We start from the raw sequence: 125281 nt of genomic DNA on the forward strand, positions 1-125281 counted from the left end.
CGTAATGTTCGCTCCGAGCTTTATTAGCGTGCCAATAATTCTCTCAATTCCCGAGAGGTTTTCCCTTCCAGCACCGTGGAACCACGCACGGATCGTGGTGGCGTGCGTTTCCGAGGATTAAGCCGGTAATCGGGCAACATTACGTGCCTTATTGGGAGGCGAAGATGCCATCCTCCCATCAGAAAACACCACTCTCAGTCTTACTTCGGGGATAATTAATCGGAATCGGCTCACTGCACAGAATTTGTAAGATGAATTAAAGATTAATTAAACACAATTTATTTCCGCCACTGTAGTCATTCATTGCCGTTTCCTCTTTCGCATCGGCAGCCAACCGAACGTTACCCGGTTGCCCATAATATAATGCCCACCGTTTGTCTGCATCCCTGAATTTAACAGAATGGATAAAAAAATAATTGAATGAAGATGGGAGAAAAACACCAGCAAAAGCATCCTCCGGGGCAGTTCCCAGGGAGGGCTCTCGCGTCTCATTGGACTATCCGTGCACGCGCCGCGTAATGGCACCCATCATGCTGGCTCCTCCAGCCGCGCCGGCACTTCCCGCACGCTCGCCCCACACGGCACCTCCCGCACACTCGGCCGGTACGGCACCAACCGCCACACACGGCGGCGACGATTCAGCTTCTCTACACCGCCGGCTAGTCGCGTGGCACCACCCCTCGCCGAGTTGGTTTTCACGTCCCGCGTTGGGTGGAAGGGGGGCGCTCTCACATGCTGGTCTCGCACACGGTTGACAGCGCATCTGCGTCTTCGGTGCCGTCTCCCTCCGGCGCCAGGAGCACCTTGTGATCGAGCGGCGCCGACGTGGCGCGCACGTGGTTCTGTCCATACCCGGGCTCCGCGACGTGGCCATCGAAGCGGTGGGCGGTGGCCAGAGGCAGCGCCGCCTCCACGTGGTTGGCTTCCCCCTGGGAGGCCGCGCGGGTTTCCCGAACGGCACCGCCGTCGTCGCAGAAGCGGGACCTGGACGGTCTCGCCGCACCGTCCCCAGTGCCGCCGGCGCTGTTGTCGTCATTCTCCCTCGACGGCAGCATGCCAGAGTTGGGCTGCTTCGCGGCTGCCTCGGCCATATTTCCGCCCGGTTGCGTGGCACCGAGGGACGACCCAGACAGACCCTTCCCCACGGCACCCAGTGCCAGCGGCTGCGTGCTCAGCTCCGCCAGGCTGCTCCAGCCCTTGTTGCTCCACGGATTCGCCGCGGTGGTGGCGGCAGCAGGATGCGCGGGGCGGCTCCTGATGCTGCCGCAAGCCTCCCTCTGAGCACTGCCAAAGGGAGCCTTGTGGTGCTGCTGACGCTGGAGCGGGGTGTGCGCGTCGCCGACGTGCCAGCTGGACCGCACCCCTGCCGGCGGCTTGGTCCATGGCGTGACGCCCTTGCCGCACTCGCTGATAATGGGCAGGGGCTTGGGCCGTGGATCGCCGGCCACTTCGGACAGGCCGGACATGAAGCTGAGTGGGCGGTCGCTGTCCAGGAACTCGGAGGTGCAGCTTGTGAAGCTGTCGACGCTGGAGAAGCTTCGCATCTCTGGGTGCTGCTCTCTGCCCGTGCTGCCTGTCAGCCCCTGGAAGTGCAAGTCCGAGGAGACGGTGGGCAGCGGGCCCGTCCGCCCCTCTGCGACCATTGGAGGCCGCTCCCCCGAGCTCGCGGACAGGGTCATCGGGTCCACGGGGGGCCGAGACTTTGCCATCTCGTCGAACATCTCCTCCAACCGCTCCACGCTCAGCCTTTGTGAGTCTCCGGGCACTGGGTTCGAGGTGGTGCCAGCAAAGCCGGTCGATGCCGCAGCCGCCGCCTCCACGTTATCGGTCGCCGCCGTAGCCCGCTTTTCCCGCGGGCTGGGTGACTCACTCGTCTTGAGCTCGAGGGATTTGACTGAGCCAGTCTCCACGAGGGAGGTCACAGAGCGACGCCCCCATTTCCAGCGGCCCGGCGAGCGCTGCTGCTGCAGCAGAGCATCGGCCTCCTTCTCCTTGTGCACCTCGATGCTGGAGCCGTGGCGCTGAGACATGTCGGACAGCTCCAGGCCACGGGCGCATGCCTCCTTAGAGTTCATCGACACGATGCTGCCATTGCGCTTGGCTCGCTCGAGCGCCTCACGCCGTTTCACCGCCTTCTCCTGCCGCTTCTGTTCCTTGTAGAACTCGCTGAAGTTGTTGACGATGATGGGGATGGGCAGCGCGATGACGAGCACGCCCGCGATGCAGCAAAGGCCACCCACAATCTTGCCGAGCAGCGTCTGCGGATAGATGTCCCCATAGCCCACCGTGGTCATGGTGATGGTTGCCCACCAGAAGGATGCCGGGATGCTCTTAAACTTGGTGTCTTGCTCGTCCTTCTCGGCAAAGAAGACGAGGCTGGAGAAGATCATGATGCCCATGGCGAGGAACAGGATGAGCAGGCCGAGCTCATTGTAGCTGCGGCGCAGCGTGAAGCCCAGCGACTGGAGGCCCGTTGAGTGGCGAGCCAGCTTGAGGATCCTCAAGATCCTCATGATTCTGAAGATCTGGACGACGCGACGCACATTCTGGAACTGCAGCACACTCTTGTTGGACTCGGTGAGGAAGATGGTGATGTAGTAGGGCAGGATGGCGAGCAGGTCAATGACGTTGAGAGCGCCCTTGAGCAGACGTGAGACCAAATTCAATTACAAAGAGGGGAAGAGCAGACAATCAGTGAATGCACATCAATATTCGTTTCTCTGAAGAAGAAGAATGTGACGAATGGACCTCTCGACATAATCTTTAAGGAATACGCGTTCCTGTTGAGGAATCACTGCAACACACGTGGAACTTTTACAAGGTACGCCCTTGTGATATCCGAGATCATTAAAATAGCATTAACTCATCGTTTATATTCGCCACATAGTACGGACAGAGCAAGTGACAAGTAGAGTGGAAATAGGTCGAGGCGTTAAATCATGAACATTTGCAAGAAAAATGACCAACATCTGACAAAAAAAGTAATAATAAGAATGCCCTGTATTTATGAAGAGGGTCCTGCGTTGGGATGTTTAGCCAATTCCGTTCACAAGTGTTTGGCGTTGTGTGGGAGGAAATTGGAGAACCCGGAGGACACACAACCACGCTGTACACGAGGGGGTGAATCTCAGCACTGCAATCTCCTGATCACAACTCGCAACCCCCGAGCCTACAACACCTGGCAAGCTCTGGTGGTTTCCAAACCAAGTAATAATTAGGCTCAATCCTTCTTAAGCAGGGTGGTTTGTTCATAGTAGCAAATATATTATATTTTATGTGGCAAGCCCCTACCCCTTGCACAGATGGTACACTCCAATATTACGCAGGAGCCAGTGTAATCCAACATCAGTGAGTGAATCTGCAGTTATGATCCATCACAGTCCTCTGATAGAACAATTTATCTAGCTGCTGCGAATTAGGGGCTGCACACGAGGAGCTCGTGTGCCCGATCAGCATGGGTGGGCAACACCACGCCCGGCCAGATGTGTCTCTCCAGTGCTGATATTTACACGCATTTTTACAGCTGAGTCAACCTTGGGGGAGACCCATGACAAGTTCAGATAGTCGTTACCAGTGCTGACTGTGAACGTGAATCAGAGTGGGGTCGCTGCGGTGCTGGGTTTGTGTAATTATATATACACGGTGCACGCAGCGCCCTGCGTCAACCGCTGTGCCACCACTGCTGCCCACGGTGGGGCATGTCCACGGAGGCGCGCGCCAGAAGCTCTGCGGGTCTCACTTTGAAGAACTTCCATTTGTTGGGCGAGGAGAGGAAGCGCAGCATGTACTCGGTGGTGAACCACGCGATGCACACGGCCTCGACGTGCGCCAGGCTCGGGTTGTCCGTGAAGTGGCCGTACTCGTCCTTGTGCTGCAGCTCGGGCAGTGTGTTGAGTGACAGCGCGATCGTGGACAGCACGATGAACAGGATGGAGATGATGGCGAGCATCTGCGCACGCGTGCACGCACACACAGATTAGTGAGTTTGCGCCCACGCATGCACGTACACACACGCGTACGTGCACACACATACATTTTGGGCACGTACCCACAAATGGGTATTAAACATCAAGGCAGATTAGCATTGAATCATTGCACCAGGGCTTATCTGTTTACAACCCTGAGCCCGTGGTGAAAATACCACATTCCTATGGCCAGAGTAAATACACCTTCCGATGACTTTGTGCGACCACCAGCAGTGCGCGGGGCCATGCGTCAGGCGCCACTCGCCACTTCCCAACCTGTGGATTTTGTGCACTAAGCAAGTGGAGAGCTGCACGACTGCTGCGAGCGGAGAGAGGCACTCTGCCTTGCGGACATACGGAAGAACCCATTTCCCGAAACAATCATGTAATTAGTGTGGCCGTTGGCAGAGCATTCATTCCCGCCTACCTAATGAGCTGAGCGCTATGAACTTCACACACGTGTAGTGACATCGCGGATGTCACTGTGTGACGCCGGCCCTAGGGAGGCACGGCGTGTGATGTATTGCCATCGCGGACTCCCCGTACATGTGGGTGTAGTGCTAGCCCTAGCGGGGCTCGGTGAGCGCTGAGTGGCACCACGCTCGGCGTGCAGTGTGAGGGTGCCGGCCATGAATGGGGTTAATGTAGGCCATGGCACTCTAGTTGACCCTGGAAGGCACGTGACGGGCAAGATCTACACACGGGCCCCAAGTGGAGAGCTAGGGGTGGTCACGTGTTGGGCGAGATCCTGCTAGAGGATTCGAGAAGGTGGTCGTGGACAAGGGCGGAGCCAGCCACGACCCGTGAGGATATAAACCTGGTCCCCAGAGGGTCCGGGGGTCAGCGTTGCTGTTGTCAGCCTGAAGATCTACGTTCTACGTCCTACGTCCGAGGAGAGTCACCGACACGTGGACCTGGACCCAAGCCAGGGTCCGGTCCGTTGTAGCTACTCCCAGTGTGATTAGTGTAGTTAGCCTGGTGGTTCACCACCATAGGCTGTGATCTGGTAAAGGGGCAGTTGCCCCTTTGTGTTGGTGTTAGTAAATGTGTTGCCTCCAAAGAGTACGTCTGCGACTCAGTTGAATCCACTGCACGTGTAACAGGCGACAGATGACTCTAACCCAACCAGGGCCTCCAACTCTTTCTGAGCCAATGTCTGCACCTTGGAGACAGCGGTGGCATCAACAAGCCAAGAAAATGCTGTGGGGCACCAAGCCGGTTCACTGGCTCTGGATTCATGCCATGAGATATCAGATTACTTTAAAATCCCAATACATAGCATACACATCCAATTAGTCTCTCGTCTTTGTCTGCATCTCTCTTCTCTCAACTCACTATGCCTATTTTTATCCATGTTTCTCTAATCTCACTTCATCTATTGTCTATACCGCCCTTGTCATCTCACTAGGATTTGACAAATGGACATGGGGTTCCCCAAAATTAATTGCTCCCAGAGGACTAGCACCACCACTGGTTGGTGATTTACATATGATTGATGAGTTACATATGATTGATGAGTTACATATGATTGATGAGTTATATATGTAAGTAAGTAATAAGAACATTTGATATTGCGCACTCTTATAAGTCTAGTCCATCACGAATGCGCATCGATCACACTTTGAAAAAGGCTCTCTGAAACAGCACTGTTTTAAGTCTGCTGCGGAACTGGCTCAGACTCAGGGATGGATCCTGAACGTGAGCTGGTAGCATGTTGCAGGTCTTTTGGCCGGAGACCCCAAAACTGCGCCGGCTGTGTATCGCACGCGAGGTTTACACGCGGCGGGTACAGCAGCAGGTCGCCGCGAGTCACAGATCGTAGTCGGAGTCGATTTGGGTCTGTTGAAACTGGTACACACTGATCGGCAAGATAGGATGGAGCAGACTGATGGAGACTCTTGAAGACGAGTCTGCATAATTTGTACGCAATCCTGTATCTAATCGGTAGCTAGTGCAGCTCATCACGTATCAAACTCGTGATTGGATCATGTTTTTGTTTTCTAACTATCGGACAAGATGCAACATTGATGAGTTGCATATGTTGAGTTGCACATGATTGATGAGTTGCATATGATTGATGAGTTGCATACGATTGATGATTTGCATACGATTGATGATTGGCATATACATGTCAATAGGTTCCTAGTTTACGTTATGTATTTACCTGACGACCTGAGTTCGATATTCCAGCCACAGCAAACATCAGTGGTGACACGGATTGACACAAGGCTACACTTCGCAATTCTCATGAATACACGCAGACGACCACACAGGCACACTGAGAGGGGACAGGTTCTGCGAACTTCATGCAAAAATAATACCGTTGGTTGTTGGGGCCCATTGCATCATGGTAACCATGGCATCATTCCCATGGGGACGGAGGCTCGTTACTAAGGGGATGGCTGGTCCCCCCCCCCCCCCCTCTGATGCATTCTCTCCACCCACCCCACCAAACACTGATGTGACAGCTGCTAGCAATACAGACAATCAATCATTGCTGTCCCCATAACCTGCTACGATTAAAATGAATTCTATTTTCTCCCAAAATGAAAAAAAAATCACAGCCTAATCAAGATGTCAAAACATGAAAATCATTCAGGCATTGAGATGTCTGCATACATCGAGTCCAGGAGAATGTTTTCCCTTGCCTAAGTGGTCACGTTAACCATTTGCCGGTGTGCTGACAGTAGCTCGGGGATGCCGAGAGAGCGCGATTATTGACCGCGGCGGGAACATTTGTGTGCTTGTCTAAGTGCCGGGGCATCAATCTTGGGCACTCTGGGTGTGGATATGTGGTAGGCGTTTACAAATGGTTTGTGACCGATGTGGTGTACCCTGGATGATGTACGAGCAACCTGCGAGCAGTGGTGGCACAATTGCTAACCCACTGCACTTTAATCTTTGTACACACACCCATATTGTGTACCAGGAAAGGGCCTGGCCAGGAGTATTCAACATTGCCTTGTCCACTGTTCAGAATCATCATCATCCCTTAGCTGATAAAAATGAATGTAACTTTTTGGAAGAAAACAGCAGTCATTCTAGGAAAAGACTACCACTCCATAGGAATGTGGAGTTTCCACCACATCTCTGAGCCACCAATGGAATAGAGCACCCAGCCCCACACTAGACTGAGCAAGGGACAAATTACACGGTCAGTTGCCAGATATAAATCAGCACCACTGGAATTCCTGCTGGGATAATACAATTGCACACATTTTCAGCCAGCGCAATAATCATCATAATAATGATAATGGAAGGAGTTGTGCTGAAAGTCTCTGTCATGATAGGATCGCCGCTTTTCCAGCTGCCACTCGCGTCTCGTGTGACGTGGTTATTCCACGTTGGAACTAGTGATGTGGAGGTGCCGCTATGAAGCCAATTCGCCCTGCAGCAGCCAATACTCACTGCGATTTCCCCCTTTGCAAAAGCATCGCGGTATAGGAATAGGAACCGTTCTGAATAGTGGCGATGATAAATGGCGCTGTGGAGCACTGTCATTTACCATCCCGTTTCCACCGTGTACTTGTGTTGTGCAGTACAACCACGCGGAGACGAGAAATACTATAACGGCTGTTGCCGTTTATTAAAACACTCTCACACTCGGCATCCTACACTCACACCAGTGTAGGTGCACTCAATCTCGGTCCTTCACCCGGACACTGAATACTATTTGGACCCTACCATCGGCTACCCTTTGGCTATTTCACTCGTCTGCCCGGAGTGGGGGATCAGCCAACACCGCTCCGCGACGAGGACAGAAACCCTCTTCCAGCCGGTCCTTACACTGGCACCCAACGACGTCATGGGGTCCCCCTTAAGAACCCCTTGGGCGGCTCCTCCCCCCAGCTCGGCCCCGCCCACGTTCCAGAAAGTGTTTTCTGAAAGCCCCTTACGTAACCCGTGACATTAAGTCATCCTTGACTCTCAACCCGCTCGCACCTCCTTCCATACGCCCCCTCATTGGTAACTCACAATACTCCTCTACACTTGCATAGCCGGACAGGGCTTTTAAATACCTTTGGTGGGTCACAGATGAATGAACACTGAGATGAATGTGGAAGCTAAATTTCTAAACACTTTTGCCAGGCCACTGAAAATATTCCCCTCTCGTAACTGAATAGTGCGGCTAAGATGCTGGCAGTGACGAATACATATCCATCGTGGACCACTGGGAAGCGGTAGGTTTCATGCGGTTGTGCGCTGTGTGAAATCAGAATCTTTATTTATCCTGAAGAAATCCGATGAGCAATGAAGCACTTGTTCATAGATGTCCAGTAGAAATGAAGTCGTGGACCACATTTGGCCCAAAGGCTCTATGTTCCCCACTCCCGACCTTGGGATAGGCTCATCTTTACGCAACATCACGAGAATGTGCTGCTGCTGCGACTGGCTGCCTCCCTCGCCGACCCGCTGTTCCTCCTGCCTGGCCTGCACTCCACCAGCTCTGCCAGGTATTCCGCGGTCTCTGGCGGGCCACGCCTGCCCACTGTTGGGCTCCGTGGCCTCCGGTCATCGAAGTCCGTCTGCGGTGGTGCCCCATTGTCGGCGGTGACCAACGTCCTCCTGCGGTTAGACTCCCCCCCCCGCCCGCCCAAGTCTCTGCCACTCCTGGCGGTAAGCACCTGCCCGTGATCGTGCTCCTTGGCCTGGGGCCATCTGTTCTTCAGGTGGGCAGCTGCCATTCCTGGCAGCATGCCACCACCGCTGGTCGCCATTGCTCATCCGTCTTGGTCCTCTTTCATCCCCGTCTGTCGGCGCCTGTGCCCGTTGGTGCTCTGCAGCTCTGCCAGTGTCGGCTCCAGAGGTCTCCTCTTGTGGCTCCTCTGCCCGACTCCTGTGCTCGATGGTGGTTTATGGCCCTGCTCACATCTTGACTCCCGTCAACTTCAGTGGCCTTTGCCAATTTGGGGTTGCACTCCCCAGAAACCTGGGTGCCGCACCTTCACCTTGGACTGCCCCAGGTGGCCGCTGGTTGACGCTGCTGCAACCATGGGCAGAGCACTGCCTTCATTATCTTGCCTCTGTGTACCACCGTCGCCAGCAGTTTCTTGCATCCTCCGGCTACCAGCAGCAGCTCGTCCAGTGCCACATTTAGCTGCCAACTTAAAGGCTACTAATGCTACTCGTCCACTGCTCTTTCAGCATCCATCCTTACTCTGCCAGCCAGCTCTCCTCCCATGACAACCGGTGGCTTTCGACAGCAACTGTTGCATCAAAACGCAGTGGACGCCGACTGAAATCCATCTACCTGTGCTCCCGTCATGAAGCTGATCATGATATACGTCGCCTCGCCTGCAAAGCCACCATCAAGCTTATTGTGGCCTTATGCACTTCACACAATAATGAACGCATAACATCTCCATCCAACCGCTCACATCAACTCTAGTCGACACTTCATGCCTGCTGAATTTGCAGTTATGGCTTCTCATCATGACATTGCCTCCTTCTGGCTCAATGTTTTTTCTCTGTCACGTAAGTTTCGCCAAGTGACACCTCTACTCAAGATCCCAAACACCCTGCAAACTAACACCTGATCCCTAACTTATCAACCATCTTCAAACTTCTTGAGCACCTCGCACATGTCAGAATCAAGATCACGTTATTTCATTCCCCAATTGTCACCACCTTCAGTTTGCCTACCGCCCAGGGCACTCCACCGAGATATCACTCATCAAGATTATAAATAACATTTAAAATTTTATTTCAATTTCAATTACAATTTTATTGATTCAAATTCCATCATATCACAAGAGTTTGATTGAACGCTTAGCATCTGATTTCGCCATCAGTGGCACAGCGCTTCAGTTGCTCTCATCCTAGTTCTCCGACCGGTTCAACATCAAGGTCGGCAAAGTCCTCAACCTCACAGTCGTCACATCCACTGCAGGTCCCTCACGGCTCCATTCTGGGTCCTTCACTGTTCTCAGTCTATACCTCCCCATTCGGTCATCTCATGGGCAGTCATGGCATAAAATATCACACCGACGCTAATGCCACTCAATTATACTCCACTCTGACCTTAATCTCGTTACATTCAGGCCCTTTGTCATGTCACCACCAGTAAAAGGTCTCCTCACACACATCAGTTATGGGGAATGTTGACTATACATCATCATAATGGTCAGTACGGGTTGGTGATGGTGGTTGGCCCGGGACCAGTTCACATGACACTTGATGCTGATGTTAGCCATGGCTGGGAATTAAACTCCGGTCACAGGGTTCATTGCACATTGCGCTAACTTATCTGCCACTGCTCCACTATCAATTGCATATAATTTCAAAGAGTGTAATACATTCTCACACCAACGATTGGATGTATCTTGAACACAATACCATTAACCGCATCAATTTCCATAGCACAACCAGTGTCAGCTGTTGGTAATTGATACCCTAATTAGTTGCAAACAGTTCTTTACCACAACTGCTGTTTAGACCTTATTCGTGCCTTCGTCATATCCAGACTTGACGACTGCAACTCACTTCTCTATGCCTCTCAACATCCCTCACCTCCCTCCATCCCTCACCTACCTACATCCCTCACCTCATATCCCTCACCTTCCCACAACTGCATATGATCCACAATACTACTACCAGACTTCTCACCCACATCCGTAAATTAGATAACATCATCCAATACTCAGATCCCTCCACCAGCTCCTGATCGAGTCCTTGATTCATTTCAAGATCACACTCAGCATCTTCAATTTACTCCATTGACTTTCCCCTGCCTACCTCTCCCCTCTGATCTGACTCTACTCCTCATCATGGACTCTCTGTTCCAGTTACGAAGGCTTTCTGTGGAAGCCCCCAGTCAACCTTCGCTCAGTGGGAGGGACACTAATTCTGCTCTGCTTTTCCCAGAGTTGAGAACTCCCTTCCCCCAGACATCCATAATGTTGACTCACTGGCCTTGCGTAAGTCCAGGCTCAAGACCCTTCTTTTGTCTTTCTGTCTGAGTGACTGTCTCCCTCTATGAAATAAACACAGCCATCTATTTCTGTTATATTTAGACTCTATGTGAATCCACTTTTTAGTAATCAATTAATTTGTCAGTGGTGACAGTGGTGGCTGAATATACACCACAAAGAGTCATCGCTCCTCCACTGGCTGCCAGTCCCAGTTCCTGAGACCAATAACGATGAGCACGTTTTGTTTCCGCGAATTGATTGTAGATGTTGACAGCGATTGTTGTAAATCTCTTTGACTCGTAACGCGGTTGTCACACGGAAAAGTGTAATGTAAAAAGTGATATTTAGATTTTGCTTTAATGCTCGAATTGAATTAAATGAATGAAAAGTGGATCTTATTTTGTTGGTGCCACAGTAAGGATCTAACAGGCGGGTGGCAAAATTTTAAAAACATTTAATCCGGATTTCGTAGGGGGAAAAGGGGCTTGTGATCATTGTTAATTCCAAAGGATGTTTCTGACAAACGGCTGGCGTGGACACTGGGACACGAGGAGTGCTCGTTCATCTGTGCCGTGAAATTACTGATGACCGAATGACAGGTCAGTGCTGCACTGGAATTGACATGCGTCGCTGAGTGGAGATCATTCCTTCAAACCAGTCATCCAAGTTGTGCAGCCCCTTACAGAGTGGGGCTATTTAAATGAAAACCGCTCGACTGGTAACCGTTTTCATAATCGATTACTCGCGCTAAAAGTCAGGAATGTTAGTGATGATTATGCCAATTGGCGCTCGTGCGAACGATTTAACAGTTTTTTTCTAAAGCAAAGAAAAACAAACAGTAAAACAAATCTATTGCAGACCTATCTCATTCGGTTAATTATGGATTTCTTCTCGTGGTGCGCGTTCGTGTGATGCAAAGGAAGGTGCGCTAGGTTAAAGGCAGGTTTCTTTTTGCTGTTGAGTGAAAGTGGGAAGGAGCTTGCTGGGTGGGCTGTGCCAGGTTGGGACCCCCCTGCAGTTGAGATGAAGCGTGGATACTACTCAGCATTGTCTAGCCACGCTCATGTGTGTATGCAGTATTGGTCATCTCAGCCAGTCAACCCATAACACCTGGGCCTGTCCCGTTACCTCATGCCAGACAGCCTTGCACATTTCACGTGGCAACCTCAAAATGCACCTAGCCTGGCACAAATACTGTGGTAACATCACTGCCACTTTGTGGCGAATGGCAGCTATTGTATGTAAGTGGTGGTGCAGTGGTTCGCGCTATGCACTACAAACCTAGCGACCGGAACCGGGTCCTGGGTGTCCAAACACCCCCCCCCCCCCGCCCTTAACAAATCATGTTCACTCACCCGCAATGACCAAATTAATGAAGTATGATTGAAACGGCACGGGGAGTCCATCATACGGTGGGTCAACAATGCAACTATGAATTATAATGCACGGATTGAGATGGCTTTTAAATGTGTGACTGTGAGGTTCAAGTGAAAATGCCCCTGTATCTGTGGCAGTATGGTACGTGATATAACGCCACCCACCATCTCGCATATTTCAGACGCTGGGCGGCACTGCGCTTTGCACAGTTTGTTCTGTGGTCCGAGCCACATGCACGGGTACATCCCGTGCGCTATTTGTAGCCACAACTGGCAGGACCTGTGCCCGACTATCGCTTCTGCCAGCACTGATATGTCCAAGGAAGTCAACTGTTACCGTCATCATGTGCGCACTGTTAACAGCTCGGGTCAATTAACGTGGTGCCTACCTTGATAGATTTGACGGTAATGGTGGTAGTAATAGTGGTGGTAGTGGCGGTAGTGGCAGTGGTAGCGGCGATGGTGAAAGCGGTGGTGACGGTAGCGGTGGTGGCAGCGGTAGTGGTGGCAGTGTATCTATGTTGAACTTCTTTTGCACCACATGTAGCCAACCGTGATAATTGGAGGTGTGGGGAAGGACAACCGACTAAACACAAAAAGCAGTTCTAAAGAAATTAGTTTTCAATTTAGATTTAAAAGTGCATATCTCCAGTGGGTTCCGAATATCGGAAGGAAGAGCGTTCCAGAAAAAGCGCATCTGAAAGCGCACAATGCAGTGACCGTCTTTGTTCGATGGTCAGCGAAAAGCCGTTGCGAGGATGACCGGTGTTCGCGTGATTGATTATTCTCCTTGACAAGATCAGCTCGGTATTGTGGTAAATTTGTGGCAAGCACTTTGTGTATAATGAAGTGGTGGTGACTGTAGTGGTGGTGCTGATGGTGATGGTAGCAGTGGTGGTTGTTGTGGTGGCGGTGGTGGCAGTGGTTGTGGCGGTGGTGGCGGTAGTGGTGGCGGTGATGAGGGGGGTGTAATTCGTCGCTAGAAAGCTTTACTCAACTCTGCTAAAGAAATGTGTCTGTGGAATAGCAGCTAACCCGATGTTTAATTCTCCGAGATAATGCAGTCATATGTGGCCAGCCTGAGGCCATCGACTCCCTGCACTTTAGAACCCAGTTTCATCACAACTTAGTCTATCAGTCTATGGGCCTCTATGCAAGCTATGGTTCTCCACCCATTCTGCATGGGTTACTTCCTGGTTTTCGGATTCCCTCCCATAGCTAAAGCACCTCAATTTGAAAATGTATTTGCAAATTACTAATTTGGAATTACGCACAGCAGCAACATTGTACCCTTCTGCAAAAACTTGGCAAGACCCTCCTGAAAAATACCCATGAGACTAAATGAGCATAACACAAATAGCACTAATCGCATTCCTGCATTTGCCATAAATATGCTAAATTCCTCTTGATATGCAGATTATTTTCTCAATGCGCATTTCCCCCCCCCCCCTTCCAACCCAGCTTAAATAGATGCTCCATGCGTGGTGGTGTTTTCTTTTAGACGTTGTCGCCTCGACAGACCTGTCTTCAACTGAGGATGGCTACTTGTGTTGTGGCCCAAAACGTCGTGAGAATTATTTTATTATGTTTTATTTTTATTATTTTATTACTTCCCTTCTACGTGACTTTACCGAAAGAACCAAGAAGAAGATTAAAATAACAATACACGAGAACCAAGGTTAATCACAACTCAGTCTATATGAGTCTACAGGTCTCTATGTGAGTCTGGGCCTCTATGTTCGTCTGGGTCTCTATGTGAGTCTATGGGTCTCTATGGGTGTCTATGTGAGTCTATGGGTTCCTATTTGGCCACTGCTGGAAAGGTTTGCTGCACTTAAGAACTGGTTTAATTACCGTTGTGCAGCTAAAACTCGAATTCAAAGTCCAGGCCCTGACGGTGCTGTCTCTGCGTCTCTGGCCCTTGAGCCACTCGGCCACTTCACATGCGGTCTACTGTTGCACTGCCCGTTCTCTAGATCGTCTGTGACATGGCTCTTGCCGAGGCCAGCTCGTTAGGATCCGACAGACGTGGCGATTAGTGGAAAAGAGACACGGACGTGGGCCCCCGGCACGCCACAGGGACACTCAAGAGCGTTTAACGAACGTGCGAACCACACCACACCGCCAGCGATGGCATAGGCCGTGACAATGCATCCCTGATAATGTGCCCTTGTTTATCATATTCCGCGGGACGCACATTAGTGCTGATGCACTGTAATAGGGTCGTCACTTTCGCTAATAGAGGTCAAGCAATTCCACTTCCATATGCTGGGCAAAGCACATAATGATGAAGTCCCAGGGGCTACTAATGATTGTGGCCGGCGTGGACTATGAACGATGAGTTGCACTGTTGCCCAGAGCAGACCCGTGGGTGATGAGTCTAGACGTTGTGGCGTTCATCTTTGTGGGACCTCTTGTGGACAATGCCAGCCTTAGTGCATTCCCACAGCTGCTGCAAAGTATTCCACAAGCCACGCTGGGTTGTTCCCAGGGTGAACTGCTAAGCGACCTAACGATGCTGGTGTTTTTAAATAGAATTATTTTAGATTTTTATTCCAGTGCTGTAAGTCATGCGGCTCTGTTTTCCCCGGCCCCTCCTGTTCTCTTCCCTCTCCGCCCACGTGGATAAAGTCAAAAGTCAAGAAATTCCATTTAAACACAACGCTACATTCTTTTCACTGGATACTGTTTATTAATTTTATGTTAATAAAAGTAAGCGATCGTAATTATTTATTGTCTGCTTATTTATTTGTTTTCTATATTCTCCAGAACGATGCTAGTGATTTATTTGTGTTGTCTATTATCTAGTTTTGTGTCGAACTATGACCCATGTTTTACAAAGAGAGCCCCTTGCCTATAAACATCTGGAAATTCATCAGCATTGGTGCATCAAGCGAGCCTCACTGTTGATGAGACACTGAATGTCGAAACTGGTCCAGAATTTTCTTGTGTTGAACCAATGCTGCTGAAATTATGCACTCCCAGTAGACTGCCATGTGTGTGTTGTGTAAGAAGCACGTTTATATTTACGTGAAGGGAGGGATCTGCAAAGAGGGGAGTTTTATCTGCTTAGTTGTTTTGTAAAATGTTGTTTAACTCACACTTGGCTTAGCTCACACTACCCCAACATTAATTCCACTGCTTTTGTCATTTTCCACTGTTCATTTGTTTTTGTGACTAAAATCGTAGCCATTAACGTGCCCCACGTGAGAGATGACATTTACCGCACGCATCTTACACGCTGAGCCCTGGACGTCAACACTTCCCATGGACGGCCCTGATGGACGTTTTTAGCTCGACACTAATGTTCGCCATAACCAGGCATCAAACTCAGGCCACCAAGGCCGGATTAAGTTTGATGAGGACCCAGGGATGTTTTCGTTTTGGTCACCCTTTTTGTATATTCATTTCCTACCCTTGACTGTTTTGCCACCAACCATGCTCAATTCCATACACTCCGTTGCTATTCACCTCTGTTATTTCAGTTCTAGTTATGAGATGAGATTCACATTGTCAGACTAAGTGGAAAGGGTGGACCGTGCGGCGGAGGTGGTCACTATGACTGGAGTTGAGACACACCGCCGTGGAGAGCAAGCGTCCTCTGAGACCGACGGCCTGAGCGTCGCCTCGACCCTCCCGATGATCGCCGTGCATCAGGGGTCACTTACGTTAAACGCTGATATAACATGACCTTTGACTTTGTTAATGGCAGGAAAAAGCTCAACTGCACACTTTTAGAAATGTCACTAGTAAGAGTTGCAGTTGTGCCCCGCTTAATGCATCTCTAACGGCGTGGCACACTTGTGCCGCCGCCTTGTTAGCCGGCAGGGTGGGTGACATGACCTACTCACCAGAGCTCCACAACTGTGCATCGCATACTCAGATATTGTCAATATATCCGGTGACTTGTTGGGCTTTGCGAGAAACTATATTTGTCAAAGCGACGAGCAACAAATCGAGCAACTTTCTGGGATGAGGACATTGTTCAGATTTAGGAGTGATTCCAGGTCTGTGTTTAGACCCCTGCATCTGTTTACAATGTACAGTATCACAGCTGTGTACTACATCACTGGAACATTGTCTCGTGACGTTTTGATGACTCGAGGTCTAGCAATGTGTGGTGACTGTGCTTTGTTTGGCCACCCCTCCTTGCTATATTTGAATTAAAAAGGACGAACAACAATGCATATTCACACAAACGTTAACACTTTGCAACGTGCGTTTCTCTCGGACATTTCATTTGCGACAATGTTTCCATCAAGAGACGCACAATGAGATTATGGCGCATGACGTGGGATGACGTAACACGTGATGACGTCAGAGGGAGGCGAGGCCTGCACATGACGTTGGACGTCTTCATATTCTATGGTTCTTTCGGTAAAGTCACGTACCGTAGATAGAAAAAACAGCAACAATAAAATAATAAAAATGAAAATATAGTGAATAAAATATAAGAAAAATATTACGTTATAATCGCAACACAAGCGGTCGTCGTCAGGAACAGGTTAGCCTCTGAGGGCAAGCTCAGAGGCTAAAGGTTTAGAGATGGGCGGTGCAGCTAATGTTAATGTAGGACAGGTCTCCGACACCGGCAGTAGGTCTACATCATTACCTTGGCTAAGGAGGGTGGTCCATACAGTGCAGAGTTTTTTCACCATATTTTGGGCAGCCCTTTCATCACTGTGGCCGCTTTTCTATCAGGAAGGGTCGTAACCGTAACATGACCTTATACAAAATTTGTATTTATATCATATCATCTGTACGAGAGTTATGTGACCCCGTGTTACAGCCAGATGGACTGATATATCGCAAAAAAGGCTTTCAGCCTTAGTGTGAAAGCATTAAAATCAATCAATGTTTACACACACGATTTGATGCATGCACCGCAAACTCCCAATGACGTCCACTCCCACGCAGCCATGATATAGAGCGGTCGGGCATGAGTAGGAAGCGCTCTTAATAAATAATGAACAAGTGCTGGCTAATTGATGCTTAATGATGATGGCAGTGGGAAATAGGGGTGGAGGGAGTGCAGTAGTTCGTGATGATCGCAGTCATTCCCAGTTAGCTCATCCACTTTCGTGGTGGATGGCGACTCGAGTGTGGGTTGTTGTGGGAATCACTGGGATGGGGTGGGCACAACGTCTTCTGTAGACTGCGTGTGATTTTGAGGGGTACAATAATGGATTATACTTCTAATGAAAATAAAATATACATTTTAGTCAATCAGCTTGGTGGGCCTTTCACCCTAATAAACTCTAAACCTAAGATTCGTCACCACAATCATCATGAGCCATGGTCTATGCACTGCTGGGTGAAGGCCTCCCTCAAGCTCTCATCATCATTCATGGTCCGATGGATGGGATTGGTCAGAATGGTAGCCAACGAAGCGAAGGCACCTGCCAGTACATCCACAGTGGAGTTGGGGCAGTAAGATCAGCTCACGTGCAGGGCGGATTATCACATCGCAAGACTGTGAGAGCTGGTGGAGGCCTTCATCTAGTAGTGGAAAGATCATGGTTGATTATGATTACTCTTTGATTATAATGCGCAAGGTTTCTTCAGAGGTTGATACCCCATGAGCACGGCTGCCCGAACTCTTCCCGGACCCTCCCTCTACTTATCTTTGATGCAATTGAGCAAAGATACAAATAGGCACGTGATATAACTCCACCGATCAGCCATTGGAATCTCAAATTGATGACCAATGCCATCCCATTGATAAAATTTATATTTCACTTGCCAGAGTCTCGGAGATTAAAAATCTTTGGAAAAAAATAAGTAAATTGAATGGATTCTCATGCATTAATGCATGTGTAATAAACGACTGGACCACGATGTCTGGCTCAGTGTCCTTTATTATTCGGTTCGTGCTGTACACCCACACGGCTGTCTTTACTCTGTAGCTTCTCCACGGTGCTGACTCCAATGTCGGCCCGATCCACAACAGCAGCTCCGCTGCTGTTTCTCTCACACAGCCCCCCTTGGCTGTACTCGCTGCTGCTCTTCTCCCTCCGCAGCTCTGACAGCTTCTTGCTCTCTCTCTCTCTCTCTGCAGCTCCTCCTGGCAGCCACACCGCTGCCTCTAACAAGCAGCCCCCTCTCTCTCTCTCTCCGCAGCTCCTCCTGGCAGCCACACCGCTGCCTCTAACACGCAGCCCTCCTGGCTGTCTCCTCTGCAGCTGCACACCACTCCGCAGCTTCCTCTTATCTTCGGGGTTGGCTCCCGATGGCCGTCGGCGCCCCCCCCTCTCCACACTCGCCCGCGTGGCCTCACTCTTTTCCGCTCACACCCCGACTGCCTTCCCCTTCCGGTTTACCCGCTTAAGGCCCCGAACCTTCCCCCCACGTCACATGACTCCACCCCCCGTGACGTCACATCCGGAAGGTCGCTTACGCCCGCATTACACATGCATAACACTAACCAAACACGAACCTTAACACTAACCCTAAGAATAACTTCCCAGTGAATATTTTCTGGGTCACTGGTCGGCTGGAGTTGGCACAAGACCAGTCGCCACAGCCATAGCGACGGGTATTCGGGAAGTGGTGTGCCAGTTGCAGAAATATTTTCTGGGTCCCTGACCTAGACAGGCCTCGGTGTCATGAGTTTTCTGGGATGACTGGTAGATTCACCAACTGTGCTGCCCCCTGTGCCACCTCGCTGTGTTTTAGTCTGCCCGGCGCTCCACTCATTGTTGTGGGCCTCGCTCCTCCATCCTCTATCACACACACACTCGCGCAAATACTCCGTGTGGAGCCGGGCAATGATGGACGTGCGGTGATGACATCACATGCACCTGCCAGTTTCTCGGCATTTGCTCCGTCAGTTTCTCGGCATTTGCTCCACCAATTTCGCTAATTGCGTTTGAGAAAACCCATACCGCATGTTCCTGAGAAAACGGAGATGCAAACCAAAATCAATAACTAACTCTGAACAAATGCAAAAGGATGCAAACGAATGCGATACGTCAGCTTTTTTACCGATTGCTGTGGAAGTGCCTTGAACGTATTGTGTCAGTTTCAGTGGGACTGAGCAATGTTTCATTGGATTGTAACGAGCTCAGCAGAGTCACAAAAACGAAAAACCACAAGCAAATGTAATTATCCTCAGAATGTTTAAATATATTTAATTCGTTACTTTGATGTTATTGTGTCACAGTTCATAAGAATAGGAACTATGATCGTGTCGCCTTTTCCAAGATTGTAATTTATCTTCACGCTTAGATAATTTATTCACACTTCCGATTATCACGGTTGGCTATGTATGGAGCGAAAGAAGTGCAACATGCATAATTTGATGTGCCGTTCTTTCATTATTTCACCCAAAAAAGTTAATTAAGAAAACTAATTTGACCATCTATTCTATTCACGCATTGGACAGTGCTCATCTCCATTTGTGATCCTGAGTCAGTCATTTAAATTCCACATTCTTATGAGAGGACCATGAGAGATGCTTTCAGCATGATTTAGCTTCTTCTTCTTCTTCCTAGCGTTGTTCCCGCTGTGGCGCAGGGTCCGCTTTTCGGCATTGTCTTCTCCATTTGGCTCGGTCCAGGGCATCTTCAGGGGATGCGTTGACCGTTGCCCGCGTGGACGGCGGCCCTCTGGCTCAATACGCAAGGCAGTCTTGGCCACTGATGACTCTTCACTTCGCATCACGTGGCCGTACCTCCGAAGCCTTGCCTCAAGCATCTTGTCCGCAATGGGGGCCACACCAAGTCGCTTCCGAACGTCTTCGTTCCTGACACGATCCCATCGAGTGAGCCCGAGGCTCCATCTGAGCATCCTCATCTCCATGGTGTGGAGAGCTTGTTCGTGTACAGTTGTGGCTGGCCAGCACTCGGATCCATAGAGTGCCACCGGTCGGACGATGGTCTTGTATATTTTTCCCTTCAGCCTATCCGGAATTTTCCAATCACAGAGGACTCCGGTGACTTGCCTCCATTTCATCCACGCCGCATTGACTCGTGACCTCACATCAGTCGTGATGCTACCATCTGAGCTGATGGTGGAGCCCAGGTACTTAAAGTCCGTCACTTTCTTCAGATCTTCTCCGTCAATACTGATGGTGCCGTCGGTTTGGGGGCCACACTCCATATACTCCGTCTTTTTGATGTTGAACCTCATCCCGTTTTCGTCCAAACGTTCCTTCCACAGGCGCGTTTGTCTTTCCACTTCTCCTCTCTCTTCCTCTGAGAGGAAGACGTCATCCGCGTAGAGAATTGACCATGGAAGGGGCGTGTGCAAAATTGTGCTTACCATTGATATGACTGTTTGACATTCAGGCCACAGGAAATCGTAGCTGAGTACGTTAAGAATATTTCACTCATCTCTCACGTCAACTTCAAAACACACGGGGGTCAGAGCACTGAGCTGGCAGCAATCACATCTGAGTTCGAATCTGTATTTTGAACCCAGGATCGATCTATGCTCTTTCGTGATAAAAGTGTAATGAGATAGTGACCTCTACTGGTTGGAAAAGGGAAGCACGGGTACATGCACCACTATAAACATTATTCAATCCCCAAAGGGAGAGGTATCTGGGCCAAAGGTGAAGAGTGGGGCTGGCCGAGAAACTCCGAGGACCGGCAAGAAAATTCCATGAGAGGGCTTGGCCGGAGGCGGAGCCTAGCCGCGCCTGCGGCAATATAAGCGGAGGCAGAGGAGGACTCGGGGTCGGTGTGGGGAGTCTTGGGTCCGAACTGCGTCGCTACTCGCCGTCATCTCTCTCCGTCGTTCGGCCACGTGGCGGATCTCCTGCTGAGCTCCACCGTCCTCCCCGGCACACCATCAGCCAGCGGCGAGACTGGGAGTGGACGGGCGGGTGGCTCAGTAGTAGAGCAAGCAGCTTGCAATCTGAAGATTGTGAGTTCAATCCTAGTTGGCGGTTGACTCAACCCATCATCCCTCTGGGGTTTAAGATAGGTTCAGGAACTGATAGAGTTAGGTTTGAGGATAGGATACCAGGATAATTTTAACATCCTCCCTGGACTCGCCTTTGACTACTTCTCCCATCTCATCTCACTTTACTTCGCTCCACTAATTATCTGCTCCAGCAACCAAGGGTGTCTGCCGAAGCCCGCAGTCAACCACTGGTCAGTCAGAGGTTCCTCATTCTCTTATGTTGCCCCCATTGTCTGGAACTATCTTCCCCCTGCCGTCTGTGCTGTCGACTCCCTGCCCTATTTCAAGAGCCCAGGCTCAATACCGCTCTCTTCTCCTCTATGACCGACTACCTCTTTGTATGAAATAAAAATGACCACTGTTTATTTCACAGCATCTTAAGATGCGGTCGCTTATCACACTACAGCCCTTTGGTGAAACCACGGCTACGTTGTAAATCCTCTGCTTGATTATCAATCTGTAGTGGAGTAACGCTCGTGGGGTTTTGCAAACAGTGTGCATGCATGTGTGAGCCGCGGACAGTGAGGTCACATCAGGGCGAACAGGTGCTGCGAGAGAAAGCAACACGAGAGAGACGACCAATGAATATGCATAGCCGTGATTGGTTGGCTGCAAATGCAGGCGCGGAGTAGGCGCCTCGGAGTGTGCAGATTGAGGCGATAGCGGCGGACGCTACGTGCGGGAGGCGACGGGAGAACGCCAGCATAATTAGGGCAGTTAATGAGGAGGAGGATAAATACGGAACGGGTGAGGCAGGGAGTTGAGTTGGTTGGAGTGAAGACAAGAGGGGATACAAGAGAGGTCCGGGGCCCGCTCGCCACACCTCGTCCTCTTCAGCGGTGATGGCTGAGCCCCCACTGGAGGCAAGGGCGAGGTTGGAGGAGTGAGAGAGAGAACAGGCTAGCAGTGGAGAGGCTAGGAGAGTGAGAGAGAGAACAGGCTAGCAGTGGAGAGGCTAGGAGAGTGAGAACAGGCTAGCAGTGGAGAGGCTATGAGAGTGAGAGAGCAGGCTAGCAGTGGAGAAGCTAGGAGAGTGAGAGCAGGCTAGCAGTGGAGAGGCTGAGAGAGTGAGCGGAGTGAGCGAAGCGAGCAGCGCAAGCGGGAGAGTTGCGACGGAGTCACGGGGGTGTTGAATGCGAGGAGTTCTGTTCAATAAAAAGTGACACAGGATAAAAAGAAGTTGCCGCGTGAAATAAAAACACGACACATCTACTACTCTGCTTTTCAGAGCAGCCGTGCGTCATCCTACGGCGCTGCTCCCTGATGATTCAGGTCCCCTACACTGCCCCCTCGCCCCTCCCCGATGGATAAAGAGCCGTCCCTTCATCTCAAATGCGGTGGAAGGAAGGACCCTGCTGGAGGACATCATGCCGCTTGTCACAATCATTCTTATAGCTGCGTGCTGCCCTGGGAGGGATGCCCTGGGGGAGCATCCCTCACGGGACCACAGAAATTACGAGATGCTCGACCGGTGATTTGCGGCTCCTGCTGCTCCACTGGCTGCAAGGCTGAATTAATTAGGCCCGTTCCCCATAACCTAATGCGAGACGCAATCAGGGAACAGCCAAGTAAGGAAATACATTGATGGGTGGAATAAACAAGGAGGAAGCCAGGCAGGTATGTAAGCACGTACGTAGATTAACAAACCTGGTTCAAATACAAGCAGTGTGATTTACACGTACATTGTGGTGCATACACGTGCATACACACAGGCAATGTGATATAAAGACATGGTCTATGATATACCATGTCCATCTTGACATGTCAGGGGGAGGGGTACATATGTTTTCAATATGCTGGAGGTGGAGTGGTGGCACAGTGGTTAGCGAGCTGCACTACGAACTGGACACATGAGTTGTATTGCTGGCAACGAGTACCATCCGTGGTGTGTGCTATCTGAACCGGCCCTTAGAGCGATCCCTTTCAGGAACCCACAATGACCAGCGTATGTTAAAACCTGATGTATGGAGGCCTTCGCCCAGCAGAATATTGACATATTACTGTAGAATTAAATTATCTTCATACAGGGGTCATCCTTAGCTTCATTTCACTAATTAAATCGCGCAGATGCGGCTTCAAAACAAACCAAGCGTCCATTCAAGTAAAGTTCGTTCAGCATTAAATCGCCACGAGTGTTTTAAAGCCTCTTGGCAGTTACACAATTATGCATGCAGACATAATTACATCATATTACGTGCAGAAATACTAGTCCATTAGTGTCACATTGCATGTGTGGATTAAAGAACATGCAAGTGTAATGTTCGACCCAGTGCCCCTCATGTAGATGTAGGTGCTCCGGTGACATGACAAAACCACCGCTTCGCAGTTTCTTCAAAGACCGTCCATACAGCCTTCACAAAATGTTGGGATAAGCGCTGTTCGTGAGCACCAATGAAGCCCATCAAACCGAACAGCCTTTGCGATCCTCGCTAACTCGTCCTTTGTGGGTAAAATTGTACGGCTCTCACCACATCCAACGTGTGAAGAGCTCTGCCTGCTGTCCGATTCAAAAGGAGCTGGACACATAGTTGACAATTGCAGCTCTTGTTGTCGATTAAAAGTTGAAGCCACCTTGGGCAGAAACTGAGGCGAGATCCTCAGAAAAACCTTGTCGGCCTTGAAATACACAAAGGGGGGATAGGCCAACAAAGCCTGTAACTTGCCCACTTTTCTGGCCTTCATCAGCCAAGAGACTGATGTTGAAGGCCTTCCTGTCTGGTAGGTGTATCAGACCCCTATCCATCCAGATATCGTCGTCACCTCCGATTAACACAGTTGGCTACATACAGTGTGAAAGAAGTTCAACATACAGACGTAAAGGCGCTGTGTTGGCTGTAGGACACACATGGTCGGGTTCACCACCCTTCCTGGTCTTTGAGCAGTCGCTGGAAGGTGTTTGACTTGCCGTAAGTTGGGGCTTGAAGAAGACCTGATCAGCAGATCGTCAAGGTAGGGATCAATATGGATACCCCTTTCTTTGATTGTTGCCAGCAAGGCCACCAGGGTTTTCGTGACTATCCTTGTGGCTGAAGCTAGCCTGAAAAGCAATGCTCCAAGGCTCTCTCTGCATTGTTAAGATTAACTCAGTGGCCAGTGGGCGGCGGCATGGACCCAGAGACATTGGATAATCGCCACTGGTGTTAGCTGTGGCTGGGAATTGAAGTTCCAGGTTTGGAGCACAGTGCACTAGTTACGATGTCACCACAGTGGTTACAATAGTGACTAAAACATTCACACGCATTCATTCAGTCACGAACACACATAAACACATATATCTGCGCTAGCAAGGCCTGTGATACATTCTCTCACGCACAGATTGGCACATAATAACATGTAATAAAAACATTTAAACAGATAATAACATTGAATCAGTTCCAAGCCATATTTCGCAATCAAACTCTGACTGCAAATCACACTGCATATTCATTCGCGTCCATTAAGAGGTTTTAATTAAATGGCTGCCATCAAAATATTTGGCATGGAAACATTCGCTGCGAGGTGATATACGGTTCTGAAAAACATGGTGAGCAGACAATGAGAGCGTTATCAGGAGTGCACACCTGACTGGGGGAATTGTACCTCAAGGCTAGCACTTTCTCCCTTCTCGCACCTGCCTCCCTCCCATCTCATCCCCCTATCACATCCGCCTCCCTTCTACCTTCCCTTCTCACATCCCCTCCCTCCCTCCTACCCCCCCCCCTCTTTTATCCTACGCCCTTCTTTCCCTTTCCTACACCTCTCAAATCCTCCTTCCTCTCCCACGCAACACTCCCTCCTCCTCCCCCCTCACCTGTCTTCCTCCCACCTCCCCCTCTCACATCACCCTCCATCTCTCCTCCCCTTCTCACATCTCCCTCCCTTTCCCCCTTTTACATGGCCCTCTCTCCAATTTCCTCACCTTCTCACCCCTCCCTCCTCTTTTCCCCCACGTGTCCCCAGCCCAAAGCAAATATTAAGACACTGTCTCCACCTTTGACAAAATAATCTCAGGGAAGGATTAATGTAAAGTTTAATATAAATACAATGAAGTTAATTATTGGATTTTTTTTATCAAAATGACTCACACCTCATTCCTGTCTGGGTTGACTCATCCTTAAAGGAATCACCTGGTGGGACAAATAATGGCAATCCTTTGTAGACAAAGGTGACCAAGCACGACATGGTTCAAGTGATTGTGTTCAGCATGGGGCGGTGGTCATCTTCATGATGCCTTAGCGATCTAGAAAAATTCAACATTCATATGACAGGACCCCAGACCATCTGCTGTTGATCTCTCAAAGTTGTACTAACTTTGACTACGAAGTTATTATGATGTGTAATTGTGGATAGGTATGTGATATTGATACTGATGGAGTGGCAAGACATAAAGACTTTAGTGATGATGATGAAGTGGACAGGTGTTGAGGTGGCCAGGTGGCTTAGTCTAGAGCTGACACGGCTGACATCCTGTGCTGGAATCCAGGTTTCAACCGTCTGTGATGAAACCAGGTTATGGTCTTTTTCTGGTCACAAATGACTGGACACAAAAAAATACTAAATTTGGTTTTGCACTTGATTTGGCTAAATGCGCGTGGTGAGAATAGAAAATGTCAGTTTGCTGAGTGACGAGCATTATTTTCTATAGCAAAGTGGTGGAAATACGCTGCCCCGATGGTGGATAAGAAGATATTTTCAGGGATGTCACAAGAAGTATTGTCATATCTACTTCTGTGGACCATTTCTAACACACAGTGCATTGCACACTTTTCAATCATGCAGAATTCTTCATCTCACGACATGACGCTTCTTGGAAAACTGTCATAATATTGGGGGGGGGAAACTAAAATAGTTACAGATAAAGAGTGGATACGTGGATTATGATGATGGTGATTGCTGACGAGTCAAGTTGTCCTTCAGCTGATATTTGAATTATCAGGCCTTGGTGGAGTCGCTGACCCCGTGACCAGATTCAGTTCAGAAAAGCGGGCCAATATTAATTTATGTTTGAAAATTATTTTAAGTCAAGCAGTGCATGTGATAACCAGGGGACAAATCTAGAAGATTGATTTAGAATCAGGACCCTTGATAAGGTAGAGACAATCACATTCATCAATGATGACATGGCATTTTGGTCACTCCACTCACACACACAAAACTTTTAACGAAATATTTTCCCCCAATTTTATCGTGATTGTGTCATGAGATTAACAATCTATTGGAATGTTTCAGTGCAAACCTTTTTGTTAGAGCTTGAAGAGAGCTCTATGTTCCAAAAAGTAGGGCACCACACTTTGGCCGATGCTTTGCCACTAAGGATAATGTTCATCATGTGATAATAAAACTGATTTTTGTATTCTTAGTGTTAGAATTTAGCCAAATTAAGTGCAAAACTTAGTTTTGTATGAAGGGCTTTTTTCAGTCATGTGTTACTTGATTAAGACCACAAAATCACTGCACTTGACAAAACGGATTTATAATGGATGGGTGAATCCTGGATTCAAGTACATATCTCATTGGTTCTGGCCCAGTATTCTGGCCCATGAACCACCTGGCCAACTTTAAAATGTATTCTTACACTCGTGACACGTTCAAACATCAAACCGCATGGATATCAGTCGATATTGAAAATTATTACTGGTTTATCGATTATCGTTGAACAAGCCTGGTTTCCTTACTTTATTGGTGATCTGGCTGATACCATCAACTCACTACACTTTTCAACTTGATTTAATCATAGGTGGCTAAAACCCAGAATTGAAAACAAAATCTAGATGGTGCTGACTCAACTCTCTGGCCGCTTACTCACCCGGTCACTTTGAAAAAATAAAACTTTTTTATACTTTGTTGAATTATTGTGTCCTGCATCATCAAACCGAAGGTGTTGACGGAGCTAGAGATTATTATTTGAAAAGCAAGCAGATTATTTGGTGTGTAAAACATAATGCGTGGCTGAGTGGATCTGTGCCAGACACTTATGAAACCAATCCTAACTCGGGTAGTAGGCTCACACCTCTGCTCGTTGTGTTGATTCCAGACTTGATGGGATATTGTGGCAGAAGTAAAAACTCAATGAGGTTGCACGCACGTAGGCGCGATGGTAAGCGCTGGTTGAAAAGAGGGGGCGCTGAGGATGGTAGTGGTGGGGGAGTACTTGGAAAGATATGGACAGGCTCCGCTAATGATAGGGATATCATCGCTATAATTACTGAGCGTGACAAGAGCGAGTATTGCTGACAACGCGCAGCGAGGAAGAGAAGGAAAGACGTAATGTGGCAGGCGGGTGCGTGGGTGGGTGGGTGGATAGCCTGGTATTTTGCGGATGGGTGGGTGGATAGACCAGTGGGTGGGTCAGTGTATGGGTGGGCCGGTGGATGGGTAGGAGGAGGGGCGATGGAGATCGGAAGGAGGTATTTGGTGGCAGCACCAATGAGGCAGGCAGTGAAAACGCCGGGGTTGTGAGGAAGGGTGACGTGTCAGGGCACGAGGTCACCTGGCAATGCGTGCCACGTGCTGAACAAACAACAGCTGCTGCCAGCATCACATGATGAGTGTCATAGTCCCGCCAAAACACAACCTAATATTAATGTTATTTAAAATGTTTTTAGCCGGCCGCTCAAATAACATCAGCACCATTCCCCCACCCAGAACGAACTCCCCCGTTCCCTTCTGTCAAGCTAATTTAAGCAGATAGATACTTTAAATTGTTATAATACAGAATGAGGAGTGGAAGATGGCAGCCTTCATGTGGCCTATTCTGTTAAACGAGAAATCACAAAACTCACAACTAAGCCATAAACCCAGCAACCGAATATCGATTGAGGGACGTTCCTGGTCAAGTGCAAGTATCTCGCAAACATTTTGAAGAGGCGTAAGTAACATTGACGTGTTCATGCTCCAAGAAACCCACATCTCCAATGACCAATAAAATCAAGAATACACTTCAAAATCATCATATCAACATATAAAGAAATACACAACCAAGCTCCGCCTTAGAGAATAAACCTCATACAGATCAGGCAAAACAACAAATCACTTCGCTCCTCAACCCAAACACTCCTCCAATCGCCAACAACCAAACACAAAACTATGGGGACATCTTTATCATATGCAGTACCACACCATGAAAACCTCCCCGAAGCAATCAGCACACTCGACTCCATCACTGTATTCATGACACAACTCAAACACACACCTTTTTGCACTTGCATATAACAACTCACAGCCACAACTTGATTTTATTTTAATATTTAAAACAACTAAAGTAAGTATATATTTCTTCTCATTGGACAGACATTTCTACTTTTCTGTTTCAGTATTAATGTGATGGCGCCTCGAGTGGCAGATTTATTTTTCGCAGAAAAGCACCACATGTGTAAGCAAAAATAAACCTTACTTGACCAAGAGGCCGGTTGCTTCCTCATCCATGGCTACAACCTCACGACTCGCCACTACCACCCAAAATATGGTCTGAAAAATATTCCCCGATTTCACAAAGACCATCATCACCTATATCGGCATTGAAATCCCCATGATCATCTCACAATGAGTCCCATTATGAACCTAGTTCAACATACATAACCAAAGTCGGCTGGGATTGCTACCGGAAAGCCATCGAAAATGTGGTGATCCGAATCCTCATGACAGCGGAATGTTATCACCGGTTCATTGGCCTTCTTTACTGCCACTAAGAAAACGAGTATCCCTGGGGTTTCCAGAAATAATCCACTCACTTCTTGCAAGGATTAATCCCTGCCTCAAAACATTATGCTTGCAATAGGCGGCTACGTGTCCATTTGGATGACAGAGTCACCTTGCCCCAATTCCTCAATAACGGAGCTGCCACAAGGTTCAACGATCGTGACGATTAAAATTTTGATTTAAAGCTTTCGTGACTGCAGGGATTCATATTCTTGGTTCTTTCGGTAAAGTCACGTGACTTTACCGAAATAACCAAGAATATGATCGTGACGATGTTCTTAAATATTTACATGAACGATTTGCTGTCAACAATACCGGACATTTTGCATATGCAGATAACCTTGCCCTGGCAACGCAAGCAGCCACCTTCAATGACATCGAGTCCACCTTCAAAGGTGACCTAAACTCCACGCAGGGATATTTCTAGAAATTGAGGCTCGAGCCAAACCCCAACAAAACAGAGGGCACTGCATTTTATCTCAAAACAAGAACATTAAGCACACCCTGAAAGTGTAATTTTGTGCCAACACTCTGCAACATGACCCAACTCTGACCTCTCTCGGAGTGAACCTGGACCAGACACTAACCTTCCGTCACCACCTAAAGAAGGTAGCCGTAAAGATTAAGACAAGGGTTAACCTGGTCCAGAAACTGACAAGGACAAGCTGGATAGCATCAGCAATGTGTGCTACGGACATCAGCGATGGCCATTGTGTACTCTGTAGCTGAGTGCTGTGCAGCACCAATACGGATCAGAAGTAGCCACACTTGACTTGTTAAAGTTCTTAACTGAACGCTGCAATGCATTGGTGAATCACAGGAACCCTCAAGTGGACCCCAACAACCTTGCTTCCCGTGTTGCTGCACATCGCTCCCCCATCTATTCGCTGCAACCCCACAACCCTCCAGAAAACATACATCTCCCCATCCATGCACTTCATGATCAACCATCCAACTTTTGGCCCATGCGCTTAATCTTCGACCATCCAACTTTAATCCTGAAATGCTTGGAGAGCCAAATAGAGTTCACAAGAAATCACAAATAAACACCTCGTGAATATCCTGACCTAGAATATCCATGGCTTTGATCTTCCATGAAACTTATGTTTAACCATACACCTCATCGGCAAAAAAACATGGGAAATGCTGATACTTGATGCGCCAATTGGAAAATAAAAAATACTTAAACATGTCATTGTGGTCACCCAGTAAAGATAATGGAACATATATAATGACTCAATGTCTGATTCACAAATATGAAGGAGGCATCACAATAATACACTGCTACTGCTGATGTCATTATCTGGCTCAACCACCTTCATGTAAAATGATAGTTGTTGCTCCATATCCACATCAGCCATATGAAGGAGAATACAGAAGGAAACCAATTTTGATTTGGCCAAGAAGTAGATGTGGTTATGGGTGGGATATGTGTGCAGGGTGGAGGAGGGCATTATCGTGGCGCCCAGAGGTCGGCAACCGAGGGGCAGATGTAAAAGCAGATAGTGGTGACGCTGCAAGAAGTTCAGGGTCAGGTGTTAACCACTCAACAGTTGTGAGAATCTAGAACAGAAGGGAAGCGATGACAGGTCGCCGTGGCATTTGTAGGGTGACTATGACCTCTCGTCAATATTTTGATCTTCACAATAAAATGAACACCTCTGCAAATAATTACAATTCCTAGAAATGCGGCTCCACTCGCCCGCTTTTGTCGACCACTCAGGCGGTGGCTGCACCTCGTTAATTCTGGTCGGGAGTGCATTATTTATTGCACGTCTTTATTCCTGAGTGACCTTGACGGTGAAGGGAAAACAGAGCGCGCCGATGACAGATGGTCATCGCGGCTGCTTTCCACGTGTTAACCATACACGCGCTGATTCTCTAGACGAAGACGTGTGGTTGGAGAAGCCCTTAAATTACCAGCAGTGCATTGGGACACCTGATGGGGTGACCGTCTCTCTCGCTCGTTTCTTAGGGGGCCTTGACATGCTTAATAGAAAACAAACACTGTTGGCTTAGAGATCCGATAAACAATGCCTATTTTGCAGCACACTGATGAAGACCGCTTGTGTTGAGATCGAAACGTCGTGACTTTTTTGCTTTTATTATTTTAAATTTTTATGTTATTAAATTTTATTATCTGTTATTTTTATTTTATTTTCTATCTACGTGACTTTACCGAAAAAACCAAGAATATGGTAAATAAGGTTTTTTTCTTCTTAAAATATTTCATCTGGAAAATCGCTTCATATGCAAACATCATTTGCAAGATTGTCCAGTGTCAACTGGAAAACAAATAGCAAACACATGCACACACCTATACGAAGACAAAGGCCCCCCCCGGAAAGCCTTAAGACTGTTGGGGCAAGTCCTGTTCGCGAACAACTATGAAGCCCGGGACGGCACACGAGGAGGCGAGTGGCCAGAATTACGCCTCGCCGCCTTTGTCTCCATAGTAGATTTTTTTTACACAGCACACCAGGCTCTCACTTGAAGGTAGGATTGGGGTCGAGCTAGGTGACCCCACGACCGGTTCCGGTATATGTCGCTGATGTTGGCTGTGAGTGGGAATCGCACTTGGGTCTCTGGATTCGTGGAGCAGTACGCTCACCACGTGCACTGCATAACATCACTGTATAACATTTGAAACGTATTAAAACACGATATAACATTACTGCACCTTATTTAAAATGTATTATGAATTACATAACACTATTGCACGGCATTTGAAATGTAAAGGAAAGAGTCCTCACCTCATGGCATGCCACCAGGGCCTGTGATTTAGTGGGAGGTGCTGCAAAATGGCAAACTGCACCGTTGATATGGAGTTGGAGCAGCGTGCTCAATGAAATAATTACAGCCAAATAAATATATAAGTGCATGCATTTACGGAGTATGCATGGGAAGTTAATATAAAAAGTGTTTTTTTTTTAAATGGGAGAACTCAATTATAGAGAGAATGTTTCACCTTTGAAGTCTCCTCCACAAACCTGGCAAATGTCGTTGATAACGTTCATGTTTTTTTGCGCAAACATTTTAATTTCCAATGACACAAATCATAATGTTTCGAGGTCTGTGGCAAAAACCACTGAACCACAAATGTTATTAAATCGGTGATGGAACTCCTATCGGAGAGACAACAAGCCTGCGAAGTAAAGCAACATACTTCAACAATTTGTGCAGCTCCAGCTCTTATCCATCTGTGTCTACTTTCTCTTTCATGCTGACAGACGCACCCCCCCCCCCTCCGTTTTACTTAAAGTGCCGATAAATACAGCACCCATCATTATAGCTGAGTGGCACGTGCAATTATAATACGTGACGACCCTTATTAGTTGGCTGTGTTGGGTGGTGGCGGGTTTTAACGACACATTTATATATTTACGCGATCTAACCCAAAAAAAACCTCTATTATGAATACGTAAATCATTAATTTACTGGACATCTGTGAAAAAGAGCTTGATAGTTCATCAGATTTCTCCAGTATGAATACATATTCTGTTTCGGTTCACACAGCCAGTTGAAACGAGTTGCAATGTTGTGCAATCATGGTTCAATTAAATAAGTCGCGACTGGCGACATGAGAGCACGTTGAAGCGCCTCTGTGTCTGAATGAGAGTGCCCATTTGGGTGTTTACTTTCCAGGTCAATGCCATCGATAAGTTCCAGTCAATGACGCTTACAACGACAACAAACATACTTTCTTGTAAATATTCATAATAATTTGCGAGAGTTCGGCGATGATTGCTTGGTATACCCCCAAAACCAACAGGTCTTAAGTTTGATTCTGGTTGATGTGTTAATAAAAGCTACAAATATGTAGTGCTGTGTATTAGACGAAGGGTATGTTGGTCTAGGTTAGCAGTGGAAGATGAAAGCAATGAAAAGGTACCCTTTGGTTATTTCGGTAAAGTCACGGAGGTATAAAATAAAATATATCACGACGTTTCGGGCGCAACACAAGCATCCGTCATCAGGTGGGAAAGCTCTTTCCCACCGAAAGAACCAAAGAGTATGGATTCCTGCAGTCACGAAAGCTTCAAATTAAGATTCAATGAAAATGTATTCGAAAAAAAAACGAATTCGGGGAAGATATCATGTAACTGTAAATAAAAGTAAGTGGGCTTGAGCAGGACTTCTGTCTAGAAGCAGATGACGGCCAGTGGTCGAGAGTCGTGACAGAGTGGCAGCCAGAGGAAGGAACACACAAACGAGAGGATGTCCGCTCCCGGTGTGGAGCTTTGGAATCAGCTAGTGTGCAGCTCTGCGGATCGCTCCATCACGTGACTGTTATGGATGGCAGCAGCTTGAGGAGGCTCCGTCCAGCAGCGCACTTTGTTTAATTCTAGATTTGATTATATTATTTTATTATTATTATTATTTTATTTCACTTTGTTTAAGCCGGGTCAGTCAGCGAGAGTCCACCTCGTTGTCTTGTACCTCGCTGGAGGTCACCGGGCAATTGTGGGATTGCTTCGTCACCCTCTTTACATTTTCAACTCGAAATTGATCCAACCCTTAATCTGGTACGATTGCCAACTTGCTGTTTGCCGACCAGCAAATCATCCCGACTGTGCCCGATCACATCCAAGGCAGATTAGTACTTGGATGGGTGACTACCGGGGGCTTGTGTGACCAGGCGATGGCAGTGTTCAACGTGGTGTTTTTTTTCTGCAGGTTCTGTCTAATAATTGTTCACCATCAATACCTGCAGTTTCCCTCCTGCCCTAATTCCTTTGTGTTGACTTTCAGCAGCTGTCTGTGCAAAACAAGATTGTCAAAGTAATTCCCTGTTCAAATGAGCATTGAGGCAGTGCTCATCTCCTAGTTCCTATGACAGAGGGTGAATCTATATGAAAACCGCCGTCGTCTTCTTAACAGAGTTGCACTCATTTTATCGACTAGGGAGGACTGATGGGCTGAATCAACCAATCTAACCAGGATTTGGACATCTACCTTCCGCTGAGCCGCCTGGGCAGTTATCTGTCAATGAGAGATGAGCCGCTCCCCCCCGCCCTTGACATGTCGGCCCATCCCAAGCCTAGCCACTTCTGTCAGTGTCCCTGCAGGAGATCCAGCTACCCGAGCAAACTCCAGGCAGTCGTGTAAAACGAACCGCTGGCACGACAAGCCTCTCCCGGGTGCATTGCATGGCACGGGCATGGCGGAGGGAGAGTGTGCAGCTTCACCTTACAGCACTGGGATCGTTACTGGGCTGGGGAGCGGGATGGGGGTTGGCAGTGGGGTGTTGGGGCGGTCACGTTGCTGTGTTCAAATCGGGTCATGGCCTACTCGACCTTCTGTCCATCCAGCGAATGACCGTGGGTTTTAACCAAGCGGTCGAGCCGCACAGGGTTGAAATTCGAGAGTCGAAGAAGTTGACGTGCTTTGAGTCGCCGCTAACAATAGCCTGGTCCAGCCGGCATTCGGATGGCGAAACAGATACGAGCGTTGCGGAAAAGTTTGCAATGGTTATCTCGCAGCTTCCACGCGCGCACAATGTGAACCGCTCTCTTCTCATGCCAGGCCGTTTTTTTATGAGAATTATTAGTTTAATAAGGCTTTTCTATGAGCGACTTGAAAAATCATGCTCAGCATAAACGTCGTCATAACAAACCAGCTCAAATTAATATCGTGTTGAACGCACGCCGCGGTTTAATTCGAGCGCCGCGCAATTGCCACCACAGCGGTGGAGACCAACGTTTTGCTGGGGGGATTTACCACCCACGTGTGCAACTGAAATCCGCTTAGCAGACCTCAAGTGATCTAATGCCGCCTCCCGGTTGAAAACCAGACATGGCTATGGATAAAAGCACGAGACCTTTGTACAAGTACACCCTCCGAATGAGGAAACGGACACGAGGACACATCTTATCCTGCCAGGGGGAAGTGGCAGCTTAGGCAGCGTCAGTGGGGCCATAAAGTGGGGATTCACTAATTATGAATCGGGGTATACTGCCCGCTATGACATGTGGATAACAAACATTGGAAGGTGCAACTTCTGCCACTGCCTCAATGCTCGTTAGAGCAAAAAATCATTTTGAAATTATATATTCACCCATCGTCCAAGCTGACCACCTTGCAGTCATTATTGATGATTTAATAATTTTGTTATGACCAGTAAAGCATTGCGGTTGCTGCTCTAAGTTACCAATTGGCTGATGGCTGTACCAGAACGATCCTGATTGGTCAGGCTAAAAAGTCTATTGGACCAGCAAGCATTGGATTGGCTGTCGCCTGATGATGCTAGTGGCAATTACCAACACACTGGTGTGCTGTACTAGTGTAGAGGAGTGAAATATACGGTGCGCACAGTTAGCCGAGGGCAACTGAGGGAAAACGGGTGCGCGCGTGCAAACGTTAGGTTTGAATGGACAAACTGCCACTTTTGAAGGGGCAAAGCAGGTGCAAACGAGATCGACCGGTTGTGCACGTCAAAGGCTGGAGGTGTTGCCAGGGAGACGGGAGGTAAGGGTTGATTAATGGGCGAACAGGCGCCAGCTTGGCTGGGCTTACAGAGACACACGAGAGCTCTCGGATAATTGGCAGGAGGATATAAGGGCCTGTGTGAGCGGAGCGTGAGAGTTTTTGCTGGGGACGAGAGTGAAGACAACTCGCCACTGCTACTCCAGCCATCAACCGGACCTCAACCCTCACGCGTCACCGGGCGGGTGATGGCTGATCCCTCTGCCCAGGACAGATGGGTGAACGGGTTTGAGGAAATGTAGGTGAGGGCAGTGGTGGAGTTGTAGAAGCTGCTGTCTGCAAAGCTGCTGTGTGCGAAGAGGCTGTGTGTGAAGATGATGTGTGTGGAGTCGCTGTGTGCGAAGACGCTGTTTGCAAAGACGCTGTGTTGAAGATGATGTGTGAGGAGTCGCTGTGTAGATGCTGTGCGCGAAGACGCTGTGTGCAGAGTCGCTGAGAGCAGAGCTGCCGAGGGCAGGATAAGTGAGGTGTATCGTAGATACGAGTGGGAAGAAGTTATATCTAAGTGACCATACAGATAGCTCTAGGAGTGCCTACAACTGGTGCCAGAATAGGTCAATAAAGTGGAAGCAGGTGACTTGTTACAACGTGTCAGTCTGAGTGATTTTTTAAGACACTACATTTGGTGTTAGAAGTGCCAACGAAGCTTCGCCGCCATGTCCAAGTCCGCGATGAAACGAAAAAACCAACCTGCTGTGTCGTCTGACGCCGAGCAAGATGTCGTCCCTCCAACAGCTCCGGTTGCTGGAGCTCTGAGCGCCCGCTCCGACGACGTGCTGCAGTCGGCGCAGGAGTGCATGGTGAGTCCAGCCAAGCCACCTCCTCCGCAGAGCTGGACATCACCGGTCACTTGGGGAGGTTGCTGTCGGCCGTGGCTAATCTCTTCGAGTGGATGACCGCTGCGCCTTCCACTGGACACCAAGACGCGCTTCATGACCAAGGCGACTGGAGCGCTGGACCTTCCCGCCATTTTGGAAGCTGCAGCCATGCTCCACTTGTCCACCATTTCGGGCGATTGGTCCGCGCCGCAGCAGCAGCCACCGACTTCCAAGGTGGAAGTCGTTCCCAAGCCCCGACGGCTGCGTAGTGGGCACCGCGATGGGTTCTTCAACAATTGGCTAGCACTGTCCTGGCACATGCCTCGGCGGCCCAGTGTCTTGATAATGCGGAGGAGCCAGCTCCTGTGTTCGCGGGAAACTTTGCTAAATCTGATGAGCCGGATTCCGCGTTGCTGGAATCTCTGTGCTCCGAAAACCCTGCACTGACAGAAGTCCAGCGAGCTCAGCTGCGCCGGCTCTTGAACGATTTTTCCGATGTCTTTAGCACTAGCAAATTTGATATTGGGCGCACTCCTTTCCTCCATCATCATATCAATACAGGCGATTCGCCCCCAAATCCCCACAGACTTAGCTCCGCAGAGAAGGAACACGTACGCCAGGCTGTGGATGAGATGCTGGCAGCTGATATTATTTCCCCGTTCAATAGCCATTGGGGGGCACCCATAGTCCTAGTGAAATAACGTGAAGAGAACTTACGGTTTTGCTTTGATTTCCGCAAGTTAAATAAGATATCAGTGGCGGATGCATATCCCCTCCCTCGTATGGACGACTCGCTCGATGCATTGTCGGGCGCACAATTCTTTTCAACACTCGATTTACTGTCTGGGTTTTTGGCAATTGCCCCTCGACAACGAATCAAAACCAAAAAACGCTTTTCGCACGCCCCAAGGGCTCTACCACTTCAATTGTCTTCCGATGGGATTGAATTCAGCACCAGCCACCTCTCAGGGATTAATGGAACTGGTCTTAGCAGGGCTGCAATGGGATTCTTGCCTTATTTATTTGGATGACGTCATCGTTTTTGGCAGTACCTTTGACGAACACTTACAGCGATTGCGCTCGGTCTTCAAGCCTCAGAAATGTAATTTGCTTCAGACATCGGCTAAATACTTGGGCCATATAGTTAGCGCAACCAGTGTTTGCACAGATCCAGAGAAGACCGCGTGCGTGCGCAAGTGGCAGACGCCTAAATCGGTAGCGGAGGTCTGCAGTTTCGTCGGATTCGCTTCTTACTACCGGCGTTTTGTTCAAGATGTTGCCATTGTTGCTAAACCACTACACGCCCTCATGGCCAAGGGCCAGAGATTTTGGTGGGATAAGGCTGAGGAAGATTCCTTCCTCGCCCTCCGCGCCACCCTTGTCGATGCCCCCCCGCTTACGTATCCTGATTTGGAAAGGCCCTTCATATTGGACAAAGACACCAGAGATACGGGCATCGGGGCAGTCCTTTCCCAGCTTGTCAAGGGCACAGAGAGGGTAGTTGCTTACAGCAGTCGAGTCGTGTCTCCTGCTGAACAGCGCTATTGCGTCACGTGCAAGGAGTTACTGGCCATGGTCCATTTCATCCTGCTCTATCGTCCATATTTGTACGGACGGGACTTTGTTGTCCGCACGGACCATGCGGCCCTCCAGTACTCCCTGCACATTGACCAGCCGTCTGGGCTGTTGTCCCGATGGCTCAAAATCCTCCAGGGATTCTCATTCAAAGTGGTGCACAGGAAAGACACTCGGCACGTCAACCCTGACGCCTTGTCCCACTTCCCGCCCCATGTCACGTGCACGTTTTCCTCAGGGGCATCGAGATGTAAGCCCTCGCAAGGGGATGTGCCAATGGTGCTTGCAACAGCCGTGACAATGCGGGATGCAGGCGTTCAGTCACCACGCGATTCTGTTTTGAATCTTGACCATTGTGCGTGGGCTAAGCTACAGGTTGATGACATCTCGCTCATGGCGTTGCGCCGTTGTGCTTCTCGTCGGCCAGGCCCTGCTGGTTGCCCATCCATTGTGCTGCATGAGGGACTTCTCATGTGTTGGGAAGGAGAGTCCCAGTGTTATTCCTTGGTCATACCTACGGTCCTTAGGGGTCAACTTACTAAAGCCGTACATGAGAAATTGATGCATCTGGGTGTTCATAAAACGTTGGCGATGCTGAAAAAGGACTTTTACTGGCCCAGGATGGAAAACGATGTACTCCTCCTGATAAAAGGCTATGCCGATTGTGCACGTCAGAAATCTCCTGCCCTGCGACCGCAAATCCCGCTACAGTCCATTGTTGTGTCATGGTGAATGAGTTGGTGTCCCTTGACATTTTGTGGCCCTTGACATTTTGGGGCCCTTTCCGGTCTCCCAGAGGGGACACAGTACCTCCTCGTTGGGGTTGAATATTTAACCCGTTGGCCTATGGCCTGGCCTCTGGTTGACCAATCGGCTGCATCTGTAGCTGACGCCTTTTTATATGGCTATGTCCTTGATAAGGGGGCACCTGAGCAACTCCTCACGGATCAGGGCAGGAATTTCTCCTCCAAGTTGCTCCAGGAGGTGTGCGATTCACTGGGCACATGGAAGATACGCACCTCACCGTATCATCCGCAGATGGATGGGATGGTCGAGCGGTTGCACAGGACCCTCACTGCCATGCTATGCCAGCATGTAACCAGGGGCCAGTCGGACTGGGATCTTCACATTCCAGGGGTCCTCGGTGCTTACAGACTAGCTCCTTATTTCTCTACGGGATTCTTGCTGTTTTATTTGATATATGGGACTGAGCCCAAACCCCCAGTGCAGGTTCAGTTGGGATTGTGCCCTCCTCGGAAGGGGTCGGTAGTGCCGAACCCCATGTCACAAACGCTTGAGCAGCTGCGGTGGAGTTTTAGAAGCTGCTGTATGCGAAGTCGCTGTGTGCAGAGTCGCTGTGTGCGAAGACACTGTGTGCGAGAACGCTGTGTGTGGAGTTACTGAGAGCAGAGCTGCCGAGGGCAGGATAATTGAGGTGTAACATAGGTACGAGTGGGAAGAAGTTAGATCTAAGTGACCGTACAGATAGCTCTAGAAGTGCCTACAACTGGTGCCAGAATAGGTCAATAAAGTGTAAGCAGGAGACTTGTTACAACGTTTCAGTCTGAGTGATTTTTGAAGACACTACACTAGTGTAGAGGTGTAATTGTGTATGGGAGCGGATGGCAAACAAACACAAGGGGCGTGGTTAGGGCCGTACACATAGGAGGTGGCCACACCGACGTCCGCACCTGCATCCCCCACGGGCCCCTCCCGGGGGGGCCGCGGACTATAAGAGGGGGTGAGCCGGAGGGCTCGAGGTCGAGGTATCAGCTTTAACCAGCGAAGACGGAAGACCAGCTAGAATAGGCCCCGGAGCTCCCCTGGCTCGCTGTCCTTATCAGGGCCGACCAGGGCAAGCCGGTGGCGTGGCCCCGAGAGCCCAGACTGACGAGCAGGTCTGGGAACTCAGGGGGTCGGATCCCAGCTTGACCAGGGCTGGGACAGGTAGCCTCCCCTAGCTCCCTAGTGGAGGACTTGGGCTTAGGTTAGCGGGGCTTAGATGTTGTGTCTCCCTGTTAGCCGAGTAAGGGGACGTTACCCCTTAGGTCCTGTGTATACTCGCTAACTGTATACAAGTTGTGTTAATAAATAAGTGTGCCTCCGATCCCGTCGTCAAGCCTCCTGAGTAATTACTACACTAGTAACGAATTGGCATGTTATGTTTACGTGACAAACATTACTAATTGGCTGTGTCGGGTGGTGGCGGGTTTAACGACACATTTATATATTTCTGCGATCTAACCCAAAAAACTTGTATTATGAATTCAAACGGGAATACGTGGGAGATGAGTTGTTAACGGCTGACAGAAGGTTGTAAACGGAATGGTCATAAGAATAAACGGCACGGGAGAGAATTCAGGGACCACTGAAGATCTCCCTACAGGTAGCCGGCTGTTGGTGTAAGCTGTGAAGAAGTATGGATAAAGCCGACCTACAGTACAAGTAACTCTCGTTACATGTGCTGGACTCCTCTAGAGCCGCAAAGTGCTGGATCTTAGGAACAGACGTTCTACACTACGCCGGGTAATATGGGGAACACTCCGAGTGAGACATTGAAATGAGCCACACCATAGCCGCACCTGTTTGATTACTGCGTGGGCATCCTCAGTGGTAGCCGGGGACATTATCGTGTCACCGAAATTGCTTTCATGCCGCGGCAAGGAAAAGGGAAGTGCAGATTGGTTTAACATAAACACAGGGCGGTCGGAACAAGGTCAGGCGTTGCAGCCAACATTGTTTTCATCTTCGTTGGTGTCTATTTTGACTGACCACCAGATGAAGGTCTTCAATTTTAGTTTTAGCCCGACAATCCCATGCTTTTTCCCGTGCAGGTCAAACACCAGTCCATCTAGACTTTGAAATACCCTTGGCTTCTAGTCTCCTTGACACTGCCATGGTTTTGATTGAAATATGTTTGTTTTACAGAAAATAAAAAGCAACAATATCCATACAAAAATAGACATATTTAATCCATATACAATACTTGCTATGACATGCGGATCAGAACCATGGAAATTGCCAAATAAATAATGGAACAAAAGCTGAAAAGTGCACAAAGAAGCATTGAGAGATGTACATTTGTAATTACACCGAGAGACAGGAAGAGAAACACACAAATCAGAGAACATAGACAGGTTATAGATGTTATATAGGTTGCTAAGAAATGTAAGTGGGCTTGGAAAGGACATGTAATGGCTATAAGAGACGACCATTCGTCGAGACGAACGATGACGTGGCAGCCGAGGAAATTCACAATTGAGAAGGAACAATGAAATCAGCTTCCATGCAGGAGCAGGATGAATTGCTGTTTCACAAGAATGGTGATGACTTGGGATATCCTTCATCTAGTCATGCGTAAATCATCGCCAGTGATAATGATTATTAAAACAAATAATAAAGACCCATTTGTAAACGGGGGCATTGCAAGAATAACATGCGGTCTTAAGTGGCGTTGGCCTTCAATTATCATCGATCACAATCACTGAAATCGAAAGCATTAGTCAAATTCACTCATTCATCATCAATCAAAACACATGACAAATGCTGTCACAAATCCACTTTGTGCAGGTAATAAAAGCATAACCGTATCATGAATTAATATAAATAGCATTTCCCCCCAATATGACTGCAATTGTGCTCTCAGTGTCGATGAAAATAATAATTTGCATTTGTAGGGCGCATTTAATATGTAGATCTCAATGAGAAACACAAATATCCATGTGTAACTCTTGCAGAGTACAGGGAATCTTAGAAAATGGCGCGCAAAAGGAGATCTTGCAAAACTCCATCTCAATTCCCTTCAAGTTATCTCCTTTTTTGCTCACACTAGGGGGCGCTGAAAATTCCCCCATACTCTGCTACAGAAAATCGTTCATTGCGTGGAGGTCAACATGATACGTTGGTGTTTTATAGCTGACGAATATACTTTCGCTAAAGTGAAAATAAAATTTATCATGATGGTTTTGTGCAGTTATTGGTGGCCAAGTTGAGGCCATTAACTCGTTACACTTAAGAATCCGGTTTAATCACTTGCTGCTGAAACCTCAATTCGAACTCCGAATCTCATTGGTGTCATCTCAGTGTCTGAACCCTGAGCCACCTTGTCCCATCGTGACGAATTGTATTTGTCTTGCTGGCTAACAGAGTGGTTTGGCTGAAAGGAAGACACATCTTAGTGGGAGGTCCCTAATTCTCTTCTGTTGCCCCCAGAGTCTGGAAGTCCCTTCCTCCAGCGAGCCGTGTTATCGACTCCCTGCCCCATTTCAAGAGTCCAGACTCAAGACCTTCCTCTTCTTCTCTATGACCGATCACCTCTCTGTATGAAATAAAAATCACCGCTGTTTATTGCACAACATCTTGAGATGTGGTCGCTTTCACATGCACAGCCATTTTGTCAATCGTCATTTTGTCAATCCACTGCTCGATGTGCAGATCGTCGAACCTATTTGACAAAACTTCAGCCATAGTCGTCACTCCGGTTTGGTGAAGGTGGGGAGCATCCGCGTGGGGGCATAGGAGGAGAGTACAACAATGAACGTTGCAGTACTGTACCGTCGTTCGCTGCCTCCCGCAAAGCACAACCTGTAATCTGCTTTGGTGGATTTGGCTGGAGAAATACTTTCCCTTGAAACGAGCCACCGTTTATTGGTACTATAAAGCAGTGATAACCAAATCGTGCCTCTGCGTTAAACCAACTCGACCACCACAGTGCTATTGCGCGATCAAACGACAGCATTTCTCACATGAAAAGACTTACGCATACGTTTCACTGCATGCATGATTTCAGGCACTATTCAATCCATAATCCAAATTAAAAACTTAATCAGAATACATTTCAAATGTAATTCAGGCCTCATGGTATAAAGTGCAGTCTCCAACTCTCAGCGATGACCCTTCTCTATATATCTGCTATGAAGAAGGGCCATTGCCCAAAATGTTACCTATTATATACTTTTCTTTGATGGCCAGACAGTGTTATTGAGGAATGTGTTGCGTTTTGTGTTACAGTGAGGGAAAAAAGTATTTGATCCCCTGCTGATTTTGTACGTTTGCCCACTGACAAAGAAATGATCAGTCTATAATTTTAATGGTAGGTTTATTTGAACAGTGAGAGACAGAATAACAACAACAAAATCCAGAAAAATGCATGTCAAAAATATTATAAATTGATTTGCATTTTAATGAGGGAAATAAGTATTTGACCCCCTCTCAATCAGAAAGATTTCTGGCTTTTATACAGGTAACGAGCTGAGATTAGGAGCACACTCTTAAAGGGAGTGCTTCTAATCTCAGCTTGTTACCTGTATAAAAGACACCTGTTCAATCAGATTCCAAACTCTCCACCATGGCCAAGACCAAAGAGCTCTCCAAGGATGTCAGGGACAAGATTGTAGACCTACACAAGGCTGGAATAGGCTACAAGACCATCACCAAGCAGCTTGGTGAGAAGGTGACAACAGTTGGTGCGATTATTCGCAAATGGAAACAACACAAAAGAACTGTCAATCTCCCTCGACCTGGGGCTCCATGCAAGATCTCACCTCGTGGAGTGGCAATGATCATGAGAACGGTGAGGAATCAGCCCAGAACTACACGGGAGGATCTTGTCAATGATCTCAAGGCAGCTGGGACCATAGTCACCAAGAAAACCGTTGGTAACACACTACGCCGTGAAGGACTGAAATCCTGCAGCGCCCGCAAGGTCCCCCTGCTCAAGAAAGCACATATACATGCCCGTCTGAAGTTTGCCAATGAACATCGGAATGATTCAGAGGGCAACTGGGTGAAAGTGTTGTGGTCAGATGAGACCAAAATGGAGCTCTTTGGCATCAACTCAACACGCCTTGTTTGGAGGAGGAGAAATGCTGCCTATGACCCCAAGAACACGATCCCCACCGTCAAACATGGAGGTAGAAACATTATGCTTTGGGGGTGTTTTTCTGCTAAGGAGACAGGACAACTTCACCGCATTAAAGGGACGATGTACGGGGCCATGTACCGTCAAATATTGGGTGAGAACCTCCTTCCCTCAGCCAGGGTGTTGAAAATCGGTCATGGATGGGTATTGCAGCATGACAATGACCCAAAACACACGGCCAAGGCAACAAAGGAGTGGCTCAAGAAGAAGCACATTAAGGTCCTGGAGTGGCCTAGCCAGTCTCCAGACCTTAATCCCATACAAAATCTGTGGAGGGAGCTGAAGATTCGAGTTGCCAAACGTCAGCCTCGAAACCCTAATGACTTGGAGAAGATCTGCAAAGAGGAGTGGGACAAAATCCCTCCTGAGATGTGTGCAAACCTGGTGGCCAACTACAAGAAACATCTGACCTCTGTAATTGCCAACAAGGGTTTTGCTACCAAGTACTAAGTCATGTTTTGCAGAGGGGTCAAATACTCATTTCCCTCATTAAATTTAAAATCAATTTATAACATTTTTGACATGCGTTTTTCTGGATTTTGTTGTTGTTATTCTGTCTCTCACTGTTCAAATAAACCTACCATTAAAATTATAGACTGATCATTTCTTTGTCAGTGGGCAAACTTACAAACTCAGCAGGGGATCAAATACTTTTTTCCCTCACTGTATCTGTGCTTGTGCAACACTGCCAATGCAGTATCACCACATAAATCGTATAACTCCATAAATGAGTGAAATCGGATTACCCAGAGAAACCCTAAAGGGTAATATTCAACCCACGTACAGATGGAAAACGATGGAAATCCACTTGCTATGATGCCATCTCATGCCAGGAGATGGCGACCTCGCTGCCTCGTGAGTTTGGGAGTTTGACGGATTTTTGCGGCGATCCACCAACCCTTGCTGCTGCCTCCACAGTGCTAGATTACAGGCTTCCATAGCCATCAGGGGGAGCTGCAGAAATGTGATGGCAGGAAATCCGTGCTGGCAGATTCGTGAGTTGGGATGCTGCATTCAGGGGCTAAATGCCCATCTGGCATTGAACAGCATTAAACCAATTGAGCAAAGTTTTTAAAAATCCTCTGTCTCCCGCCTCTGTCTACCCAGCAGTATAAATGGGTACTCCACAATTAATTGACCCGAAGGTCGCGTGTAGTGGGATAAAGTGTGGATACTCCAACTCTACCTCCAATGCTTTTGGCCTGCATGTAAAAATTCCCAAATATTGCTAAAGGAGCTCTCTGGAGCACACTCTATCGTGGAGGCCCGTCAGCAGCGGCGTGAGCAAAGGCATTGCACGGAAGCACCTTTCCCTTTGCCCAGTTGGCAGCCATCAATGAGGGCATCCGGCAGAGTCATTAATAATTTATGCAGGTGGCAAAAAAAAACATGGGAAACAGTGCGGAGTGTGTGTTTTTTGGCTGTTTGATCTTGGTCTAAAGGTGACATATTCATCCCTGGGTCTGTTTGGATGTACGCAATGCAGCACAGTAAATTTGCCCTTGTGTGACATCAACATTGGGTAAGCTTAAATCAGTCAGTCACGGGATTGCTTTAACTTTTTTTCAGGCCACCTTTATAAATTATGTAGGGCACACTGCAGAAGACAAAGCGATTTTGATTTAGAATGGGAAAAGTTTGGACCCAAGAGCTTTCATCTGTCCGCATGAAATTCTGCTCTATGAATCAATACCCGTTCTGTATGTTAGCTCATGGCTTGAACTTGACACCAATCGCTGTATCTTTTATTGATGACTGCAGGAATAATTGAATGCAGTTGGTAAATATACTGATTGTTTTATATACAAAAACTAAGATCCCCCGCATACCATTTAACAGACTGTTGAGGCAATTGCTATCTATTAGCGAGCACCTATGAAGGCCTGCACGGCACACGAGAGGGTGCCCAGCACCATCCCAACCAGCCATTTTATGAATCGTCATTATTCAATTTAGGTTGGAGCGGTGGTTAGCACACCATGCTATGAAGCACGGTGTGCTAACATCAGTGGTGAGTGAGGATTTGAGTTTTAGTTGATTTGATCTGTTGCACGGATGATCCCATTGAGCCAGTTGCCTGGCTATTTTGTAAGGGGGATCCATGGTGCATTCGCACAGCAGCATACAACGAGTCCAGGGTCTTGAATGATATTTCACAACTAACAAGCGAGTGATGTATAAATTGGGACTCAGCCCACCCCCTTTGAAAACCCACACTGACCCTCGTGGTGAAGAATGGTCAAAAAAGGATAATGCCCAACATGGTATGGATAGGTTTGCATCCAGCAGCCAATTGACAAACAGCTGTAAATTATTAATGTGATCCTCCGGATCGAGATAGGCCATTTGAGGTGGTTTGGGCACCTGGTAAGGATGCCCCCAGTAGACTCGGCTGGCCTGGGAATGCCTAGGAATTCCCCAGGAAGAGCTAGAGTCTGTCACCAGGGAAAGGGAGGTCTGGACCGCCACTACTCAGCATGCTGCCGCCACGATTTTCGCCAGAACAGATTCACATATCCATTTTCATTTATCATAAATAATTGCTTCTTATATGCACAATTCAATGTATGTATCACAAGTGTACAAATGTATCATAATCAATGTATCGACAAATTATCACACACCTAGCAATGACTAACCACATCATTATCATCTTGTGTATGGCTACATGAATATCAGCTTACACATCTTTGTACATATTAGTCAGCCAGTACATGATTTCACTTGATGAACACTGTCTTATAACACACATTTTTTTATTATAATAGGCTGATATTTCAGGCAATTTTCCTGCAAAGTAGATATATATAGGGCAGACATTAGTTGCCTTGAAGCTGGAGATCACATCTTATACTGCGGAGAGCTGAGAAACCTTGGGAATTACCACTAAGATGTTGGGCTTTACCATCAGTCCCACAAAAACAAAGTACCGACCTGGATATTTTATATCATCAAATACTCCACCTCGTCCACTCCCAATGAGTGATGGGGCATTGTTGGAGAAAATGGAGATGATTTCTTACCTCAGCAGTCTGCTTATGACCAGCTTCGGTCTCACTGAATCAGTTGAGTGGTTTTGTATTTTCTCAGCTGCGTAACGCTGTGTGGAAGCTGCCTGGCCTATCACTCCATACGAAGCTCCGGGTCTTCTAAGCCACAGTTATGCCCTCCCTTCTGTATTGTAATGCCCTCCCTTCTGCGCCATTTTAAACATTCTTTATTGCCTGCCTATGATCCATCCTGGACACGAGACTGTATTGTGTGAAGGGTTCACAAATCTTTGAAAGATCTGGACACAATCCCATCAGTGGGCTCCTCCGGCAGGCAAGGCTGCATTGGCTGAGTCATGTAGCCCACATGCCCAGCCACCGCATGCCCAAAGCAGCTTATGTTTGGGCGCATAGAAGGGGCTAAACGGGAACGACATGGGCTAGAGAAGAGATGGGCTAATGTGGTACAGCAGGATTTGGAGCTGTTTGTAATTGCCGATGACTGGTAAAAGCAGTGTCAAGATCGGCCTCTGTAGAGGAGGCTCGTGAAGGTCACTGCTGGGAATTTGGAGGCAGTCGCCCTCCAACAACAGCGGGGTAAGTGAGCGATGCTCACAACAACGAACAGTGCCAGGCAGATAAATTACAGAAAGTTAGTACAGTGGCTAGCACAGATGGTGCATCTGCCGGTCATCTCAGTCAGTCAACCCATGGCACCTGGGTCTGTCCTGTGACCCCCTGTCCGCAAACCTTCGACACTTCATGTAGCCTCGGGGTGTACCTGGCCTGGCACAGGGGCCATGGTGACGCCATCACCACGTATTGGCGAATAGTGGTTATTACTACTTACAAACGACATTGTTCGCACAGCAGTTAGGTCATTGTGTGTTTGCGGTTATACTACAAATCCCAGATTTTAAAAAAATACCTGAGTTGATCCAGGCTAAATATATATATCCAAAAGATTCTTGGGAAAATAATCTGCTTCGCCTACATAGTGGCTCGTAAAATAATTATTTCCACACCGGTGCATGATTCTGTCATAAACTGGGTGGTTTTATAACAGAGGTTTGCCCCATGTTTGGCAAGGTAGGGCGAGTGGTGAACGGCCACGAGCTGCGAGGAATGTGAGTCACCTGTGTAAAGGTTTCCTCAATTCCATTCCTATCTCATCATCGCATAACGACTTTCTGAGTTTACCAATTAACTGCCTTTTAAATTCAAATGAAAGGCAAAATAACAAAAAACTGCACATGCTCACCTGGAAGTAAACAAATGCAGTATGTACGCTAAGCCACTGCACGTCATATACACAGTATATATCTACGCAAATACAAACAATATCTTAAATTGAATCGTTGCTATCTGTTTCGTGAAAAATTTTCACCAATCAGCAGCAGTGGAAGCACGTAGCAATTGAATTTAAACGTATTTAAAATAGGTGAAAGATGTATGTGTGGTGGGGAGGAATTTTGGAAACTGAGCCCAAATCATGCGCCACGCGGCAGGCACCACCGACCCACAAATGTCAAATAGCCTCTACCCTCTAATACAAACTATTGTATCTTTAAAGACTTGTGACCGGCATGGAAGGGTGTGTGACTAGAGAAGGAATGGCCAAGCAGAGGGAGGGAGGCCGGTATGTGTGGAAGAGTTAATGAGAGGGGAGCAGCTTGGCGACTTGAAAACGTCCCGTTCAGCATGAGACAAGGTGCCCACATTTCATTTAGTGTGACGAGTTGGCGGCCTGCCCGGTTACAAAGCGACCGTAGCACAGCAATAGCTTCCTTGGGTTCACTATTTGTTTTGGCGAATCACTCAGTGAACGTGCTGCATGTATGCTGCGTGCGCGCAATATGGAGTGGCGAGCGGTCGTGCGTTGGTTAGCACACTGCGTTACGAATCCGGCAAACCTGAGTTTGATTCCCATTCACAGTCAACATCACTGATGAATATCTGATCTGGCCCTCGGCCTCCCCTACGTAGACTCAGCCTTAAATAAGTACCTGGTACGGTATGTAAAGTGTCAACATCAGCATCAGAGAAATAAAGGCGGTCGGGCAACATGCCGGTCACCCATCACTCGTGTTCCGTGTCAGCCTTAAGAGGTTCTCTCTAGCAGCTATGCCCCAAGAGGCTATATGGTTATACTGATCGTGTTTGTTACATGTTTTCACGTGTAATTATATATCCAGGTTACACTGGATGTGTAAATTCTGTGCTTTCACATGGGGAACTGATCATCATGGCACATTTGCATTATTCCGATGTGTCGCATCTTGGCAAGACATTGACACTGTGCAAATGTCCTTCGTTCATTTTGTGCACGTGGGGAGTACTATCATTTTCAAACACTTTATGAGCATAGGCTCAAAGGCTCAAAACGTCAAGTGGCCAGCAACGAAGAGCACTCTTACGGTTGTAATAGATAAGAGTGAACACGTTGCTTGAATCGAGCAAGGTTAAGAGCTTGGGAAAATAGACGATGAGGTGAATTCCAAAGGTGGAGTAGTGCGAGGGAAGAAGCAGAGCGAGAAATGAGGTGATATGCAGTGTGGTGAGTGTGGGTGTGTGGGCGAATGAGTGTCTGAGTGAGTGTTGACCAGCAGCATCGTGATTGAACACAGTATAGGTGAGTCGACCAGACTGTGGCCAGTCTGGTAGAGTGATTGGCCGCGCTGCAGACACAAACTCCGCACAGACGGATTCGATAATCCATTGTGCTGCTATCTCCTGGCCACATTGCAGCTCCTCGTCTACTGCACTTGGCAAGCCCTGGTGGTCACCCATCCAGGTGTTGACCATGTTCAACCCATCTAAGCGTTTGAGATTTGACAGGATTCGTCGCATTTGTTTGTTTATAAACATATTTCACAAGGAAAATCACTCGAGATGGCACGTCTCGTTTACAAGGGTGTTTGTCTAAGGTGTCAATTGATACAGAAAAAGCACACCGTAGAATGGCACCTAGTGAAATATGTTCTATCTAAATTCATGCTGATTTAGTCATAGTACTTCTATGTGTGCACATGTGGGATCATTCTCATGGTGACATCACCACACAGGGATGCACGGCGCACCAGCGGTGACACGTTGGCGTATGATGACGTGGGGTTGTGCTGAGCAGTGCAATTCCCTCCATCCCGTTGCGCACCCGTTGCAAGTTATTTTTAGCAATGGAGATTAAAATAAATGGAAACACCCAGTGTTCTGTGGCCACGGAGGAGGGTGGGGAGACGGGGGTTTCTCGGAGCACTGGAGCAAGGAGTGCAGTGTTACTCATCACGTGAGGGATGCGTGCTGAAAGCGTTACCAGTGGTAAACGTGAAATCGCCCTCGTTCCATGGGGTGGTGTTGGGTTTCTGGTGCTAACTAACGCTTGCCCCATCCCTTACCATAACCCGAATTCCATACCTATAATCCTTACCTTAATCAAAGCTCTAACCTAAACTGAAATGCTAACAACCATTCTAGATTTGAAGCTTTCGTGACTGCAAGGAATCATATTCTTAGGTTTTTTCGGTAAAGTCACGTAGGTAAAACATCAAAATTAATGAAAATAAAATAAAATAAAACAAAAATCACGATGTTTCGGAGGCAACACAAGTCTCCGTCATCAGGTGGGACCGTCACAGCCAGATTAGCTGCAGCTAATCAGCTGCAGCTAATCTGGCTGTGACGGTCCCACCTGATGACGGAGACTGATTAGCTGCAGCTAATCTGGCTGTGACGGTCCCACCTGATGACGGAGACTTGTGTTGCCTCCGAAACGTCGTGATTTTTGTTTTATTTTATTTTATTTTCATTAATTTTGATGTTTTACCTACGTGACTTTACCGAAAAAACCTAAGAATATGCTAACAAACAAACAACTATCTCTAAACGTAATAACGTTTCTAAGCATAACCCAAATTCTAACAAGTGACGAAACATTATAAAAGTTTAACACGTTGTTCTCAGATTGTAAATGTTGTGGACCGAGAATTGAGGAAGCAGGGAAAGATATGAGGGGAGGTGGGAGTGAGGACAATGTTCACATGTCCATCATCATAGGGGGGAGGGGGAGGGGGGCGTGTGATTAGTGACAGGTGCAGGAGCTCGGCGTAGGCCCTTAGACTCCGATATCAGAGACGGGTTCAGAGATGGCGGGGGCTCTCTCTCTCTGCGCGTCACTGCTGCCGCATCGGAGGCGATGGGCGACCCCACAACTCGCCCTCCTCCACCGCTTCGTCTGCGCGGGCGACGCGGGGATACCCAGACCCGGTGGAGACATTGGACGTGCGCCCGGTGAACTGTGCTGGAATAAACCAACACTCCCGACGAGCAGGACGGTTCATTACACGAGTAACGCATTGGCATGTTCTGTTTACTTGACAGACCATACTAATTGGCTGTGTTGGGTGGTGGTGGGTTTAACGAAACATTTATATTTACGCGATCTAACCCAAAAAAGACTGTATTATGGATAATAATCAAAGTTTTGTAATAAATCTGAACATACTCCATACCCCGAGTTAGAACAGTAATCATAATCCCAACTATAACCCTAGCTCTAGCACTAACATGAGTACTAACATTAATCCTTGAACTAATCCCATCCACCACACTTATCCTGTCCTTAATTCAAACACACGCCATAACCAAAGTCCTTACTCCAATCCTAATACACATCATATTATAAGTCCTCACCCTTATTCTAACCATAACCCCAACCTCTGCTACATCCGCAGTCATACCACGCACCTAATATGATTTTCTATCTTTGAGACAGTTACAGTTTCTATAACAATTGTCACTGCAGTGGCGTCACTAAGTCTGACTATTCATTGCCATGGTAAATGTTTACCATGAGAGACTGTGTTAAAGTGCTTATCATTATGGCAGTGAGCCCACCTGCTCATACTACATGAACATCATAATCCAGGCTTCCCGCGGGAGCCGCATAGATATGCTATGTGTAATTGCTACCCGCTATATTAAAGATAGGCACAGAGAAGAGCTTGTGAAAATACTGCATTCGTCTGCGTGTAATCATCCGAGCAGATGTGCAAATCAAAAACCCCGATTACTGGGGCTGAAATCTCGCCAGACCTATCGAGTGAAAAAGGTGGCCGAGCTGGCCTACAATACACAGCTGGAGCCTGGATCTTTTTTCTGGAATCTGGAGCCTAGTCCAGAGTGGCCAGTACAGACTTTGTCTCCAACAGGGCAATGTGCCATGTCTGTGCGTGCGTGAAATAAGAATGGCTTGCGGAGTTGCGTTTGATTTGTGAAATAGACTGCGTCACAAGTAATGCTCATGCTGTGCCGATAAGGCGTGCTGTTGTTTAAGCAATTTATTGATGAATCCTATTCGTGATATATATCAAATCCATGTATTGACAAAAAAACATAGCCTGGATGATTCTTTCGCTGTTGATAAATGAGAAATGTATGCGTTTTTACAAAAAAAACTGGCAAAAGGAAGCATTTGCCCAGAGTGTATAAGGCAATACAAAACAACGTGTGGTATAAAATTTAAACAATGTATAAACAAAACTTATGGACTACCAAGTGATTTACAATGTCATCTCAATTACAGACAGACCTCGCTTAGTGTGACCCCGTAGAATTCTGCTTCGATACAGTGCTCTTTGTCGTAAAGGACATTTTTACAAAAAATAAAATCAAAATATCGAAGCAGCGCCTATGAGTGACAACATGCAGTCTGAAGAGACGTTCCCGCCCCCATAATTCACTCGGCAAATAAGTGAGGCGCACAGGAGAGCCAACCTGACCCCACCCCCAGTGATTTGTCACGATTCGTGGTCATGATTAAAACAATTTAATTGTGCTTTTTGTGATTACAGTGCGTTTAGCCAGGTGAAAACTCACGAGATCAGGATAGAGTGTCACAGTCTACCTAAAATAAACCTCACCACAGACATTTTGACTGAGGGCATCACGACGGACCGGGTTGTAAGCGCAGCAGCTCCAACCTCTTCTCCCACCACTGCCTTGCAGGAGTTCAGTAGAATGCACTCGTGAGTATAGAACATAATACTTGCTGATGTTTGAAAGCATTATAATTTTTTATTATGAAACGTTTACCATCTGTATTATTAGCATTATTAGCAATAGGCCTCATGTATTGCTCATACAAAATATATAATGCTGTCGGAAACACATCCCCATATATACGATGGTATAACAGGACCCTGCGGGGTGGGCTGGTAGGAATAATACTAATACCGGTACAGGGATATCGACCGCACACACACGCGCACACACACACGCACATACGCGCACACACGCACATACACGTACACACGCACACACACACACGCACACACACCGCACGCACACACACACACACGTACACACATATGCACGCACGCACACGTAATGAAGTTGTGTTGCTACGCTTCCAGTTCGCCGTGAATAACGATCCGAAGCCCAATAGCGCCCATTCATCACGCCGCTCGAGTGGGCCGGACACGCACACACGCACGCACACACACGCACAGTCACACATATACACACACGCACGCACACACAGACACGCACACACACGCGCATACACACGCACACACACGCACGCACGCAAACACACACGCACACACACACACACGCGCATACACACGCACACACATACACACACGCACGCACGCGCACACACGCGCACACACACACACGCACCTCTCACCTGCAAGGCAGCGGTCGCCGCTTCTCCCATATCTCTCGTCGCGGCAGCTGTAACGATGGTGCAAGTTTGTTTTTATCATCAATTCCGCCTCCACCCCTCCCCGCCACTGTTCACCCACCAGAATAAATGAGTTCGCCCATAGTCAGTCGATCAAAAAGTTTCGCCGTGAGGCGCCGGAAGCGACGGCCATCTTGTTTAATTCACAGATCGCAGGGGGAGCGGGCGGCCATCTTGTCGGACAGGGTCATGCCAAGTGTTTGCAGTAGGGGGCGATGTTGATACACGGACGGACGGACGGACGATATAATCTATTGGTGGTCTGGTCCACTTCGTTCCTACCAGTATAATGACCCCTTGTAGCGTTGATTCGATTTTACGATGGTATATAATGACCCCTTGTAGCGTTGATTCGATTTGCGCTCACTGCTCGAGGAACGCATCTTGAGCACTAAGTGAGGACTGCCTGCCTGTAGTTGTGCTGTCCATGGCACTGAAGGCTGAGAGTTGAAGTGGGTATAGGGCGCACTCTTGAAGGTTTAGATTTGAGGTACGAGCTGTCCATGGTGCTGAATACTAAGCCTTGTTGATGCTATCCACAATGCTAAAGACTAAGGTTTAAGGAAGGTTGCTGCCCGTGACTCTGAAGACTATACGTGCCAGTGAGCATGGTTTTTGTTTAACACAGGTGCTGAGGACAGGCCAAAGGCCCAAAAGGTAAAATAGCCAGCAACAAACCGCACCTACAATTAGCACAGTTGCCTACGTATGGTGCGAAAGAAGTTCAATATGTATACATGCATACTCCATAATAGAGGTGTTTTGGGTTAGATCGCGTAAATATATAAATGTGTCGTTAAAAACCCGCCACCACCCGACACGGCCAACTAGAAAGGGTAGTCACGTAAACAGAACGTGGCCAATTCGTCACTAGTACAGCACTAACCGCTGTGTTGGAGAGCCAAGCCAGAACATTTACAATCTGAGTACGACGTTTCTCCAGTAATTACAACTAGCTTCATCAGGCGACAGCCAGATTTGTGGAGAAGTCTAACTGTTTCGTTCCTTATATCGAGACGTCGATGTGGTGACCACGCTTCTGCGCTTTTGCGCCACGTGGGGGGGGGGGGTGGATTACTGAGGCAACGTACATTATGCATTATGCGAGTCCTTTGAACTTGTCCTGATACATATCTGCATACTATCAAAGTTGTAATACATTTAAAGAAATAGCACATTTCTTGAAGCGAGCTAGGTTATTGTAAGAGCTTGGGAAATTAGACAATGGTATGGAATTCCCAAGTCGAGCAGTGCGAGGGAATAAGCAGAAAGGGAAATGGAGTGACCTGCAGTGTGATGGTTGAACACAAGATGGTTCCGATTAAACACTTTAGTAGACGAAGTACTCGACATGGGTAAAGGAATCAACAAGTGAAGTTGACGGGAACAGTAACCATTGTAGTAGTCGTTGAAGAATGATAAGGAGGCGAGTGACCGCTGGTTAGTGAGTGACTCAGCGAGTGCTGGATCTTCAATACGCCCGGCTGTTTTACATGCAGTGACCAATGTGAATGCACAGTGGTGGTCAATTGGATATCAATGTATGAGTAAAAGGATAATTCTAAAAATTCGGAATATATACGACTCTGTAAGGTTTAATCTGTTTTGCAGTAGGCATTGTATTGTACTGTACAACAGGAAGGAGTGTTGTGAACGGATGATATGATGATGATGGATTGACCAATTGTTTTATGAGAATAACTGCTGTGGTGCAACGGAGACAAATATAAACAAAAAAATGAAATACGTTAAAATACATTAAAGCTGTGTTGGTGGGTTGTGTGGGCCACAAATGGCACGTCACAGATGCAAGACATTATGCCATTCAGGATGACCGATGTGCCTGCTTTAGCCACTACACTCCGCTTTTCTCCGTGTCCCCGAATGAAGATAGATAAAGAGCACTCGTTGAGGCCACCGCTGGAACACCACAACCGTTAGTCTGGAATGGGCTCTTCTCGTGAGGGCGCACAAGGCAGGGTGGGGCCCAAAAAAAACACTTGTAGTATGTTTCTTTAAATGATCCCACAATAGAGTAGCCCTTATGTTGTAAATACTGCACTCAACTAGGCAGTGCGTTCTGGGCTGCAAGACGCGAGTTTAAAACTTTGAGAGTGAAAACATGCTTTAAAATTATTTGAGTACACCAGTGGCATCTGTGCAGTGTCATTCCAACACTTTTAGTAATTTCCTCATTGTTATATTTGTGCTATGGGTATCATGCCATGGGATGAAAAATCAATTTGTAATTCTCCCAGAGCAGTGCAATTGCCATGTATTAGAGAACGGTCCGCTCCAGAAGATATCACAGAACGACTTCTGAGATCATTTCTAGTCACCTCTTAGCCATAACTAGGAGGCAGCACTTTTACACATGCCTACTAGAGAAAAAAACTCGCATGACAGTCAACCAATATTGCAAATTCTGAATGCCGGAATCTAGCCAAATTAACTTGAAAATCTAATTTAATGCAATTTTTTGCATGCAATCATTGGTCACTGAACTTAAACCATCAACACAGTACACAAGAGAAAAGTTTTTATTATTGGCAGCTGCTTCGATTTGAACCCAGGATTGCAATGGTTTGTCTCTTTAATGTCACACAAAACGTTTTGATGCCACTACTGTCTCCTTAGCAATCGTGACTGTACGTAAATAAATACGCAGACACTATGCTTCCTTCCCATATCTCTTCCTCCACGTAAAATATACAAGCACATTTACACATCCTATCATCCACACAACCTTCTGTGAATTCATAAATTGACAGCATTCGCTCAACAAATCAAGCTCTGGAACGGTTTTGACATTCAGTGTATCATCATCAGTTAGGTTTGCTTGAAGCAATGCTGATGAACTGGCAAATGTTTAGAGAATTAGCACGATTAGCACGGTTGGCTATGTGCGGTGCAAAACAAGTTCAATATACATACATACACGAGGAACCTCTGTTCGATATGGGCCCTCGTTCGATGCAGACATATATACGATACACAACACAATATCATCATTAGTGGCACTCATATTGTATCATGACTATGTTTTTTAAGTATTTCTTTCATTTCCATGGCAACCATCTGGTGGGATGCAACTCACGTCACGCAGCTTAGTTGCGCAATTATAAGATACGAGATGTTTGTTGTTTTTGGGCTGCATCTTCCTCAAGTATCGATTTAATGAAACACGTTTGTCACTCTGCATAAAATTTAAAAACCAAAAGTCAGGTAATAATGACGAAAAGACCAAACAATCAGCAAAAAAAACAATATTCTTTCCAAAATGCAAGGTTGTTTTGAGAAAACATAATCTGACCTGGAGAGTAGACAAATATGTTTCACGACGTTGTTGATTGTAGTAGTTGAGAATATTTATTTTTACTTTGTGATTGCTCGCCAGCGATACATATTTACTGATGAGAATTGCAATGTTTTATCAGTTACTGTCATGCTATTGTCGCTTTATTGAGAGATGTTTGTTTTCATCTTCATCATCACACCACAACTATTATAGATGTCATCAAACATATATGTCCACTTTTAACTCAAGGACCAACAGCAGGGCAACGATGTACCTGGTCTTGTTGGCGATAGAGCGCAGAGCCATACTCCTTTCCAAGCTGGGTCGCGACAATTTTTACTTTTGTCCGGATGAAAGAGAGAGGGGAGGGCAAGCGGCAGGCAATGACACAGCGACCGTGCCGGGGTAGTAGCGTGTGTGAAGAGGTGGCACCTGGGAAGCTATAAACGCGTTATCTCGGATGGACACGCGGCCTCATTTAAATGCAGTCAACTGTCCTCTCCAGGGCATTGTTCTCATACTTTGACTTTGGAAGAAAGTTTAAAATGAAGTAATCACAGAATTGTCCTTTTTTCATTTTTTTGTTAAACGGCAGTGACTAATTATGTCGTCTTATTGGTAGCGCTAGTTAGCACAAATAATTAATTATATTCGTTTAAAAAATCAAAACAATACCCCCAATATAAAACCACTTCGTTTTCAGGATGAAAAAATGGAAACAATCCCTCATCGTTGTGACACACAACCCACCTTTTCCATTAATTTTGTTATTTATCTTTTCCAAAAAGACTCGAGTGATAATTTAGCGTTGTGCATTTTATAGCTGTTTGTCAAACTAGGACCTATATCTAACGTAGAGAGTCATTGCCTACAAATATTTGGCAGTTCACCAGCATTAGTTTCAGTAAGCCTGACTGCTGGTGAGACACTGAATTCCAAAACCATTCTCACGTTTGATTGCGTTGAACTAATGCTGCTGCCATTATGCACTCCCAGAATGGCCGTGCGGTTGATGGGATATAAAACATATTTTTTTTTATTTTTTATGTGGACAGACATGGGAAGGAGGCATTTTGTCTGCTTATTTATTCACTTTCCATGTGGGGAGGTGGGGTCGTGAGCTGCTCGCTGTATGAGACAGTACATTTGTCCAGACATGTGCAGTCAGAATTGCGTGTGGATGTCTGCCACAACAACAATCAAGGGTCGGACACACGCACATGGAGGCTGCACCACACTTGCCCCTTTAGAGAAGCAATGGTAGATAACAATGGCACATTTATATTTGAGCCTTCATTTACAAAACCATAAATTCCACACAAAACAAAAACTAGGGGAGTATTATCACATTATCAGAGAGAGAGAGAGGGTGGGGGCTGCAGGCATCTGGTGTTTTGGCTGCACTATCACACAATCGTCGTGAGTATAACGTTAAACTTATCCGGTTATGGTGTCACCTAAGAACACTGATAAGGGAGGCAAGAAAACACCTCCTTGGCTACCCTTCCACGAGTTGTGGCTCAAGAACCCTGCAGCAGAGCGCTGTGTTGGGAGGTAAAGTGGGGGCATGGGTACAGGCGGGATAGCGATTCGCTGGAGCTATGGATCTGTCCGTGTGCACATAACTTTGGATTCGAAGACAACCTGACGTGAAGCATCTCGGCAATCCACGAGCATGCACCTGTATTGGTACATAATAATTCATGATCACCATCAGTCATGATCTTTCCACTGCTGGATGAAGGCCTCCACACACTTTTGTTATCGTTCACTGTCTTGCGACATAGCAATCAGATCTAGCTCCGGCACATGAACTGCTCCAAACTGGTACAAAATTGCAGTCATAAATAAATAATCATACCTGTCATCAGCCAGAAGACAATTGTCTAAACACAACAATAATAATGTCTTTCATTTATGTGGAATAGACTCACTGAGTCTGGACTCTTTCAGGAGGGTCTGATACATCGGGATGTTCGGCCAATTGCCTTGATGCGTGTGTTGCATGTGGGAGGAAACCCAGAGTACCCAGAGAAATACCATGCATACGTGGAGATAACAATCAGAGATTCACGCAGATGGATTGAACAATTAATTCACTACATGGCTGCCTAGCTGATTTCGGGGTTTCAAAAATCTCTACATGATCTAACAACCCTTCCCTCCAAAATGCGTGATTATTGTCATGCATAGCCACCACGCCCAACTAAAAATATACGACTCGTAGCAACATATTGGCAAGCAAGCGGCCTGAGCGATGCTGGCTGGCTGCCGTGGCCCCTTCACCTGTAATCGCCGGCGTGTCTCTGTGATCACTTTTCCCTTGCCGGGATGTGCATCTCGGAGCCAGCGCCCAACCAAACAAATTCAATCTCTTGGCGCCTAAAACCTAGAATGTGAATTCATATACAGGCACTGATATAAAAGCGATTATATTTTCATTTTTTATTTCGCAGTCAACAATATACAGAGGTTAAGAAGCGATGGCGGGGCTGCACACCACCACTGTGCAGCTGATGATGTTGTTACTTTATTTCGCGGACCTAGCCAACACTCGCTCTCCACGCTGTGAGGCTGCTAATTCAATTTAAATGTAAATGCTCGGGCCTCCACCAAGGGCTGGCTGGGTCTGCGCGTATCCCCCACATGCCGCCTGCATCTGCCCGATTGCGTCATTTGCACTCTTTCACTGAAAGCATGAGCTGTCGAGCGTGGTGGCTATGCACTGCCAGAGCTTTGGAGGCAAGGGTTGGAGGATCACATGAATAATTATTACATTCTCAGGAGATTTATTGTTCAAAAAAGTTGATGGACATAGACTCAAAGGCCCAAAACCTCAAGTGGCCAGTAAGAGACAGCACTTTCAAAGTTGTAATAGATAACAGTTGACAGGTGTGTTAAATTGAGCATGGTTATAAGAGCTTGGGGAAAAAGACGATGGGAGACAGCGTGAGGGAAGAAGCAGAGAGAAGTATTGTGACCTGCAGTGTGGTGAGTGTGCTGTTGTGACCTGCAAGTATGGTGGTTGAACAGCGATAGCAGTACAGCAAGTTGGTTTTTTTAAACGAAACTGTGCTATGCCCTCATACGTTTTATTTGGGTACTCCAATGTCCTCCCACAGGCAAAACGGTCATAAAAAATAATTGGCCAGGCGTCCCAATTTTTCAGAACCGTCCTGTAAAAGAACAGTGAGGCTTTCATCGATAAATAAATTACATTGTTTATTTGTTAGAATCTCTTGTATGGAGGCATTGGAGGTGATAAGCCTGACTCTGTCATTTTACCTTGGCAGCGTGTATCTGGGATGCATAATCATGTCAATGTAATTGTAAAATATACAATCAGTTTGTCAATCCATTGCCGGATGCGGATCTCTCCCCATGCCATTGCGGTTATTTGACCACATCTCACCACGCTGGAGAGTGAGGATGCGTGAAGGCAGAGAGCATAGACTATGGAGTATAAACGAACAATGGATTGTTGCTATACTGCCCTCAGCTGACCACCATATATGTGTAGGACTTGAAATCACGCGCCACGCGTTCTGTTGCTAGGCAAGCGAGCAGAGTACAGTGGGAGCATCTGAGGACACGGTTGTTGTTGTCGTGGCATTACGGGGGGGGGGGGGGGGTCGTTAAGAGACACGACAGGTGTTAGGGGTGACTGAGGACGCAGGCCGGTGATTGGTCAGGAGGGTGAGTGGTTAATGACCGACGCCGGCCTGGCGGAAATAACATGGTCACGTGAGGCTGGGGGCCTGGGGGCGAGTAGCAAAGCGGGGGATGGAGTAATTTATTGGGACTAATTGGTGCGGGGATATAGGGCACAGCGTAACGGAGAGACGGCAGTCTTGGTTAGGATTGGAGCTGAAGCGGTTGGTGCCCGGGAGAGAGACGGAGCAGCAGTGAGCAGGGATAGGTACGATAAGGATAGAGAGAACGCAGTGTACGGTAGCAGTGGATAGAGAGAACGCAGTGTACGGTAGCAGTGGATACAGAGAACGCAGTGTACGGTAGTAGTGGATAGAGAGGATACAGTGTACGGTAGAAACGGGGAGACATGGAGTGTTGTTAATGGCGAGTTGTGCATCAGAGCGAACGGAGAGACACGGAGCGATGATGAGGAGGTGTGAACTCTACGCGTGAATAAACGAGACGAGAAAGACAACGAGAGTACGAGTCCTACAACTGGTGTTAGAAGTGATTGAAAGAACTACGCCGTTATGTCAAAGAAAGTTACAAAGAAGAAGAACTTGCCGGCGGCATCGTCGGCCGACAGCAGCGATGGGGACGTGATACCTCCATCAGGAGTGGAGGCTCCCGCTTCCCCGGGGGACGCGACTGATGGGGCGCATCCACGTGACGAGGGCGACCCGAATGACGAGGAACAGCGTTCGTTTGAAATGCTCCGGGACGCTTTGGCGGACGCACCGCCGCTCGGATATCCAAATTTTGCGGAAATGTTTATTTTGGACACCGATGCCAGTGATACGGGCATCGGCGCTGTATTGTCGCAAACGATTGATGGAGTTGAAAGGGTCGTCGCGTATGGCAGCCGTGTACTGTCCCCGGCAGAGCAAAGATATTGTGTAACACGCAGGGAATTGTTGGCGATTGTACACTTTGTGCAGCTGTATCGACCATACTTGTACGGGCGGCAATTTTTGGTCCGCACCGACCACGCGGCACTACAGTACTCCTTGCGGATCGATCAACCCTTGGGCCAAATGGCCCGCTGGCTTGAGGTCCTGCAGGGATACTCATTCACGGTCCAGCACAGAAAAGGGACGCGTCATGTTAACGCTGATGCTCTGTCCTGATTGCCTCAATCATCGGGTTTGTGTAGATGCTCCGAGGGATCGCTGCGCCGCGGGCCGCCGCTGCAGGGCATTCCGGCCATGGCCGCTGCAGCCGATTCAGACCGGGTTGACGAAGCACCGGCTAAAGAGCCTGGGTTGCTGGGATTGTCACGGGATCGTTGGGCGCGCTTGCAGGTGGACGATCCTTCGCTTACCAAAATGAGGCTTCGGGCCTTTCGTTCCAAACAGTCGGATGATCGGGCCTTTCTTCAACTCGTTGACGACCTCCTGGTCAGATGGGATGTTGTCTTGCAGAAATTTTGTATTGTGGTACCACTATGTTTGAGAGGGGAACTTATTCGCGACACGCACGAGCGATTGATGCACTTGGGGGAGAAGAAAATGGCTTTGACTCTGAGTAACGATTTCTATTGGCCGGGATTACAGAATGATGTTGATTTGTATGTTAAGGCTTGTCACGAGTGCGCACGGCGGAAGGCACCGGCACAGCCGCAATCGATACGTGTTTCGCGGGTGAACGAGATTGTGGCCTTTGATATTCTGGGACCGTTCCCCGTTACCCCACGGGGTCACAAATACCTGCTTGTGGGGGTCGAGTACCTCACTTGGTGGCCTAAGGCATGGCTGCTAGCGGACCAATCGGCAGGATCGATCGTGGAGGCCTTCCTGCAGGGTTACGTTTTTGATAAAGGTGCCCCGGAGCACCTGCTTACGGACCAGGGTAAGAATTTTTCATCCCGCCTATTGAAGGAAGTGTGTGATGCATTGGGTACAAGGAAAATTCAGACATCCCCATACCACCCGCAAACCGACGGGATGATCGAGCGTCTTCATCGGACATTGACGTCTATGTTGTACCAACAGGTTAATTCGACTCAGACAGACTGGGATCTCCATGTCCCGGCGGCCTTGGCCGCTTATAGATTAGCCCCACACGCTTCAACAGGGTATTCACCCTTCTATTTTATGTATGGTCGTGAACCAGAAGCCCTGGCCTTGGTCAGGCTGTGGGTGAAATCTAAAGGAAAGTCGCCAACGGTGCCTGTCCCCATGCGTGAGGCATTGGATCGGTTGAAAGAGGCCAGGGAGGCCTCGCTGGGAAATACGGAACGAAGGCAGGCGGCTAATGAGCGCCTGCATGGTACACAGCCTCCACGTGAACCATGGCAGGTGGGGGACAAGGCCTGGTTCCGATAGGCACATCACCGAAATTCCATCGGCCCTGGCAGGGGCTCGTTGAGATTGTGGAAGTTCGTCGGGATCAGAGTGTGAGGATTCGATACGGTCGCCGATTATGGCACATTCACCCGTCGCGCTTAAAGAGATATGTGGTGCCTTATGATGCGTCATCTCCCATCCCAGAACGGCCTGTATTGGATGTGTCCGACGAGCGTACTGTGCGGCGATGGAAGGACGCACCTCAGCAGTCTACCCCCCGTGTGTCTGCAGAATCGCCATTTTTGAGTCAGGGGACACCCCGGGACACACGAGGCCACGTTGGGGTCTCATCGGGGAATGGCCGGTGTAACGACGAGGGGCGCACGTTTCGGGAAGGACGCTGCCCCGCACCCACGGACAGAGATGCCCTGCCCCCTCTTCAGTCGAGCCGGGGTGACGGACCGGCTGCGGGAACCCGCTCAAGACGATTGACTTTTTCTTAAAACTTTGGGAGTTGGGGATTGTGTACATTCTGTTGTATATTGTGTTTTCCTTGTATGTTGTGTTTCCGCGTGACGCGTTGTGTTTAACCGGGACGGCTAACTTTTTTCAACGGGGGGGGGTGATGTAGGACTTGAAATTACGCGCCACGCGTTCTGTTGCTAAGCAAGCGAGCAGAGTACAGTGGGAGCATCTGAGGACACGGTTGTTGTTGTGGCATTAGGGGGGGGGGGTCGTTAAGAGACACGACAGGTGTTAGGGGTGACTGAGGACGCAGGCCGGTGATTGGTCAGGAGGGTGAGTGGTTAATGACCAATGCCGGCCTGGCGGCAATAACATGGTCACGTGAGGCTGGGGGCCTGGGGGCGAGTAGCAAAGCAGGGGATGGAGTAATTGATTGGAACTAATTGGTGCGGGGATATAGGGCACAGCGTAACGGAGAGACGGCAGTCTTGGTTAGGATTGGAGCTGGAGCGGTTGGTGCCCGGGAGAGAGACGGAGCAGCAGTGAGCAGGGATAGGTACGATAAGGATAGAGAGAACGCAGTGTACGGTAGCAGTGGATAGAGAGAACGCGGTGTACGGTAGCAGTGGATAGAGAAAGCGCAGTGTACGGTAGTAGTGGATAGAGAGGATACAGTGTACGGTAGAAACGGGGAGACATGGAGTGTTGTTAATGGCGAGTTGTGCATCAGAGCGAATGGAGAGACACGGAGCGATGATGAGGAGGTGTGAACTCTACGCATGAATAAACGAGACAAGAAAGACAACGAGAGTCCGAGTCCTACATATGTGGAGAGACTTGTTACGACACCACCGTGTGGGCCTCCACACACACACAAACACGCGTGACGTCACTACGTGGAGGAGCGTCACTCCCACGCGGGTCAACACACACACACATGACATCACTATGTCTGCATGCGGGAATGACGTCATGGCCGGATCGGGGGGTCTGGAGGCCGTGGGTCAGTACCACTGGGGTTGTGTGAGGCCGTGGCACTCTGGATGAACCCAACTGGACACGTGACCGTATCAAGTTGGCACCTTGGGGGCCACGTGGACAGAAGAAGAGCCGTCTCGAGAGTTCTCGAACGTGGGCGTGGCCGGGGTGTGGCCCGGACATGCCAGGGCGCATATAAGCGGCCTCCGAACCTGTTGCGGGGCTGCTCGGGTCCGGGATGAAGATGCCTCGTGAAAACGCCTCAAGTCAACGTGGCCAACCAGTAGCCCTCCTGGCTTGGCCACGCTAGTCGTATCAGAGTGTCAGTGTTAGCGAGTGATAGTGTGTGTTAGTGTGTGTTAGCTAGGATAGGTTGGTGGGCACCACCCTATGTGTACTGTTACGAGTTAACGTGAAGTTCAAGTAATAAATAGTGTTGCCTCCCAAGTTCAGTGTGTGCGCCTCTATCGAACCATTTCATATGCATGTATGTTCAACTTCCTTTTGCACCGTTCGTAGCTAATCGGAGGTGCGGGAAGGACGACAAACTAAATACACAAGGCATTTTTTATAATATAGCACAGCTACATATATATTGAAAATAGTCAATGTTCGTTTCCCATCACTCCCATCGGCCATGATCAATCCACTGCTCGATGAAGGCTCTCCAAGCCGCTGCCACTACTCATGATCCTGCGAAGCAAGAATCCATCCAGCTCATGCCCATGAAAACTGATCTCATCACTCCATCTCCTTTGTGGATATCCGCTTAGACACGTTCCATTCCTTCGCAGCCACTCAGTTATTCTTTACCATCGTCCATCATCACCTTTGAGCGACATGTTCTGCCCAAGCCAACTTACTTTTCTGAATAGTTTCTATGATGTCATTAACCTGTGTATCTATCTAATTTAGCTCAAGTTTATCATAACTCACATGAATTCTGCGTGGCCACCCCCCCACTCTGAATCCCTCCCCTCTCCCCACCCACTCTCAAAACAGATACTGTTCCATGCACACACACTTCTGTTTGCTCCTTTATCTCTCCCTCTTTTCCATCCCCTCTCATCATCACAGTTTCATCCCTGACATCTTGGCCCAGTTATTCCTTCTCCCCTTCCTGCACTGCCACTTCTCCTCTCTTCCAGCTGCTGATCTTGAGCCATGCCCTTCTCTTCTCTGTCCCTCTTGGTGGGGACTTCCATCCCGGCTTACTGTCCTTCTCCTGCTTCTTTCTTTGTTTTCATAAATTGTATCCAAGACTCTTTTCTCCTTCCAGTGGCATGCCACTGGAAAGATTTTATGTCCTCTAATCGAAGTGTTCCACTTTTTGCTTCTCGTTTTCATTCTAAGAATATTAAGATTTCATCAAATAATGAAATCTTACCCTTAAAAATGTATATTGATATAATCTTCCCTTTCTCAGATCCTACAGGTCCCACAGTGCCGTCAGGTGAAGAGGCCATGCAAGGCCCCAGGGCGCACGCTGCACAGCCCTGCTGACAGCTGCCGCCCATCGGAGCAGATCCGGGTCTGTGAATGGATTCCATCCTCTGCTCATTACCATTCTGTGCTGCCTGCAGTACAGTGGGCGTTTACATTCCAGTTGCATTATTCATAGACAACTAACAGTGTCACATCGCTCATTTCCCTGGTCTCCATTACAGGAAACCTATTCCCCACCTGGATGAGCACACCATAATTTTCTGGGTAAAGAATTTACCAACTCCAACTGTGAGGATAATTTCTTTGCCTGTGCATTGTCGGTAACCTGAAAACCCTGGTTAGGCCCAGCTGTCAGGGTAACTGTCGGCTGGCAAATGCGTATTTCTTTGTTAACATAGTTGCTGAGCACAAAGGTCCAAAAGGTTAAGCGGCCAGCAACAAGCAACACTGTAAAAGTTGTTATCGGTAGAAATGTAACACGTTGCTTGAATTGAGCAAGGCAATTGTAAGAGGTTGGGGAAAGAGACGACAGGTAATAATTCCAATTGAGCAATATGAGGGAAGAAGCAGAAAGAGAAGTGTTGTGACCTGCGGTGCAGTGAGTGGGTGGGTGAGTGCCTGAGTGAATGTTTTTTGACCTGCATTATGGGTGAGATGACACAGTCAGTCTGGTAGATCAGTCTGGTAGATCAAGGCAGAGAAGTTATTGGGTGAAGTTCGTGGGAAGATTAACCATGGCAGTAGCAATAGAAGAGTGAATATAAGTGACCGAACACCGGTGAGCGAGTGAATGTAGTGAATCAGTGAGTGCTGGAACAGCAGTCACCCTGACTGCTTGACTCTGGATATTATCAAGTGAAGTGACATAGTAACTGGATAGTGTTTGCCTGAGTTATGCTCTGCAAATTTCGGCATCACTCAAAATGAGCACCTAGAGGAAACGTGGCCTGGATAACAACTCGTTCCACGGATTTTGGAGTGTCGCATAAACCAGGAAGCGGATCTCTGCCATTAACTGCCCTATCTATCTTGGGCGGAATCATTACCGGGGGTTTATGTTTTCACTTTGGGATTGTGGAGCAGAAATTGAACCAGGACCAGTCCAGATCTCGCCTGTGTGAGCTGGCACACACGGCAGATAATGCGCTTTAGCTCCCTGTCAATTTATAGACGAATCGTAGAAGGCGTGTTTTGAAGGTGTGCCCGTGATGCCGTACCATGCCCAGGTGAAATGATAACAAGAATTACTTCCTTTTTTACTTCTCCCAATTGTATAACGATTGTGCTGTCATATCATATTATGAGCCAAACAATCCGTTCGGACCACTCACAGAGCAGTGCTCAAGAACCACAGTGCACGGAAGCAGACATTCCAGAATTACTTCTGAGATCCATTCAAATGACCCGAATTAAATTAAGTTGCATTTCCCTTACATTTACCATAATTTAATAAGCAGCTAAGGCGATATCCCACTTATGGTACTGTCAGAAACGATTTATCCAATTCATGTTGCTTCACAATTAACCTGTGTGATGTATTTGAGTGAAATGTATAATTTGTCAGTGTATTGTGATTGTTGTTTGGTATTGTTATTGCCACAATCCGTCCCAATTCTTCCCAGGAACCGACCTCATCGTTTCATCTCCATACTCTGCCGCCTCTTGCTCCGTGACGGCCTTCACATGTGCTTGCTGACAGCACTTCCCCCAACAGCTTGCATAGCTATAGGGAGGATCTTTGTATATGTAAGTATTTAGAGTATTATGCACAAATACCGGGGGTGGTTTAACATTGGGCCCCCCTTTGCAAATCGCCCTGACCCAGCCTGGTGAAGTATGGTCAAACAACCCTCTTAACCAACATGGTGGTGGGGCTCACCTTCATCCATCAGTCGATTGACCAAGGGATGGTCAATTATTATGCATGGACAAATGGCCCCACCCACTCTGTGGCATGCATTCCGAATTGTCCCAAGCACCAACCCGTTCCCCGTCAATCCATTTTTAGCTTTAGCCTAGATTTATATTCTCGGGAAATGATCATGAAATGCGTGTGTCTATTCCTGTGAGTATGCTGGGATATATTAATACCGCACGGTGCGTGCCACAGTGACTCGGGCCTGCGCTGGACAACATTTCCGTGGCAGGTGCATGCATGACGGATAATTGAACGGTCGATTGCTTTCTGTGCAATCCAAGCTGCCTCTCTCTGGCTGGGGGCAAGTGGGGGGGGGGGGGCTCCCGAATCGCCCTCCGCCCCCACCTCCAACGCCTGTGACGCTCACACAAGGAGTCTCGCCCGAGGGGATGTCTATCACAGAGACGACGCAAGGCGTTCTTGTGACTTCGCATGCACATGTACATGGACAATGATGCACGTGAGTAGACGGCTCACGTGCAGTTGTTACATCATAAGACCGTTTTAGTAGATGGCGTATGGAGGTCTTCGTTCCGCAGGCGATCGATCATTGATTATGCAGCGGGGAATTCCGGAAGACATTTATGAAATAAAAGATAGGCATGAATGATCATATGAAGGAATGTCTTTTAAATATCATGACTTTCGTAACTGTATCTGAGCACAATTAAAACCGGAGGCATCGGGGAATGGATGCGCTCGCCAGCGGACTATGACTCCAGCGACATTGTGGATGCATTGCCCTCCTCTCAGGGCAAATGCCTCATAAAGTGCCGAACAATCCGACCACATCGTGTACAATAACTATAAGCAACACAGGAGAATCAATCAACTAAACAACTCATTGCTAGCGAGGTATGTTCATCGTGAAAACCGTCTTGAATAACTACACAGGCGTGATTCTTTTTTTGAAATGGACGTTAAATTAGCAGATATTACTGTGGGTTGGTCAAGCGGTGGAGCACCCAGTTTCTACCTCTCTGCACCTGAGACAAAAATAATTCAGAGAAAAGCAACTACCCCCACCACCCCTCGAGTGGCTCTGGGTCATCTACGCATGGTTATCTCTCCTCCGTCACTCGGTGTGTTTTTGCATCACCGAGGCGCGGTGGTACAGTACACCGTGTCAATATTACCCTTCGCTTTCTATTCATAGCCCTCCTCCGTCTCCCTCTCCGAGCCCTCTGATCTCACAGCAGCACTGTCTCCCGACAGTGACCGACAAATTGTCAAATCGCCAGGTGTAAACAAAATAAAAGAGTAGGGTTGTTAAAATCAGTAAAATGTATTAAAAAACTGGCAAAAAATGTATTGTCAATTTCTCTCCGATTAAAATGTTTTCTAGAGCAATGAATGGACACACTGTACAGTTATACATATTTCTTTACTGGGAAACGAGAACAAAATGTACCACGTAGTGGCTTAGGCCGACGTACGTACGGTTTGCAAGTCCACAGTGCCAATCAGTGCATTCATCATGAATATTCCACTGGAATCGATTAACTGCTCCTGACTTTCTGAAAACGGTTACCAGTTTGCCCGTTACCGCGTAACAAGCCTAACACCAAGCAATGTCGTCTTGCCCTGCCCATGTGCTTGCCCGTGCATCACCCAGCTGGCACAAGGGCTGATTTGTTCCATTGTTTGTCTTCGGTGTGCCTTGCGTGACAGCGCGACACGAGCCTGCCGCCTCTCCATCTTTCTTGATCTCTCTTTTCGTTCATGTGAGTTATCTTCTCCATGTGGTGACATCTACACTTTTGGGATGTAATAGTACCTTTAGTCTTTTCATTGCAAAAGCTCCTCGTTATAAAGCTCATTATACTGCCTCAAAACTCGTATACCATTCATTGTATGAAAGAGGCCCTGCTTCTACTCATTGATGTTATTCAATGAAGGTCACGTGTACAACCCTTTTATTAATCCACTGCTGGAAGAGGGCCTCCCGATACCGTGTGGGACATGGGAGTTGTTTTCCCAGACCTCACCACTCGAGTCGGTGCAGGTTGGTGAAGGAGAGCAGTGTCGACCTTTCGCTGCACTTCCGAAGGGCATCCTGCAAGTGGTACGACGGCTGTGGAAATATAGTTCGGGTCATCGACCAGGATGGACTCGGCTGGAACGAAGTCTCGGGTGTGGAGGACTTGAAAGCCACAGACGAGATGACTGTCGTGTTCTCTTACTGTTCCAGCATCCATCACCGCCTCTCAGTGCCGCAAGAGTGGCAGAGTCAACGCGTCACCCTGCGGCAGTGTCAGAGTAAACGCGTCACCCTGCACCAAGTATAATTCTGTGGTGCAGGGGTTACACACGTTCTGCATTTTGATACTATTTGGATCAAAAATATATACTGTTTAATATCCACGTTATGAAAAAACAAATGTTTGTGACTGCACAATGATGTAAATATCTGCTCTGACAAGTGGAACAACCAACATGGCCGAGTGCTCTCCCACAGGAAGTATTGTGTGTCCCCACCTACAAACATGTGTGCCTCCATACTCTTTGTACTCCTGGGGTTTGATTAGGAATTACGAGTTGGGGGGGGAGTGGTTAGGTTTAAGGTTATGACATGGGGTTATGATTAATGATTAATAGTTGCAGATAGGGTCTAGGATTAAAGTTAATGGTTAGGAAATGGGATTGGGTTTTCGAGTAAAGGTAAGTGTTAACGCTTGGATTGGGCACCTACATTGCTTGGGACAAAAAACTAAATACATGATATGAAAAAGTAAAACTATCATCACGGTAGGTGTCCACTGCACATCTCATAATTTGTTTCCACTTAAGTCTTGTGACAAAATGCTCAAGTAGTGCACATCTTTCTGGCAGCAATCTCTAATGTCGGAAAGCCATTCTATGTTAGGTCTTCCCCTCTTTTCGGTTCCTTGCAATTTTCCGAGTCACACACTTTGATTTCCTGTTGTTGTCCATCCTACATATGTGTCCAAATAGTGCCAGGTTCCTTCTCCTCACTGCCTGCATCAGGTTTTTTTCTATGTGCAACTCTTAAATACGCCTATATTGGGGTTTATGTGCAGTATTCTTCTGTAGCAATACATTTGAATTGCAATATCTAATCTCTGTCGGTCTTTTTCAATGTCCAAGTCTCGCAGGCATATAAAGCAGTACTGAACACGCATGTTCTTAAGATGTTCAGTTTGGTCTTATAGCTGATTTGCTAGCTTCTCCAGATGTTATGGAATCCTGCCATTATTCCGATTGCCTTTGCGATCCTCGCTCGCGTGTCTTTCGTGCATAGTAAAACTATCAGGATAGTAAAACTACTTTATACTGAAAGAAAACTGAGCAGTTATTTGACAAATACATTTGGAAAGTTATAAAACCATCTTTTAGTTTAAAATGCATGGTTATAGATGGATATGAAAATATATATTACTCTGTTGGAAACATATAAGGGGTTACACATATTCTAAAAATAAAACTATTCCAAAAATATTTACAAATATATTCCCAAACATTGGGTCCTACTCAGAACGGATATTTCTTCAGGGGGGAACAAATATTCCCATGCGTTCAAGTCGATTTGGTCTAAAGACAAATTTTCATCAGGATTCATCGTCAAACATCATCACTATCCTCCCAACATTCCGAGGTTCCACAACCATCACTTTGCTTCTCGCCATCACCAACTCGCACTGACCAGCACGGTGAAGTATGGTAAAAAACAACCACCATGACCAACATGGTTGTGGAGAGGGCGATGGCAGAAGGGCTACAAATGTTGAATTCACATCTCATTCCAAGTGCCCCCACTTACACATCGCATCCAATACCATTAAAAAATGTCCCTAATTTATACACCCTGCTCTTCTCTATTTACAAATGAAAAGCTGAGCAAGAGCGGCAGACAATGCAGGCTTATTATGCGAGTCATGAAGCAGTATCACCTCTGAATGGAAACCAGCGCTTCCTATTTGGGCTTGCGCATGAGCGCAATGCGCGCCATTGTGCGCCAAATGTGCGTGGGCGGGATCGACACGCGACACGTGTTGCTGAGCATTGTATTTCACTACATCCACACCTCCCCTCCGCGTCACACCGACACTCAAGCCACCAGCACACTGAACCCACCCATGTGCCGGCAATCTAATCATCATCGTCAATATCTCTCCGAAAAAAATAGTTGTAAAGAAATTCGTTTTAAAGCTAGATTTAAAAGTTTCTAGCTCCAGTGGCATCCTAATGTCGGAAGGAAAGCGTTCCAGAGGGCCGTAGAAGCGCACGATGCAATGAAGTGGCCCATCCGGTGTGTTTGTTTGCCTTATGCAATGGCACCATTGTCTTCGTGTCTCTACCCTGTGTTACCCAAAGGCCGTGCTAAGCAATTAATGTCCAGATTAGTGCTGTGAGCTCATAATCAGATTCTGCCCTGGACTTGGCCTTGCTTGCGTGCGCAAAAGGCGACTTCAGCAGCAGGACATGAGCAAGCTGTGCCGCCCAATGACAGTGTAGGATTTGACTGCCCTGGGTGTCTTCGTGAGACTGGGGAACAGCGGCGCATTGGTTAGTGCACCGTGCTTGGAACCCAGCGACATCAGTTTGATTCGAGACCGTTATCAGAACCATTCTTTGGCCTCCCCTAGGTCGACTCAGCTTTAAATGTGTACCTGTTATGGAATGTAATAGCACTGTATACAAAGGTAGCTGAGCGTGGTGCTGACCACAACACCCCATTGTGTGCCCTTCCGGCCTTCATAGGTACCGACTCACAGCACTTGCCCCAACAGTCTATGTAGGCTTTTGAGGATGTATTTGTGACTGCGTGTCTTTGTGTGTGCTTATGTATGACTGGGTGTGTGTCTCGATGTGATTCTTTGTATGTGTGACTGTTTGTGTGTGAGTGGGAGGGTAGCGGTTAGCGCTCTGCAATACAAACCCGGCGACCCAAGTTGAATTCCGCCAAGACCAATGACAATTATCTGAACCGGTCATAGACCTCCTCTAGGTCGACTCAACCTCAAATGAGTACATTACCTGGTGTGGTGTATAAACATCACCACTGGGAGACAAAGGCGGCCCGGCGTGATGTTGTCCACCCATCCCCTCGTGTGCCTTTGTAGGTGCTCGCTAACAGCACTTGCCCCAACAGTCTGTTATAGGTTATACGGGGGATCTTTGTCTTTGTGCGTGCTTCTGTATGACTGCGTCTTTGTGTACCTTTGTGTGACTGTGTATATCTGTGCTTGTCTTTGAGTGTATGTGACTGTTTATATGTATGGTTGTCTATTTTCAGTTGAGCATTTATTTGCCTATTTGATTGGGCCAATTTATCTTTGTGTGCGTGTGCATCAGTGCATGGTGTAAACACTAAAATGCATTCAGTAGGAAACATTATTGTGATCCAATGGGTTTCTCCCACTGAATTCTCAATAAACAATAAGACCACCTTTGACTCTACAGAGCCTCTTCTACAATCATTAATAGGTTGGCTTCTGAGTAACACTCGCCCCAAGTGGTTATGCAGTATTGTCTGAGGCTAACCCTCACCCTTGTCCATGGTGCTGAAGGTGGCCTGTTCACAATACCCAGACTATGTGGATTCATAGAGCGGTGCCTAAATATGACTGCATCTCAAGACACTGCACAGAAATAGTGGGCATATTTATTGTATACGAGCTTTACTTCCCGGCTTCGCCCGAGACTTGGATTCTTGTCTTTGATTAATACACGACCTACGCGGAGGGTGCGGGGGTGCGTGACGTCAGCAGGCACACTGCGTAACGCTTACGCATGCGGGTAACATCACAGATGTGACGTCACCGCTCACTTGCCGTGCAAAATATATCCATTATTGCGCCCCCCCCTCCAAATACAAAAGTCGTTTTATACTTTTCGCATTGTGTACAGTATGTAAGCTAGATTTGAAGCTTTCGTGACTGCAATGATTCATATTCTTCGGCAGCACTCAACTCAACCCAATAAGTCTCTATGGTTAAGGACATGGTACTATCTCCTGATGACATCCTCGTCAGCTTTGATGTAGTATCTTTGTTCACCAAAGTCCCTGTACCGGACACCCTAACAATAATTGGGGACTTAGTTCAACATGGATTGAATTCTGATGTACCTGCGCTGGTCTGCCTCACCAACACTTATTTTACCTGGAATGGCACCTTCTACAAACAGAATGAGGGTACCCCTATGGGCTCCCCCTTTTCACCAGTTATAGCCAACATGTTCATGGAAAAGTTTGAATCAGACGCCATCCAGACATCCACCCTGCGTCCTTCCTTGTGGAAGAGGTATGTGGACGACACTTTCGTCATCTGGCCACATGGCCTCCAAGCATTGAACCACTTCTTGGACCACATCAATTCTAGACACCCATCCATCAGATTCACCATGGAAGTGGAGAAAGACGGTAAACTACCATTCTTGGATATTCTGTTTGAGAGGAGGCCTGACGGATCCTTGGGACATTCTGTCTACAGGAAAGCCACCCACACAGATTCCTACTTGAAACCGGATTCCCACCACCACCCATCTCAAAAGAATTATCTCATCAAAACGCTATACCACAGAGCCCATGGCATTGCTGACCAACACCACCTGGCCGGTGAATTAAGACATGTACATCGGGCCCTCAGGATTAACGGATACTCTGACCGCACTATCCGCCAAGCTGTCTCACCCACCATACAGAAACAGCCACATGAAACTCCGACCAAAACTATCACGTTGCCATACATAGCAGGCGTGACCAAAAAGATCTCCAAAATTCTAAACAAACATAAGATCCAAGTCCGATTCAGTACAGTGCATAAAATCCGTGATTTGATTCCATCTGTGAAGGATGTCGTTCCTGACTTACAGTATCCTGGAGTCTACAAATTGAGTTGCATTTGTGGTGATTGCTACATTGGGGAAACGAAACGTCATGTTTCTGATCGTGTCCGCGAGCACAAGTCAGATCTGAAACACGGCAGAACTGATTCTTCAGCCGTTGCCCATCATTGCTACAACTCGGTGGGCTCTCATGAAATTGTATTTTCCGAGACCAAGGTTCTCTGAAAACCTCCTGGCTACCATCAAAGGTTTGTACACGAAGCCATACAAATATACAAACACAGACATAATTTCAACCGTGATGACGGTTACAAACTGAGTAATCATTGGAAAGATGTGATTAACCATGCAAAAAAGATTTAACTACACTTATTTGCCAATCTTATTTGACAGACAACCATTACTGTTTAACCATGTTTAGTTGTGGTCTTCTTATTACAGGTTGAGTCACAAACCGCACCTCTCCATAACAAAGGCTCAGCCTCTGTTATGCAGTCTATTCTTAGTCTCAAACCTCACCTTACCATATTAATAATAAGTATGCGGCCCTTGCCCCACCACCTTCTCCAACCATTATATAAACGCAGTGGTAACTCCTGCAATCTCTCATTTACTTGATACAGCTGTCGTGGCTGTGACGGTACCACCTGAAGACGGAAGCTTGTGTTGCCTCCGAAACGTCGTGATTTTTATTTTTATTTTATTTTACTTTTTAATGTTTTTACCTACGTGACTTTACCGAAAAAACCTAAGAATAGTATGTAAACTACCCGCATGCCATATTTCAAGTTGGTTGCATGTCGGGAAGTATGCTAAACATTTCGAACAGACACACATATTCACAAATTTCTCTTTTATGTATATAGATATAGAGAGTGTGGCAGTCTTAGGCAGTGGTAAAAAGGAAGGTCTTGAACCTGGATTTTAACAGCAGCGGGGAGTCCATAGCGCAGATTTCTGGTGGAAAAAAATTAAAGATGATAGGGTGTTATTAATGTTGTTAATTTATCCATAAATGTCTCACTGAGTCTCATGACTCTTTTTCAGAAGGGTCTTGCGATTGAATAGTTGTCAATTTTCTACAAAGATCTTGCATTGGGGCTGTACGTGCAGCATCGGGGATTGTTGTTTTATATTTCTACCTACGTGACTTTACCGAAAGAACCAAAGAGTATGGATTCCTGCAGTCACGAAAGCTTCAAATCAAGATTGTTGGTCTTCTTTGTATGTATTTGATAACACTGATGCCTTTTAAAAACCCAGGAAAGCCTAAGTCTCAAGGAGGGTCCTGCATGGGAATGGTATAGATTGAATAGATTTGCAAATGTCGTCCATGTCATGTGTTTGCTATGTTGATATGTCAATCGATACATGTGCAAATTAGATGTTTTATCTCAAGGGATTTTACAGGTGAAATATTTTATTTAAAAAATAATGTCGCAAGTTCCACTCAAAGCACCACTGCACAGATGGACTCAAGAACCTATTTACTGTACCGCCGTGGCTGGGAACTTCGCTGCAGTCCAGTTAGTGAACTTGAAAGTTTCACAAATCTCTCTGTAATCCACCAACCTTCACCTCCAAAAGGATCAGCCACCACGCCCAACTCAAATAAACCAATTACCCTAGATTATCTCTAAACCTAATAAAAAATATTCACCGAAATAGCAAAGGTGCCAAAGCACATGTAACAAAAACTCAACACATCAATCAATAACATGAAGGCCTTAAAATATTTCAAATGTAATAGACGACGTTTTGGGAAATTACCCTTTTTTTGCACTTCAAAAGGCAGAGATGCAGTGAAAAAAGTGGGAGTCTGCACGGTACACCAAGGGGCACTAATAAAACGTTTTTTTTCGTAATGTTTCTCGATGAACATTGGTAAATTGGCATGTGGACAGTTAGCCATGAATAAATATTGAGTAACATAAAACCTTAAAAAAAAAATCGAAACTGCCTGCTAACTAGAATTACCACTCGTGGCGGGGGCTTTGCGGGAAGGCCGGTTGACTTTTGCTTTGGGAGACGAAGGCGGCGGGTGCTGCGTGAAGGTTACTTCGGTCCCGCACCTTTCCGCGGGGGGTGGCGGAGCGGCGCATGAGTGGCGCAAGATGAGCGTGTGCTTGTGGCTTCTCATCCATCCATTAACAAGCTCGTAAGCTCCTAATCCTATCAGCGTAATCCCGCCCGAGCCCACGTCTAAATGTATTGCTTACTGCCCGTCATGGGGGCCACCGCATTGGCACAGCCGCAACCGCGTTGTCAACCCCGTTTCTTCCTTGCTCATCCTATCTCCCAATATCCTACTCCGAGTCGAGTCCACTCATTCAGTGGCTCACCCCGCCCCAGCTTGTCTAATGATCCACTCGTTCACTCTCCTGCTTAGCCACTTAGCAAAATTCATTCTCGTCTACTCATCCTTTCCTTCCTCATCCACTCGAACACTCCTCTGCTCGTCCACTCAACCGTGCTTCTCTTTCTATCATCCCCTCATTCACTCTCCCGCTCGTCCACTCCACCACTGTATTGCTCATCCACACACTCACTCAACCACTCTTTTGCTTTGCCATCTACTAACTCCTCCCTATTAACCGAATGAGACTAAGAGGCAACTGAAGGGACCTCAGAAGTAGTTCTGAATCCAAACTGCAATGCATTATTTTCCTCCAGAGGCTGTTCTCTAATGCCGAATGCTGTTACAGTGTGAGTTACAAATGGAAAGTGTTTAATTTTTAGTTTAGATTATTTGTTTAACCAGGTGAGGACTCTCGAGACCAGCATTAGTCTCATTTGCAAGAGTGAACTGGATTCACCAAAATGACATTACAATGATAGCAGCCGTAAATATTAAACTTGGAAACAAATATATAATAAATAAAAATGCTTTCCAGAACATTAATCATCATCAGTTTACACAAATGAACAGATCAAAAGACCCAAAAAATATATTGGCCAGAAAAAATCTGCACGATGAAACTCATAATACATGAAGAAGAGTATCCAGCTCTACGTAAATACCACACCGTGCGATACCATTGCGCCGTCTCAGTTCGGATGAAGGAGCAACATGAACTTCCATGTTAGTGTGCAAAGCAGCATTGGGAGATGCAGATCTAGAATTACTCTGAGAGGCAGAAGCATGAACACATGGATTAGAGAACATACGCAAGTTAGAGACATAACGCAAATGAAGAAAAGTCGGCTTGTGTAGGACACGTCACTAGAAGGGATGATGGCCGGTGGTCGAGACTTGACAGAGTGGCAGTCAAAGGAGATATTGCGCTCAGGAGCACGTCTCACAGAGTGAGAAATGATATCAGCTCGTACGCAGGCATTAGATGGATTGTGCATCATAGGGTCGTGACAGATGATGACTTGGGCAGGCCTTTATCCAGCAGTGGAGAGATCATGGTTGATGATGATTGATGGTGATGTTGATGCGCTTGGCTCCTCTACCAGTAGAGGACAGAGTGTTTGATGGGTTGAGCACTCATTTGAAGGTCAGACCCCATGCTTTTATGATGAACCACCACTGACAGGCATTGACGTTAACCAAGTATGCCAGGATATGGGACCAATACCAGGCTCTCTCTGAAGCTCAATTACAACCAATTTCTGCCACTAATACAGATGCCAATTCTCGCGGCTGTCCGGGTACTGTATTCGGCATCTATATTTTGGAATCGGCGTGTTTATTCGACATCTGTAATCAAGATTTGGTATCTGTATTCGGTTTGTACTGAGCTCTGGTACCGACATTGTGTTGAACTGTATTACGGTGCGCTGTAACATTTTGAAAGGCCTAGGTTGACCGAGAAATACATCCAGGGTTTCGTCTACAGTGGAAAAGGTGGCGACCTTAGCGCAGGCCTAGTAATGCTCACTGGCACACAAAGACAAATATTTCCCATATAGCCTCTAATAGATTGCTGAGCCAAGTGCTGTTAGCGAGCACCGATGTATGTGTAGAGACGGTAATAGGTTCACTATGATGTGTGCGCCATCTAAGATCACAAGCCCGGAATTGGGTGTCTCGGCCTCTCTCTGGCACCGGCGTAGGTAGGGCAGGGAAGTGGGCCCTAGAGGACGTGGTCCCGTTGATGGGTAGAGAGAGGACGCATGAGGACGTGACCGTTGGGTGAACCCGGGAGGGCACGTGACCGGCACAGGATAGCAAGGCGGCCCAAAAGGGGGCTTGAGGGACACGTGACACTGACTCCAGATCCTTCGGGAAAGATCCAGAGGGGGGCGTGGCTGGAGGCAGAGCGAGGCCACGCTCGGCAGCATAAGAGGGTTGGCCGGAGAGCAATCGCGGCTGTATTGGAGAATCAACTCGCCGTACCCCTTCTCTTCGGTCTTCGGTTATCAGTCGTTGGTCTTTGGTGGCGAGTCGTCACGCCCGGCATCGAGGGTCAGGCAGATGTTGCTGACCTGACCCGGTTATATAGCTACCCTGTTAAAGTGGCCGAGAGTACGTTATGTAGTGACCCTGTTGGGGTCTAGATAGCTACGTTGAACGTTAGGGAGTTACCCGGTTTGGGTTGTTAAATAAACGTGGTGCCTCCGACTTCCAGTGTGTGTGCCTCCATCGATTACACTACATATGTATGTATGTTGAACTTCTTTTGCACCGTATTTAGCCAACAGGGCTAATCGTAGGTGCGGGGGAAGGACAGCAAACTAAACACAACAAGCACTCGGCAACACCTTCTCTCCTCATCCATGCTCATCGCTCTGAATCACTCGCGTGCCCTCTACTCTGAGACATCACACTCAAGTGACCTTCTCCGCCACTGCTAATGAATCCGATCACGTTTTCCATCCTACTCCGACCCTCCGCTTGCAGCGTCGGAAGGGGGAGTGGGCTGGAGGTAGCTGGAGGAGGCTGCTGAAAGCTCAGCTCCCCCTTCTAAATTCCTAACATAGCATTGTCCTGAAGTTTGTTTAACATTGCCTGGGTCATGGCCCCCACCCCCATACGATTTCATTTGGCTCCTCTCCTTTACATAAGTAACAAAATAATTATGACAATACATATCCTTTTCACATGTGTGCCTACACGTAAACATGTTTTGCACATCCCATCAACCACAGGGACTTCTGGGAATTAAAATTTTCAGCACCTATGTATGTATGTTGGACTTCTACGATTCAACACGAGAAAACTCTGGACTGGTTTTGACATTCACTATCTTCTGGATTTTGATCGTAATTGTGCAAAACTTTTAAGTGTGTTATCCCCTCTCCGGGTTCTCCGGTTTCCTCCCACATGAAGCCAAACACTCATCCATGGAGATGGCCCAACATCTCAATGTAGAAGGACCCTGCTGAGTCTTGAGGCCTTTCTGCGTAAGTTTTATTTTTTCAGCAGCATCGTTATTAATTACCGCAAGATGCAATTTCAAGTTCGTCAATCAAGACAATAATTTTAGTTCTCTGCAAGCAAGTGAATTGATTATTTTCATTTATCTGACCCCTCACCCACCCCAAATTCACTCTGCTCTCACCCTAAACAATACAGAAGGGGTCACAAGGATAACCTTGCAGAGCCACAGCTCGGTTCATGACCAGGTGCAAAGTCGTGATACAGGCCAGGGACATATGAGTGCCGTGCCACTCACCAAATACCCATCGGGTCTCATATTCCAACTCTCATTGCCTTTTGTTAGAATGCTTACCCACCCATCCAGACCATCTAAACCCTGCTTGGATGATCCGAGTTCATTAATCTTCAGTTATATCTGCCAATTATTTCAGAGTGTGTGTATGTGAGAAAGAGTGTATGGGGAGCAGTGGTGTAGGAGTTAGCGCACTGTACTATGAACCCGCGACTCGAGTTTGATTCCCACTCACGGCCACCAACACCAGCGACGATTATCTGAACCGGTCCTGGGCCTCCCTTTCGGTAGACTCAGTCTCAAAATGAGTACCTGGTGTGGTGTGTGAACATTGCCACTGGGGAGACAAAGATGGTCGGGTGTGGTGCTTTCCACCCACCCCCTCGTGTACCGTGGCAGTTTTCATAAGTGCTCGCGAACAGCACTTGCCTCAAAAGTCTGTTAGGGCTATGAGGAGGATCTTTTTTCTTTGAGATAGTGGAGAGTGAGCAAAGACAAAAATACCTGTGTAATACGAGAGTTCATCGACGAGCGCCGATCAGTGGATAGGCTCCGCCGCTTGGGCCATCACCCAATTAAAGGGTTGGGCCGAGGTTAGGGGCAGAGCTCAAAAGGCTCGGGGGAAGTAACCATCTCGAAGGTTCGTGAGGGAGAGTGGCTGTAGGCGGGGATTGGTGACGTAGGCCAGGGGATATAAGGGGAAGCGGAAGAGAGCTCGGGGTCAGTGTGTGGAGTCAGAGAGCGGGACCACATCGCTCGCCACGTGGCGGGCCGGAGGCTTCCTCCCAGCGCACCGCCTGTCAGCGGCGCGCGGGAGCGGGAGAGGTTGAGAGAGAGAGGGGACGCGAGTAACCCCCAGCCGTACGGAACGGAGTGCAGCCGTGCCAGAGAGAGAGAGAGCAGAGCTGTCCAGCTGTGAAAGAAATAATAAAGACAAAGACACAAGCCCAGATCGTCGTCGCAGTGGTTTATTTCACCTGTATAACCTACACAGCTATGAATGCGACGACCCGAGTTTGATTCCCGCTCAGGGCCAATATTAGTGACGAATATCTGAACCGGTTCTGGGCATCCCCTAGGCCGACTTAGGCACAATAGCTGTCTGATGGAGTGCGTAAACATCAACACTGGAGAGACAAAGGCAGCCGGACATATTACTAGCCACCTTCCATGTCATGTGCCATGACGACCTTCGTAGATACATACACACTGCTACAGGTGCTCGTTTAGTCAAGTATTTTTTACCTTCAAATACTTTTATTTTTATACGTGGAGAGACAAATATGGCAAGAGGGAAAATGATCTGCTTTTTATTTTATTGCTTAAATTCTCTACAATAACGCTAATGATTGATTTAGGGACTTGGTCGGCTTAAGAGAGGCGCAGGGCCAGTTCTGATATCATTTGCCACTCACTGCCAGCCGTGGTTGGGAGTGAAACGCAGATATCTGGGTTTGGTGGCAAAATGCGCGAATTATGGGGTAACCGCTCATGTAATCCGTGCTTACGAACAGCACTCGCCTCAACGGTCTGTGAAAGGCTCTATGTGGGATATTGGTATTTTATTCAGGTAGCTGTGGCACAGCGCTTCGGATACTGTGCTGCAAAACTCGCACCTCCGATTAGCACTTGGCTAAATACGGTGCGAAAGAAGTTCAACATACATACAAACCTAGTCACTCGAGTTCAATTCCCAGCTATGTGTTTGTGTCTTTGTGTTTCTTAGTGTGTGCGTCTTTGAGTCTGTCACTATGTGGCTTAGTCTTAATATTTGTTGCGTGTCTTTGTGTATGTTTCAGTATTTCTGTTTATGTCTGTGTCTTTGAACAGTCTGTTAAATGCTATATGGTGTATCTTTGTCCCTTGAGGAGAGTGAGCTGTCGTTGATTTAAATTAAACTCATGTAGGGAAGCGCGGCAGAGGTGGCATCGCTCGGGCAGCAAGCCAGCAGGCACACGGCACACTGCGGGCAGGTGTTTGTCATGGGCATGTCTCCTCCTGTGTAGCATTCACACAGTGTCCTTTGCCAGCCAGCCCTCCCCCATCACCCATTCCACACTAACCCAAGACCAATCAAGCCTGGACCAAAACAGTTGTACACAAGAATGACTCACACACGGCATGCAAGCAGTGGTGGAGCTTAGTGGATGTGCACCCTGGTGCAAGGAGATAATTTAAAGTTTGTGATTTCAGACAAATATTTGGCCATAAAATTGAATATTTTAGAATAATAAAATTAGCAATAATAATCACAATTCAACAATTATTTAGCAAAATGTGTTGATACGATTATCGTGGATCTTTTTTTGCGATATATCAGAGTATTGCCATACCGCAGTGACCCTAATATCTGGGATTAACCCAGCACAGGCAGGAATTCCATTCTGTTTTTTTTTATCAGTGTGAATGTAACATTGCGTTTTTGCGACAGCCTGAACTCAACATCTTGCGTCAAAAAACACAAATCCTCTCTCTCGCTGGAGGCCTCTATAAAACGAGCTGCTGTATAACTGCGGTCCTGTTGGAGCCCTGCTTTTTAGTCCCGGTCGGGATGTCGCCGTTGGCGTGGCAGGGATGGAGAGGCAGAGGGAGCCAGGCGCCATGATGAAAGATGCAAGATCGGTTGTTTGGCAAATTCCTGTGACACGGCGAGCGTCCCTGAGCCTTGCTGTGCATTCTTCCCATCAAACAAACCTTCGACGATGTCAGCGTTATTATAGCCACACTCGCATGTGATTATAAATATCTGAGGAGACAGACCAGGTGTTCCACCACATGTGAGATAGGGTTGCCACCTCTGAAGAGCAAAAACTTAGCATTGAAAGAAGAATATCCCACAATACCAGGAGACGGCAGAATAACGTGTAAATACGTTTTGTTGAGTGGTGTATTGTTACATAACTGATAAAAAAAATATTTCATGTCCCAGTAAAGTTGATAGATTTCTCAGGCCAGCAACCACCTCATCAATGAGAGGATGATCCTGGGAAAACCAGGACAGGTGACAACCCATCACGATAAGACAGGCGCATTCCACTTCTCGTTCCCTAAGACCATACCTCCCTGAACGTGTCCGATCTCATCAGATCTCAGAAGCTAAGCAGGTTCAAGCCTGGTTAGTAAATTGATGGTCACTGGTTGTTAATTCACCACTGTTAATGCAGGTCGGTCTGTAGAATAGAGATGACACTGGTGCAGGGCAGAACGAGGAGAGAGAGACTGAAGGGGAGATGGAAGGATGCGGTTAAACGAGATATGAGGCGAGTCTATGTGTCTGGAGAAATAAAATCTAAGCAGCCAACTTCATGAAACAAACAAATAATCAGACAAAACAGCCTCCTTCCCATATTTGTCCCTCGACATGAATGTTTTTTATTTACACATCTCGGTCGCGTTATGGCTTCGAAGAGGAATGCAGGTTGTCGTGTGAGACTTGTTAACGAGCCATTCTGTGACGAAATAATTAAGCGACATAACAGTGGATACATGCGGGAGCAGCTCTCCGTGTTAATCCTCATGAATATTTCCGTGTGAGTTAAGCAGCGCTCTCCCTGGTGCCGTGTCTCGCGCGCCGCTGCCGTTTATCTCGTTTTTGCGAGCGAAACGTCGGGTGTCACTTCTCATTATCCCAGTTAGGGCAAAATCATCCTCCACTTTCTGCATCGTCAGTCTAAGGATTCAGCCAGCGGGGTAGCTATCGAGTGTGCAGGCAGTGTAGACATTACAGAACGACTTTTGAGGTAACATCTGCACTCGGGACTTGTCAAGGAACCCACCGTTTAACACGTAGCAGGCTTTCGCGACCAATATCATCCATAATTGAGGTTTTTGGATTAGATCGTGTAACTATATAAATGTGCCGTTAAAACCCACCACCACCCGACACAGCCAACTCGTAAGGGTTGTGATGTACACAGAACATGCCAATTCGTCACTAGTATAGCACACCGGTGTGTTGGAGAGCCAAGCGGTAGACCGGCGTGATCAGTGAACCAGTGCCCTTGGACGCATCAGTCCACTGTGTGCTCTGCTCATGAAAACGTTGCACTCCCTTCATTCTGGACATTCATTTTCCAATAAATCATTTATTATAAATATTACTTTATAATAAATATTTTAGCCCCCCAAAGTACATATCTCACCCACCAACTATGCACCTCTCCATCGCCAACCCAAGAGACACCGGGAGATCTCATAGTCCCGAGGCCACTGAAATTAGTGCCGCGCATATATATGTGGATGCTTTTGTGTTGTACTTAACGCTAACGCGTTAATGCTCTCACACGTGTAATTCATCGTCAGGATTACGTGGAACTCCGGATTATTTTGCCTCCAATCGGCACGGATGTCTGGGATTAATTATCCTTCCCAAAGCGAGGGTTTGTGAGCTGGGTGGTGGTGGAGAGGGTAACAGCCAAGAGGATCATGCCCCCTTGCACGGATCTGAGTTTGTGCCTTTGCAATAATGCGTCGCGAAAGACCAAATCACCACACACGCGCGCCGCTTGATCTCGCCGAATCTCAGACGCTAAGCAGGTTGAGACTGGTTAATACTTGTATATAAGTTTTCGTGGAATTATCAGATGGCCAGGAGAGGGCAGTACAGTAAACGGGTTAATGAACCTATCTGTTTTGAGCTTTAAGCGTTAACCCCTCTTATGTGTGATGGGGTTTCTCTTGGTTCTTCAGTTTCCTCCCATGTGAAGCCAAACTCCCATGAATGAGACTGTCCAAAAACCGCAATGTAGCAGGATGATCTTCAAAAAGACTGGTTGTGCTGGGTAAATAGAGAGTCTGTCGTGGGTAAATGAAGAGTCTGGTTGTCCTGGGTAAATAGAGAGTCTGGTTGTCCTGGGTAAATGAAGAGTCTGGTTGTCCTTGGTAAATAGAGAGTCTGGTTGTCCTGGGTAAATGAAGAGTCTGGTTGTCCTGGGTAAATGGAGAGTCTGGTTGTCCTGGGTAAATGAAGAGTCTGGTTGTCCTGGGTAAATGAAGAGTCTGGTTGTCCTGGGTAAATAAAGCGTCTGTCCTGGGTAAATGAAGCGTCTGGTTGTCCTGGGTAAATGAAGAGTTTGGTTGTCCTGGGTAAATGGAGAGTCTGGTTGTCCTGGGTAAATAGAGAGTCTGGTTGTCCTGGGTAAATGAAGAGTCTGGTTGTCCTGGGTAAATGAAGAGTCTGGTTGTCCTGGGTAAATAAAGCGTCTGTCCTGGGTAAATGAAGCGTCTGGTTGTCCTGGGTAAATGAAGAGTTTGGTTGTCCTGGGTAAATGGAGAGTCTGGTTGTCCTGGGTAAATAAAGCGTCTGTCCTGGGTAAATGAAGCGTCTGGTTGTCCTGGGTAAATGAAGAGTCTGGTTGTCCTGGGTAAATGAAGAGTCTGGTTGTCCTGGGTAAATAAAGCGTCTGTCCTGGGTAAATGAAGCGTCTGGTTGTCCTGGGTAAATGAAGAGTCTGGTTGTCCTGGGTAAATGAAGAGTCTGGTTGTCCTGGGTAAATGAAGAGTTTGGTTGTCCTGGGTAAATAAAGCGTCTGTCCTGGGTAAATGAAGCGTCTGGTTGTCCTGGGTAAATGAAGAGTCTGGTTGTCCTGGGTAAATGAAGCGTCTGGTTGTCCTGGGTAAATGAAGAGTTTGGTTGTCCTGGGTAAATGGAGAGTCTGGTTGTCCTGGGTAAATAAAGCGTCTGTCCTGGGTAAATGAAGCGTCTGGTTGTCCTGGGTAAATGAAGAGTCTGGTTGTCCTGGGTAAATGAAGAGTCTGGTTGTCCTGGGTAAATAAAGCGTCTGTCCTGGGTAAATGAAGCGTCTGGTTGTCCTGGGTAAATGAAGAGTTTGGTTGTCCTGGGTAAATGAAGAGTCTGGTTGTCCTGGGTAAATAAAGCGTCTGTCCTGGGTAAATGAAGCGTCTGGTTGTCCTGGGTAAATGAAGAGTCTGGTTGTCCTGGGTAAATAAAGCGTCTGTCCTGGGTAAATGAAGCGTCTGGTTGTCCTGGGTAAATGAAGAGTTTGGTTGTCCTGGGTAAATAAAGCGTCTGTCCTGGGTAAATGAAGCGTCTGGTTGTCCTGGGTAAATGAAGAGTTTGGTTGTCCTGGGTAAATAAAGAGTCTGTCCTGGGTAAATGAAGCGTCTGGTTGTCCTGGGTAAATGAAGAGTCTGGTTGTCCTGGGTAAATGGAGAGTCTGGTTGTCCTGGGTAAATGGAGAGTCTGGTTGTCCTGGGTAAATGAAGAGTCTGGTTGTCCTGGGTAAATGAAGCGTCTGGTTGTCCTGGGTAAATAAAGCGTCTGTCCTGGGTAAATGAAGCGTCTGGTTGTCCTGGGTAAATGAAGCGTCTGGTTGTCCTGGGTAAATAAAGAGTCTGTCCTGGGTAAATGAAGCGTCTGGTTGTCCTGGGTAAATAAAGAGTCTGTCCTGGGTAAATGAAGCGTCTGGTTGTCCTGGGTAAATGAAGCGTCTGGTTGTCCTGGGTAAATGAAGAGTCTGGTTGTCCTGGGTAAATGGAGAGTCTGGTTGTCCTGGGTAAATGAAGAGTCTGGTTGTCCTGGGTAAATGAAGAGTCTGGTTGTCCTGGGTAAATAAAGCGTCTGTCCTGGGTAAATGAAGCGTCTGGTTGTCCTGGGTAAATGAAGAGTCTGGTTTTCCTGGGTAAATAAAGCGTCTGTCCTGGGTAAATGAAGCGTCTGGTTGTCCTGGGTAAATGAAGAGTTTGGTTGTCCTGGGTAAATAAAGCGTCTGTCCTGGGTAAATGAAGCGTCTGGTTGTCCTGGGTAAATGAAGAGTTTGGTTGTCCTGGGTAAATAAAGAGTCTGTCCTGGGTAAATGAAGCGTCTGGTTGTCCTGGGTAAATAGAGAGTCTGTCCTGGGCAAATGAAGAGTTTGGTTATCCTGGGTAAATGGAGAGTCTGGTTGTCCTGGGTAAATGAAGAGTCTGGTTGTCCTGGGTAAATAGAGAGTCTGGTTGTCCTAGGTAAATGAAGCGTCTGGTTGTCCTGGGTAAATAGAGAGTCTGGTTGTCCTGGGTAAATGAAGAGTTTGGTTGTCCTAGGTAAATGAAGCGTCTGGTTGTCCTAGGTAAATGAAGCGTCTGGTTGTCCTGGGTAAATGAAGAGTTTGGTTGTCCTGGGTAAATGGAGAGTCTGGTTGTCCTGGGTAAATGGAGAGTATGGTTGTCCTGGGTAAATAAAGAGTCTGTCCTGGGTAAATGAAGCGTCTGGTTGTCCTGGGTAAATGAAGAGTTTGGTTGTCCTGGGTAAATGGAGAGTCTGGTTGTCCTGGGTAAATGGAGAGTATGGTTGTCCTGGGTAAAGAGAGAGTCTGTCCTGGGCAAATGAAGAGTTTGGTTATCCTGGGTAAATGGAGAGTCTGGTTGTCCTGGGTAAATGAAGAGTCTGGTTGTCCTGGGTAAATAGAGAGTCTGGTTGTCCTAGGTAAATGAAGCGTCTGGTTGTCCTGGGTAAATAGAGAGTCTGGTTGTCCTGGGTAAATGAAGAGTTTGGTTGTCCTAGGTAAATGAAGCGTCTGGTTGTCCTAGGTAAATGAAGCGTCTGGTTGTCCTGGGTAAATGAAGAGTTTGGTTGTCCTGGGTAAATGGAGAGTCTGGTTGTCCTGGGTAAATGGAGAGTATGGTTGTCCTGGGTAAATAAAGAGTCTGTCCTGGGTAAATGAAGCGTCTGGTTGTCCTGGGTAAATAGAGAGTCTGTCCTGGGCAAATGAAGAGTTTGGTTATCCTGGGTAAATGGAGAGTCTGGTTGTCCTGGGTAAATGAAGAGTCTGGTTGTCCTGGGTAAATAGAGAGTCTGGTTGTCCTGGGTAAATAGAGAGTCTGGTTGTCCTAGGTAAATGAAGCGTCTGGTTGTCCTGGGTAAATGAAGAGTTTGGTTGTCCTGGGTAAATGGAGAGTCTGGTTGTCCTGGGTAAATGAAGAGTCTGGTTGTCCTGGGTAAATGAAGAGTCTGGTTGTCCTGGGTAAATAGAGAGTCTGGTTGTCCTGGGTAAATGAAGAGTCTGGTTGTCCTGGGTAAATAGAGAGTCTGGTTGTCCTAGGTAAATGAAGCGTCTGTCCTGGGTAAATGAAGAGTTTGGTTGTCCTGGGTAAATGAAGAGTTTGGTTGTCCTGGGTAAATGAAGAGTCTGGTTGTCCTGGGTAAATAGAGAGTCTGGTTGTCCTAGGTAAATGAAGCGTCTGTCCTGGGTAAATGAAGCGTCTGGTTGTCCTGGGTAAATGAAGAGTTTGGTTGTCCTGGGTAAATGAAGAGTCTGGTTGTCCTGGGTAAATAGAGAGTCTGGTTGTCCTAGGTAAATGAAGCGTCTGTCCTGGGTAAATGAAGAGTTTGGTTGTCCTGGGTAAATGAAGAGTTTGGTTGTCCTGGGTAAATGAAGAGTCTGGTTGTCCTGGGTAAATAGAGAGTCTGGTTGTCCTAGGTAAATGAAGCGTCTGTCCTGGGTAAATGGAGAGTCTGGTTGTCCTGGGTAAATGAAGAGTTTGGTTGTCCTGGGAAAATAGAGAGTCTGTCCTGGGTAAATGAAGCATCTGGTTGTCCTGGGTAAATGAAGAGTTTGGTTGTCCTGGCTAAATAGAGAGTCTGTCCTGGGTAAATGAAGCGTCTGGTTGTCCTGGGTAAATAGAGAGTCTGTCCTGGGTAAATGAAGCATCTGGTTGTCCTGGGTAAATGAAGAGTTTGGTTGTCCTGGGTAAATAAATGGCGATATAACTGAGTGACAGTTCAAGGAAGGAATGTGCTCAAGAGACCATCTACCGCAGAGATGGAGCAAATGAATCAGCTCATAATCAGGTGTTGGGTGAATAGTTGCATGAATTGTTGTGTTATGGATGGGGATGGCTTCGGGATACCTTCATACAGAAGTGCATTGATTATGGCTGTTGATGGTTATTGGGTCTGAGCCCCCCTGGATCATGCCCTGCTCTGGGAATACTGACCAGTGCATAGAGTGCACAGGCAGCAGTGGAGGGCAGGGAGTGGTGAGCAATAGACAACAACAATCCCAGAAAATAGGGAGGTATGAGCCAATTTACTAAATTTTTACAGGAACGAGCATGAGTATTTATGTAGGGGTGGAGTGGTGGCAGAGCGGTTAGCGCACTGTGCTGTGAACACAGCTACCTGAGTTGAATTCGCGACCGCGGCTAACATCAGTGGCAAGTGATATCGGAACTGACCTTGTACCTCCCTTGTTCACCTACTCCTTCCCTAACCTTGACCAACCCCCACGAATCAAATGAATATGATGCAATTACTTTTGGTTCGAATTTCTATTTGCTTTATTGCTATTCTTTAGTTTCAATATTTTTCCATTTGGTCATCCAGGTCACTCTTCGAAATTGGACTTTTCCTCGTCTCTTGAGTTGCCACCTGGTTAAACAAAGACATTTGACTCGACTTGGCTTGAAAAGGCTACCTAGCAGCGGATTGACAAAGTGGTGAATATTATTAACAAATGCTATGTTTGTTTATAAAGAGAACATTTAAAATGTAATACGCTATCGGCTACTTATGTTAACACAGCAACACTCAGTGCAGTGACACTCTAGCCGAGGTGGGGGGGGGTGTAAACGTCATCCAATGCTGGGATTTATTCTGCGTTGCATCGCCTCGGCTACAGCTCCTCAACGAGGAAGGCACCACTTTAAATCGACTTGATATCTACGGTGTCTCTTCATCAACGCGCCCCAGCCCTTATGTCCTCTCCACTCGTGACACTGCTGAACTAAAGTGGTGGCGGTCGAGTTTCAGCACAGGTGAGGGCCAAGAGATTTTTTTTTAAATCTAAAATCCTAACATATAACTTGACATGTTGTGCTTGGAGAAGGACATGAATGTGAAATAATTAGTTGTGTACTGCACTAAAATGCAATTTCAATTCGTATAGCGTCTAAATGCAACTGCGTGTCAAGATGCTTCACAGAAAATATGAAGGTAATACAGGTGAACAGAGATCATAATCTATCAATACAAACATCAGCAAAAAAAGAAAATTGTAATGAACGTTATGACAGTAAAATACGGACATGAAATACCCATAATAAAAACCCTAAAATGCTTATCAAATTGCCAAGGCCATTGCCAAATCGACGATTATGCAAGCTCAAAGGCACGTGTGCACATAGGCACGTGTGGACACCGACAACTTGGAGACAGCGCAAGATCAGCTGTCGGATCAGCCCATCATATCTCTGGAAGATGATACAATAAGTACCGCTCTATAGGATATGTCGAGCTTCTCACTGTGAGAGTTCGCAAAGGAAATAACTTCACATGGCAATGTGACATGGAAATGTAATTGGAACTTAATTAAGGCATGTCAAATTTAAAGAAATACCCATTACACCAGGCACATGGATTAGCCCATGGCTGATCCGAGTCAAGTTCATCACGACCCTAGCGAGCACTCGCGATGGACTCTGCAGGCATTTGAAGATACCAGCGGAAAATGTACCAAGTGGTGACTTAGCTAATCAAAGTCGAGTGTGGTACTGGACGTGTGCGGGGAAGGCGGCCTCGTTCTGTAAAGAGTGTGATGAGGCGCAGAGGAGCGCACTAGCTGCGTGTTCTGGATAATCTACGCAGGAGGATAAACCCCCTAATCCGCGACCCCCCCCCCCCCCCAATCAGCACGCACAGCTGCACACGCAAGCGGAGCCTATAGACAAAAATTACACTTCACTCGGGTTACCCCCCACGCCACGTCCATACCCAATTATGCACGTCCGTGGGGTATTCAAATATACAGAAACATACGATCGTATACACATACGGGCACATACATTTCCGCACGCACTATGTACGTATACATATGTTAATACATGTACTGTAAATACGTATACACACACTGACATACGTTTGCACATAGCAATAATCGCTTTAATATACAGCCATATAAATATAGCAATGCACTCAGGCGGGTCGTGTGGCTCGAACCTTGCCCGAGTGGCCGTTCCATCCCCACTGTCGATGTTTACTCACCGCCACGCACGGCACCCGGTCATCGTTTCAGGACCTCGCCCAGCAGTGGGGTGACAACAGCGCTGTACATGTGCACTTTTTTATTTCACATTATGTATACAATTCCGTTTTAAATCCGATTAGAGCATTCCAGACGCCAGCCTGCAGATAACCAGGTGAATTAGCATTTACAGAGCGCAAGCAGGGATATGGGGACACCTTGGACGCTGCTTGAGTGGAGGAAGTGCTTTTGTGTGTTACGTGGAGTAACGGATACGCGAGGGAGGTGTGTTGCTTGCTTATTTATCTTGCTGATTGAAAGTCAGAGCTGTGCGTGTACTTGGACGTGCACGCGCCCTGCAACATCACTTCCCATCCCCGACTCAACCCCCACCACCCCAACCCTCGCTTTAGTTGATGGCTGAATTATGCTGGTCCGTCACCTCGCACGTTTCAGTAGAGAGGTGGTGCGGTGGTTAGCGCATGGCGCTACGAATCCCGGTACCTGAGTGCGATTAATTGTATTCCCCAGCACGGCTAGCATCAGTGGAGAGAAATCTGAACTGGTCTTGGGCCTCTTCCAGGTCGACTGAGCCTCGCACGAATACCCATTGGGGAATGCACGTGCGTGAGGTGTGTGTGTAAGAAGGTGTTGGAGACACTTCTGCAGAACCTGTAATGCATTACTAAGGGATGGCACCTTTCTCTCAGCCCCCAAAAAACAAAGCACCTGCCTGGGCATGGTGTGTTATCGAATGCTCCACCCCCTCCACTCCTCATGTGTGATGGGGCAGTTATGGAGAGAGTGGAGCAGTTTCCATACCTCCGCAATGTGCTTATGACCAACTCCAGTTTGGCAGCAGAAATTTCACTCCGAATCATTTGAGTGGCATTGTCTTTTTATCAGCCTCGTGACGCGGAAATGGAAGCTACCTGGGCGATCACTCCATACGAAACTCCAGCTCTCGGCCACAGTTATGCCCTCCCTTATCTAGGCTTGCAAACGTGCAGCCCTTTAAAGGAACATCTGCGCCGGTTTGCAACATTCAGGCTCGCCTCCTTACTATCCATCCTGGGTTTCACGAGGCTAGATTTTGTGAGGTCACAGATCCTTGAGAAATCCGGACACAAGTGACCTTCTTTGTTCCCTCGATTGAAACGCACCCTAAAAGGAAATATATTTCAGGATATGCCCAACCATTATCCAAAATGCAACTCAACCTGAAAGCCATCCCGAAAGAAGAATACCAGAGATGCTTCGACAAATGGCAGGACTGCTAGAATCGCTATCGTGTTCGAACAGGAGGAAACTACTTTGAAGGATATACACTTGATTAGTTATGTTGTTCTTAAGGTTTGTCTCGATAAAAGTAGTGCCGGTACTTTTTGATCAACCCTCGTATGTACAGAATATGCACGTGGATGTATATGTTTGTGTAACGCCATGAACTTACCTGCACTAGCGGACATACGTCAGTATGGGGTGATATGTGGGCCACCGAGGTTCCCCAAGAGGGGGGCTGGGGGAATATTCTAGGATCCCCTGGAACACTCTGGAAGGGAGGCGTGGCCAGGGGCGGAGAGACCCTAGGAGGTGTATAAAATCCGGACCCATGCACGGGTTCGGCAGTCGTCCTCAAGCCGAAGACTGAAGACCGGGCTTCGAGTAGGACCCTGGGACCCCCAGACCCGCTGTCCTTCTAAGGCGCGGGACTGAGGTGGGACAGTGGTCGGACCCTGGGTACCCCCAGACACGACGTCCTTGTAAGGGCCGGGACGAAGTGGACCAGTGTCCGGGACCCGAGGACCTTGGCTGGGTCGGGTGAGGATAGCCTCCCCTAGGGCCTCTAGCCGGAGGGCTGAGTGTAGAGTGGTCCCCAGTGTTCGGAGGCACGATAGCCCGGAGGCCATACCTCCCCAGGTAGCAGGTGTAAGGGGCCGCTACCACTTTGTAGTAGGGGCCTTGTATTGAGTTATTTGTTAAATTAAACTGTTGCCACAAGTGTAGTGACAGAGAAAGGTCACTACTGTGTCGGCCCGTACGAAGGCTGGGGGCCCCAAGGGGGTGCCTGGGGGGTCACGTGGTGGAGGGATCCGGACCCTCCCAGAGGTGGGGGAAGTGAGGCGTGTCCTGGGAAGGGAGGCGTGGCCTGAAGAGAGCCAGCCACGCCGGGGCGGAGCCAGCCACGCCAAACCAAATATAAGCGTGGTGTGAACGCAGAGCGAGGCTGCTGTTGTACTGGACTACAAGGTGAAGACATCATTGGTCGTCAAGTCCCGAGTCGTCGTCCTGGGCCAGGCAGGCTGTTGCCTGCCTGGTCCAGTCTGTGTCGTGTTCCAGAGTGTTAGTGAGTTGAGGAAGGTGGTCACCACCTCATGTAGAGTGTTATATTATTTACCGTTTAATAAATAGTGTTGCCTCCAAGTTGCGTGTGTGTGCACCTAATTCGAACCTACTACACAAGTACCAGCTCTCCCTCGTCTTTGGGCTCACTACATTTGTATTGCATGTGTATGGTGCCAGGCTTTCATTAAAAACATTCAGGGTTCGATTTCCGACCAGAGATAACAGCGGTATGTGAACCTGTCCGATGGCATGCCCCTCCCTTGGGTCTACTCAGCCTGAATAAAAGTAGCTGTAAAAGAGCATAAGCAACAACACTGGGGAGACAAGGGCGGTTGGTGTGGTGTCTTCCACACCACTCCTTCGTACGCCGTGTCGACCAGTGAACCTTAATAGGTGTTCGCTACCAGCATTTGCCCCAGTAGTCAATACATTCTCTCTTTGAAATCACCCCATTCCATAACCCACTCGGGCCCCCCAGTTAGTGTAGGAGGTGGAGGGGGGCGAAATAGGGGATCTCGACAGATGCATGGCTTGAGGGTCACCGCGGTCCCAAAGAAACCGTGTCTCAAGTGCATGCCCACCGGAATGATAACAACGCGAGCGCCATGGACGCCGGACTCCTCGCGAACCCCTCCCCTCGCCCCCCGCAGCACCCCCCTCGCACCCTCCCTTGGCCTCTCGCCTTTTGGATTTAAAGTTGAGGCACGAAGCAATGCTGCATCGCTTACAACCACCCCGCGCGTAATGCATACCAATACAATGGCCCTTTATTTAACTGTGTAATATCCCATTGGGGTCAACTATCTGCAAGGTCCTTAACCAGAAGAGATACATGAGAATTATGTAAATGCAAGGCACTTCATCTAATCAGTTGGTGTTCTTAATTAATTACTTACAAGGCCCTTTATTTAACCAGGTTATGTTTCATGGGCATTCAAAATCTACAGTCATTTACCCAGACGAGAGCTTGCTAATTTTTAGTTTGTCCTTTGCCAGAGACCTGGAAAATTGGGAAACTATAATTAAGATTATTACTGTTACTCTCATGTATTATTCCAAAGTAATAGTCATAATCACGAACTCAGATCTCTCTTGACCTTGACAAAGACGTAAAGTCTCAGTGGGTTACCGCCTGATAAAAAAAAAAGTCTTTAGTGTACTGCGTGATGAAACCAGTAACCCAAGTAGCTTTCCTGGCCATGGTTGACATCAATGGCGAGTGATTCCTGGAATGGTTCTGCTTCCACACATTCACCAAACCTACCCAGTGTGGTGAGCGATGATCAAGCAGTCTCCATAACCGATAACGTGTAGGGAGGCCTTCCAACAGTAGATTGACAAAGCACAGTAATTTATTATAGCTAATTTAAAACGAATGCCATCGATATTCAACTTTTTATATAAACTGCTATTATATATAAACATTTTGGTTGTATACGGGTGTTATGAAGGTGTGTAAGCTAAATGTATCTGTCCTACATTTGGAGAATTGTGGATGAAATGTAAAGGTGACAAATCATCTGCCAGGGGAAAGCATGGCAGAGACCACTTCGGACACTTGGCAGCGTCCCAACCTCTGTCTGCTTATCAGATTTTGCCAAATTCACGCAAACCTGATTAGATTTACCCCCCAACCTCACTCCTACCCTACCCCACCTGTATTATGTTTCCTCCCTTATGTCTCCAAATCCTGTGTCCTGATCCTCCTCCTCGTCTCAAGATCCTCTTCTGCCTCCTGATCCTCCCCCTTCCTGTCTCCTCCCCCCTCCTCCCTCCTCTCTCCCGATCCTCCTGTCCCCTGTCTCATCTCTCCTATCTGTACTCTCCCTCGTGTGTCCGGTTACTCTGTTGTCTCCTGATTCTCCAATTTCATGATTACCGGTCCTCTAATCATTTTAACTGTGCGGCCCAACTGTCAACTGTGATGAATGTTAATTCTCGTCGGTGTTTGTTGTATGACTTCATCACCCACTTTACAACAATGGGACAAACTGCCCGGGGAATGCTAATCTGGCCCCGTGTCTGCTCATACATTGTCCGAATCAACGAAAGCGTCCTTGAGTATTTAGTTATCCATCCCCATATCTCCCAATCCCCCTCTGCCATCACCAAACCCACCTATTAATATTTTTCTGGCCGCACTAATGTGTCAAGTCACAATTTTAAAAAATCTCGCCTCTTTTAATGCATTGTGTGATTGAACAGCCGAAGCTCTTTACCAATCCGTTGCTGAATGAAGGCCTCCCCAAGCTGTGTCGGTATGGGGGTTATTTACCCCGACTTCGCCACGCTGATCAGTGTGCGCTGTAAAGTTAACTAACACATATACAATGAGACCCTATGGCCTAATCCCTCATCAGCATCAGGAATTCCTGTTTGTGGAAGACATTAATCTTCATAGACAAATGCGTTTAGGGTTAAGGTTGGCTTAGGGATAGGGTTGGTGTGGAGTTTGGTTTATGGCTATTAATAGTGTCGGGGTTATAATGTTCAATGTTCATGTTTAATGATAAAGTTGGGATAAGGGTCAAGGCCACCTATTGTGTGCAGCAGTGTTTTGTTTCAGAGCAGCAGTACTCTCAGTCCAGGGCACTCGATATAGTTGTAAATGTGAGACGGTGGCTTTATACACGCACCTCCGATTAGCACGGTTCGATACGTACGGTTCAACTTCCATACATATGGAGGCAGGGATTAGTGGATCATACTGAGATCTGTGTGAAACTTCCAAACCTGCTGGGCTGTGATCGGTGGCGCATCACGATTGGCACATGGTTGGTATCGATCCTGTTGCATAGAAGGAAATGGGGGCCCCTGTCCAATTTATCTCGTCTTTGTAGCTTGGCAACTAATTCCCTTGGGCCCGTGGGCCCTGGTGCAGTAGCACTGCCTGCACACTCGACAACTTCACTGGTGGGTGTGAGGCGCGCAGGAGATGGCAGCACCAGTAATTGTGTTCGGGAAACCATCTGTCGAGCTGGCTTTCGCATTTTATCCCCTCGTGTACGGAGTGGGTATTCTCAGGTAACTCTAGTTCCCTCTCTTGAAAATCTGTCTTTGGACTCAGTAAGGCTCCTCTGCATGCACGAATGCCGTTTTTGTGCCATCAACAGTCTTGCTGAGATGCCGACACTTTCGTTGGCTGCCTCTCTTGCTGACGTGCAATTCCTCAGCCTGTCTGATTCGAGCCGCTTGCCTTCTCGTGTTTTTGCTGCTCATCTCCTGCCTGGTCCATGTTCCACCAGCCCTGCTCGTGGTTTCGCTCAGTGGCCCCCTGTTTCTTCCCTTTCTGGCGCTCCCTCCTTTGGCTGCCCCTGTGTTGCTCGTCTTAACCACCAGCCATCATCTTTTCTTGAGATAGGTCCTGCACAAGCTAACTTACTTTTTTTGACGGTCTCTCATCCACGTGTTCCTCTTTTGTCTCTCAATGTTCATCTCTCCATGCTGTGTTTAGAATCGTCAATGGAACGATACTTAAATTTCCTCTAATTGTAACTTCAAGACTAAAGTGGATTAACGTTTTGATTTATAGTTTCATGCCGATTTTTAAGCTCACGAAAGACATGCATCAAATCGCTTGTTTTTTTATACATATTTTTCGCTGCGTACACGTTGTGTATGGTTGTTGGCATATAAGTAGAGGTGCTGCTTGAACTGCACAGGAGGGGTGCGTGGGGGTAGCCCCTATACCCCACACCCCCCTAATTATGAAGTGACGTGTCAACTTGAACATGGGCAGTGCGTGGATTTATGGGTTCGAATCTTTGTTGATCCTTCCTCCACATCCGCTACTGGGATCTTTATTGGTCGGGCAAATCCAGAGCATGACTTGTGTAAACCCTCCTCGTTGGCTTTGCAAGATCAGTGACATTTGTGAATGTACGTGCACTGCCATTTTGATAATCCACTGCTGGATGAGGGCCTACCCAAAACATTGCCGGTTGAGACAGTTCTTTTATGGCGGTAGGGGAGGAACCATAGACGTGAGAACATCTAAATACAGTACATTATCACAATGGTGTTTTACTGCACTGCACCTCTGCTGCCCACAATGCGAAAAAGCCCTGCAAACAGCCTGGCACGCAATCACAATACAGACAGAACCCTGAGAAGCTAAGGAGAGCGGGTGCATTTTAATACATAATTAATGTTTCATTCATTTTTTTCTGCTTCCTAAATCCTGGTTTTTATTAAAATGTACAGAGTATTGTTTTATATCTTTCCCACAATTATATTAAATGTAAGCTCTCATGATATAAATACATTTATGTTCTTACAGTACGTAGTGCACCACTCTATCAGAGAACAGCCCTGTTCTCCTATAGACTTCAATAATCCTCTGAATCGACATTAGGAGAACAATTTATATGCCACGCAACGTGTTTGTCACGTATCGATCAATGCGATGTGTACTGTAATATAGCCAAATAAAGCAACACGCGAAAAGTAACGTGATGGAGTTTTTTTATGCTGTAATTTTTGGATGACCCTGGCTGAGACCATCAACTGGCTACACTTGAGAACCCGGCTTAATCAGCAGCAGCTGACACCCAGTTTCAAACCGAGGATTCTCCACGGTGCTTGGTTAGCGTCCCTGACTCCTGAGCCACCCGGCCACACAAAAACAGGTGGACATTGCCTTGCGTGTATTGATCATATCCTTGTATTTAATTACAGCCCCCCCCCCCCACCGAGCCCACTGAGCCCCCAAAAGCAATCACTGACCTTGCGGGGGGGGGGGGGCGAGTGACACTACCTGCAGACGTCACCACTAATCTTGTTCCGTAAGTTTGAATCGCTCTCTGATCCCATCTTTATCTGCTCTTTGCACAGAGCACGCTGGAAAAGTGTGTGTGCTGCTCGTCACACATTCCCCTCACTGTAAAGGATATATAGCGGATCTTTGCATGTTTGAGTATTATTGAGTATTATAATCCTGCGGCCTTTCACTGGAAAAACCACCTCTGCGGTACTAAACTCTACTCATATGGTATCGACAATCAAGGGTATTTCCCTGTCCCCAGACGACCTGTTTGTCAGTTTTGATATGGTTTTCTTATTCACCAAAGTTCCTGTACCTGACACCATCGCAATCATTGAATACTTGGCTCATCAGGGACTAAACACTGAGGTCCCCCCCCTCGTGAGACACTGCTTAACCAATACATACTTCACCTGGAATGGAACTTTCTACAAACAACTGAGGGCACCCCAATGGGCTCTCCCCTTACTCCGGTTGTAGCCAACGTTTTCATGGAGAAATTTGAGACTGATACCATCCAGACTGCCACTCTACGCCCGACCTTATGGAAGAGGTACGTGGATAACACTTTTGTCATCTGGCCACATGGCCGGCCTGCTCTAGACCAATTCCTCGACCACATCAATTCCATACACCCAGCCATCAGATTCACCATGAAAGTAGAAAAAGATGGCAAGCTACCTTTTTTGGATGTCCTAATAAATAAAATATAATTTTTTTTTAAACACGCTTTAATGAAATGTACTGTCCGAGCTGCCCCTCCCCCTGCCCCCTTTCCCCATCGCCCCTCCCCTCCTTCCACATCCCCCGCCCCTGGGCATGGCTCCCCGAGACTTGCCGTGACGTAAGGGACCGTGGTGATTTTTAGGCAACGTCAGTTGAGCGTGGACAATTAGAGCCGTTAAAAAGATTGTTTAATATATATATTATTTTAAATGATAGAATATAGTATTGTCATCAGTATGACATACCTATACGAAGTTTGCAGTCGATAGCACATTTGGGAAGTGTGTAAAATTTGAGTTACAGGATTTCTTTTTTGAGGATACAACAGATGAAGTGAGTTAAATAAAAGCGTGTAAAAAGAGACCTGATGATTCATTGAGCCACTCTGTCTACAGGAAAGCTACCCATACGGATGCTTACCTAAACCCGGATTCCCACCACCATCCATCCCAGAAGATTCCCTCATCAAGACTCTACACCATAGAGCCCAATGCATCTCCGACCAGAGCCCAATGCATCTACGACCAGGTTACTCCGACTACACAATCCGCAAAGCCTTCACTCCAACCATGAAGAAGGATCCTCTTGAGGAGCCATTCAAAACCATCACCTTACCATACATTGCCGGGGTCACAAAACATCTCCAAAATCCTGAATAAACACAAGTTCCAGGTCCGATTCAACACAGTACATAAAATCCGTGATCTGGTCCCGTCTGTAAAATATGTGATTCCAGACATACAGTACCTTGGCGTCTACAAACTAAGTTGCCTCTGTGGTAGCAGCTACATTGGAGAAACCAAACGACATGTCTCGGACCGCAGACTTGAAACACGGTAGGACCAACACCTCAGCGTGGCAGACCATTGTTACAATTCAGTGGGCTCACATGACATTGACTTCTCCAAGACGGAGGTTCTCTGCAAGCCATCCGGCTACCATGAGAGATTCGTTCATGAGGCGATCCACATATACAAACACAAAGACAATTTCAACCGAGAAGATGGATTCTGGCTCAGCAATCATTGGAAGGACGTGATACACTATTTCGGGTCTTGATTGATTGTGTTCACGTTTACGGTGACTTTCAGACCGCATTCCATTCACTGGCATTGACGATATAGCTTTTGTATTCTCTTCACAGATCGGAGTCTTTGCTCCGCTGCAAGTTTCCTGCTGCCACTCTCCCACTGACACATTCCTTTGCTTCCTCTTAGTACCTTTCACGCGACGTTCAATAGTATGGTGTATAGTAGATTGTATAATAATCAATTGTATAATAGTGTAATGTTTAATATAATGTTTAAGGTAATATATAGTATCGTAATTGTGTAGTGAATGTACAGCAGTGTGGTATACAGTAGGGTTTGTAGAATAATACATAGTGTAATATTACAATGTATAGTCTAAGGTAGGGGTTTGTCTATGGCAGTGTATAGTCGTTTGATGTAGAAAAAAGTTTAGTTGGAGGCATATGAATATAATGCATAATGTTAGAGCTTATATTGGTGCTGTGTATACGATATTATACAGTGTAGTTTAGATTTTAAGGTATAATATTGTCATGTATAGTGGTCTAGTTTATAGCATAGTTGTAACGCAACACTGGACAGTGTAGCGCACTGTGGCTATTTCTCTCTCTCTCCCCCCTCCTCCGTTCCGAGCGTAGATGGACTCGTCCGTCTGAACAACGCTAGTCCGCTGTCCGTGGTGCTCACGTTAAGGAAAAAACCGCCACTTATTTTTTCGACATAGAAGTGTAATGTATAATGATTTATTGTTAGTAGCTCAGCTTATTGGAGAGTATATTGAGTACATTGATTATATTGATGTAGTTTATATTTAGTTTTTCACATCGGTTTATTGTATGGTCGTAGGGTATTTGCAGTTCTTTAGAAACTCCTTTTTTGTTTTCCACATAATGCACTAGCTTGATACGCGGTGGTTTGGCTGCTGCAGTTCTTTATTATTAAAATTTCCCTTCCTTATTACTGCTAATGCTACATAATATACTAGCATAATATGACTTTGAGACCCCGCACCGCCTACATATTCCACAATGAGTGACTAACCCCATATCTGCATTGGTCATCAACATGCTAAATTCCTCTGTTGATATGTAAACTTCGTTGTCAAGGCGCTCTCCTCCTCTAACCCAGCTTAAAATACACTGCCAAGCTTAGCAGTGTTCATTAGGACGCTGTCTTTCCGACAGCTCTGTTCTTCACCTGAGGATGGCTGCTTACGCATGCTCCATTTACATCAGGGACAGGCCCGGTCCTCGTTTACACGTGTCTGTGAGTAACTCAACCCAGAGTCCAAACAGAAAAAAACCATGTGCGCGGTTCTGGTTGTTCTGGATGAAGACCCGAGTCGCCCGCAGCATCAATCTGAGACACCCAACCCCTCAATAAGGACTTATTCATTCTAGATTTGAAGCTTTCGTGACTGCAAGGATTCATACTCTTAGTTCTTTCGGTAAAGTCACGTAGGTAAAAAATGAAATTAAAATTAATAAAAAAATACAAGTTAAGGGGGAGGGGGGGGGGAGCTTATCAGAATGTGGTAGCCAATGAATGGAACGTATCGGGAGGGGGGGGCGGGGCTAAAAGAGAGCACGAGGTGCTCGTAGGCGTCGACGTGGACGTGTTTGTGCGCAAGTCCCTGTTGGTGCACATGATAACGTATTGGAAGGGGGGGCGGGGTTTAAAAGAGAGCTCGGGGTGCACGTGTACGTGGACATGCCTGTGCACAAGCACCTGTTAGTGCACATGATAGAAGAGAACGAAAATGCCCATGTTTATACCAGTGTTGGCTGACAATAAAGAGAGTACTGTTAAACGCTGGGGATGTTAACATTCGGTAAAGTAAAAAAGTGCCTGTCAGATAAGATGGTCCAAAAATGTGTAGTTAAATCTTTTTTGCATGGTTAATAACATCTTTCCAATGATTACTAAGTTTGTACCCATCATCACGGTTGATATTATGTCTGTGTTTGTATATCTGAATGGCTTCGTGTACAAACCTTTGATGGTAGCCAGAGGGTTTGCAGAGCACCTTGGTCTCGGAAAAAACAATATCATGAGAGCCCACCGCGCTGTAGCAATGATCGGCAACGACGGAAGACTCAATTTTGCCGTGTTTCAAATCTGACTTGTGCTCGCGGACACGATCAGAGACATAACGTTTCGTTTCCCCAATGTAACAGTCACCACAGCTGCAACTCAGTTTATAGACTCCAGGGTATTGCAATTCAGGGATGACATCCTTCACAGATGGAATTAGATCGCGGATTTTATGTACTGTACTGAATCGGACTTGGATCTTATGTTTGTTTAGAATTTTGGAGATCTTTTTGGTCACACCTGCTATGTATGGCAACGTGATAGTTTTGATCGGCGTTTCAAGTGGCTGTTTCTGTATGGTGGGAGAAACAGCTTGGTGGATGGTGCGTTCTCGAGAATCCGTTCATCCTGAGGGCCCGATGTACATGTCTTAATTCACTAGCCAGGTGGTGTTGGTCAGAAATGCCATGATCTCTGTGGTATAGCGTTTTGATGAGATAATTAGTTTGAGATGGGTGGTGGTGGGAATCCGGTTTCAAGTAAGAATCTGTGTGGGTGGCTTTCCTGTAGACAGAATGTACCAAGGATCCGTCAGGTCTCCTCTCAAACAGAATATCTAAGAATGCTAGTTTGCCATCTTTCTCCACTTCCATGGTGAATCTGATGGATTGGTGTCTGGAATTGATGTGGTCCAAGAAGTGGTTCAATGCTGGGAGGCCATGTGGCCAAATGACGAAAGTGTCATCCACATACCTCTTCCACAGGGAAGGACGCAGGGTAGATGTCTGGATGGCTTCTGATTCAAACTTTTCCATGAACATGTTGGCTATCACTGGTGCCAAGGGGGAGCCCATAGGGGTACCCTCATTCTGTTTGTAGAAGGTGCCATTCCAGGTAAAATAAGTGTTGGTGAGGCAATGCCTAACCAGCGCAGGTACATCTGAATTCAATCCATGTTGGACCAAGTCCTCAATTATTGTTAGGGTGTCAGGCACTGGAACTTTGGTAAACAGAGATACTACATCAAAACTTAGTCTCTATGGTCAAGGACATGGTACTATCTCCTGATGATATCCTCGTCAGTTTTTTTAAGAGCTTGCATCTTGGAATCCCTGCCTCACTTGATGCAGCAAATCTGGTTGTGATGGTCCCACCTGATGACGGAGACTTGTGTTGCCTCCGAAACGTCATGAATTTTTATTTTTATTTCATTTTTTACCTATGTGACTTTACCGAAAGAACTAAGAGTAGGGCTCATTCACACCAACGATCAATAATAATAAAAAAAACAATAATTGTGTATGGTGCTTAAATAACTCAACAAATTTTTATCTCATCTCAAACATTCAAAGGGCACCTACAGTAGCAGCTGTTTGTTTGTGACACAAGGCAAGTACATTTTGGTGAATTGGTTTATGGTGTAATTGTTTTAATTTGGCAATTTGGACCACGATGTCAGCTCACGAAGGTCTAGTAATTTAGAATGACGTTAGTAGATATTTGAGATCCACTGTGAAGCAGACGGTTATAACTGTGGGTGACAGGGCGGCCTGTCAAAATCAAACCGTGAACCTCTTCAATAAAGGGAGAACTTGCTCGCATTGGACCATGTCACCATACTGATTCAAATCATGACCAAGTGTTACCCACGTCCTCAGTCCCCCACACCTTCGATCAGAATTGCACACACCCTCAGACCGAGTCATGCACACTCCTTTCTCTACCCTCCACCTCCCAGGGAAGGAGCGTGCCTCACCTTGGCCGCCACAGAAGAATTGGGCTTCTCCAGGAGATCCCAGAGCTTCTTGCGCTTTTCCGCGCAGCATGTGGCGTCGAACTCTTCGGCCTCGCGCTCACGGGCACTCTCTGCCTCCCTCCGCAGCTCCTCATTCATCTGCTCCTTCTTCTGGTGGTACCTCGCCTGGCAGCAAGACTCCAGGTAGATCTCGTCGATGCCCCAGTAGTCAAGCTCCTGGCTGAATGACAACGCGCACATCTCCTCCATCATGTGTAACTTGCCAGTGCGGTAGAAGTTTAGGATGGAGGAAAAGGCCCCCGGGTGCCTGTCGAAGAAGTACTCGTTGTCTGCGAGGCTGTAGTCATCGCACAGTTCCATGACGGTGTCGTGCGCATTCGTGTCACGTAAGCGGCCGAGCCTTGTGCGGGGCAGCCGCTCGAGGGTCCGCCACAGCACCTCATGGGTGAGGCCTCCCACATTGAGGCGAACTCGCCGGGAGTTACCTTTGCTCTGTGCAATGTCCAGAGGTTCTGGTGGCAAAGACTGCGTGGAGGAGGAAGCCTGTCTGTTGAGTCCGGACGTCATCTTTTCTTCTTCCTCTTAGGTGTCTTCAACTTGATGCCTCGTTTGTCTTGCTCGGAGTGAGTTCGTGGTCGTGGTCTTTTCGTTTTTGTTCGTTGAGATGGTGTTAGTTTTTGGTGGCCTTGAGTTTAATCACGAGATCGATGGACAAGACGAACTGATGACAACCCTGTCCTCCTCTTCTCTCTGTCCTCTTCCCAACACAACAGAAATTTCCTCTGTTCTCCACGTCAAGATAAGTTCGCTCTCCGTGGTCACCGCTTGCATCGGAAATCCACGCAAAGGCTCATATCCACCAGTCCACATGGCCCATTATGATGTGTACTCATATTACTCTTGTTATTGTTGGCTGTTGTGGTAATTGTAGTAACAGTTGTTATTTGTGTAGTTGTATCACTCCACACTTGCCATACATTTCCCCTCGTCTTTGTCTTTGATCCTAGAGGAGGTGGAAAACAGAGACACATCGTCAGCGAATGAGGATTAACATGTACATGCGACAGTTTTATTCAGTCGACAGTGAGGTTGAGACCCAGTTCAGCTTTGGGGGAGGGGTGGGCGCAGGGATGAAGAGCATTCGGTGTGGGGCTGTCCTTTCCCAACAAGTTTCCCCCCCCCCCACCAAGGAGTGCACAATATACTTTGTGGTGGGGGGGGTGTCATCCATGCCCAAATCTGCGAGTGGGATGAGACTAAGAGGGGACCTTAATGGTCAGGATTTGGCAATTGTGCAAGGAAGAAAACAATGGCGAGGTAAGTGACATTATCAGTATTGACGGTAACGTCCTCTTTAACTTGAACTCGTCATCTTGCCTTGCTCAGCGACAGTGGTAAAAAGAAGATCGAGAAAATAAGACATCATGCAAACACAGCCGATTACACACTTGGGTATTTTTTCAGGGTTGTTGACCAGCGTGGTGAAGGATGGTCAACAACCCCCATAACCCACACGAAGTGGAGAGGCCTTCATCCCAGCAGTTGCTTGACAAATGGCTGCCACAAAATCTATGGGAGGCAGGAAGTCGTGACAAAGTGGTTCAGGACCCCCAATTTACCAACCCACAATGACTATCGTGGTGAATTATGGTCAAATGGAACCCCCATTTTTGATACGTGGATTGGGGAGGCTTGTGAATTAATATTACTGCTATTCGCATGAGCGGAGTGGGAGGGGGGATTGAACCTTACTGTATACTCGTAGAGGGTGGATATTGTTAATGGTATTATCCCCATTAGCCAGTCACCCCCGTTGGCTCTCGCAATCCCCGGCAGAGCGGGGACGTCACACAATAGGAGGGTCATAAAATCAACGGCTACAGTAGCACGGAGCGAAGTGGGTTTTAATTAAGCCGGGTTCTCAAGTGTCGTGTAAGTTGTTGGTCTTGTCCCTGTTATCAATGGGTTGCATGCTCATAGGCTTACACATAGACCCGCAACCTCACATTGAATAGAAAACATATAAGGTTTAACTCATCGATTTACACAAATATGCTTACTCAAATAGAGACTTGTGGACTTACGTCTATATCAATAGACTCGCATGGACTTAACTAAGCTTTGAATAAACCCGAGTTCTCAAGTGTAGCGAGTTGGTGGCTTTCAGCCCGGTCATGCCATGTGACCAACATTTCTCAATAGCAGGGTATCTGGGAAAGTGCTGCTCCCTACTGTGTGGAAAAGAGGTCTATAGACTTGCTTAGAGACCCAAATACGCACTTAGAGACCCATAGATTTACATACAGACCCATACACGTATATAGAGATTTGTAGACTAAATAGAGACCCAGATATTCGCACAAAAAACAATGAATGTACGACTGAGTTGTGATTAAACTTGGTTCTCAAGTGTAAAGAGTTGATAATCTCTGTCTGGTTAACAATGAACTTAGCATAGCCTTTTTCTTTTTCACTTGTTTTGGGCTTATTACAGATCTCACAATTATACATTTAAAAAAATGTACATTTGAGAAGCATTTCTAAAGTAGGACATGTTAGAATTTGGAGCCACCCTTGGGTGGATGAAAGGCAATTAACGGGACTCCTAACTAAGACCTTTGCCGTTTTCTTGCAGAAGCCGTTCTCTAACACACGGGGTTGATGTTACACTGCTGTCCACGAGAGTTCCCGATAGATTAATCTCATGACACAATTTTGGAAATTATCATCATCATTCGGCCAAGTGGCTTAGGTAGAGCAAGCAGCTCACAATCAGAAGATTGCGAGTTTAAATAGAGTACCACTTTGTGGAAAAATCAACAGTGGTTATCATATAATAGGAATGTGGAATATCCACCAAAAGTTCAGGGCTCGAAACAGGAGATGAGTACCAATGCCACAATGCTCATTTGAGCAGGATATCACAGACTTGTATTGTTTGAAATTATAATTAAGTATCATGACAGTGTGACGTCTATAGAATAACTGGGATGGAATTTGGAAAGTTAATGCATTAAATAGCACAGAGGATTGTGACACTTAAGCGAGTGATCACGGTAAGTGTGTTACTCAGTCAATGAGTGATCATTTTGCATGTGATTTGGGAGGTAAGTTTAGCCAAAATTACATTCCCAAGGCCATGAGAGAATTCATCTCAGTCAAACTCGACCAAGTGTGCCAATCCGGGCACATGTGCGTGAGTGTGTGTGTCTCAGAGGGGAGTGGTAATGTAGCGGTTAACGAGCTGTGCGACGAATCTGGCGCCCCAATTCCCGCTCACGGCCGACACCAGTGACGGTTACCTGAACCGGTCCTGGGCCTCCTTCCCGAGGTCGATTCAGCCTCAAATGAGTTCCTGGTGCAGTGTGTAAACATCGCCACTGGGGAGACAAAGGTAATCGTGCATGGTGCTGGCCTCGTGCGCCGTGCAGGCCTTGATAGGTGTTTGCTAACGGCACTTGCCCCAATAGTATTTTAAGGCTATATGGGGAATCATTGTCTTATAACTGTGTTTGTGCGCATGTGAGCGTGTTTATATACATATGTGTGTTTGTATGCACGTGTCTTGGGGAGCTGTGGTGGGGATCAGTAGCGAGGTGGTTAGCACACTTCGCTATGAACCTAGCGATTCGAGTTACGAAACGATTTTTTTTTTATTTTAGCAGGTAAGGGCCACTGAGCTATATAGATATTTTTCATAAGCGACCTGGCCACAAATAATAGCTCAACGAAGTGGCTTATCGTGTGGAAATGTATTGCAAACAAATACTCTAAGCGCATGTTGATTCTAAATGTGGAGGGAAAAACCAGAGGACCTGGAGAAAAATCCACGCGACCACGGGGAGAACATGCAATTTCGATATATAAAGGCGTCAGGGTCGATATCGAACCCACGACCTACTGTATACCAGACAAGGGAGTTCACATATCGCCACCGTCGCACCCACTTCAATACCCGCTCAGGACCAATAACAGTGGAGAATATTTGAACTGGATTTTGGCATCTCATAGGTCGACTCAGTCTTAATTAAGTACCTGTTGCGATGTTTAAACGTTATCACTTGGGATACAAAAGGGGACTGAGCGTGATGTTAGCCACACCACTCCCTCTTGTGTCGTGTTGACTTCATAGGTGTTTACTAACAGCACTTGCCTCCAATAATCTGTTAAAGCTATACAGTGAGGGAAAAAAGTATTGGATCCCCTGCTGATTTTGTACGTTTGCCCACTGACAAAGAAATGATCAGTCTATAATTGTAATGGTAGGTTTATTTGAACAGTGAGAGACAAAATACCAACAACAAAATCCAGAAAAACGCATGTCAAAAATGTTATAAATTGATTTGCATTTTAATGAAGGAAATAAGTATTTGACCCTCTCTCAATCAGAAATATTTCTGGCTCCCAGGTGTCTTTTATACAGGTAACGAGCTGAGATTAGGACCACACTCTTAAAGGGTGTGCTCTTAATCTCAGCTCACTCTTAAAGGGTATGCTCCTAATCTCAGCTCGTTACCTGTATAAAAGACACCTGGGAGCCAGAAATCTTTCTGATTGAGAGGGGGTCAAATACTTGCTCCTAATCTCAGCTTTTTACCTGTATAAAAGACACCTGTTCACAGAAGCAATCAATCAATCAGATTCCAAACTCTCCACCATGGCCAAGACAAAAGAGCTCTCCATGGATGTCAGGGACAAGATTGCAGACCTCCACAAGGCTGAAATGGACTACAAGACCATCGCCAAGCAGCTTAATGAGAAGGTGACAACAGTTGGTACGATTATTCGCAAATGGAAGAAACACAAAAGAACTGTCAATCTCCTTCGGCCTGGGGCTCCATGCAAGATCTCACTTCGTGGAGTTGCAATGATCATGAGAACGGTGAGGAATCAGCCCAGAACTACACGGGAGGATCTTGTCAATGATCTCAAGGCAGCTGGGACCATAGTCACCAAGAAAGCAGTTGGTAACACACTACGCCGTGAAGGACTGAAATCCTGCAGCGCCTGCAAGGTCCCCCTGCTCAAGAAAGTACATATACATGCCCGTATGAAGTTTGCCAATGAACATCGGAATGATTCAGAGGACAACTGGGTGAAAGTGTTGTGGTCAGATGAGACCAAAATGGAGCTCTTTGGCATCAACTCAACTCGCCGTGTTTGGAGGAGGAGGAATGCTGCCTATGACCCCAAGAACACGATCCCCACCGTCAAATATGGAGGTGGAAACATTATGCTTTGGGGGTGTTTTTCTGCTAAGGGGACAGGACAACTTCACCGCATCAAAGGGACGATGGACGGGGCCATGTACCGTCAAATCTTGGGTGAGAACCTCCTTCCCTCAGCCAGGGCATTGAAAATGGGTCGTGGATGGGTATTCCAGCATGACAATGACCCAAAACACACGGCCAAGGCAACAAAGGAGTGGCTCAAGAAGAAGCACATTAAGGTCCTGGAGTGGCCTAGCCAGTCTCCAGACCTTAATCCCATAGAAAATCTGTGGAGGGAGCTGAAGGTTCGAGTTGCCAAACGTCAGCCTCGAAACCTTAATGACTTGGAGAAGATCTGCAAAGAGGAGTGGGACAAAATCCCTCCTGAGATATGTGCAAACCTGGTGGCCAACTACAAGAAACGTCTGACCTCTGTGATTTCCAACAAGGGTTTTGCCACAAAGTACTAAGTCATGTTTTGCAGAGGGGTCAAATATTTATTTCCCTCACTGTAGGTGGGATCTTTATCTAGGTCTTTAGCAAACTGTGACGCAGTAGTTAACGGATTTTCATGTGAATTTGGCCACTTGATTTTAATACCCGGCCTTGGCTAACATCAGTCATTCCACTGATAGATGAAGGCATCCCCAAAGCCGCCGGCATCCTGTGCGCTCCTGCATTGCAATGATCCACCAAGCATTGCCACGCGACCTGATTACATCGTTTCATCTCGTTGGTGCGTAAGCACGGCGGTGAGAGGCTCAGGGTTTACGTTTTGTTACAAGGTGCCTCGTGCTTTATTGAGAAGCACATGACGGAGCCACCCAGAGGATTAATTTGAAAGACTGCATACACATTTAAAAAGGTGTGTTTATCCAATTGGCTAAGGACTTGATGCTATTCAGACGGCACTGTAACAAATGAGCGAGATGCGCACCAGTGACGCTGGGTGATTGTTTGTGATGGACAGTGATGACGAATATCTGAGACAGTCCTGGGCGTCTCGTAGGTCGTTTCAGCCTTATAATAGAACCTGGTACGGTGTGTAACATTACCACGGCGGCTGAACATCCCACCCTCTCGTGCGACCTTCTAGCCTTCATATGTGCTCGTTTCAGCACTTACTCCAATAGCCTGAAGAGGCTATACGGGGTATCATCATACTGTATTTGTCTTTTAGTAATTCCTTTTCAGCTCGTTAAATATTAAAAGAACAAAAGCTAAATTTCGATTTAAAGCTTTCGTGACTGCAGGGATTAATCTTCTTGGTTCTTTTGGTAAAGTCAAGTAGAAGGGAAGTAATAAAATAATAAAAATAAAACATAATAAAACAATTCTCACGAAGTTTCGGCTACAACGCAAGCAGCCGTCTTCAGGTGAAGAATGAGACACTGCCAAGCTAGGAGCTTATATATAAGCTGAGTTGGAGGTGGAAGAAGAAGAGAGCCTTAACAAAAGAATGTGCATATCAAGAGGAATTTAGCATATTCATGGGAAATGCGTAGGAGGTGGGCGGGGGGGTTTCAAAGTCATATTCCTCTTGATATGCACATTCTTTTGTTAAGGCTCTCTTCTTCTTCCACCTCCAACTCAGCTTATATATAAGCTCCTGGCTTGGCAGTGTCTCATTCTTCACCTGAAGACGGCTGCTTGCGTTGTAGCCGAAACGTCGTGAGAATTGTTTTATTATGTTTTATTTTTATTATTTTATTACTTCCCTTCTACGTGACTTTACCGAAAGAACCAAGAAGAAAAAGCTAAATTATTGCAGCGTGTTTGCGGTTGCCAGCCGTTCTGTGCAATGATTAAGGACCGTGGTTTGGGTGCGTGCAACCTGACTCCACGCACCTCGTGTCGAGGTTTGTGATGGTCGCCTTTGTATCCCAGGGAGATCCGACCCCAATCAATCAGGACTCCTAGCCCACCCGACCTCCTCCACTGCCCTCCCCTTCTCGCCACCAGCACAGTGCTATCGAATGTACCGCCTCTTCATTTATTACGAGGAAGAACACACTTCAATGACGCTTCAGTGACTTGAACACAGCACGTGTTGGTTCAGCCTGCATTCATCGCTTGGCAGATGTGAATGTAATCTTTGTAGGTGATCCATTGCCTTGTCACCATTCATGATCTATCCACTTCTATATTAAGGCCTCCTTATTCCGTTGCAACAACCTATCTAGCCCCTGCGCACGAGCTAATAAAATATCTGCTCCTATGTATTGGACGTCTCTCGTTCGGCTCACGCTTCGTCGGCAGTCTTCACCACTGGTGCTCATCCCTTATTTTCTGTTTCTCAGAACATTCTGTCCTCAATCAATTTCAAAGTATAATTATGGCTTCTGAAAAAAGTATTGTGATGTTGAATATCTTTAGTTTTTTCCACTGTATATTTGTTTTCTTATCCCGGGTCGCCTTTGCAAAATACACTCCTTGTCTCATTTGGGCAGTAGAGGGAAATACATTATGCCTGCACCAACCTGCTCTGATCGGTGCGGTAAAGTATGGTCAGTGGACTCTCACCTGATCAAAAGAAAAGTGTTCTGTTCGTTTCTACTTCAATTCTATGAGTTGCGCCTCTATTTTACACGTGCGGGGGGTGGAAAAGCCCCCTATCCTAACCGCCTCCCCCCCTCAAGTCTGCCAAGTGGGTGGAGGTGGAACAGCTTCCTACCCCTAACTCCCCCCCCCCACCGCCCCTCTCATGGCGGATAGCGCCGCTATGGACAACACCTTTTTATGTGTCTATGTTGTGTGTCTCTCTCTCTGTGTATCTGTGTTGTCTCTATCTGCGTGTGTGTCTGTCTGTGTGTCCCCGTGTCTGTGTTTTGTCTCGCTCTCAAATTTAGTTCTACCTGATGACGACTGCTTGTGCTGCCATCGAAACGTCGTATTGTATTATTTTATTTATTCTCTTTCCACGTGACTTTGCCGAAAGAACCAAAGAGTAATTCCTGCAGTCAAGGAAGCTTCAAATCTAGTTTTAACACCCTTTTCTCAAATCGCAGCTCACACATCCCATCCGCAGGACCCACGTCTTAATGCAATGTTCCTACTTTCTGTCCTGCTTCACAGTTGCGTTTTCTGACGCTTTTGTTTTTCAATTCGATGTAATCCCTCGCTCCGTCTCTTCGCAGACAATCCCTCTACCCAACGCGAGGAATCCCGAGCCCCTCTCCACACACACACAGACCCCCTCCCCACAGTTCCCCACCGACCCCGCGCCACGCTACGTGTGCTGGGCGTTAAGGAGCCAGGCGCGGCGCGTGCAATGCGCATCCATGCGCGTTTTGTTTGTGATGGTGGCCTGTGTGTGAATGTTGGTGTGTCGACAAGCGGTAGCGTCGTGGTTTGTGCACTGCGCTCCGAAATCGACGACCCGAGTTCATTTCTCGCTCACGGAATATCTGAAGCCATTCTGGGACCCTCCGGAGTCGACAGCCACACATTAGTACCTGGTACAGTCTGTAAACATCGCCACCCGGGAGACAAAGGCGACCGGGTGTGGTGTTCGCCACACCACCCCCTCGTGCGCCACGCTAACCTCAATCGGTGTTCACGAACAGCAATTGCCCCAACAGCATGTGTAGTATATTTGTGTGTGGTGTGCATGTTTGTCTTTTTATCTTTGTGCACGTATGAGTGGGGTATGATTTGCATAGAGCGATAACGTAGTGGTTAGCGCGCTGCACTACGAACCCGGCAACCTCAATTCATTCCCACAACCCTACCAGCACACACACAGGTACACACATGAACACGCGTAGACAAACAGAAATATCCCGCGTTTTATCCGTAATATACTGTTGGAGCAAGTGCTGTTAGCGAACATCTATGAAGGCTGGCCCAGCACACGATCGGGTAGATGACCAGCACAACAACCGGTCGCATTTGTCTCCCTATTGTCGATGTTTACTGACCGCGCCAGGTACTCATCTAAGCACCGGTGTGCATATTATTCACTGATATTGACCGTGAGCGAGAATCTAACTCGGATCGCCAGGTTTGTAGCCACCGCTCCCCATTCGCATTCATGGGTGAGCCATGCCCTTGCTTTATCTTCTCGCCGAATGCCTCGCACCCGCAAAGTATTGATCTGTCTAATCGCTGTGGCCGATGATCGTGCGGTTCGCCCCACCGCAGATTCCCACGAGATTCGGCCAGGGCACCTGGGGGGCAACCCTCTCTACGATCTGTACACTGCAGCTGTAAACCCCCTAACCCTCCTATGTATGTGCCCCCCCCCAACACACAGGAGGAATTGACCAATGATCCCCCATGTAGCCTATACAGGTTGTTTGGGAAAAGTCCCATTTGCACATACGAAGGCACATGAAAGTGGCGTGGCCAGCTTTGTCCATCCAGTGCTGATGTGCACTATTTACTACACACTTTACCAGGTACTCATTTAAGGCTGAGTCGACCCATGACAGGTTCAGGTAATTCGTCGCTGATGTTGGCTGTGAGCAGGAATCGAACTTGAGTTGTCAGGTTCGTAGCGCAGTCTGCTAACCACCACCCCCACTCACACTTCCTCGTGTGACCATATACCCTTGGCTTTCCTTGCTGAACTCAGATCGTCAGGATCATACATAGCGCAGTGCGCTAACCACTGCACCACCGTTCCCTACATACATAAGAAAACACGCACAAAGCACATATACACACATACAGACTCATGCATATACACAGACACATATCGACGAGCGGACATACACACAAACGCATACAGGCACAGAGATATAGACACGGACCTATGCTTACACATACTAATACGTACACACGCGGACACACTCACACACGCTTATGTGCACACACGGACACAGAAGTACACACGAATAAATACAAAGGAAAATTATCCCCCGTCAACCCTGCGTAAGCTGTTGGGACCAGAGTTGTTAGCGAACATCTATGAAAGCCGGCACGGCACACGAGGGGATGGGTGGCCAGCACCACGCCCGGCCGCCTTTGTCTCCCCAGTGGCGATGTTTTCACACACCGCACCAGGTACTCATTTAAGGCTGAGTCGACCTAGGGGAGGCCCAGGACCGTTTCAGATAATCGCCACTGGTGTTGGCCGTGAGCGGTAATCGAACTCGGGTCGCCGAGTTCGTGTAGCTAACCGCTACACTATCGCTGCCCACAAACACATACTCAACCACATATGCACGCACACACACAGTTGGCTACGTACGGTGCGAAAGAAGTTCAACATACAACATACATTTGACACGGTACACCTATACACATGCGCGCAAGCATACACACACATTGAACGATCGCCCGTGTCGACACAGGCCGTTGGGGAAAGTGCTGTTAGCGAGCACCGTTGAATGCCGGAGGCACATACATATAGACACACATACGGGCATACATATAGAGATCCTCCGTATAACCTTAACAGACTGTTGGTGTAACTCTTGTTAGAGACCACCTAATAAAGCGGAGACAGTACACCGAGGGGGTTGGTGGCCAGCACCACGCCCGCAATTCATACATACACACATACGCACTATCACACGAACAAACTCATCCATGTCATGCGCGCAGCAGGGATTGCATCTCGCCGTGAATGATAGCAGTCGCCTGTAGTCGCGCGAGGGGTCTGTACCAGATTGCGATTGAACTCGTCGAGCTCGACACGAGATAATCATTATACCCGTGTTTGAAGAAGTCGCACTCACCGATGTGGCGCTACTGCTCTTCTTGCGCCATCGAGTCGAGGCTCCACCACCACCACGGCCGCTGATGCCGCCGCTGATTATCATTCATCTCACCGCGTGGTGCTCAAGCGCGCTCCCTCTCAGTGGCAGGGGGTGTGGAGGACGGGGAGGGGGCGGCTGAGCGCGTACGTGGGGCGGAAACAGGGCAGTAGTAGAAGGAAGAAGAGGTGATGGTGGTGGTGACAATTATGGAACACAATGGACGGTCAAGAATCGGCATGGACGGAATTTAGCTTGCGTTCCGCCTCGGCGCGCGAGCATCCATGACCACCACTGGGCGCTGCTTCGGAAATGGAGCGCCTGGGAGCCAGCGCATCTCTCTGGCCGCCGGGTCCTTCCCGTAGCCTATCGTGCCCTCTTCTCACGCCTTCTCTCACACGCTGCCTTCTCTCTCGCGTCGTCTTTTCACGCCGCCTCTTCCATCATGCAACCTTCTCACGCCTTGCTCTCACGCAGCAGCCTGGATCCGCTTCGGGGGCTCAGGGTGTCCGGTCGGCTCCTCGCGTCTCCACGTCGCGTCATCGTTAATTATCAAGACTCAGGGACGATTCCCGCTCCCTCGCCCTCTCACCTAATCGCTCAGGGACGTTGTTCATTTGTTATCGTTAATCCAACATCATCATCTTGATGGCCATCTTCATCGTCGTCATCTTCATCGTTGTTATCGTGGTGGTCGTCATCAGCAACAGCAGCATAATCGCTTCTCCGTTGCCTGCGCTGTTGCTGTGGCAGGGCGGCGAACGCGCGCCTATGAGTACCGGCGCTTGGGCGCGAGAGGATATGGAGGAGAGCGGAGGGAGGGGAGGAGGGGTTGTGATGGGGGGAGTATCAGCAAGAAAGTGGAGAGAGCGCACGTGAGCGCGCGCACATTATTCCTGCCCCCCCCTTAACTGCAATATTCGTGCCCTTGACGTCACTCTCTTCCAGATATGGGGTTCAGTAATGTATGATAATTAATGCTGTTATTATGACAGTGGGTGTGATTATGATGATCACAACGAGCGGAGCGCCGGGTGGCTAAAATGTAGCAAGTTGGCACAGTTGGGGGGGCACAGCAGATGAATCTGCCAGTCATGTCAGTCAGTCAACCCATGGCACCCATTACCTGTCAGCGAGCCTTCGACACTTCACGTCGTTTCAATGTGCACCTGGCCAGCCACAGGCGCCTTTGTGACATAACCGCCACTTAATGGCGAATGGCGGATGTTGTTGATTAATATAGTAATAGACTTGAAATGGTCGCGTGACTGATCGGGTTCATAATGGACGTGTTGGTGGTACTGAGCCGGCAGATCCTGGATTAGAATCTGGGTTTTAGCCATGTGATTAAACCGTGATTAAACCAGGTTATCAAGTGTAGTGAGTTTATGGTCTCTGCTCGATGGCCAATGACTTTTATAGATGTCTACATAGCCTTACGCAATACCCATATAGTCAAATATAATCTTATATGCTGTACAGTATTTACAAATACGGAATTTCGATTTAAAGCTTTCGTGACTGCAGGGATTCATCTTCTTGGTTCTTTCGGTAAAGTCACGTAGAAGGAAAATAATAAAATAATAAAAGACAGCGTCTGAATGAGACGCTGTCTTTCCGACAGACCTGTTCTTCACCTGAGGACGGCTGCTTGCGTTGTGGCCGAAACGTCGTGAGAATTGTATTTTATTATGTTTTATTTTATTATTTCCCTACTTTACCGAAAGAACCAAGAAGATAAATACGGAATTGTGATTAACCGAGTTCAATTACACAACGTGCTGACGTGCTGGCTGCGTTTCCGGAGCCATGTGGGTGGTGAAGGCGCTCTGATTGGAATGCTCGAACGGACAAACGGAGCCCTGGTGCATTCGCCTTTGTTTCCAATTTTAAAAGTCGTACAGCCCTTCATTTTATGCTAATGGCCCATCTACATTTAATTTAGCAGTACAATTTGCGCAAGAGGCGTCACGCATAAGTTATGTTAATTTTGAAATAATTGACCACATTTAGTGAGGGATTTGTAATTGTACGACTTCCCCTCGCCTCAGGGGAAGCCAGGCTGACCACGACACCTGGGTTCTTCAAAAATCTTGTCATGACCTAGGTATTATCTTGTATATTCATGCCGATTCACAAGTATGTCTTTTTCAACGTATATTTATTGTTGAAAATTATAAGTTTAAAAGCATTCTAATTTTCCAAAAATATACACGGAAAAAGCTAATGTTAAATATGATTTAATAAACAGGAAATATGTCGCCCTCTGTTGGACATATGTCTGAAATCGCCCGATCTTAAACCTGAGTACGATTTCAAAGGTCACAGCGCCTGTGTCTGAAGTGGTTGCTTTCCCACGTCGCTGCGACAGGCAGATTCAACCCATTGCAGTCGGCGTACCGGAAGTTCCACAGCACTGAGACGGTTCTACTAAAGTTCACTGACGACGTCTACAAGATCATGGATAACCAGTGCGCCGCACAGGGGTGGATTGAGTCATACCAACATGGTCGATCACAGTTCGTCAAGTTGGGCGATGAACAGTCATCGCCTATGCCTTGCCTATTTTCAACATACGTCACTCCGATTGCCAATATCATATCATGACATCCAGTTCCATCAATATGCAGATGATTCACAATTGTACACCGCAGTGAAGTCGAAGTTATATATGGAGAGCCTCGGTACCCTCGAAGATTGTGCACGCGAGCTGTGCACGTGTGGTTTCTACTAAACGTAACGCTGTTTAATCCAGAGCAATCGGAGGTTCTGCTGGTTGTTACTCAGGATCAGGCGAAAATATTTACGAGAGAATCGGTCCCAGAATCCAGTATTTAGTTCTCTACTCATCTAAAGAGTGTCGGAACCATACATGGACAGAATATGTTTGATCACCACATGCAAAATAGTCAGGTCCTACAATTTGCACGCTCGCGTGGAGCACATTGCAACTCACTACTCTATGGAATGTCTGACAAAATAAATTACCGAGCTTCAGCGTGTACAAAATTCTTCGGCACGTGTTGTGACGAGTATTGCAAGATCCCATCATGTCCATCCAGTGCTCGCCCAGCTGCATTGGGTTCTGGTTGCTGAAGGAATGTCATGAGGTCGCACTCATTACACACACAGTGCTTGCCACAAATGAACCACAATATCTTGCTGATCTCGTCAAGGAGCATAAACCATCACGCAAACTCCGGTCATCCTCGCAGTGGCTTTTGGCTGGCCAAAAGTCGTTGGGAGTGGTCTGTGGTAGGTCAGGCGGGGAGATCGGGGTGGTTCTTGGAGTCTAGGGGGTTCATGGTTTGGTCCGGGGAGGGGGTGTCCTGAGTGTGTCTGGGGGGGTGCGGGGTGTGTCTGGGGGTGGCTCCGGGGGTGGGTCCGTGTTTAGTCCCGGGGCCAGGGGGGCTCCTGGGAGGGTCCAGGGTTTGGGACGCCGGCTAAAATAACCTAACCAACATGGATACCCATTAAATTACTTAACCAACATGGATGCCTACTAAATGACCTAACTAACATGGACGCCCAATAAACTACTTAACCAACATGGACGCACATTTAAATACTTAACCAACAAGGACACCCGATAAATAACCTAACAAACATGGATGCACGCTAAATAACTCCACCAACATGAACGCCTGCTAAATAACCTAACTAATATTGACGTCCGCTAACATACTTACCAAATATGGACTTCCTCTAAATATGGACGCCCTTTAAATAAACTAAGATGGACGCCCGATTAATAACCTAACCAACATGGACGCCGGCTAAAATAACCTAACCAACATGGACGCCTGTTAAATAACCTAATATGGATGTCCGCTAAAATACTTACCCAATTTGGATGTCCTCTAAATATGGATGCCCTTTAAATAACCTAGCCAACATGAACGCCCAATAAATTACCTAACCAACATGGACGCCTGCTGACGAAACGAACCAACGTGAACCCGTAAATTAACCCGTTAACCTTTACATCTAAGTGGTCTCGGTGCGTGTGCGTGTTGACGTCGGTTGTAAAGTCCCTCTAGCGTCTGTGGTGACTGCGCGACCCAAGTCAAACCCATGCCGCACCGCCGACTCGCAACGCGACCAGCTTCATAGAGAGGCGCCTGGTAGGGAAGTTAAACCCTTGGATGGTGCTGTACCGCCACCGTGTGGCCACGTGTAACAACTGCAGTGACGCAGAGAGCCGGCCCTGGGCATCACGTAAGGTTGATTCCGCCTCAAATGAGGACCTGGTGCGACATGTAAATATCGCCACTGGGGAGACTAAGGCGGCCGGGCGTGGTGTTGGCCTACCACTTCATGTGCCGTGCTGGCCTTCATAAGCGATCGCTAACATCACTTGCCCCAGCAGTATGTTAAAGCGACACGGGGGTCTTTGTCTTATGTGTGTGTGTCAGCTATGCGACAAAGTTGATGGTGTTCTTTACTGCCTGTACCGCAGATGTCCACCATACGGCAACACGAAGCCGCCGATTGAATAACGTTGGGGTTAGTGGTAAGGGGGGAATCTGTGGTTGGGTTTAGTGGTTAGGGTTAGAGGGTTAGAATTAGGGGTTAGGGGTCTGGAGGGTTTGACAAAAAAACATTTCCACCATGGAATGAGCCCCCCCCCCCAAAGTATTTGCAATTTATACGTCCCAGAATTGTACCGCAAACACAGGCAAACATAGAAATGAATGGGGGTCGCTAATATTTATTTATTTCCCAAGATTATCTTTCTCTAATAACTAAAAAAGTATACCAACTGAAAATAAAACAATAATTGTGGCACATTCTCCACCCAATTCTGGTGCCAAAATACATATTTTAGCCATTTGTTTAGTTGAGCAATGTTTATGCACAAAACCTTAAAATACATAAAATTTGCGATTTTAGCTTTTTCTGAATTTGTTATTGTCTCTGAACTCAAGGATGAAGGAAATATATAATTGGCATGAATTAAGAGACCTGCTATGTTTAGAATAAAATAATAAGATGTTTAGCTGAACAAGAACATTTTTGTTCCACTTTGTTCCACTTTCTCGAGCGAGCTAGCTAGCTCGCGAAAGTGGCCCTAAATTCTGATGAGGAAATTGGAGGCGCTTAACCCGAAGGAAGATTCAACATCTAATAACTCAGCTAAATAATAATATTTTTTGGTAAAAGTCTGGATTTCATTTATGTATCAGACAGCAGCAACCATGAAAAATTGACAACTCGAGCTCTTACCGTGTCCCTTTTGGACACTTTGAGGTTCGTAATCTTGGGGCTAGCTGGGCTTTGTCCAACAGGTTTAGCTGGTGGAAAAAAATTGTATTCTAATACTATTGACAAACCCAAGCCCCCCGAGTCAAAAACAGTTGCATTTGAGCCACTGAGTTTAATGGTTACGAACAAACAGGGGGCCCTATGCCCAAAGTGGCATTCCCTCCCATAGGCTTACATTGACCGAACAAGCATTTTTGGCCATTGACTATTCAACTATCTAAGAGTGCAGAGAGACAGTTTTAGCATTTTCTGATTGCAACATATGTAGGCTACATGTCTTGAGGGTTTGACGAAAAATTATTCCCACCGTGAAATGAGCTCCCCAAAAGCATTTGTAGTTTCTTTTTTTGTATGCATAGTACAGTAAAGTTAATGGAACAATTTGAAAGGACAAAGAGTCAAGAGTTTTGTATGTATATGATGATTATTATGCTTATTTTGTGCAGCTTTTTATTCTTTATCACCCAGTATGGAGATGTGGTGCCACGACCGCGGAGAAACTCCGCAAGCGCCGCGCCTCCCTCCCGCCTCCCCGCACTAAACACACACCCTCACGCAGCGCACCCACGTAGTGTCTTGGTGGGGGATTGCCTGGCACATCGGGTTTTAATCCCCCACCGGAAAGGTTACATTGCGGTGCCCCTAAATTGGCTTAAAATTGTATGGGCACAAAAAGAAAAGGTTCCCTGGGCCAACTGCAATGAGTTACTCACAACATTGGGGGGAGGACAGAGGGTGGAATATTAGGCGTAAAGAGCAAAACCGAAGGCGCAAACTACTGGGCACGGGAGAACAATGGGTAAGGGGTGAAAAGAGCAAAAAATTTACCCCTAAAAACAAAGTTTTTCACTATAAATCCTTTATATGCGTGGCGGCTAGAGTCCTCTCGTCCTCTGGCTTGAGATGGCTGCCACCTATGGGTCAGATGATTGCCTGCCACCATTAAGCAATTGGTAATTAAATATAATTATTTTTTTCCTAAAAAGTGTAAAATTTTGGAAAAAAAATTTCACGAAAATAAATTGTCACGCACAACGAGTCTGTGTGCAAAATGTCAGCTCGATTTGATCACTGTAAGTGGGTTAAAAAACGACCGAAAGATTGTCACGGTCGTAAGCGCGCAAGCAAGCAAGCAAGTGAACTTAATATAAAGGATTTAAAAAACGAAGGCTCGAACAAAGAAACGATGGGTGTAGGCGTAACGGACGCTCCAGGTGAGGGCGCGGCATCAGTTGTAAATCGAATGGTAGGCGTGTGATTGGCTGCACGACGCGACGCCCCCCCCCGGCCCTTTGAAGTTTAGAGTACAAAGGTGGGAGCCTGGGGACGATTGGGGCAGTTGTCTACAACCTCCGGGCCGTCAAGACTAGCTCCCTGCTTTCCGTCCTGCCTCTTCAAGCCGCTCACAGCATCCGTGCGATGTCAAGGAGTGCTGCTGCGAGACAGTGATTGGGCAAGTCTTCTCTCGTCCTTCTCCCTCCGACTCTCTCAGCGTCCGTTTCAAGGTACGTGGTAGGACGTTTGAGTAGCAGGGTTCATAGGCAGAGTTATGCTAGGCTCTCCTCGCGAAATATTCTTCCTCCGGGTAATGCGTATTGGCGCCACTAATCAACTCTAGTACAGAATATCGGTGTAGTGTGATTTCTGTGTGTGTGGGCAGAACCTCGGCGTAGCGTCTGTTATCTGTGTGTGGCGCGTCTGCGTGGAGAGATGGTGTGCCCGGCGTGAGTGCGAGCGCAGGGCTGCAGCGTGGGGGTGGTGCGAGTGATTTTAGCATGCGCGTGAGGCGCGTGTACTGCAGCATATACGGCCGCCGTCGTTTGAGCGTGCTTGTGCTCGCGTGCGTGTTTACACAGCGCGCTTTACGCAGCGAGTTTGCACCGCGTGTTTGCGTTACACTGCCGGGTCCTCCGGGGGCCGTAGCGCTGGCCGTTGGGGAAGCACGCGCCTATAGATATTCATACAGCCGCCGTCCCTTTTGGCCAGCGCCAGCTTTGTGAGGGGAAAACACCCCTGCAGGGGCACGCGCGTGCACGCCTCCGCGTTCGTTTGTGGTGGTGTGATTTGACCGTGTGGGAGATAACCCCCGGCGGTGGTAAGCCAGCCGTTCAGATATGTCCCTCGGAGAGGGCGCTGGCACGGGGGGGGGGCGATCACCCGATCGGCGGGGGCCCGGCAAAGAGGCGGCCGACGAGGAGGAGGGGGGAGTGGAGGGGGTGGACGTCGTGCCCTGCCCGCTCACGGGGAGCGGGGATGTGGACGTCGGCCCCCACAATGTCAGTCCATCGCTTTCTACCTACACGGTTGCTCAACATGTGGGAAATGTTTACTGACCCCACGATAAAGTGTGCTCGACTTAATTAATTTCCAACTTTTTTTCAGGATTTTCTGGTTACAACATTAAAATGGTAATAATGATGTGTCTGTTGATGAAGCACCCTTTACACACTGGGGTGTCTCAGAACGACTTACATCGCATCTCAATAATTTAAAAGGCCACCCCCAGTAAACAAGTTGGAATGATCTATATATATAAATATATAAATCTCAAGTGTCTATACGTCACGATCTGTATCTCCCAAACATTAAGTCGGAGGAAATAAAATCAATAAAACCAAATTTGCTTTTTTACTGCACTGATGTTAGCCCAGTCACCCCTTGTCTCAATGAAGCCCCGGGGCACGCGGGCCACGTGACGATGGTTCTGCTGGGCACCGCGTGGAGGACGCCGCGGTTCTTGTTCAAAGCTTTGACTTCACTTGACTCCTCTGTCTGTCTGGGTCAAGTATTGAAATACAAATTTCGTCTACTTCCCGTTGTCCAATCAATTCCACATTTTGCACACGTACTCAGATCCGGTGACAATGTATGCCTGTATCAAAATTGGCATCAATCAATTCGCTACTTTAAAGCAATTTATTATATATTTGTGTAGGTCAAAACGCCGCGGTCTCTAAACTCTGGAATCGGCTCGCACAGAACGCAAGGCGCCGCGTGCCTCAGGAGCGAGTGACGCACTTCTCGAAGGCCGTGATGGCGGCCGCTTGTGATGCGGTCGGGCACGTCGCGATTTTTTATTTTGTTTCTAACTTCGTGACTTTACCGAAAGAACCAAAGAGTATTAAACGAAGTTGTTCATAAAGCCAGCTCGTCAAGGTGGATTCCCAGCTTCTCAAGATGAGTTGCCAGATCATTCGTTGGATGTTTTTGTCAAACACAAAGTTACGAGACTTGTCTGGTGTTTAGAGTTAGTGATAGCTAGACTCGGAGACCTTCGCTTTTTTAAGTGTAACATTAAAGCTATTTTAAGCGCAAAATCCTCAGATTGCCTTTTCATTGTAGTGAGGCGAGAAGGAGGCTGTAACACATCCTCAAGAGGGATGAAGTTTAACATCGTGCGTCAACACGTGTTTAGATTGCGGCCTGCGTAATTTAGGCGAGTCCGTGTTGATTTTCTGTGAGGGTTTTTAAAAATACTTGCCCATGATCGATTTCGTTTATTTGGTGTAATCTGACAGTAATTGTCAACCCCCCCCCAAATCATTTCCCGAAATGTATTTCAGAACAAACGTTAAGGTACAAAGTTGACAATTTGTCAATACAAAAGAGGGTTGGGTTTAGGGTTAAGGGTTAGGTGGGTTATGGTTTAGGGATAGGGTTAGTGTGATATAGAGTATATAGATTAAAAGTGGGACATTTCACGATGAAATGTTCAAGTAAAAAAATCAATACTCTTTGGTTCTTTCGGTAAAGTCACGTAGTTAGAAATAAATATTTTATTTATAGCTACGTGACTTACCGAAATAACCAAATAGTATTGATTCCTGCAGTCACGAAAGCTTCAAATCAAGATTTTTAAAATCAGATTGGCATACTTAACCTATGCCGTTTTTTGGCAAAATTGTCCCAATTTTCATAGATTTATTTTTAAACAAAAAGTGCATTCCTAAGTTGTGTTTAGCCTTAGTATCCTCTAAATTACGTTAAAAAGTCGGGAATTGCATCCATGACATTTTCGAGTATAAAAAAGTAAATCGCCATACTGTGCCAAAATTTGCCAAATTTTCACAGCTTTATTTTTCAACAAAATTCCGTTGGGTCAGCCTTAGTATGCTGTATGTTTAATTAAACGTCCGAAATTTCACTATGATAGTTTCTCCATAAAAAAAGAAGCATAATAACCTATCTCGTTTCAGCCAAAATTTGCTATATTTTTACATCTTTATTTTTCCTCCTTTGTATATATTGCATTAAAAGTGAGAAATTTAATGATTACATCTTCACGTCTCAAAAATATATCAGCATACTAACCTATGTAGTTTTTTGCCAAAATGAGCCAATTTTTCACAGCTACATTTTCAAAGAAAAAGGGGATTCCTCCTTTTGTTTAGCATTAGTATGCTATATATTACATTAAAAGTGGGACATTTCACCATTAAAATTTCAAGTAAAGAGCAAATCGGCATACTAACCTATGCCGTTTTTTGGCAAATTTTACCCAATTTTCATAGATTTATTTTTTTAAAAAAGTACATTCCTCCATTGTGTTTGCTGTAGTATGCAACATATTACGTGCAAAATTGAAAATTTCGCGATTCAATTTTCTCCTCGCAGATAGAAAATCGGCATACCTTCTTTGGCCAAAAAGCAAATTGGCATACTAGTCTATGCCGTTTTTGGACAAAATTGTATAATGATTAGGGTTCTAGGTGAGGGTTAGGGTTCGGGGTTAGTGTTTGGGGTTAGGGTTACGGTTTGTGTGAGGGTTGGGGTTTGGGTTAGGAGTTAGTGTTTGGGGGTTAGCGTTAGGGTTAGGGTTGGGTTAGTATGATATTTCGATTTAAAGCTTTCGTGACTGCAGGGATTCATCTTCTTGGTTCTTTAGGTAAAGTCACGTAGAAGGAAAATAATAAAATAATAAAAATAAAACCTAATAAAATAATTCTCACGACGTTTCGGCCACAACGCAAGCAGCCATCTTCAGGTGGAGAACAGGTCTGTCAAGTAGACAGAGTCTGAATGGCACGCCCCAGGCTTGGAGCGACTATTTATGCTGGGATGGAGGGGCGAAGAGCGCTTTGACAAAATAATTTGCATATCAAGAGGAATATAGCATATTTATGGGAAATGCAGATATGCGATTAGTACTACTTGTGAAATGCGTAGGAGGTTTGGCGAGGGTTTTAAAGTCATTATGCAGTTTTTTTGGCCAAAATGAGCTAAATTTCCATAGCTTTGTTTTTCAACAAGTGCATTCCTCCATTGTGTGTTTGCTGTCGTATGCTACATATTACGTACAAAATTGAAAATTTCACGATAAAATTTTCACCTCACAGAAAAAAAAGTCATACGTTTTTTGGCCAGAAAGCAAATTGGCATACTAGTGTAGTGCTCGACTCGACACGATAGCTTCTTGTCTTTCCTCTTTCACTTTATTCCGCGTATACCAATCAACACTCCTCCATCTAACATCGCTCAACGTTCCCCCAGCTAACACCGATCCACGTTTCTCCTCCGCGCTCTCCGCTCGCTCGCCGCGTTCCGCCGGCCTCACTCGCTCCCCATCATTCCTCCGTCGACTCTCCTCTCCACTCTCTCTGCCATAGTTCA

The 125281-nt window shown here is 47.2% G+C and overlaps 1 protein-coding gene across 1 annotated transcript; it reads right to left on the reverse strand.

The window, feature by feature from the left end:
* Positions 1 to 604: 604 nt before the first annotated feature.
* LOC144717976 (potassium voltage-gated channel subfamily B member 1-like) lies at positions 605 to 104492 on the reverse strand. Its single transcript, XM_078593835.1, has 3 exons — positions 103495 to 104492; positions 3740 to 3949; positions 605 to 2639 (listed from the first exon to the last, which is right to left on the reverse strand). The coding sequence occupies exons 1-3, from the start codon at positions 104059 to 104061 to the stop codon at positions 729 to 731; spliced, it is 2688 nt and encodes an 895-aa protein (XP_078449961.1). The 5' UTR covers positions 104062 to 104492; the 3' UTR covers positions 605 to 728.
* Positions 104493 to 125281: the final 20789 nt, after the last annotated feature.

Source organism: Lampetra planeri, chromosome 4 (genome assembly GCF_965212315.1).
Source record: "Lampetra planeri chromosome 4, kcLamPlan1.2.h2, whole genome shotgun sequence".
In the NCBI taxonomy this organism is placed as follows: Eukaryota; Metazoa; Chordata; class Hyperoartia; order Petromyzontiformes; family Petromyzontidae; genus Lampetra; species Lampetra planeri.

Excerpts from the sequence above, each read along its gene's own strand:
- LOC144717976 (XM_078593835.1), bottom strand. The coding sequence starts at position 104,061 with ATGACGTCCGGACTCAACAGACAGGCTTCCTCCTCCACGCAGTCTTTG. Across the intron at positions 3,950-103,494 it reads ATTCTTCTGTGGCGGCCAAG|ATGCTCGCCATCATCTCCAT; the intron begins GTGAGGCACGCT and ends ACGCGTGCGCAG. Across the intron at positions 2,640-3,739 it reads ACAAATGGAAGTTCTTCAAA|GGCGCTCTCAACGTCATTGA; the intron begins GTGAGACCCGCA and ends CGTCTGCTCAAG.